At 36.2% G+C, this 144,179-nt stretch overlaps 1 protein-coding gene across 3 annotated transcripts; it reads left to right on the top strand.

Annotated features, from left to right (window-relative positions):
* The first annotated feature begins 11,876 nt into the window (after window positions 1-11,876).
* Window positions 11,877-113,239, top strand: UBE3A (ubiquitin protein ligase E3A). Of its 3 annotated transcripts, none has more exons than XM_021680632.2 (13): window positions 11,877-12,433; window positions 37,031-37,094; window positions 39,244-39,363; window positions 42,641-42,685; window positions 71,522-71,829; window positions 78,548-79,794; window positions 89,310-89,454; window positions 92,220-92,425; window positions 93,072-93,236; window positions 94,801-94,956; window positions 95,051-95,124; window positions 109,259-109,402; window positions 110,417-112,811. In XM_021680632.2, exons 3-13 carry the CDS (start codon window positions 39,344-39,346, stop codon window positions 110,535-110,537), a joined length of 2,631 nt encoding a protein of 876 aa, XP_021536307.1. In that variant the 5' UTR covers window positions 11,877-12,433; window positions 37,031-37,094; window positions 39,244-39,343; the 3' UTR covers window positions 110,538-112,811. The 3 variants fall into 3 exon arrangements, 2 of the variants coding, with proteins under 2 accessions (XP_021536307.1, XP_021536308.1); XR_006540593.1 differs by lacking the exon at window positions 11,877-12,433 and adding an exon at window positions 113,135-113,239 and having other exon boundaries at window positions 36,949-37,094; window positions 92,394-92,425; window positions 110,417-111,273; XM_021680633.2 differs by lacking the exons at window positions 37,031-37,094; window positions 39,244-39,363 and having other exon boundaries at window positions 110,417-112,458.
* Window positions 113,240-144,179: the final 30,940 nt, after the last annotated feature.

Genomic DNA, 144,179 nt, shown 5'->3' on the forward strand with positions numbered 1-144,179 from the left:
GGTGGCTCAGTCAGTTAAGCGGCTGCCTTCGGCTCAGCTCATGATCCCAGGGTCCTGGGATCGAACCCCACATGGGGCTCCCCACTCAGCGGGAAGTCTGCTTCTCCCTCTTCCTCTGTCTCTCCCCCTGCTTGTGAACTCTTTCTCTCTTTCTCTGTCAAATAAATAAATAAAATCTTAAAAAAAAAAAACTAATGATGTAATGTATGGTGATTAACATAACAATGAAAACAAAGGTGGAGGCATCACGTGGCCTGATTTCAAGCTATATTACAAAGCTGTGATTACCAAGACAGCACGGTACTGGCACAAAAACAGACAAATAGACCAATGGAACAGAATAGGTAGCCCAGATACAGACCCTCAACTCTATGGTCAAATAATCTTCGACAAAGCAGATAAAAATATGCAATGGAAAAAAGACAGTCTCTTCAATAAATGGTGCTGGGTAATTGGACAGCCATATGCAGAAGAATGAAACTCGACCATTCTCTAACACCATACAGAAAGATAACCTCAAAATGAATGAAAGATCTCAATGTGAGAAACGAATCCATCAAAATCCTAGAGGAGAACATAGGCAGTAACCTCTTTGACATCAGCCACAGCAACTTCTTTCAAGATATATCTCCAGAAGCTAGTGAAACAAAAGCGAAAATGAACTTTTGGGACTTCATCAAGATAAAAACTTATGCACAGCAAAGGAAATAGTCAAGAAAACAAAGAGGCAACCCACAGAGTGGGAGAAGATATTTGCAAATGACACTACAGATAAAGGGCTGGTATGCAAGATCTATAAAGAACTTCTCAAACTCAACACGCAAAAAACAAATAAGCCAAAAAATGGGCAGAAGACATGAACAGACACTTCTTCGAAGAAGACATACAAATGGCTAACAGACGCGTGAAAACATGTTTATCATCATTAGCCATCAGGGAAATTCAAATCAAAACCACACTGAGATACCACCTTACATGAGTGAAAATGGGAAAAATTGAGAGGGCAAGAAACAGCAAATGTTGGAGAGGTTGTGGAGAAAGGGGAACCCTCTTACACTGTTGGTGGGAATGCAAGTTGGTTCAGCCACTTTGGAAAACAGTGTGGGGGTACCTCAAAAAATTAAAAATAGAGCTACCCTATGACCCAGCATTTTCACTACTGGATATTTACCCCCAAGACACAGATGTAGTGAAAAGAAGGGCCATTTGCACCCCAATGTTCATAACAGCAATGTCCACAATAGCCAAACTGTGGAAAGAGCTGAGATGCCCTTCAACAGATGAATGGATAAAGAAGATGTGGTGCATATACACAATGGAATATTACTCAGCCATCTGAAAGGATGAATACCCAACTTTTACATCAACATGGATGGGACTGGAGGAGATTATGCTAAGTGAAATAAGTCAAGCAGAGAAAGTCAATTATCATATGGTTTCACTTATTTGTGGAACATAAGAAATAGCATGGAGGACATTAGGTGAAGGAAGGGAAAAATGAAGGGGGGAAATTGGAAGGAGAGATGAACCATGAGAGACTATGGACTCTGAGAAACAAACTGAGGATTTTAGAGGGGAGGGCTGTGGGGAGATGGGTTAGCCTGGTGATGGGTATTAAGGAGAGCAGTACTGCATGGAGCATTGGTTGTTATACGAAAACAATGAATTGTGGATCACCACATCAAAAACTAATGATGTATTGTATTGTGACTAACGTAACATAATAAAATAAAAAAAATGTCAGGAAAGTCATGACTGGTTGGCTCAGTCAGTTAATCAGTTGCCTTAAGCTCAGGTCATGAACCCAGGGTCCTTGGATCGAGTCCTGCATCAGGATCCTTGCTCAGATGGGAGCCTGCTTCTTCCTCTGCCTGTTCTTCCCCCTGCTTGTGCTCTCTCTCTCTCTCTGACAAATACATAAATAAAATCTTTAAAAAACTTCGGGAGAGATAATCTAAAAAATGAAAATGGCTTCTTATAGGGATTGAGTTGGAATGGGGCTGAAAGGATGGGAATTATTTATTTATCTATTTATTAATTTATTGTTGAAGATTTTATTTATTTATTTATTTATTTATTTATTTATTTGAGAGAGAGCATGAATGGTCAGGGAGGGACTAGTGCCATGTTTACTAAAACAAAACAAAACAAAACAAGCAAACAAAACCCCACAAGTTTTCTGAGAATTGGCTGAGTTTAGATCCAGAGTAGAATAAGCCTGAACATCTTATTGTGCTAAAAACCAAAGAAATACTCAGATTGACAGGGAGAAGTCAAAAGAACACAAAATTGGCTCGTGGGACCCAGCTGGCCAAATTTGGGACAACTTGAGCACTAAAAAGAATAATGATGTAATGTATTTTGTCATATTGAATAAAAAGGAAATCCATGAATCCATATTAATACTAAAGAAAAATAGTGGGTAGGAGGAAAAGCTCTTCTTAACTAATAAATACAGCTAGTAGATGTAAAAGGAATGGAGGGAGAATTATTTTACAACCACCAGTGTAAAGCTGATTCAGACAATAATCACACATAGATAGAAAAACTAGTAGGTAAAATGTGAAATATTTATTCAATTCTCAAAGTACCACTACTCAAATTACTTATTAATTACAACAAACATTTATAATGGAGAAATCTAGCAGACACCACATTAACCAAGTAATAAAACTTAGCATCACCAATAATATAACAAACTACCACATCTGCCTGCTTTGGTGATGCAGAGTTTGTAACATCACCTATGTATCGGTTCCAAAAATATATAATGTGAATCTAATCATGAGGAAACAATCAGATGAATGAGATTGCGACAGTTCCTATAAAGCTACTGCCCTGATATCTTTAAAGAATCAAGGTCATAAAAGAAAAAAATGTTATGACATGATTTCTAGATAACTAAAGACTAAAGAAATATGAAATCTAAAGTTGTCTTATTTAATTGGGTCTTACTCAGAAAGACAAATGCCATATGGTTTCATTCATATGTGGAATTTAAGAAACAAAACAAATTAACAAAGGAAAAAAGAGGCAAACAAAAAAACAGACTTAACTATAGAGAACAAACTGATGTTACCAGATGGGTGGTGGGTGGGGGGATGGGTGAAATAGGTGAAGGGGATTAGGAGTACACTTATCATGATGAGCACTAGGTTAATTGTGGAATCAGTATGTTGTACACCTAAAACTAATATAACCCTGTATGTTAATTATACTTGAAAAAATAAAAGAAAAAGTATAAGCAATATTATTGGAACAATTGGAGAAACCTGAATATGGATTGTGTATTAGATAGTATTATTGAGTCAGTGTTAAATATTATATGGTGTTGTGGTAAGATACAAGAATGGTTGAGGCACCTGGGTGGCTCAGTGGGTTCAGCGCCTGCTTTCGGCTCCGGTCATTGTCCCAGGGTCCTGGAATCGAGCCCCACAACAGGCTCCCTGCTCAGCGGGGAGCCTGCTTCTCCCTTTCCCTCTGGCTTGTGCTCCCCCTGCTTGTGCTCTCACTCTCTGTCAAATAAATAAATAAAATGTTAAAAAAAAAGAATGCTCTTGTTTTTAGGAAAAATATGCTGAGATATGTAAAAGTAGTGTCATGAAGTCTGTAATTTGTGTCAAATGGTTCCAGAGAGATAATAAATAATTGAGCAAATATAGCAAAATATAAGCTATTGTGAAATCTAGGTAAAGAAAATATGTGTGCTGACTGCACTATTCTTTAAATGTTTCTTTAGTGTTAAATAATGACTGGGAAATGGGGAAGTAAGAACAAGTATGGTATGTTTCATATGAGAAACATTTGACGTGAAAGAGAAATAGAAAAGTTACTGGGAGCTAGTTAGTAGGTTTCATAATTTTGAGTGGCCTGAAGAAGTTCGGACTCTACATAGTAGAAAAAAACTTCTGGTTGAGAAGAGATTACAAACATTTAGGTAATAAAGTATAATATTGTTGGTACTCAGTGCTAACTGTGAGAAGTGCCACAAAAACATGGAAATGAAGGAATATGATTGCCCTTTGAGTGTTACACTTTTGGATTAGCCACATAATGGGCCAGGGCAGAGGTTGGGATAAGTCACTTTTTAAAAAAGGGAATTGGCTTCCAGGTCTGCAAGACATAACTGAAATGTGACATTTCTAAAGAAGGGGGCCTGTCATTGGTAGAAACACGGAATAGAGTCAGACTAGGAAATGCTGGATATAACCTTCTTCAGGGACATTGGCCAATGAACTCAAATATTCTCATTCTTCTGTCAAGATGATTCTTTTGGTGGGGGGCAAAGGAGCAGAGGGAGAGGGAGAGAGAAATCTTAAGCAGGCTCCATGCCCAGCACAGAGCCCTGTGCTCTCACGTGATCTCACGACCCTGGGATCATGACCTGACCTAAAATCAAGAGTTGGATGCTTAACCAACTGAACCACCCAGGGACTCCATGTCAAGATGATTCTTAATGGAAGTTGAATGTATCAGGTATTTTAGCTTACTGTCATCAAAATTCAGTTCCTTCAACTCCCTTTGTCTAGATCTCAAGCTTCATAAGCAAGTTGCTGTTATTGAGGGCCCTGCACATCTTATAGGCAAAGAGTGCTCTATTCATATGCACTGCCAGTATTCCTGTCCCTGTAATAGTTATTTCTCAATTTAAATCAATAAACTGGCATTCTGATTTTAGAATTCCATCTCTTCAGCTTAGTTAATGTTAATTTGGTTGGTGGACTGCTCTAATAGGCTTCTAAACCTGCAACCATGAGGGCCATCTGAATGTGGTAAATTCATCAAATTTGGCTTATTTGTCCCTTTGTTTATTTGTGCATTTATTCATGTAGCAGATGCTGTTGGCAACCTGGGTCTTATCAGTGTAGTACATGTCAGTTCTAGTTCCAATTGCCAGCATTTGTATTTTCTTTTCTTGGGGCACTCTCTGACCAGCTGGAACTGCCATGCCCCTACCACAGCAAGCCGGCAGTGTGAGTAGTCCCTGGGATAGTCAGTGTACAATAACAGCTCCCTCTCTCTACTGACAGGATAACTGAAGTGAATAGTCTACACTTTCTCCCAGAGTTCCTCAGCAGAATTAAGCACTAGTTGCCCACAGTGGATACTTGATTGATAATGAACACTTTATTGGTTGGTCCTCCTTCCCTAACTCACTTCCTTGCTTCCCTACCAAAGTTTTTGGGATCACCTCCCAAAGAAAATACTTGTACTCCAATTATTGTATCAAATCTGCTTCTGGGGAATCCCAAATTAAGACAATTTCATCTACTCACCCATTCATGCATTAACATTTACTGAACATTTATCACGTGCCAGGCACGGAGTCAAGTCCTTAGCAGTACATGGTCTCTAACCATTATTCATATCATCCTCATTACAAATGAAGAAATTGATGCTTAAAGAAGGTAAGCAGCTGGTCCAACATCACAAAATAGGACTGAGTGCTGGAAGGGAATGGTGGCAGATCAGGTTGCCTGAGGCTCTCAGAATCTGAGTTTTGAATTGAACAGTATGGAAAAGGAGGTTTCTGTTGGGGTAACAAGTTGAGAATATTTTTCTGGTATACAGGTATCCCCCACTTTTGAAAGCTCATGTTACACCACTTTGCTTTTATGAAAGATACATATTAGCACATACCTATTTTTACTGACTGAAAGAAATCTGAAGATTTTTGCTTCTACAAAAAAAGGTGAAAAGTGAAAATAGTGTTCAGTATTTGTTTCGCCTCTAGCCATTACAGAAGCAGCACACGCCCAGAGCAGTGACAATGTCACCACCCAGCTTCTTCTTCAGGAACTACACTCAACATCTCAGCATCACGCTGCCATAGCTTTGAACTGTGCCTATGAGTATGTGTTTTATCGCCATTCATTGTGTGCGTCCATTAGCAAGATGTGTCCTAAGGTATCAGAAAAGGTTCTTTTTTTGGGCCTGGGAATGCTAAAAATATTTTCCATGTAAATTAATGGCATTTGCCTTTTTGCTTTACGTCATTTCAGCTTATTAAAGATTTAACAGGAACATTCTACTTTTGAAAAGTAGGGGAAACCTGTAATACTGTTAGGGATGACTGATTAAAAAAGCACTTCAATGAAACATATTTGAAATTCAAAAAAATTATTTTCTGGGAAAGCAGCAACAACCCCCCCCCACACACACACACACATACAAACACACATACCTGGATTTAAATCCTACCTCTACTAGGTTTCAGCTGTTAAGACATATACAAGTTACTTATTCTAAGCTTAATTTCCTAATCCATAAAATGCATAATACTCAAAATTGTTGTAAGAATTGAGATTTATTCAGATAACTAGCACTTAATGGGTGCACAAATGTAATCTGTGGAAATAATCTGTCATTTCAGAAAGTCTGTGTTAAGTACTAAAATCCAGATGCAATTGGTATCATGTTCAACCAAACTAAAAAAAAAAAAAAATTAAGTCATGAATAATATCTACATTGTTATCTTTAAAAACCTTCCTCTTTCTATATTATAATGATGGTTTACTGTCACAAAGCAAAACTAAAAATAAACAAACAAAAAAGGCAGGCATTAGGTATACAATTGTTTGAAGCAATCTCAAAGAGTCCAATAGTAAATTTTATCATTTTGATAATTTTGTATTATTTGTTACTGTCAAGCAAGAATAAAAAAACGAAATATTATCAGTTGAAAACTCTACTCATGATTCTTCCCTAGCCAGATGTTTTCTTTTGTCTAGATATTTTGAAGAAAGAAGTGTAGTCTGCACCATTTTAAATTAATTAATTTTTTATTTTTTAAAGATTTTATTTATTTATGTCAGAGAGAGAGAGAGCACAAGTAGGGGGAGCGGCAGGCAGAGCATGCAGAGGGAGAAGCAGGCTCCCCGCTGAGCAGGGAGCCCGATGCAGGACTCGATCCCAGGACCCTGGGATCATGACCTGAGCTGAAGGCAGAAGCTTAACCGACTGAGCCACCCAGGCGCCCCTGCACTGTTTTTAATAATTGATTATATTTAACCAATGCACTTCCTTAGATTTAAAAAAGTATTTTGTTAGAATTCCTGTGAGAATGGGTTAAGTATTAAAAATAGTATTAGACACATGAATGCAACGTGAATGATTTCAAAGAACTAAAAGTTGCACCTCTCAGAAGGCAAAATGTCTAAGGATGGCTTCACTGATTTCAGTCCAATTGTTTTATCCAGAACAGCTCCGATTAGCAGCAGCAGCGGGCAGTCAATGAAATTCTTTTCCCCCTACTCTCCCGCTGGGTTTAAGGCACAAAGAGACTGAAATGACCAAGGTCAAAACCTGATAGCACTTCCAGGTTTTTTTCTCGAATGATTTTTTAAAAAAATTCCAGTATAGTTAACATACAGTGTTATATATGTTTCAGGTGTACAATATAGTGATTCAACAATTCCATACATCACCCTGTGCTCATCGCAAGTGCCCTCCATAATACCCATCATCTATTTCACCCATCTGCCCACCAACCTACCCCCTGGTATCAGTTTGTTCTCTATAGTTGAGTCTGTTTCTTGGTTTGTCCTCTTTGTCCCCTTTGTTTTGTTTCTTAAATTCCACATATACGTGAAATCGTATGGTATTTGTCTTTCTCTGACTTATTTTGCTTAGCATTATACTCTCTAGCTCCATCCATTTCATTGCTAGTGGCATGATTTCATTCTTTTTTTTATGGCTGACTAATATTCCTAATGATATATAATCACCTCTTTTTTTTTTTTTTTTAAGATTTTATTTATTTGACAGAGAGAGACACAGCGAGAGAGGGAACACAAGCAGGGGGAGTGGGAGAGGGAGAAGCAGGCTTCCTGCTGAGCAGGGAGCCCGATGCGGGGCTCAATCCCAGGACCCTGGGATCATGACCTGAGCTGAAGGCAGACGCTGAACGACTGAGCCACCCAGGCGCCCCAATATAATCACCTCTTCTTTATCTATTCATTTATCCATGGACACTTGTGCTGCTTCCATAATTTGGCTATTGTAAATAATGCTGCAATGAACATAGGGGTGCATGTATCCCTTTGAATTAGTGTTATTCTATTTTTTTTTGGTAAAGAGTAAAGCAATTACTGGACTGTAGGGCAATTCTGTTTCTAACTTTCTGAGGAACCTCCATACTGTTTCCCATAATAGCTGCACAGTTTGCATTCCCACCAACAGCACAGGAGCGTTTCTTTTTCTCCACATTCTTGCCAACACTTGTTTCTTATGTTGTTAATTTTAGCCATTCTGACAGGTGTGAGGTCATATCTCAGTGTGGTTTTGATTTGCAGTTCCCTGATGAGTGAAGTTGAGCATCTTTTCAGTGTCTATTGGCCATCTGTAAGTCTTCTTTGGAAAAATGTGTCATATCTTCTGCCCATTTGCTTATTAGATTGTTTTTTGGTGTTGAGTTATTTAACTTTTTTTTTTTAAAGATTTTATTTATTTTTTGACAGAGAGAGACACAGCGAGAGAGGGAACACAAGCAGGGGGAGCGGGAGAGGGAGAAGCAGGCTCCCAGCCGAGCAGGGAGCCCAATGTGGGGCTCGATCCCAGGACCCTGGGATCATGACCTGAGCCGAAGGCAGACGCTTAACGACTGAGCCACCCAGGCGCCCCTTAACTACTTTTTATATTTTGGATACCAACCCTTTATCAGACATGTCATTTGTAAATATCTTCTTCCATACATTAGGTTGTCTTTAGTTTTGGTGTTGAAGGGGATTAAGAGTGCATCTATCTTGATGAGCACTGAGTAATTATATTGTAATTGTACTATATTGTACACCTGAAACTAATTAACACTCTGAGTTAACTACATTGCAATTGGAATATTTTTTAAAAAATTGAAATTGCATGCGAAAGAGCTCCAAATGACTTTTTAGTGTTTAAAGTACTTTTCCAGCAATGGATTCACGTGGGGAGAGGAAGGAGTTGGGGCTGGAAGGGAAGTAGGGCCCACATCCAATGGGGCTTGGTCTTGGAGTCTGGACATTATCCAGAGAGCTATAAAGAATCAGTGACAGATTTAAGCAAGGATGCAATGAAATCATATTTGTTTCTTTTAAAAACATTCCACAGTGAGATTCAGTAGCAAAGTACTGTAATATGGACCAGCATTGTGTTGGGTTTGGGGGATATAAAAATAAATAAGGTAGTGTGACCCTGCCTTTCTGGAGTTTACATTGAGTTCAAATTCAACACTAAGGATCTAAATTAAGATAGTATCAGTGGGATCATATAGAAGGAAATGGATGTTACCATAATAGCTAATAATAATAGTATTTATTACCATTTATTGAACATTTCCCATACATCAGACATTAAACACTTTGCATGTCCTGTCCATTCTCCACACAATAAGGGGTTGAAGATATGTCTGGTTCTGAATGAGATCAGTGTTCAAGATTCAGACTTGATCCCTGACTGAAAAAAGTGATAGAGGAAGAGTATATATATATATGGTACTATCAGAGACTGTATAATACAGTAGGCAGAAAGAACCAAGGATGGAGAGGAAGAACATTCTGCAAAGAAGACTTGAAGAAGAGGGCCCAAGACATAGGGAGAGAGGCTGGAGAATGCAGGGTGATGGAACCAAGGGAGCAGTTTCCAGGAGGCAGTAGTTAGCAGTGTGGAAACCTGCAAAAAGGTCAGATACCATGAAAACTGAGAAGCAACTTTTAGATTTGGCATTGTGCTATTACAGACATTAATACAAGCAGTGTATACAGTAAAATGGGGGCAAATGCTGAATTTCAGTAGTTGAAGAGGGACTTAGAAAGAAATGATAATCCAAGTACAGATAGCTCTTCTAAATAGAAGGGATGGAGTTAGTAGAAGGAGAATTTATGAACAAGAGAGGGAACAACCAAGGGACTAAGACGCTTGAGAGTCTCACCCCCCACCGGCCAGCTCCCCTCCCCTCCACCAAAAAAAAAAAAAAAAGCTGTAGAAAGAAGGATGGCTCATACTTTAAGACAGGAGATCAGGGTGAGCGCAAATTTAGGTAGATCTGTAGGAATTAAGGGTGGAGGTGTGAAGGAGTTCATGAAGTGTGTAATGCTAAACAATGGTATTGATAATACTAGTACTACTATTACTAAGCCCTAACATTTACTGAACTCTTATCTTATGCCAGTCAATGTGCTAGTAATTTTTATCAGCAAACATCACAAAATTTGAAAATGGATTAAGACAGAGCACAGTGGGGTCTTGAATCGGGTCTGACACTCACGTCACACAGAATACCTATTAATGAACTAAAAAAGCCTATGTGTAATTTCTCCATATTTGAAGGAGGAACTGGGATCCTTCTTGATTTTAGTAAAGATCTGGACAGTCATTCTGACATTTAAGAGCAGATTTATTTCTCGTCAGTCTTTAATTTTTTTGGTACTCAGGAATTTGTTCCATTTTGATGCACCAGGTTATATAAAATTACATATCATTTATTCAGGCAATTTCTGAGGAGAATAAGTTAAACTATCTTCACAGGCTAGATACTGAAGTAACATTTTGCTTTGATTATTTTAACAAAAATCTTTAAAGATTTTCATTCTCATTTGCCTATTTTGATAATATGCAAAGAAAATCCTTAATAGATTACGATTTTAACTAGCCTCTTCTATAAAATATAACTACAAATTGTTTCCAAATGAGGATCTGTAATGGGGGAAATGAAAAAAACAATGAGGAACTAAGTTAAAATCAGACATGATTTAATACTGTCATTTATCATTAATTGTCCTGGGATAATTTAAATTCCACTAGCTTATTTTTTATAGTTTAAGTTTTTTACAGTTGGTTATAACCGGGAAGCAGTATACATAAACATATCCCTGACTTATAATGCTCTAAGAATGGCAGCTGAATACACTGCAATGTAAGATTGTTGATTTAAAAAAAATTCTTTGAATACCAGATGAATGGGATCTCATATAGCATTTTAGGGCTTAGCAAAGTTGCAAGCCGTTAAGACTATGAATTGTTAGTGATTCCACTGTATTTGCTAGTTAAGTGTCGCAGAGCCATAAAAAAAAAAAGCCCTTTTAAATAAAACGATGACCTTCATAGTAAATATGAAGACGCATGGCTTTTAAATGGGTTGTCATAGGGATCAAAATTAGCATCCATCTAGCTGATGTTAACCAAGAGGCCACAATCTCCTTAACCTACCGAATGTCAAAACTGCGAGACGTGCTTTCATCTTCCAGTAAACTAATGACATCGTGTTGGAGAGGCCTAAGCAAATGACCTTGGTCCCCTGAAAGATGGCTCATACTCTCGGGGTACCTCTGCAGTATTTACAAAGGCAGCTCTGGACGGAAAGAGGTTGGGGTCGGAGGGCCTGGTATCCGGAGGCTACAGCCTCGCCGCGCGGCTGGGAGCTATCAAAACCACCCCCCCGTCCCTCGGCGGATTTTCAGAGCCGATTCGTCCCCCTAAAATCGGGAGCGTTTAAGTCTTAGCACGTTCCTCGACTTGGGTATACCAGGGGCCTCTCCAACACTCCTGGTGGCTCCAGGGGGTTTCCGGCGTGTACGCCCTTCTTTCGGCGGGGCCATAGACAGCGGTGGCTCGATAGAAACACTGACCCTCTGCCCGATCCCAAGATGGCCACCAACCCTGGCAGAACTCCAAGGAGCCGCGAGCAACTTCCCCTTCCCAACAGCCCCTGCGGTGGCGACGACGGCAAGCAGGAAGGGGGAGGAGCCGGCAAGAGAGGGCGGGACATATCGCTGCGCCCTCCCGCGCGCACCCCGGCCCCGCCCCACGTCCCTGCGTCCCGGCCGGGAGCTCTGGCCCGACCGGGCGGCACGCGCTGCCTGCTGGGATACTCGGCCCGCCCTGCCAGTCCTCCCGGCTTGCGCTGCGGCCGCGAGATCCGCGTTTTTCCCAAGATGGTGGCGCTGGGTTCGGGGTGACTGCAGGAGACGACATAGCCTGAATCCCCTTCGCCAGAATCTCGACATACCGCCTTCCTTCCGCTCGTGCACCCCGCTGCCACTTAGCCATCCGCTGGCCTGGGCGCTCGCCTTCCGCTGCCGCCTCCGACTTAAGCTTCATCTCTGCGGACCCAACGATTACGGCCGCGGGCAGCGGTGCCTCCCTCGGCTCCTCCTTGGGGTCGCGCTCGGAGCAGCTCCCAGCCTAGCTCCGGCTCGGCGGGCCCCGCAGTTCCCCAGTGGGGACAGGCAGCGGCGGAGCGGCGGCTGGCGACGAGCGCGGGGTTTTCTGCGGCCCCGGCGCCCCCTTTCCCGGCCTTAGTCTCCGGAGAAGGAAGCGCGGGTCCCGCATGAGCCCCGGCGGTGGAGGCAGCGACAGGGAACGAGGCGGTGGCGGGCGGAGGCGGCGAGCGAGGGCGACTGCGACCAGTGAGGCAGCCGCTGCTGCGAGGGCCACAGCCCAGGCGCGGGGGCGACAGCAGGTCAGTGTGGCCGAGGACCGGGCCTGGGCCGGGGAGGCTGGTCGGCATTTCTCTTCGTTCTCTCTGTCGCTCAAACCACCCTTCGGGGCTGGCTCTGGCGGAGGTAGGGACGCTCCCAGACAGCGCCACGGCGAGTGTTTGGGGGCGCGTGGTTTGGAGGGGTCAGTGCCAGAAGTAGGCCTTTGGTAGCAGCGGCTGCTGCTACCGTAACTGTCAGTCCTGGCTGAGGGCCGGAGGGAGGGTTTTGTCGCCTAAGGGGACGCGAGCGGGCCCGGGGCGGGGCGTGCAGGGCGTCGAGAGTTGGCCCTCCTTGGAGCGGAGCTCGCGGAGCAGGCCTGGGCCCCAGGCAGGGTAGGGCTGGCCTTTTCCTTCCAAGGGGAGCTCTTTTTTCGAGGTTTTGGCTCTGTTGGTGAAAAATGCTTAGACGTGTGCTTTGGTGGGTTGGGGTTTTGGGGGTGGACTGGTGGGGAGGGAGGGCGGATGAAGTGGGAAATCAAGCCCAAGGGTTGTGTTCACAGTTTATTGGGATTTTCAAATTAAACGTGAGCTACCGGGTTTGCCAGAGATTCTGTTAAATGCAAACCTGCAAACAGTTGGCATTTTTTTATTTTCCCTTTTAAGTTGAGAAAATGAAAAGGACTCTTTTTTCGTCATGGCGTGGAGGTTTTGTTGGTAAAGTCAGAATTGAATGTGGCAAATGCTTTAGTCCATAAAATTGTTAGAAATAATTTTAACGTAGGCACTGTTTGAGCTTAGATTCCTTCAAAGATAATTTAGTCTCTGAATTTTAAAAACGTCCAATTGGCATACTAAAATAGAAACATTACTAAATCTGTCTGGGATTATATTTATTAAGTGGCTAGGGTACTTTTGAAAATGTAAACGAATAGCAGTGTGGGATTTACAATCCAGAGTTACCCTCCATAAATCATGAGGGGATATAGCTATGACCCTTAATTTTGGAGAATTCCACTGCCTGCAATATTGAAAGAAGCAGGAAATTATTCCAGAATATTCTGGGGGGAGGGAAGGAGGCTTGAAATGGAAATGACCTAAAGTTTGGAAGAAAAACTGTTAAAAAGTTACCTGTCAGAGTCACAGTAGATAACCAATAAATCTTGAGTGAATTAGACAAGAGGGATGAGAAGTGTTTGCTTCATAACCTCTGATTAATGAGTACTCTTACTGTTTAAACCAGGTAAAAAAGTTTAGAATTTAGAAAGATAAAAATAAAATTTTTATCCTGGTGTGTATAGTGGAAGTAATTTTAGAATTAGATCTTGCTTATAAATCTGAGTTATTTATCACATTTGTAATAAAATGAATACAGTATTAATGATAGTGCTGATAAGCCCAAAGAATGACCCAGAAGCCCTTTAAAGAAACTAATAATCACAACAAAAGCAAGAAATAGATTCAAGAAATAATGACCCTGTCTTTACAAAATTAGAATTCGAAACTAAGAAAGTCTTATTGTATCAATATTTATTAACTGGCATTAGTATGCTAAGAATTATGTGCACTATTGTCTGGATATTGCCTAGTTCCTGAGGAGTTTAACTTTACACAGAGATACAAATGACAGTGTTTTGATTTCTTTTCAGAGGTGTGGTAAGCTGTTTTTATTTCATCTCTCTTAAATCGTACATTTTTTTTTCTTGGCTTAAAAAAGTACCTTCTTAAGTATACTTACTAGAAGTGTGAGGAAGACACATTCTCATCCCACTTGTTCAGTTCATTTAATAAGATTTATTGGGTACTTACAGTGTCTTGGATATTTAACCTTTAATCAGTTGTATTTCTTAAACTTTAGGTCATTTTTAAAATTATCCTTCTGCTGTCCCCTTCAAACCCCCCCCCAAATCTGAAATAATTTGCTCTTTCAAATAAGCAGTCAGTGGGATAATCCAAAACTATGGATCATATCTAAATTTTTCAACCCAAGCACTTGAAAAATTTACGAATGTTTATTTTCTTAAATGATTACTGGTTATCTTCTTGTCATGTTGCACATTTTTGTTTAGACCCAAACTTGTGTTGGTCAAAACATAGAGACATTACATTAAATGCACATGGAGCTGTTAAAAAGTTAGTTTTTTGATTTTTTTTTAAAGTAAAATTTTATTTATTTATTTGAGAGACAGAGAATGAGAGACTGAGAGTATGGGAGGGAGGAGGGTCAGAGGGAGAAGCAGACTCCCTGCTGAGGAGGGAGCCTGATCAGCCGGAACTCGTATCCCAGGATTCCAGGATCATGATCTGAGCTTAACCAACTGAACCACCCAGGCACCCCTAGTTTTTTGACTTTTATGAGTGAAGACAAATTTTCTCTTTTCAGGATAATTCAGGATAACAGAGTTTTGGCTGATTTTGACTCTTCCCCCCCCACTGCAAATGTAAAGATAAATTCAAAAACATTACAGCATGTGCAGTGAAAATAGCTTTGGAATTAGATCCCATTTTTAATTCTGGGCTCACCTTAGTTGTCTGATCTTGGCAAGTTAGTCTTAGTAAGCTGCAGTTTTGTCATCTATAAAATGGGATGGTGAAACTAACTCGGAGTTGTTTTGAGGATTAGAGTTTGTAAAATGTCCAACACATAGAGTATTATCATTTGAAGTCTTCCTACCTTGTTATTTTTTGTGTGTGTGGACTCTGGCATGTTACCCTTTACATTGTTTTCATTCTCGCTAGCTATGAACTCACTCTTTAAGGGGAGGGGCTCCTAGTGTTTACCAGAAAGTGTGTTGCCAGCATCTGGATGAATTATCAGTGAATAGTCAACTGACATTCATTGGGTACCTACTGCGTCTGCTATGAGCTGGGTTAGATGTAGGCGCTACAAAGACAATCGTGTCTGTCTTTTGGAAGCTTATAGTCTAGTGACTTTCTCCATATAACACCATTTTTTGTGAAATCCTTTCACATAATGGAGCCTCATTCTTCTGTGCTCTTCCAGTCTTAGGGCGGTTCTGTGGACTCAACACTTCCACCTGCAGCTGCTATTCTAAAGAATATTGTTTTTGCCCCTTTATACAACTATTTGGCATATGTGAGATACTTTATATCTTTACCTTGGTCCTGCTCCATAATCCAAAATCTGGCACATAGTGTGTGTGTGTCTGTGTGTGAATGGGTATGTATATGAAAAAAAGAAATTTACTTTGGCAGTTGCCTGTAAATACTTTGATATTTTTCTGGGGTAATTATCATTCTGTCTTCTGGTTCTAGCTTTATATTTCAAACCTCTCAGTAGGACTGTTCTTGAGGCCAGTCACTCCATTCATTTTATACATGAAGAAATTGAAGTGCAAAGCTTTAAAATGATTTTCTTAAAGTCACCCAGGTGGGCAGAGCTAGAAGCACAGTCTGAGTCTCTGGACTAGAGTTCAGGACTCTATACAGTGGCGTATGTTCTGTCCTACCTGTTGAGAGGAGTAGTTTGCTTCTATTTGAATGTTTTCTACACTATTATTAGAAGGCAGACTTTACAAGATGCCATCATTGGGCCTTTTCTGAGCATAAGAGTTAGTGCAGGAAATGGGGCTTTTTCTTCTAATAAAGGAAGTCAGGTAAAACTACAGTGACTAGAAATGGCGTTAAATGTTTGTAAAATCTACAAACATATCCTATGTCCAGAACAGATGTGTAAAATACTTAAAGATGCTATATAATTTCTTAAATGAAATAACTTATTAATAAATAGATAATAAATTTCTTTGCCAACTTTGCTTTGATCTAAGTTATCATTAAGTAAACACCATGATGGATAATAAGTCAAAATGAAGTTTTTAAGTTTAAGGCCAAACTGAGAATGAAATAAAGCTAATACCTTTTTTGGAATATTGCTGTTTGCAAATGAGATTTAACTGACAGTTGTTTCTCTTTGATTCTAAGCTTCGTGACTGTGAACTCCCTAAAATTATATATAAATTTTAAGTTTCAGAGTCTCAACAGGTTCAGTGAACAAAAGCGACCAAGAACCACTGATGTGGAGGAAGAAGCACTAACTTTGGTGTCAGAAGATCATGGGTTCATCCTTCCAATCTAGCTTCCTAGCTGGTCAAGAGCAGGTCATTTATCTTTCAAAGCCTTTGTTCTGTTAACTTCTGTTAAGTGAAGGTGATACTTGCTTTGTCTGTTTCAAAGGATTGTTTTTCAGATGTGATCATTCTCAAAAAAATTAGAATAATACTGTATAAAGTGACCTTATATGTGACTTAGTGACTTTCCCAAGAAAACAGGTTGTTTAGTGGTAAACAAGTGATTGGAATATTTTCGTGCTTTTCTCTATTTTTAACCTTTTCATACTTTCAGAAGTATTGTTTTGGGAAATATTTAGTGTGTGAGTTTAAATTAAATTTGTTAACTACATTTGAAATAAATAGTAGATCTTAATAATTAGTGATGCACTATTCAGTCTTATTAATCCTTAGTCAGACCCCTTCTTGTAATTTGCTTTACTTTTTTTTTAAGATTTTATTTATTTGAGAGAGAGTGCGAGAGAGAAAGCACTAGAGGGGGTAGGGCCAGAGGGAGAAGTAGACTCCCTGATGAGCAGAGAGCCCAGTGCAGGAATGGATTCCAGGACTTCAGGATCATGACCTGAGCTGAAGGCAGACGCTTAACCCAGTGAGCCACCCAGGCACCCTAATTTGGTTTACTTTTGATCTCTCCTGTTAATTTGATAAATTGCAGGTAAATCATAAGGTTGACCTGAAAGGAAAAGAGGTTTTGGACACATACATTATTGGATAAGATTATTCCAGAACTTTGGGGCGCCTGGGTGGCTCAGTTGTTAAGCATCTGCCTTCGGCTCAGGTCATGATCCCAGAGTCCTGAGATCGAGCCCCGCATTGGGCTCCCCGCTCTACGGGAAGCCTGCTTCTCCCTCTCCCACTCCCCCTGCTTGTGTTCCCTCTCTCGCTGTCTCTCTCTCTGTCAAGTAAATAAATAAAATCCTTAAAAGAAAGAAAAAAAGATTATTCCAGAAGCTCCATCCTAGGAAGTCTCCTGCAATCTGTAAGATAGCACATGTGGATCATAGAAGAGAATCCTATATAATACTTAATTAAAGTCAGCATCTATGCCACAAATAAAAAGCATGTAAGTTACATTTGAGCCCTGAACACTTACTAAAAAAAGTAGGATAAAATGTACCTTAAATGAAACTCTTGGCTGGCCAATATGGAGCTTAATGTGATGACTCTTAACAGTTAAATGTGTTATAGAAGTTGACCTTCTGTACCCTTTGGGGTTAGTTGAGGTTAGTCAAGCACAAATCCTTTTATATTACAGAAATAAAACATGAAAAAATTTTTTGACCTATCTCTTTGTGGTGTGGAGGCTTGTAACTCTTTGTTCTTAATGTGATGACTTCTTTCTCCTTGTATCAAAAGGGATACCTTACCCATTTCAAGCTGCTAATATAATAGACTTCTATTACTGGATGTGAGAAGGTAGTCTTAGAATTGCTTTTGTGGCCTGTAACCACTATCCTAACCTCTTTACTTTTATATTCTTTGTGATGCAGAATAAATTCTGAATTTTCTCTCTAAATTAAATATGCAGACAGTACAGAGAATAATGTAACAATCATGTATCTACCATTCAGTATATACAAATGTCACAATTTGTCACTTCCTTGCACTCTAGCTCCATCTTTAAAACTGGTGTTATTTTCTTCTGAGATGATAATTCTAGCATTCCAGCTACCACTATGGGAATTTCTTCATATTGCCAACAAATACTTCCTTTCTCTTATCAGATGTAAAGCATAATCCTGTTCTTTGGAAGGGAAAAGATGAAATGCCCACCAGTGTTTTCTATATAAAGCTCATGGGTCCTAGGGAGAAGTATGGGTATTTCCAGCTTATTAATTATTTTAGTATTTTTTCTTATGGATTCTATTTATTGTGCCTCTGTGTGTGTGTATGTGCCACTATTGATAACCTTATAGTGTGCCACAAATAAGAATGTTAAGTATTTACCTTTGTTAAATAAAGTTTTTGTTTGGGGGAAAAATACATGTCTTTTGAGCACCTATTGTATGTGACATGTATACTGATGGATAAATCCCATTTCACACGAAAAGTAATTGGGTAATATTTTTCTTTTCTAGTTTTCTGAAGTGGGCTGACAATGCATCATGTTGCATGTTGGTGATAGAAACTATGCTGTTTAAGATATTCTAAATTTAGAGCTGCTAAGAAATGAAAAGTTTCCCTAATTACTTAACCTGCTTCATTCATATTCAATTTCTTACACATTTTGCTGTCTGTGGCATATTGCTATAGATTGAATGATTGTGTCCTCTCAAAATTCATATGTTTGAATTGTAACACCCATTGTAATGGTTTTAGGAAGTGGGGCCTTCTTGAGGTGATTTGATCATGAGTAGAGTCCTCATGCATTGGATTAATGCCTTATTAAAGATTTCAGAGTTCCCTTGACTCTTCTGCCATATGAGGACGCAGCCAGAAGACACCTGTCTGTGAACCAGGAGGCTGGTTCTTGCCAGACACCGAATCTGCCAGCATCTTGATACTGGGCTTCTTAGGCTCCAGGAATTTGAAAAATAAGTTTCTGTTCATAAGCCACCTGGTCTATGGTATTTTGTTTTAGCACCCCGAAATGGACTAGGATACATTAAACATGTTTAAAGAACAGGGAAAATAGAAAATTAAAAGGATAAAGTTTGGTAGCTAAGGTAGGGATACACTGTGCTTGACAGAATGGAAGTGCTTAAAAGTTGACTATAGTGTTGAAATTGAGAACACTTAAGGAGAATGTATTAGAAACACCGAGCTAACTTTTGTCTTTTAAACACATAAAACTAGATTTCTGCATTTCAGATATTATTGAATATTTCTTTAATTATTGCCCAGTGCACTGTATTTCAGATTATCCTCAAAATGAAAAAGTAAAGTGTTATGGTCTCATTTAACTCAGAATCAGTTCATCCCCTCTAAAATTCCTCTTCCATATTTTGGGCTAAATGAAAGGCAAGGAGGGGTGAACTTAAAAATAGTTGGATCTCAACTGGAAAATAGGTAAGTCACTTACCTCAACTGAAATTAAATCCTTTCTTTCCTCCTGGATTGAAGATCCTATGAGAACAATTGCTGCGTGTCTCATTTTTTTTTCTTTTCAGGTGCAGTTTTATGTATTTGTAAATGCTTGATGAATGAACTGCTTTCCAGTTCAGGACTACTTTTAGATATCTGCTGTGGGCTGATGAATAAGAATCATCAGGAACAAAATCCTCTAGGCTTCAGAACTTTTAACTAATTTTAAGTAGATACAGGACTAGGGGTCAGCCTGGATAGTGGGCCAAAGACGTATCTATGCTACAGCCCCACTTTAGTGCCTCTGCCTGTGCTGAATTTGACTAGGCTTTCCTAGGAGGGGTGTGTTTGTGTTCTCCATATTTCTAGCTGATGTCAGATTTTGAGAAATTAAGGCTGATCACTGTGGCCTACAAGTTTCTCTTAAGTGATCAAGATTTAATTCCCCTAAGTAGCATATGTTTAAAACTGCCATGACTACATTAGTATTTTATATTCTTATTCTAATATCTTTTCTTTAATAAAGTAAGTAGGTGGGTTAGATGATCTCCAAGGTAATTTTCAGTTTAGATATTTTATATTCATTTTTTCTTTTTGAATATATGTATCTATCTTAATTATAAAATATTTAAAACATACAGTAAATAATATAGCAAATACATACCATCCAGAACTGTAAATTCTGCCACTTTGGGTTCTTTGGGAAGTAAATGCAGACTTAGGTACTCACTTATAGCAACGTCCTCCCAATCTTTCCCAGTCCTGTTACCCTCTTTAATAATTCTCCTGAGGTTCTTGAGTATACATCATCTTCTTGTTTATACTTTACTGTATCCCTGTACAAGTATCCAATAGTAATAAGTGTTTTGTGTTGTAAATTTTTACAAAATGGTACTGTATTGTACATAATCTTTCATCAGATTTCTTTTTTTAAAAATACTTAGCATTTTTGAGTTATATGTCTTGTTTATTCAGTTTGCTGTATGGTACTCCATTGTATGGATATATAAAATGTATGTATTTCACCTTCCTTTTTTATCATAAATAATGCTGCAGTGATTGCTTTTACACATTTTTTGGTGTAGGTGTTTAAGAAGATTCATTAAAGTGAATTGCCTGGGAATAGGTTGTGAATAACTGACTTAACTAGATATTTCTAAATTCTTCTTTAAAATCATTATGCCAGTATATACTTTATATGTGAACTTTGTTTTCTAGCATCCTAGCCCTCATTTGGATTGTCCTATTTTAAAATTTTTTCAAACCTGATGGATGTGAAATGATACCTTTTTTTATACACCTCATTTTTTTTTTTTTAAAGATTTTATTTATTTATTTGACAGAGAGAGAGACAGCAAGAGAGGGAATACAAGCAGGGGGAGTGGGAGAGGGAGAAGCAGGCTTCCTGCCGAGCAGGGAGCCCAATGCAGGGTTGGATCTCAGGACCCTGGGACCATGACCCGAGCCGAAGGCAGACGCCTAACGACTGAGCCACCCAGGCGCCTCTAATATACCTCATTTTAATTTACATTAAATGGTGTAAATGGTGGGTAAATGCATATGAATTTTATTATTTTTGGTATCTTTTAAGTGTTTTATAAATTAAAGAATGGTGTTAAAAAGAGTAAGCCATTAGCATAGTGTTTATGTTGTAAAGGACCTTGACCGTCATCTCATCCAGCCTTCTTATTTTACAGTGCAGCCATGAAAGTTATCAGAATAAAAATAAAATACTGCTGGTTGCCTATTAATGGTATTCTCTTTGGGGATATAGAATCTCAAGTTTCAGTGTTGAAATCATGAGCCTTTTCCTTTATGATTTGTAATTTTTGGTCAAGAAATTTCTCTTATATTGTCTGCTAATAGTTGAGAGGTTTATGTTATTTGTTTTTTTGTTTGTTTGTTTTTTGCATTTAGGTCCATGTGGGAGGGAGTTGGGAATCAGATTTTCTTTTTTTCATGATAAGTGAGTTGTCCCAACATTACCCATTATTTTATTTTTTTTTAAATTGTCATCTGTATCATCTGCCTTCTGCTTGGGTTTGATTTTAGTTTGTTTCTTTGTTTTTTTTTAAACACCAGTTCTACATTGTTTTATTTCAAATAGTTTATATTAAGCTTTGAAATCTGGGAGGACAGGCCTCCCCTTTATTAATTTTCAGAACTATCTAGGCTCTTAGGCTTTTATTTTTTCATAATAATTTAAAACCAGTTTATCAGATTCCCTTGGGGATGTTATTTGGAATTGCATTATATAATTTGAGAATTGATATGGCTTCTCTTGCTATTTATTTGATTCTTCAATATTTTGCTGTTTTCTTCATAAATGCCTTTTACACATACTTTATTAAATTCTTAGATATTTCATTTTTTTTGCATTATAAATAGCATCCTTTTTTATTGTATTTGATTATTGATGGTATTTGTATCCATCAATTTGGGTGAACTGCATCATTTCTAATAGTTTGTAATTTTGGATTATTGTGAACAAATAACAATTCTGTCTTTTCAAATGATCTTTTAAAAGTAGAATTCTAGGGGCACCTGGGTGGCTCAGTCGTTAAGCGTCTGCCTTCGGCTCAGGTCATGATCCCAGGGTCCTGGGATCGGGCCCCACATCGGGCTCCTTGCTCAGCGGGAAGCCTGCTTCTCCCTCTCCCACTCCCCCTGCTTGTGTTCCCTCTCTCGCTGTCTCTCTCTCTGTCAAAAAATAAATAAAATCTTTAAAAAAAAAAGAATTCTAACCTTGTAACTTTCTATTTAAAATTCTTCTTTGGGGGGGCACCTGGGTGGCTCAGTCGGTTGGGCGTCTGCCTTCAGCTCAGGTCATGATCCTGGAGTCTCAGGATCGAGCCCCACATTGGGCTCCCTGCTTGGTGGGGAGTCTACTTCTCACCCCACTTGTGCACGCTCTCTCACGCTATCAAATAAGTAAAATATTTTTTTAAAAAATTCTTTGACTTTCCATTGCTTTTAGAGTAAAATTCAGAATCCTTTAGTAGTTTACAAAGTCCCACGCGATCTAGATTCTGTACTTCCTTAGCCTTACCTTTCTCCACACTCCTCACTGAACAGAACCATCTAACAGTACTAGCCTATTCAATTTTTTAGCTGCCTAACCTCTTTTCTGTGCCAGACCCTTTGCCAGTGCGTTTCAATTTGTTTGGAACACAGGCAACAAATTTCACCCATCCTTTAGGTCTCAGGGAATACTGCTAAATATTCCCAAATATTACTTAGGGGAGGCCTTCCCTGAGAATCTCCTTGCACTCACTGGTTTTAGTGCTTCCTTGTATTAATGCTGGTAATGAATCTTGCTTTTCCTGAGTAAGTACATAATTTCAACTGCAGTTAAGTAATTTCTTTACTCCTGAGTTGAAGATTCTGAGAAAAGTAAATGGTTGTCTCTCTTTTGTTTATTTATTTAAAGATTTTTTTTTTAAAGTAATCTGTGTACCCAACGTTGGGGCTCACACAACCCCAAGATCAGGAGTCTCATGTTCCACCTTATTGAGCCTGCCAGGCACCCTCTCTTTTTTCTAAAGATTTTATTTATTTATTTGAGAGAGAGAAAGAGCACAAGAGGGGGGAGCGGGAGAGGGAGAAGCAGACTTCCTGCTGAGCAGGGAGCCCGATGCGGGGACTCGATCCCGGGACTCCAGGATCACGACCTGGGCCGAAGGCAGTCGCTTAACCAACTGAGCCACCCAGGCGCCCCCTCTCTTTTTTAATGTGCAATGTCAAGCATTTGTGAGTGCTGGGTGAATGAATGATTGTTCATGTACTGATTGATCTAGAAATACTATTCCAGTTGGTAACTGCTTAAAAGAATATAATTAGGCTACTTTGAGGTATTTTACTAGACATTCATAGAAAATTAAATGCCCTCAATTTTTATTATTTAAGTCCTTCAAGTGTGGCTGGTCTTTAGAACAACAATTTTCTGTCTTTTAACAGAGGCAGTCTAGTTGACTTAAAAGTATATGTGGTAAGTTTTCTTAAAAGCATTTTAAAGTTAAAAGCCAGTTTTTTGTTATTCTTAAATCAGATTTTATGAGTTTAGATACTACATTTGATACACAGATGAAATATAATAAACCTGAAAATATGTGTTCATGATTATTTCAAGGAAAACCCACCTACCTTTAGTTATTTTAGTATCTTCTACTGTACATCTTTTTTGTGTGTGTGTGTAACACAGGCTGAAAGCTAGCATAATTCCAGGTTTAATTTTAGGTTAGGCACTATATAAGATTGAACTTAAATGAACTATAGTGCAAAAAGAACCCAGGGGAAAATTTCACAATAGTAAGTCCTTGGGACTATGTGGCACATTTGCTTCTGTTTTCAGATAATAGAATTGTTGACCAGAATGAGTGGTTTATCATTAAAGCCAGGAAATTGAAATAATTCTGGTAGTTTAGAATTTCTAAAGGATCTCTGTAGATGACACTTGATCTACACTTAGATAAGATACTGTCAGTGCTACTAAGCCACGTAATAAAACACTTAAGTAAAGATACCTTATTGGGGGAAAATAGCATTTTAATATTGGCCAATCATGAGTATACTTTCTATAGTTATTCAGGTAGGTAAATAAGCATAATTTATTTAATTTCTGAACTGTTCACAGAACCCAGAGGGAGGGTCGGGCTACTTGTCATTTTAGAGAGTTCAGTTCTTTTCCAGTGCACAGTGATTGTGATCCCAGAATTCTTTTCCTATATATAACTGATTGTACAACCTAGATTTGCAGCACAGTCTCAATTTTAAATATTAAACTATTCCCATAAATCATAAAACCAAGAATTCTAACATTTTCATATTTCCAGAGAGTCTCTTGTATTTCCTGGTTGGTCTCCCCCCACCTTAAATATTGGTATGTAGAATTATTTTTGAGTGAGGAAATATATAGGTAGATAGCTGTATATTTTTAAGTACAAAAATAAATGAAAGTTCCTCTTCCTTTCTTAGCTAATTCTGAAACATAACAGTTGTTAAATGTAAGTGTAGAAAAAAACATAAAATTGCCTGGCAAATACCAAGTAAGTATATCTGTTTAACTACATGCAGCTTTTTTCCTTTTTTGAGAGGTTTTTTTTTGTTTTTAAAAAAAATGTACAGCATATAGTTTTTACAGTTTCTGACTTTATTGAGATATAATTCACATACCATAAAATTCACCCTTTTAAAGCATACAGTTCATTTTTAGTATATTTGTATTTAGTATATTTGGGTTTTCGTATATTCACCGCCACTAATTTTAGAACATTTCCATCATCCCATAAAGAAACCCTGTACTTGTTAGTAGTCATTCCCTATTTTTCTGTCCTCCAGCCTCTGACAACCACTAATCTGCTTGCTTTCTATATGGATTTGCCTATTCTAGACATTTCATATACATGGAATCATAAAATATGTGCCCTTTTGTGTATGGCTTCTTTTACATAGTATTCTGTTTTCAGGGTTCACTAGAAGCATGTAACAGCATTTTATTTTTTTATGGCTGAATAATACTGCACTATGAATATATGCACTGTTTAGTCAGTCATCAGTTGATAACTATTTGGATTGTTTCCATTTTTTTGGTTATGTATCACATTGCTGTGAACATTCATATACAAGCTTTTGTGTGAACATACATATTCAACTCTCAGGTATATCTAGGAATGAAACTGTTGGGTCATAGGTATCTATATTTAACATTTTGTGGAGCTGCCAGAATCCTCCAAAGTGGCTGCACCATTTTACAGTTGCATCAGCAATGTATGAAGGTTGTTTCTTTTCTTTTTTCTTTTTTTTATTATGTTATGTTAATCCCCATACATTACATCTCTAGTTTTTGATGTAGTGTTCCATGATTCATTGTTTGCGTATAACACCCAGTGCTCCATGCAGAACATGCCCTCTTTAATACCCATCACCAGGCTAACCCATCCTCCCACCCCCCTCCCCTCTAGAATCCTCAGTTTGTTTTCAGAGTCCATAGTCTCTCATGGTTCGTCTCCCCTTCTGATTTCCCCCGAAGATGTTTCTGATAGCTCTACTTCCTATGCCAAAGTTGATTGTCTATTTTAGTAATTTTTATGGGTGTGAAGGTATCTCTTTGTGGTTTTGATTTGCATTTGCTTAATGATTAATGATGATTACAACATTTCATGTGTTGATTGGCCCTCTTTGGAGAAGATCTACTCAAATCCTTTGCTGTATTTTAATTGGGTCTTTTTTTTTTTCTTGTTGGGTTTTAAGCATTCTTTATACGTTCTGGTTACCAGTCCCTTATCAGATAGATGATTTCCACATATTTCTCCCCATTTTGTAGGATTGTCTTTTCACTTTCATGATTGTTTCCTTGAAGCACCCAAGTTTTAATTTTTGGTGAAGTCCAACCTATGTATTTTTCTTTTGTTGCCTTTGTTGGTGTTATTTAAGAAACTGTTGCCTAATCTAAGGTCATAAAGGTTTATGCTTGTTCTAAGAATTTTGTAGTTTTAGCTCTATGTTTAGGTCTATCATCTGTTTTTGAGTTAATTTTTGCATACGGTATGATATAGGTGTAGATCTGGATTGCATTTGGCATGTTTTTGGATATGGTATACAAATAGCTACCTTTTAGTTTTTTCCACTTGGGTAGCCAATTCTCTAGACCACTTGAGGGATCCTTTCCTCACTGATTTAAAATGTCACTTTTAATTTTATTCAAAGATTATTTATTTTAGAGAGAGAGGGAGTACATGTGTGCGTGAGCAAGGGAGGAGCAAAGAGAGAGGGAGAGAGAATCTTAAGCAGACTCTGCTGAGCGCCCAGCCCGACTTGGGGTTCAATCCCATGACCCTGAGATCATGACCTAAACTGAAACCAAGAGTTAGATGCTTAACCAACTGAGCCACCCAGGTGCCCCAAATGCCACCTTTTTATATATTAAGTTTTCATAAACTAAAAAAATAAAGTTTTTTGAAGTATAATTTATATCCTATGAAGTATACCCCCTTTTAAGTGTGCAGTTTGATGTATTTTGATGCCTATATATATATACTGTTACAACTACCACAATTAAGATCTAGAACATTTGAATTACTCCCTAAAAATGTTCCTTTGTAGTCATTCCTCGCTTTTGGCTCTAGGCAACAATTGATCTGCTTATTAGTTTTGCCTCTTGTAGAATTGCATATAAATGATATCATAAGTTATATACTCTTCTTTTGGCTTTGTTCTTTTAACATGTATTAAAGATATATTTTGTGTTTATCACTTTTTAAAAAAAATATAGTATGACTGTGCCACAGTTTGCTTATTCATTTTTTTGGTGAACATTTAGATTTTTTTCCAGCATTAGGCTGTTGTGAATAAAGGTACTCTTTGCATGTGTCTTTGTGTGAAGATATTTTCATCTCTCCAGGGTAAACACCTTAAGTTGTAATTACTGGATCACATGACAAGTTTATGTTCATATTTATAAGGCATTATTTTCCAGATAGTTATACAATTTTGCATTCCCACCAGCAGTGTATGAAAGTTCCAGTTCTTCCAAATCCTTGTCGGCATTTGATACTCTCAAATTGCAGACATTCCGATGGGTGTGTGGTGGTATCCCATTGCAGTTTCTTTTTCTTTAACTATGGTAAAATACACGTAACATAAAAATCCATCATTTTAACTTTTTTTAAGTGTACAGTTCAATGACATGAAGTATATTCATGTTGTGCAACCATCACTCTTACTCATCTCTGGAACTTCTTCATCATCCCAAACTCAGATTCTGTACTTGTTAAACAGTAACACTCCCCTGTCCCTGTTATCTTCCCCCTCCCTGCAGCCTCCAGTGACCACTGTTACACTTTCTGTCTCTAAGAATTTGACTATTCTAGCTACTTACGTAAGTGTAATCATACAATATTTGTCCTTTTGCTTCTGGCTTGTTTCACTTACCATGATATCCTCAAGGTTCACTCATGTTACAGCATGTATCAGAATTTTCTTCCTTCCTTCCTTCCGTTTATTTTTGAGAGAAAGAGTGAGCATGCGAACCCACACATGAGCGGGGGGAAGGGCAGAGGAAGGAGAGAAGCAGACTCCTCGCTGAGCAGGGAGCCCAATGCTGGGCTTGATCTCACAACCCTGAGATCATGACCTGAGTGAAGTCAAGAGTCTGAAGCTCAAGTGACTGAGCCATCCAGGTGCCCCTCCTTCTTTTGTAAGGCTGAATAGTATTTCTTTGTATGTAAAAATACCACATTTGTTTAACCATTCATTCACTGGACACTTGGATTGCTTCTTTTGGCTATTATGAATAGGCTGCTGTAAACATGGGTATACAGATAATCTCTTCAAGTTCTTGCTTTCAGTTCTTGCATGTTTAGTTCTTGGGTATATACCTAGGAATGGTATTGCAGGGCCATATGGTAATTCTGTTTAATTTTGGGGGGTGAATCAGCATACCATTTTCCACAGTGGCTGTACCCATTTTACTTCCTACCAGCAATCACAAGGTTCCAGTTTCTCCACATCCTTGCTAACACTTGTTGTTTTGTTATTTTTAAAAAACAATTTTCATACTAAAGGGTGTGAAGTATCATGGTTTTTACATTTCCCTGATGAAGAATGATGTTGAGACGTTTTTATGTGTTTATAGGCCATGTGTATATCTTTTTTGAGTATCCATATACTTGCTCATTCTTTTCAGGATACAAACTCTTTATTAGATATATCTATTTCTTCTGTGTCATTACTGATTTTTTTTGTTAATTATTTTATTAATTACCAAGAGAGGAGTATTGAGACCTTCAACTGTAATTGTGAGCTTGCCATCTTTTCTTTCAAGTCTGTCCATTTTTGCCTCATGTATTTTGAAGCTCTAGCTATTAGGTGCTTTCACATTTAGGACTGTTAGATCTCTTTGTTGAATTGATTATTGTTATGAAATATCTCTCTGTGGTTCTCTGGTAATGTTCTTATCCCAAAGTCTCCTTTGTCTGGTATTAGTATAACCAGTCCTCCTTTGTTATGATTCATGTTTGAATATTATATCTTTTCCAACTTACCTGTCATTATGTATAGTGTCTTTCTTTTGACAATATATAGTTGCATCTTTTTGATTGATTTTTATAATTTCTTGCTGTATTCAGTCCATTTGCATTTATTATAATTGACTATATGGTTAGGTTTAAGACTACCAAGTTACTATTCGTTTTCTGTTTGTTCCATCTATCTTCTTTCTCCCCTTTCCTGTTTTCTTTTGGATTGAGTGTTTTTATAGAAGTTTGTTTGATCTTTGCTGCTAGCTTATACCTTATTCTTCCTCTGCCCCCAGTGGTTGTGCTAGTACTTACAATATTCCTTAGTTTATATCAGTCTCTCTCTCTCTATATATATATATTTATCAGTATATTGTGAGAATTCTAATACAGTATAAATTTGTTTACACTCTGTCATCCTTTTGGGTATTGTAGTCTTAAATTTTACTTCTGTATAAGTTATAAACTCCACAGTCTTATTTGTAATTATTTCTTTTAAACGGCCAGTTGTTTTGTAAAGACATTTAAAAACCAAGAAATTATCAAACCAAGTTATTAAACCAAATTATCAACATTTTTTGGTATTTATGCTCATACTTACCATTTTCATTTTCCTTTGTGTAGATTTGTATAGATTTCTTTATGTAGACCCAGGTTTGAAGGACTTAGAAATTTTTAAAGTGCAGATCTTTTGGCTAAAAAACTTTTAGGTTTTATTTGCATGAAAATGCCTCTATTTCATTTTTATGGTTTTATTAGGAAAAATACTCAAATTCATACAGGTGTGAAATAATTGTAGAATGTAATTCCACAATTAACATTTTGCTTTGTGTCATATCTATCCATCTATTAATTTGTTTTATTTTTTTGATGCTTTTCAAAGTAAGTTGCAGTTATTAGTATTCCTCATCCTTAACTTCAGCATGTATATTGTAACTAAAACTTAGTAATTTATAACTTTAGTATATTGAATTTAACTGATTTTGGTATATTGTTCCAGTTATTAACAAATCACCCTTAAATATCAGCATTTAGTTTGCTTATGAATTTGTGCTTTGTGCAGAGACTGGAAAGCGTAGTTTGTCTTGGCTTTAAGCTTGTCAGAGAAGCTTGATAACTGATGTAATTTGATAATTGAGGGCTGGAATCATCTGAAGGATGGCTCACAAATCTGGAGATTGATGCTGGCTGTCAGGACTTCAGCTAGAGTTCAGGACTATGTTGCCTTTATATGTATGTGGTTGCTTGGCTTCCTTGCCAAGTGGCTGACTTATTCAATATGGCAGTGAATGGCATTTTTATGACCTAGCATTAAGTCACAGAGTACCACATTCTCTTGACTGAAAGAATCACAGAGGCCACTCAAATTAAAGGAGAAAGGACAGACCCCACTACCTGATGGAGAATGCCAGTGTTGACCTTGTAAGAAGAGCATGTGTGATGGATTATATTGTGGTGGCAATCTTTGGAAAATAAAATCTACCACATACATCATTCCATGAGTTTTGACAAATGTGTACACCTTTGCAGCACTTAAGTCCTATCAAGTTATAGAACCTATACCCATTCCTAGTCAGTTCCTGTCCCCATATCACTTCTGCAAATCAACCATTGTTCTGGTCACTTTTCATCCTAGATTAGTTTACCTTGCACTAGAATTTATATGAGGTTACTTTTACTCAGCATAATATTTTTGAAATTCATCCATGTTACTGCATGTATCAGTTGTTTGTAACTTCATTCTTACACTGTTTTCAGTTCCTAGCTGTTAGGAATAAAGCTAAAATGAACAATTATTTGAAAGTCTGTGTGGATATATATGATATCTTTTCTCTTGGGTAAGTGCCTAAGATTGTGATTTTTGGTTTATAGGGTAGTTATAATACCAGATCTTTTCTCCAAATTGGTTTGTTTTGTTTTACACTCCTACCAACAGTATATGAGATTTCCAGGGAGGAACAGAGGAGGAGGAAGAAGGAGGGGGAATGAATCTCAAGCAGACTGTGCTGAGCACAGAACCCAGTGCAGGGCTCGATCCCATGACCCCAAGATCATGACCTGAGCCGAAACCAAGAGTCTGATGCTTAACCGTCTGAGCCACCCAGGTGCCCCATTTTAGCTTTTTGTTTCTGATGAGAAGTCTATGGTTATACCCATCTTCCTTCCCCTCTACTTAGGGTCTTTTCTCTCTGGCCTCCTTTTAAGATTTTCTCTTTATCACTGGTTTGTGATTATCCTGCTTAGGATTTGTTCAGTTTTTCTGTTTTTGTTTTTTTGATTTGTGCATTTATGGTTTCATCAAATTTGAAATAAGTGTCAGCCATTATTTCTTCTATGTATTTTTTAAATCACTTCCCTTCCTCTTACGTGGTCTCTTTTTCCTGGGACTCCAGTTACATATGTGTTAGACCATTTGATCTTGTCTTCAGGTCATTAACATATTATTTTTAGTCTTTTTGTCTCTCTGTGCTTCAGTTTGCTTTGTTTTCTGTTTCATTGTTCCTTTTTTTCTTCCTATAGTGTCAAATACTTTTAGATATCTTAGTTTGTATTTCTAAAACTTCCATTTGATTTGTGTTTTCCATTTTTTACATAGCCTTTGAATTTTTGACCATATTTATAATAGTATTTGAAAGCCCTTATCTACTGGTTCCATCAGTTTCTTCATTTCAGGGTCCATTGATTGGTTTTTTCTCTTGGTTCTGGGTCATATTTCCTTGTTTGCCTATTTAGTAATTTCTTACTGGATGCTGCACATCGTAATAGTCTGTTGTTGAGTGACTAGATTTTGTTGTTTTTTTGAGTATTAAACTTTGTTTTGGCAGCCAGCTAAGTAACTTGCTGGTCACTTTGATCCCTCAAGGTTATATTAGGGTGTGTCTGCAGAAGTCTTTATTTAAGGCTAGTAGTTACTATAAAGGCATGGCCCTTCTTAGTTCTCTACAAAATATCCCTAGTGTCGGTATATTCTCTTCACTCTGGTTCGGGGGAGTTTAGGGATTTCCCAGTCCTGTATGAACACTGGGAATATTTCAGCTCACTGCTCCTCTTTCTCTAGTTTCAAGGAGTCTTTTACCTTACAGTTTAGGAGCAGAATCAAAGGATTGCCAAGTGGCAGAATTCTGGAGCCTTTTCTCTGCATAACTGCCTTCCTCTCATTCTGTTTTACAAATTCAGCCTCTGGAGCTCTGAGTTTTTCACTTTAGTGATACTGTTGCCCTCTGATTAGATTTCCCCTTTATTGGCTACAGATTGGAAAGTGCCTCCAGACAGAAATCTGAGCATTGGGGTGCTCACTTCATTTCTCTTGGTTCTCTCATGGATCACAGTCCTGCATTGTCTGTTACCCAGATCTGAAAACAGCTGTTTCATATGTTGTTTTTTTTTTGGGACAAGAAGCCACTTAACATACTTTTGGGTCTTTCTCTGGGCTTACCTTCTGTTCCACTTACTGTTTATCTAATGCTCATACCTTACCTTAAAATAAACTTTTGATTGAAGTATAATATACATACAGAAGAGTGCACATAAAATGTACACATAGCTTGTCGAACTTTCACACAGTGAGTACATTTAGCCAGCAGTCAGATCAAGAAATAACAGCAGCAGCAACTCTGAAGCCCCTTTACACTCTTTGTTACTACCTCTCTTCCCTCAAGAGTAACCACTATCTTGACTTCTAATAGCATAGATTAGATTTTCCTGTTTTTATGCTTTATATAACTAGAATCCATCATATTTAGTTGTGTCTGGCTTCTCTCACTTAACATATTTATGACATTCATCCACATTGTTGGTTGTAGTCGTTGATAGTTTATGATAGTTGCTGTATAGTATTCCACTTTAGGAATATTCCACAATTTATTCATTTTGCTGTTGATGGACAGATAATTTAGTTACTTTCGGTTTGGGACTACTTAGAATATTGCTATTCTAAACATTCCACTAAATATATACTCATTTCTGTTTGATGTATACTTAGAAGTGGAAGTTTCAAGTCCTAGAGTATGCATGCATTTAGTTTTAGTAAATACTGTCAGGTTTTTGAGAGTTGTACTGATTATACTATTTAATATTCTGTGGTTTAATCCCTGGTAGAACAAGTTTCTTGAGAAAAAGAGACATTATTCTTCCATTAGAAGGTGAAATTTTCTTGGTTATTTTGGTATGCTTGGTCTTCAAAACTTTTGTTAAATTGGCATTGGATTAAATTTGTGTTAATTGGGAAAAAATGATACCCTTGTTTGTTTATACATGAATTCCATTTGGAACTAGCCCAAAATCCTTTGTCAGGATCCTGATTTTTTTTTTTTTTTTTTTGTAGAGGGGAGGTGTGGTGTCAAGAAAACATAGTCTCCATTACTATGAGAATAAAAAATATGGATGAAATGAGCCGTACCATGAACCAGCTTACAACTAGAAGCACTGATAAATGTATATAGATAGCTATAATATAAGGCAGAAAATAATATAGGGTAGAAATTAATAAGTATTAATAGCATATAATAAGACCCAAAAGACAGTGGTTATTTACAGAAGAGCTTAGAGAACCCTGTGAGATACAGCCTTTAGAATGAATAGAGTTTTTAATAGGGTATGGTAGATTGTTGTTGGATGGAGTTTAGTTAGCAAAGGATAGGGAAGTATTTCTGAGTGAAGTGACCTGAGAAACAAAACATTGAAGTCAGAAATACTGATGGCCAGTATGTAATAACCAGTAATCCAGGGATGGGACTAGATCATCAAGTGCCTGGTAATAATGTTATGTAGTGGGCAGTAAGGCTTGTATGAAAGGGTAGAGATCAGTGACAAGGACCGCATATGATATGTAGGGTTTGAAATTTATCTTGTAGGCATTAGGGAGGCATAGACTATTTTGAGCTTGAGAGTGATATGACAAAGTTGGGAAGATAATTCTAGTAGAGGGAGTAAAGGATACAGGCAAATGGGAAACCAGGTGAGGTAATGAGGGTCTGTACTATTTTGGTATACGTAGAGAAAAATAAGGAAGCAAGAGATACTTCAAAGGTAAAATTTACAGGATTTGGTTATAAATCAGAAGTATGGTACAGTGGAATGAGGATGGCCTTTAGAATCAGACAACTTGTGTTTGAATCATAACCTTTATTTACTAGTTAAATGATCTAAATAAAGCAAGTCACTTAAGAGAAAACTTTCCTCTCTGTGAGTATCTTCAAGCATTAAAAGTATAAAAATGAATGATCCAGAGTCTGGACTGGCAGGTTTGGGCCAAGTTGTGTATAGTTTGATCTGAAATGTTTGGAAGATTTAGTTTTATTCTGAAAGCAACTAAAAGTCAACAAAGGAAGAATTGGGGGTAGTGTTGGAATATGGGAGATTTCTGAGATAGAATTGGTAGCACTGGGTGAACAATTTGCTGTACTGGGAAAGAGGGGGCCTTCTCTTTAGAATATGACTAGGCGAATGGACTGATAGAGCCATTATTATCTCACAAGGTTTTTCTTAATATGTGTGCTAAATCTTGCTCATGCCTCAGAGCTTAGTTTATATGTCACTTCATGAAGAATGCCTCTCCTGTTTTCCCAGATTGTCAGAACTCTATATACACTTACCATATCCTGTGTTTCTCTCTCATAACACTGAATTATACATTGCAAATGCATAATTTACTGTGGTTTTTTATTATTTGTACCCATTTTGCTTATTACATGAGGACAAGAGATTATGTCTCATTTCTTTAACTGTGTTTTGTTGTTTTTTTTTTTTTTTAAGATTTTATTTATTTATTTGACAGAGAGACAGCGAGAGAGGAAACACAAGCAGGGGGAGTGGGAGAGGAAGAAGCAGGCTTCCCGCCGAGCAGGGAGCCCGATGCAGGGCTCAATCCCAGGACCCTGAGATCATGACCTGAGCCGAAGGCAGTCGCTTAACCAACTGAGCCACCCAGGCGCCCCTTTAACTGTGTTTTTATCCACTTCATAGGCACTCAAAATCTATTACACTTTTTTAATTGAGATATAATTGATGTATAACACTGTATTAGTTTCAGCTAGTAGACATTTTTTGAATGAATGAATAAGAATTTGAAGGTTAACAAATATCAACCCGCAGAGTGGTTAGGCTAAATAAAAATGAGAGGGAGAAAATAAAGAATGGCAACAATTTTTTCAGTCTGTAATTAGAAGAACAGCTAGATGGGGCACATTTAAGTTGGGAGTGAGTTTTTTTGGGAAATAATTGAATTTGATTTTAGATGCTAATGATAACATCAAGTGTATGTGTACCATTGGTAATTGAGAGTAGCAGACTTAAAACTCAAGTTAAAGACTTAAAGGTGTAGAGTTAGGGATCCTAAGTATAGAGGTGCTATCGAAATGGATGGAATTGCACGGATAATTAATTTAGGTTAAGAAAAGGGACTAGTGCAAGAAACTTGAGTGACCAAGAATGAGAACTAGGAAGGTGAATTAACAGAAGGCCTAGTTGCTGTCAGAGGTAGAATGTAGGTAGGTACAGCATTATGGAAGTGAGAGGAGGTGAGGAACGATTAGTAGAGTGAAATGCTACAGAAATAAAGTAGGATTAGGGGCCACAGGATTTAGAATACACAGGAAAGATGATGACTTCTGTGAGAAAAATGTCAGTAGGTGGAAGGTATTGTATATCAGCAGCTGAGCTAATGGTTTTCAGGTCTTTCAGCAGTTGAAGGAAAATAAGGAGCCAGTACTCATGGGTTAATGGAGTTGAGGGGATTATGTGGGGAATACTATATGAAAGCAGTATTTAAACATTTTAGCCTAACTATAGAATGGATGAGAATAGTCTTTGATCAGTTGTGAAATTTATAAATGTACAAAACTTAAAAGAGTTTCAACAAGAAGCTTTACCCATAAATTTAAGAGATAACCATGGTGCAAAGGAGAAGGGAAGTGCTGAGGGAACGCAACAAAAAAGTGATAGAAAAGGTAGTCTGTGAAATTAAGGTTTGACCTAGGTTTAGAAAGAGGTGAAGGAAATAGGCTATTGGAGAGGAGATGAAGCACATACCAGATGTAGTAATAATAATATAGACATGTATATATGTGTTGTGTATATATAGAGTGAGATTTGGAAGAGATGAAGCACATACCAGGTATAGTAATAATAATATAGAGACATGTATATATGTGTTGTGTATATATAGAGTGAGATTTGGAAGATGGACCATTTTAAGAATAATGAAAATGTTAGAGGGGCAGATGAATGTAGACCAATAAAGGCATATCTTACTAGATTTCATTTTTTATTCTTAGATTATTATTAGACTGAGCCCTCTGTTGGAGAGGGACACAGATATAAATAAAGGCACTAGATCTGGTATTAGGGTGCTAATGGTAAATTTGCAAAGATAATACCTAACATTTCTGGTTCTTAAGGTTTGTCTTGCTTATCCTATATCATTGTAGATTTGGTATATTTCCCTGTTTTTATGTGTTCCTAATCTTCTAAGGCAAGGTTTCTCAAATTGGGATCTGTGCATTGCCTGAAATGTGTGTTAAAAATACAGATTCATGTACCCCCACTTTATGCACTGAATCACAGTCTTTGAAAGTAGAGATCAGGTATCCATTTTTTTACAGATTTTCCCAGCTGATTCTATTATTGAATAGATTGAGACCTTGGTCCTCTAAGGTCTTAAAACTTGGTTAATTAAAAAAATATGTATATGCTGAGCATTCATTTTTCTACCATCAACCTGTAGGGCACTGGGTGGGTTTCTTAATTTTTGGGAATTGGTTTCTTCATATATGATGAAAGGAAATGGGTTAAAAGATTGCAGTTCTTATTCCACTGAGAAATGCTCCGATCATATACAAATGAGTTAAGAATTTACAGTGATTATTTGGGTGCATGCTTCAAGCTCAGAATTTGGTTTTTAGTGAGTTTAGTTTAGATAGAAATGTTAAATATTTTATTTAAGAAATAGTCATTGTTACCATGTATTGAGCTCCTGTTATGTGCCAGGAAGCATTGTCCTACGTACTGTGAAAACATTTTCTCTAAAACTCAAAATGACCTGACACCTGAGACTCAGAGACGAAAGACCTGCCTGAGGCTGCTAATCTAGGAGGTAGTGGACAGGTGCCTGTAAAATGTACCTAACATAGCAGGTGCTTAGCATAGAGAATTTAATTAAAAGCTAAATTGTTATAGGTATCTGAAGGAATTAGAGGCATATAGTCAAACAGTTTTCATACATTCTCAGCCCTTTTGGAAGAAGGGAAGAGTAAAGAAATGGCAAGCTGTAAGCCCTGTGGATGAATATGGGAAATGTGGCTCTGCCAGCTGAAAGCACTGAGGCAACAGGGCCTGTCTGACCACCCTTGCATGCATCCTGGCAACAGCATTAGGGACACTTGTCTGTTCATATGTTTTTGGATATTCATAAATATTAACAAAATGAATTTCCTTTTAATGAATTTTGGGGGAAAATTTCTTTTGAGTTTATCCAGTTGTTATGTGAAAAGAATTGAGTGAGGTGTTTTATATTTTAGGTTAAAAATCTGTAAGAACCTGATTTTAGAATTCACCAGCTCCTCAGAAGTTTGGCGAAATATGGTATGTTTCTGTTTTTATTTTTTGGAATTCAAAATTGCATGTATATCTTAATGTCATAGTTAGAATATAATGACAAACATTTTCAGCAAATTTGGGTGCTTGCCATTTTTAAAGCAGTGTGCAAGGTACTAAATCACTGTGCTGCCAGGTAGACTATGAGGGACATAAGTGGGATTCTGAAAGAAATCAGAAGAGGTTAATGTGTTATGAGAAGTGAAATCTTATGCATGAGAAGATTGGATGGGGCAGGTTTGGCTGTTAGACTATATGAGTTTAATAATAGCTTCCATTTGTTGAGCTCTTACTATGTGCCAGGCACTATTCTGAGCAATTTTATATGTTGGTTTGTTCATCCTCAGGACAGCCCTCTGAAAAAGACACTATTGTAGTCTTAGTTCTCCCTATGAATGAAATGAGGCTCAGAATGGTTAAGGAACTTGCCCAAGAGTTGCCATCTAGTAAGTGACCAAACAGGGACTTGAATCCAGATTGGCTCGGGAGCTTGTTTGTGCTCTGTTGAGCACTGGACCTCATAAAAAAGGAGACTAGTAGAGAGAACTTGACTCAGTAATTTTCAAAATACATGCAGCTCTTCAATGAATTAATTTACTTCCGTTGATTAGTTAAGAGGTATTTTAACTTAAGACGTTGACAGATTAGAAAGTTAGACTTATTTGGATCTTCTAAATCTATATACACATTTAGTATTATGAGAGAGAACCCAAGAGGGAACATGGTTCATTTCAGGGACGCCATTGCCTCTTCCTCATGTGGCCTCAGGAATGTCCTAGGCTCTTATTAGGAGACATGTAGCTATGATAGGGAAATTGTATTATTTCTTCCAGGGATTATAAGTCCCATTTATTGAAGTCACCTAAAGTTATTTATATATATTAAGGCCAACCCTCACCTTTATTTGAATTTGAAACCCAAGTTTATAGGCTGCTGTAGAGGTATGGGCCTAAGCACTGATATTTCAAGTCTTCTCTTCGTATACCTTACTATTTTATATTGAGTTTTGGGTCCATGCTGGTAACCACCATCTGTAGTTGTCTCTTGTCACTTTGAAGTGACTATCAAAGGGTATTTTATTTTATTTTATTTAGTTAACTGTCAAGGGTATTTTTTTCTCCCTCTTAATTTTCTCATTTTTCCTTAGTTCACTTTTCAGATTTGGCCTGGATATACAGTTTGGTAGGGAAATAATTAAGGGGAAAACTAGCTGCACAAAATGAGTTCTCAATACTGGGATATTTCAGATGTAGATCTTTGCCAGAATTATATAGGATTAGGATATCTGATAAATTTGAACCATGACAATCAAGAAAGTTCAGCTAAGGCCACGTAAGGGAATCAAAAGATACTAGGTTGAGGGAGGAGGACATATTTTTATATTTTGCCAATCTCTTCATGAAATTGAGTATTAGTGGATTTATGGCTGAGAAAGAATAGAAAAGATTTTCATGAAGTACCCAAGATGTTTGGGCTAATGTTAGATTACCTTATTTAAATATAGAATAAGTAGGACTAGACTTTGTGTGTGTGTGTGTGTGTATGTATATAATTATTCATTAAGCATTTGATTACCTGGAAAACCCTATGACTGTTAGTCTCATTTAAACAATTGCCATATTCTAAATCTTTGCTCCATTACATATACATAACTTATGAAACTCTCCTATAGTAAAACTAAGACCAAAAAATTCTAACCCTGGATAGGAAATCGGTAGGTTTGAGTTTTAATCTTAGCTTCTGCACTAATTCTAAAATCTTGGGCAAGTCAATTAATCACTCTAAGTCTGCTTAGTTTGTTTTTTGTTTGTTTTCTTAAATTCTTCCTGTAGTATCTGCCCTGATGAGGTAGAACCAAAGTTGTCATGAGACTCAAGCAAGATACTGTTGACCAAAGTGCATTGTAAACTGTAACACTCCATAAAAGTACAAGAGAGTATCACCACATTTTCTCAAGAGATCATTTAAGGGGAAAAATAATGCTGGAAAATAGTCCTTAAAAGCATTTCTATAATAATTACTCTTCTGATGAATGTTGCATTGACACCTAATTTGAAGCTTTGAAGATTATTTTTTGAACGATGGATTGGGTTTATATATTAAAGTGTTCTAACTAAAGATTTGTTTAATTTGTTAGAGTTATTAAACCTACGCTCAGATCAAGTTAGCAGCTAGACTGGTGTGACAACCTGTTTTTAATCAGTGACTCAAAGCTGTGATCACCCTGATGTCACCGAATGGCCACAGCTTGTAAAAGGTAATTTTGAATGTTATTTTACAGCCTTTAAAAGGCTGTTATTGTAAAGTAAAATACGTGCTGTAAAAAATGAAGAAAATGTATAGTTGGCAGGAATAATGTGAATAGTTTACCTAAGTGTTAATGCGCTTCTCCATTAAATATCCTTCCTAAAATATCTTATGCTTTTTCCCCCCAGTTCTGTGTGTATAAGTAAACAGGAAGGTATTTCTCAAAAATTTCAAGTTTTTAAATATGTTATTATGAACATTATAAAAACTATGAAAAAATTCTCAGTGTGCATTTTATGTGGTGAGAGTTTTAACTAAAATGCTTCTCTAGAAATTTTTACAATTTTAATAAAACTGGTGTGATTTTCTTTCCTAAAGAGTTGCAGTGGAGGTAAAAGGAGTGACTTGCAGGCTGGACAAGCTGCACCCATTATTATTGGAAATGAGCCTCCATTTGAATGTTCTGGCTCATGCTGCAGTATTTAGATTAGGAGGCATTTTGTGATCACTTTTCTGTGATCCAAATCAAGACCCTAAAATAGAGACTTCCAATACTTTTTATTTTCTAATATTACTAACTATTTGTTTTAAAATTTTTTTTCTGGTTTGTTATTGTGACAAATTTTAGGTTAACCTGAGTCAGTACCTTTTTTTTTTTTTCCTCTTTGGTTATATCCTGAATTTGGTAAAGTTATGAACATGTACTAGATCCTTACTTCCAAAACTCGACAGTGATGAATAAAGAGACTCTTTAGTGGCCAAAGTAAAGCTTTGAAACAATTGGTAGATGTTAGATAATTTCATAGTTTTGGAAATGAATGCTAACTTTAGGATATTTTTTGGTAAGTTATTTACAGTGTTACAGCAATATAAGCAGAATGACTAGAAATTTATTCAGACATGTACTATTACTTATAACCGCCAGAAAAGTGTTTCTGTTAGTTTTTTGTATATTCACTTTTCTTTTAATTAAAAACAATTTCCATTTTGAGTAGAAAACAGGTTGGGCTAATAACCATGTTTATGAGACCCAGGATAGACCTGTTTTAGGGTAATACTCTTTCATTCCTTCCTTATTCTTTTGTCCTTCTGTTAGACTGAATTGGTTTAATTACTTGGTTTGACAAATAAATGTTTTTTTGTAGCTCACTTGAATATATGTTAATATTAAATGGTAATCCACTATATTTATAATAATTTGGTGACAATTTGATGCTAATGTTTACATATTCTCTTGTTTAGGGAACAGAAATTGGAAAACAGTGTAGTTACCTTTTGATGATGTATTTAACTTCTATCCCATTTCTCAAAACTTTGTAGCAGTTATATATTGTGCTTCTAAGACTCGGATTTGTTTTCCCTCTGCTTGTGTCTTACCTTTTTGCAGTAGTATTTTAATTTTCCTGTCATTGTGTCCTCATTTTTTTCCCCTCTCTCTTTCTCTATCCCTGTTAATTTTGAAAGTTTTGCCGCCTGCGTGTTTGAAAGCTTCTAATCTGCCTCTCTTCCCTTAGTGCCAGCAGGTTTATTTTTTGTTTTGCAAGCCTGCTCTGCCTCCTTACAGTATGACATCTGATGCTGGAGGGTCGCACTTTCAAAAATGAGTCAGCTGGTACATGGGGTTATCATCAGTTTTTAGCTCTTCTGTCTGAGACATACAAACAAGTTTGGAAGCAATCTTGGGGTACTTACCCACAAGGCTGGTGGAGACCAGGTGTGTCACAAAGGTGATTTGCTTGCTCCCTGGGGGAGAGGGTGGAGTGAAATTTTTGCATTTGTGTCAGTGCCAAGTCACTGTCACCTCCAGCATGCCCCAATTTTTAGTTCTAATATAACTTTGTGCAAAATTGAAAATGTAAATATACTGCAAAGAGGATCTAAAATATTTGAGCTGCTGGAGTCTCTCTCTCTTTTTTTTTTTTTTTTTTTTGCATTCTTGTCCTTGGACTCTAAATGAACTGCAGTGAGGGGTAATTTTGAAAATCTAATAAAGAAGTAAGATTTTTAAAAGCTAAGAAATGTGGAGAACAGTTTGTTTCTTTTTTTTCTTTTTTTTTTGGCTGGTGGCTCTAATTTTAAGATTCTTTTGTTAAAGTTGTTCACAATTAGAAGTCTCAAGTCAGTGATAAATTTACGGATCAGGTCATTGTAATGTCATTTGGAAAATTTAGTTTTTGATCTCTAAAAAAATTTTTGAGAATTTGAGTGTTAGCAATCAAGATTATGTTGATTTAACTTAGTATACATTGACCAATGCTGTTTATAAAACTGAATAGGGTAACAGGAATTTATTTTTTTAACAGCATGGTAGGAATAGGCAAAATTCATTCGTACCCCAAAATGAAAGTAAGACTTTTTAATGTCTTAGAATTTTGAATATTTCTATTCAAGATAGTAATAGTATATTAAAAAATAATAGAAAACAACTGGCAACTATTTATAACTGAAATCAGTTCACAATTATCCATAGTAAAATTTTAATACCCCAGCTTGGTACACTTTTGATAGGTAATGCATTTTGCCAGTACATTTTCAGGGAAGGTTAATTTCATTGTTGAACCAAGATAATCGTGATTAGAATGGTAAATCTGACTTAAAGTGTCTCAAAATTCACTAAGGCTATTAGATTAAAATTTGAATTATCTAGAGCAGAAGTTAGCAAACTTTTTCTCAACAGGCCGGATAATAAATACTTTAGGCTTTGTGGGGCATATATCTCTTGTCAGTTTCTCACCTCTGCTCTTGCAGTGTCAAAGCAGCCATGGACAATGTATGTAAATGAATGAGAATTGTGGCTGTATTCTAATACTACAGAAATAGGTGCCTGACCCAGGCCTTAGTTTGTTGTCCCAGGAAATAGTTTGCTGACCCCTGATCTAAATATAGTTTGGGACTGTGAATACCAGTGAATACTTTTGATATTTTGGATAACCAATAGTTGGCTGTAGAAAGTTTCATAGTTGTATGTTTTTATTATAAATATTTGACTTTGTGAATAATTATGATTTATTATACATTTTACTCCTTTGTATGTTGGTATCTAAATAGTGTTTACAGTTTCCTTTCCTTAAAAAAATGCACTGACTTTTTTATTAGTCCAGCTTTTATAATAAACGTGTTGAATGGCAATCTGATTTGATCACTTTTTTCTTCTGTTAAAATCTTTAGTTACTTTTAAAATGTTAACGATTAAATCTTGTTTTCAAATTTGTCTACTAATATAACATGTCTGCCCATTTTTGGAATATGGAATGTTTTGCTTAACTTTCCTCAATTGCATTTTACAGATCGCCAGGAGAACCTCAGTCTGACGACATCGAAGCTAGCCGAATGTAAGTGTAACTTGGTTGCGGCTGTGGTGTCTTTTAAGTTACCCTAGATTGCTTTAAAGGTATTAAATTATTTGAAAATTATTTCTAGTTATGAGAGAGTAATACATTAAAAAATGGGAGAGAGGAGTGTGCCTACTATTTTTCCTACCAAATAAATACCTCTGAACTTTGGTACCATGTCGCTAGATTTCTACTTTTAGGTAGATAGTTGTATACTCCTGCATTATAATGTGTTTTTGGTTACCTGGCAGTTGTGTGGAAATAGAGAGGGGAAAGAGTTCAGGTTAACAATCATTTATTAAATACTCACTATTCAGCTGGTGGTGTGTTGTGGATAACAGAGATGCGTAATAATTAGTTCCTAACCCACAGAATTTTATAGTCTATTCAGTATGAAAGAGAAACAAATCTTTAGTCACTGTGGTAGAAGGATACCCAGGATGCAGCGGGAACATAAAGGAGTACTGGGTTACCTGGGTGTACAGTAGGAACCTAATCCATGTGGCAGGGAAGTAGGGTGGCCAGGGTAGGCCAAATTAAATCTTAAAGTGTAACTTGGAGTTAGTGGAAGGCATCAGCAGGGTTGTTCTAGGCAGAAGTATGGGTGAAGTTATAAAGCGGCATAGTGAGCATAGGGAACAGTAGGCAGTTGAGGATTTTTAGATCATAAACTAACTGAAAGGCAGGAAAATGAAGGAGGTAAGACTTGAGAGAAAGGGCTAGAGCCTTGCATGGTATGTGAAAGACCTAGGCCTGTCTCTTTGGTATTTGGGAGTCAATAAAGAATTTGCTGAGGAAGGAGTAGTAACCTTGTTAGACATAAAATTTTAATAGTTTTGGCAGGAGAGAAACAGAATTGAAGAGAAGTGTGTGGTGGTAGGGTGACCAGGGCTTCAGCAGTTCAGTCAATAAAAGCCTTAAAAAGGACAGTGACAGAATAGGAATTCAAGATAACGTTCTCTGGATGTGTAAGAAAAATATTTGGAAAGTGAAATAGGTAAGACTTCAGTATTGGTTGTAAGAAATTAAGAAGTTTAAGGTAATGGGAAGGTGGTAATTATTGAAGGAAGTTTTTGAGGTAGTAAGGGTTGGAATGAAGAATATAGGTATAGGGATTGCTCTGGAGTAAGAGCAAAGAGCCCATCTTGTGAAACTAGAAGGAGGTAAAGATGGATATGTGATGTTAACTGTGTTTGTAGGTGAGAATGGAGACGTCAAGGTCATTTTTACCTGCAGTATTTTCTCAGTAAATTCGTTTAGGTCTATTACACCACTGTTTCTGTCTCCTTTGAGATGATACTAGATACTTCTTGAAAAGGAGGTTCAATTGTTAAGTTCGGAAACTGCAGAGTTAAACAGGTTTCTTTACTGAAAACAGTGGAAATATACTTTGAAGTGCTTAAACATTGTGAATCTCCAACAAGGGACTATAAGATGTATTTTTCAAATTTATGTGTGTATGTAACTTTTTTTTTCTAAAAATTTTTTTGTGGTAAAATAACACATAACAAAGTTGACCATCTTTATTATTTTTAACTGTGTAATTCAGTTATGTTAATATTGTTGTACAGCCATTGCCACCATCATCTCTACAACTCTTCATCTTGCAATACTGGAACTATTCCCCCTTCAACCTATCCTCTGGCAACCATCATTTTACTTTCTAGGTCTATGATTTTGACTGCTCTGTCCCCTGTAAATGGAATCATTTACATTTGTCTTTTTGTGATGGGTTATTTCACTTAGCATAATGTCCTCAAGGTTCATCCACATTGTCGCATATGTCAGAATTTTCTTCCTTTTTATGGCTGAATAATATTCTTTTGTGTGTGTGTGTGTGTATGGCATTTTGTTTATCCTTTCACCCATCGATGGACACTTGGGTTTCTTTCATGTTTTTGCTATAATGAATAATGCTGCCATGAACATGGGTGTACAAGTATCTCTTTGAGACCCTGCTTTCATTTCTTTGGGTATATACCCACAAGTGGGATTGCTGGATCATATGGTAATTCTTTGTTTAATTTTTTGAGGAACCTCCATACTGTTTTCCACAGTGACTATACCATTTTACATTCCAACCAAGGGTTATAATTTTTCCACATTCTCGTCAGTACTTGTAATTATCTGTTTTTGATAGTTGCCATCCTGATGAAGTGTTTTTTTTAATTATAGCTTTGTGACCATGTAACTTTTTAAGAAATATGTTTTAATAGTATTTTGTGGAACACAGAGTTTGATTAGCGAACTTGAGGATACTATGAAAACTTGGAAAGCGTCTAGGGGGAATGGGTGAAGAAGTAGACCAAATATTATTGAGTCTCATGCTACTGAGTGGCCAGTTGAAGTTAGGAAACTTATCATAGTTGGAGTTTAAAGACTTTTATAGCCAGAAAAGAGGCATGGTATTTCAAGGTTGGGTGTTAGCAGAGCAGATAGGACAAAACCACTAATGGCATGGGCATAGGTTGTTAACACTGAAGTAGTTGAGTTTATATGTCATTGGTGTTGGCCATAATTGGATAGGTTGTGGGGCCAGGTAGAAGTGTTGGGTTGGTTATAAAAGCCTGATAGGTCAAAGAGATAGTTCAGTGTAAATGAAATTTTTAGAAGGATATAGATGATGATGATGATGATCAAGGGTTGGGCGTTTAATATGCTTACGGTGGTGATTGGCTGATATAGAGAGGAAGTGAAGCTTTTTGAAGAAAAGTAAGTATTTTGGGTGAGAGGGGGCTAAAATGTTGGGATAGATCATGAATACAGACGTCGAAGTTGGCTTGCTGGTGATGTAACTGGGGGCAAAATGGAGCCTTTAGTATAATGGGTATAATTTACCAGAAGAGGGGAAACGTATTGAGGTAGATAACATGACTTTCAAAGTGTAAGTTGTATTTGTGTTATGTTTTATTTTGTTTAGATGGACATTGTTTTAAATACAAGGAATTAGAAGAGTAATAATGGACTTACGGGTTTTAGTTGTCTATGAAAAAGTTCACAGAAAAGGGATACAAGATAAGTAGTGTCTTTTGGGGTAATCCAGGCTTTAGTGAAAGCTAAGAGGTTGGGGAACCATTATATGAAGCATTTGAAGATTAGGGACAACCTGTATTTTAAATGTTTTTCTAGAGATCTTAGTAGAGTTAGATTAGTGGAACAAATCAATAATAAAGAATAGAAAAGGGTAGGTGAAGCTTGGTACTTTGTAGTAAAAATCAAGGATGGCAGTAATGTGAGGCATGATAGGATATTTGTCACAAGATTCCAGATGAAGCTCTGGTATTAAGTTCTGGTTGAGTTCAGCAAACTTACACTGTTTAACTTAACCGTGTTAAGGTAGAATAGCAGGAAATCAGACCTACCACGATGTCTCAATAATGGTGTGTAAGGTTCCAGACATAATTGCTGTAATGTAGCTCTAAGTCTTCATGTCTGCCCCCATTTCTCAAATTCCTATACCTTTGGAAACCATACCAGGCAGTAGTTTAGTAAGGTGAGTAGGTCAGCGTTTGTTCTACCATAATTTCGTGAGTCTTGATTTACAGAATAGATAATGAAGATTCTTGGTTTTATCTAAGAATTAGCTAGGGTCTTTGATTAATGGCAGCATCTTAAATTTATTGAAGTATGATTTTTTGGGGGGCACTTGCAGGCACATTTGCATTTGGCATCTTTTAACTAGGGAACATCTTGGGTGCATTTTAAATGGTAATTATGTAAAATTAAAGAATATACCTGTTTGTTTTTAAGAATTTTTAGTGTTATCTGTTCTCTGGGGTGCAGAAAAACATAGTAAACATTTTTAACATTTGCATGCCATTCTGTAGTTTAGCCTAGAAATAGAACTAACAAAATAACCCAGATCTTTTTATCCAGTTATATGTATATTTTCTATTTTGTTTAAACTTATATATTCGTGGCATCTTTTTGCACATATTAATTTAGACTTTAATTTTTTTAATGATTTCAAAGCAGTTTCTAATAACTTCAGATTTCTCATCTTTTGGTATATACTCTCCACCCCTATCTTTAATGCTTAGGTTGTTTTCAGGTGTATAACCAAGACAGTAAATGAAACAGGAGTAAACGTATCAAGTGATTTATGATTCCATATATATCAAAGCTATTTAAATAAACACTTAGTTTTCTCTAAATGTTGGTAGGACCTAAGACCCAGGTCTCAGACCCATCATTATCTGTTCTTTCTAGTTAAGAGCTTTATCAACTCTCATATTTCTATCTCCAACTCCAGTTTACCCTCTGAATTGTAGACTCATCTATCTAATAATTGAATGTCTGATTCTCAAACTTAACAAGTCCAAAATAGTTCTTGATTTTCATCCTCTCAAATCTACTTGTCTTGTTATCTTTTTGCTATCTCAGTTGGTAGCAACTCTTTTTTTTCTTCCAGTTCATCCAAAACTTAGGAAGCATCTTTGATTTCTGTTTGTCTCACTCAAATTATCAACAAATCATGTTGGCTCCACCTTTAAAATATCATAATTCAACCACTTGTCTTTTTACACCATTTCTACCTCTATCACTCTTGATTAAAGCCATCGTCTTTTTTTTTTTTTTCTAAGATTTTATTTATTTATTTGAGAGAGAGAGAATGAGAGACAAGAGAGCAGGAGAGGGAGGAGGGTCAGAGGGAGAAGCAGACTCCCTGCCGAGCAGGGAGCCCGATGCGGGACTCGATCCTGGGACTCCAGGATCATGACCTGAGCTGAAGGCAGTCACTTAACCAACTGAGCCACCCAGGCGCCCAAAGCCATTGTCTTTTGCCAAAAGAATGAAATTGTTTCCCAGTAGTCTTGCTGCTTCCATACTTGCCCCTTTCAGTGTATTTTCTGTGTAGCAGCCAGTGATTTTTTTAAAGATTTATTTATTTATTTTAGAGAAAGAGAGAGAGCATGAGTGGGAGAAGCAGAGGGAGAGAGAATCTGAAGCTGACTCCATGCTGAATGTGGGAGCCTGACACAGGGCTCGATCCCACAACCCTGAGATCATGACTTGAGCTGAAACCAAGAGTTGGATGCTTAACCGACTCCATCACCTAGGCCTCCCCAGAGTGATCTTTTTAAAATCAAAGTTAAACCATGTTATTTATGATTAAAACCTTTCAAAGGCTTCCCACCTTAGAGTAAAATCTGAGGATCTGCAAGGCCCTGTATGAGCTCCCTTGCACTTGTGTGGCCTTTCCGTTTCTCTTGCTCGTCTTTGCACTGGCTTTATGGTCTTGCCCTTATGTTTTGATGTTCTTGAGACTGGGGCCTATTGTTTGTGACCCTTCTCTGATATCCACATGGCTCCTTTTAGTTGCCTTAGAGCTCTCTGCTCAAATGATGCCTTATCAGAGAGGCCCTCATTGACCAACTTCATCAAAGAATGGTCATGTTCTGTGTTCTCTATTACCCTTACCCTGTTAGACTTATCATCATGGAATTTAATGTCACTTGACTTGATGCATATTGATTTCTTTGTTGCATATTGATTTCTTTGTTGCATATTGATTTCTTTGTTGTCTGGTTCATTTAATTCTAGAGTGGAAGCCTAATGAGAGTGCCTGGTCTACAATAGGTTGTAAATACTTAATATGTGAAAGAGTGAAATTACTAAATTAATGCAAAATGTTTATTTCTGCCTTTTTAATTCCCTTACAGAAATGTAGGAAGAATTTTCTGGCATCAGTTTATGTGTTAGTAAGTGATAAATACGTACACAGCCCATAGAACTTGTGTAGTAGCACCTAACGTCTTGAACACTTACCGTATGACAAGCCACTATGCTCAGTACTCTGTGTGCATTCTATCATTTGATAGGAAGTGTGAGCCTTTTTTAAAAACAAACAATAACCAAAATATTATTTTATTTATTTCTTTAGGTATATAAAGTTTAATTTCTTAAATTTGCATTTTATTTTTTATTGACATATAGTTGACACATAGTGTTACATTAGATTCAGGTAATAGTCATTCAACAGCTTTCTGCATTATACCACACCCACCACAAGTGTAGCTACCATCTGTCACCCTACAATGCTATTACAGTACCACTGACTGTATTCCCTGTGCTGTACCTTTCATCCCTGTGATGACTTCATTCCATAACTGAAATCCTGTACCTCCCATTCCCCAGTTTGGTTCTCCCACTACCCTGCCCATCCCCTCTCCCCCAGCAGCCACCAGTTTGTTCTCTGTATTTACGGGTCTGTTTCTGCTTTTTGTTTGTTTGTGTCCGGTTTTTTGTTTTGTTTCGTTTTGTTTTTTTGTTTTTTTTTTTAGATTATACGTGTAAGTGAAATCATACTGTCTTTGTCTTTCTGTGTCTTACTTATTTCACTTAGCATACTGCCCTCTAGGTCCGTCAGTGTTGTCTTAAGTGGCAAGGTAATACTGCTTTTAAAGCTAAACCTTTTAATCAGATTAGATTATGGAGATACAGCTTGTATCCTCTGAGATGGTAGGGAACTGGTACAATTTCTTCCTTAAATTTTTGGTAAAATTCACTAGTGAACCAATCTGGTTCTGGCACTTTCTGTTTTGGAAAGTCTTTTATTTATTCAGTTTTCATATCAGATATAGGCCTTTCAGGTTGTCTGTTTCTCCTCAGAGTTTTGGCAGATTGTGTCTTTTAAGAAATTGGTTCATTACATCTAGGTTATCAAATTTGTGGGCATAGAGTTATTCATAGTATATCTTTTATCCTCTTAATGTTCATGGGATCTGTTGTGATGTCCCTGTTTTATTTGTAATACTAGTAATTTGTGTTCTTTTTTTTTTTTTTTTTTTCTTAGTTGGCCTGGCTAGAGGAGTATTGATTTTACTAATCTTTTCAAAGAACCAGCTTTTGTTGATTTTTCTCTGTTGGTTTCCATTTTTCAATTTCATGGACTTGTGTTATAATATTATTTCTTTTGCTTATTTTGGATCTAATTTGCTCTTTTTCTGGTTATTAAGGTGGGTGTGTAGATGATTAATTTTTTATCTTTGTTTCTAATACATGCATTCAAAGTATAAATTTCCTTCTAAGCACTGTTTTCACTGCATCCCAAAATTTTGATAAATTGTGTTCTCATTTTTATTTAGTTCAAAAGAGTTTTTAGTGTCTCTGGCGATTTCTTTGTTGACTTGTTTAATCTCCATGTATTTTGAGATTTTCCAGTTATCTTTCTGTTACTGATTCTGGTTTAATTCTATTGTAGTCTGAGAGTAGACATTGTATGATTTCTATTCTTTTACATTTGTTAAGTATATTTTATGGCCCTGAATATGATATATCTTGATGCATGTTCCATGTGAGCTTAAGAAGAATGTGTAATCTGCTGTTGTTGGGTGAAGTAGTCCAGAGATGTCGATTATGCCTAGTTGATTGATGGTGCTGTTGAGTTCAACTATGTCTTTACTGATTTTCTGCCTGCTGGATCTGTCCATCTCTGATAGAGGGATGTTGAAGTCTGCAACTACTATAGTGGGTTCGTCTGTTTTTTCTTGTAGTTCAGTTTTTATGTAGTTTGATGTTCTGTTGTTAGGTACCTACACAATAAGGATTGTTATGTCTTCTTAGAGAATTGATCTATTTATCATTATGTTGTGCCACTCTTTAACTCTGATGATTTACCTTGCTTTGAAGTTGGTTCTGTCTGCAATTAGTGTAGCTACTCTAACTTTCTTTTGATTATTGTTAGCATGATACATTTTTCTCTTTATTTTTAATCTGTATCTTTATGTTTAAAGTGTAAATAGTATATAGTTGGATCTTATTTTTTGATCCACTCTGGCAATCTGTCTTTCAAGTGATGCATTTAGACCACTCATGTTTAAAGTGATTATTGGGGTGCCTGGGTGGCTCAGTTGGTTAAGTGTCCAACTCTTGATTTCAGCTTGGGTCATGATTTTAGGATCCTGGGATTAAGCCCCGCATCAGGCTCTGCCCTCAGTGTGAAGTCTGCTTGTCCTTCTTCCTCTGCTTCTCCCCCACTCTCTTTCTCTGTCTCTCCCAAATAAACAAATAAATAAATAAATAAAATTTAAAAAAAAAATAAAGTGATTATTGATATAGTTGGATTAATACCTAACATTTTTGTTACTGTTTTCTATTTGTTGCCCTTGTTCTTTTTTTGTTTTTGTCTTCTTTCTTCCTTTTCTGGTTTTACTTGAGCATATTGTTCCATTTTCTCTCCTTTGTAAGTAGAGTTACCCTTCATTTTTACTTTTCTTTTTGGGGTCGTCCTAGAGTTTCTCTCTTTTTTTTTTTTAGACTCATTTATTTATTTGAGAGTGAGAGAGAATGAACAAGCACACAAGCAGGGAGGGGCTGAGGGAGAGGGAGAGAATCTCAAGCAGACTCCCTGATGGGTGCAGAGCCTGACACGGGGCTTGAGATCATGCCCTGAGCCAAAATCAAAAGTTGGCTGCTTAATTGACTGAGCTACCCAGGTGCCCTTAGAGTTTTTATATCTTAACCTAGTCTACTTTTAAATAACACTATATCATATCATAGGGAGTTGTGAGTACCTTATAATAACAAAATAATCTTTAATTTTTTCTTTGATTATCTGTAGTTTGAAAGTGATATGCCTAGGCATAGTTTTTTGGTTTTGGGTGTATTTTTTTTGTGGGTTTTGGTGTGGGTTTTTTTGTTTTTGTTTGTTTTGTTTTGGAGAGGTTTTGTTTCATTTTGTTTCATTTTTGTTTGTTTTTTTACATTTATCCTTGGTGTTTTCTGAGTTTCCTGGATCTGTGGTTTGGTGTCTGATATTAATTAAAAAGGGGGCATTCTCAGTCTTTATTGTTTCAGATATTTCTTCTGATTCTGTCTCACTTTCTTCTTCTGATATTCCCATTATGTATACTACTTTTGTAGTTTTCTCACAGTCCTTGCATATTCTGTTTTTGTCAGTCATTTTTCTCTTTGCTTTTCATTTGTTGGAGTTTCTTTTGATACATCTTCAAGTTCAGAGTTTCTTCTTCAGTTTCCAGTTCATTATTAAGCTCATCAAAGATTTCTGTTACAGTATTTTTGAACTCTGGCTTTTTTTGTTTGGGTCTTTGATTTTTCTCTGCTTACATTGCTTAACTGTTCTTTCATGCCATCTACTTTATCCATTAGAGCCTTACATATTAATCATAATTGTTTTAAAGTTTTGGTGTGATAATTCCAACATCCCTGCTGTATTTAGTTCTTATGCTTGCTATCTTTTCAGACAGTGTTTTTTTTGCCTTTAGTATGCCTCATAATTTTTATTGCTAGCTGCGTATGATTTCCCAGGTAAAAGGAATTGCTATAAATAGGCCTTTAGTAATATGGTGGTGAGGTGTAAGGGGAAAAGAAAGCATTCTACAGTCCTATGTTTCGGTCTCAGTCTTCTAGTGAGCCTGCCTGTGCCTCTGGATTGTGAACTTCATAAATATTCCTCATTTTTTTCCTTCCCTCTTAAGTGGAACAGGATGACTAGAGTGGGCTGGAGTTGGATGTTTCTCTTACACAGGTCAGTTAGGCTCTGAGAGTACCTGGCGGATTAGGCTTGGGTTAACTAGTTTCTTCTGAGGCCAAGCCTTGTTAAGAATAAAGTGCTCTGGTGTATCTCTTAATGGTTCCTTTTTCGTTCCCCTGCTAGAAGCATGAGGGGATTTTTCTACAACATTTGCTCTGAGAACGTAGTCAAGCTTCTTGATATAAATATCACAAAATTATGGGGGCTCTGCTGGGACTAAGTCCCCCTGGAGTTTTTAATGATTAGATTTTTCTGTGCTGAACCTCCAGGAATTTGTGCATGGAGTTTAGGTTTTCCTATCACATCACAGGTCCCTCTGGCAATTTCCTGCTCTCTGCTTCAGTAAGCCATGGCTCCCTGTATTTGCCTTTCTCTCCAGTCTTGGGGCAGCATTTTGTTCTATATTCCTCTCTCTCTCAGGAGAAGAAGAGTTACTAATTTTTTAGTTTGTTCAGCTTTTTACTTGTTATTAGATTGGAGTAGCAGCTTCCTAGCTCTTCTGTGTGGAACTGAGAAGTCAGAAATTGAGATATAGCTTGGATGCTTTTATTTTCTATATGGAATGGGAGAAAATATTTCTGTTTAACTTCCAGTTGAGGTATACTTAATGTGTATAATAGCATTTATGGATTAAATAACATCTTGAAGTACACTCTGAAGTAAAAGATACAAATCTCTTTAATCAGATAGAGATCTTTTTTCAAGATCCTCTCCTATAGATTCTGATGTCATGTTCTTTCCTTTGCATATTCTTTTTATACTTCTGATACACCTATGAAACTGGGAGGTTTTTTTAAAAAAATACTTATTTTTATTTATTTTTGTTCCACTTTGTTTTAAATTCCAGTATAATTAACATACAGTGTTAGGTCAGTTTCAGATGCTGTATAGTGATTCAGCAGTTCTTTGCATTACTCATTGCTCATCACAATAAGTATATACTCATAATCTCCTTTACCTGTTTCATCTCTCTCCACACTCTTGGTTACCATCCCCTCTGGTAACCATCAGTTTGGTCTCTGTAAAGAGTCTGTTTTTTGGTTTGTCTCTTTTTTATTTGTTTTGTTTTGTTTCTTAAATTCTGCATATGAATGATAGTACTTGTTTTTCTCTGACTGACTTATTGCACTTAGCATTATACCCTTTAGATCCATACATGTTGTTGCAAATGCAAGATTTCATTCCTTTTTATGGCTGAGTAATACTCCATTTGTGTATGTGTGTGCGCACATAGATATTAGACGTATAGATACACACACCACATCTTTATCCATTCATCCATGGATGGACACTTGGATTGCCTCCATATCTTGGCTATTGTAAATAATGCTGTAGTGAACATAGGGTGTGAATATCTTCTTGAATTAATGTTTTCATAGGGTAAATACCCAGTAGTGGAATTACTGGATCATATGGTAATTCTGTTTTAAATTTTCTGAGGGAACTCCATACTGTTTTCCACAAGTGGTTGCACAGTTTGCATTCCAACCAACAGTGCACTGAGGGTTCCTTTTTCTGAAACTGGGAGGTGTTATGGTTAAGTACTAGAAAAAGGTAGGGTTGTTTGACACTGTTAAGAGAAGAGAAATTGAAGGATCTTACTAAAGTTTTGTAATTTGCTAGGTTCTGAGAATATAACTGTAAAGAAGTTATTTGGTCATGTGTCTCAGGGAGGTTGCCATTGAAATAATAGGCAGTTATAATGAGGTGTATTGAGAGTAGGTACAGGTTGCTGTGGGAGCAGAGAAGGGGTATGTAATCATCTTGGAAATGATATCTAAGCTGAGTCTTTGAGGATGACTTGGTATAAATAGGGATTATAGTATTCTAGGTAAGAAGAAAACTTCTGAGACCTGGAGCCAATGAAGACAGCAGGGACAAGTCCTTTGAACTGTAGGAAGTTCTGTATTGCTGGAATGTAGATCTAGGAGATGGGGGGAGATGTGCTAACAAATGTAGCTGGAAGTAGAAAGCCTTGATCAGATAGTGAAAGGCCTTGATACTACTGAAAAGTCCTGGGTTTTCTCCTGATAGACATAGGAGGTAATGAAAAGTGTTAGGCATAGAAGTGGCCTGAGTCATAGTCTGTTTACTTTTCTACCAAATGAAACATCATGTAAGCTTATATACATTCTCTTTTACCTTTTTTTTTGAGGGGGGTGAGAGGCAGAGGGAGAGAGAATCTTTTTTTGTTTGTTTTTTTAAAGATTTTATTTATTTGACAGAGACAGAGACAGCGAGAGCAGGAACACAAGCAGGGGGAGTGGGAGAGGGAGAAGCAGGCTTCCCACTGAGCAGGGAGCCCGATGTGGGACTCAATCCTGAGCCAGAGGCAGCTGCTTAACAACTGAGCCACCCAGGTGCCCGGGAGAGAGAATCTTAAGCAGGCTCCACACCCAGTGCGGAGCCTGCAGGCTGGATCTCACAACCCTGAGATCATGACCTGAGCCGAGATCAAGAGTCAGACGCTTAACTGACTGAGCCACCCAGGCACCCCTATACATTCTCTTTTAAATAGAAGGTATCACACTTCTTGTTCATGGTAGAGATGGATGAGTAGATGAACTGCCTCTGGCTGAGTCTTCCCAGAAAGTAGAATAAGCAGAACCTGGCTATTTTTTTTTTTTTTTAAAGATTTTATTTATTTATTCATGAGAGACAGAGAGAGAGAAGCAGAGGGAGAAGCAGGCTCCCAAGGAGCAGAGAGCCTGATGTGGGACTCGATCCCAGGACTCTGGGATCATGACCTGAGCCGAAGGCAGACGCTTAACCGTCTGAGCCACCCAGGTGCCCCAGAACCTGGCTATTTTTGTTGAGGTACTCTAATAAAAGGGTTTTTAGAATCTGTGAATTATGCATTTTATTCATTATATCTTATGTGTCCCTAAAAAGGTTTTAAGAAACATTAATGGGAATGGTGTACTTTTATTACATAGAAATTGTTAGCTATAAATGGGATTCAAGGCTAAAAGAGGTCAGTGAAAGGAAAAGGATGTCTTTCCCCCTAAATTACTTAAAAGCAGGACTTTCTGATTTACTAGGTCCTTTATTGGCTTCTCCAGTCTCCTTCCTAGGATAATTGTAAGTATTAAGGGACACACCATAACAAAAAACATTCACTGTAGTTTAATGAATGTTCATTGTTTTTGTTATTTTCAGTTTGTAGCACTACCTTCTACCCAGTTGCCCATGACAGAAACCTAGGCATTTAGCTCTTTTCATTCATTTACCCCCTACAAACTACATCTTTTAAATATTTCTTGCATTAGTTTCCTTCTATTCATTCCTGCTACTACTACTTTCTTTCCCTGGTCTCTAACGGTAGTCATCACCTAACTGGATTGCCTGTCTCCACTTTTGCCAGCTTTGATCCCAGTTTACAAAATGTAGTTAGTTATAAAGGCAGATTTGACTTAGTCATTGACTTGCTTATTGTATTGCAGGTGTTCTTATTTAGTGGTTTATGAATGGTATGTGAATCTTCTGAAATTTTTTGCAAGGTGGAGTACATGTGCATTTTTATGGGGAGAAAGTTGCCTTTATTAGATTACTGCTCTGCTGACTAAAATCAGAATTCCTTATTTCTTACTAAGTCTCATAATCTGGCTCCTCCCTGCCACTTCATATTTTTGAGTCCTTTTTTGAACATTATACTGTTGAACTTAAGTTGTCACAAGATGTTCTCAGTCCCTTGTGCCTTTACTCCCTCATTTCCTTATTACCAAAAACATTCTTTCAATTTTTTCATCAGCTGCTAGTCATCCTTTGTGACTTACCTTGGCTAAGTTGCCTTTCTTTAAATTGCCATACCTCTGTATTTCCTATGATATTAAAATCATCTGGCTTTCACCTCCTTAAAACAGTAAGTTTCTTAAAGAAAGAGCCCATATGAAGATAGAGGACCTGGAATAGTACTATAGATTCTTAAGCAGAGTTTGAACTATGCTGAAGGAGACATTTGGAAGTCATCAGGTATTATTACCTTGAAAGAAGATGAAATGGCCTAAAGAGAATTTAAAAGAGAAAGTGTCTAATGGCTGGTCCCTGGGGAGTATAAACATTTCCAGATTAGGAAGGGAAGTCTCTGAAGAACAACCAGAGAGAAAGGAGGAAATCAGGAAATGGTGTCCTGAAAGCCCACAGTAAATTTCCAGAAGGTCTACATTTCTCAGCAAGGTTAAACAAAAGGAGGAGTGAAAAGTGATGACTCGGCAAGAATAGTTTCTACATCACTAGATACAGAAGCTAGGTTATAGGTGCAGTAAGCCGTGACCTGTTTCCCACACACTGTTATTCTTGTTCTCCACTGATGCTTCTGGACTATTGTTATTCTCTCAGCATGAAAATTCCTGCTCCTTTTGAAGCTATGCATTCTGGGTATGTCATCCTCTGTCTTCATTGTTTAGTGATCTCCCAGTCATTTCTCCGTCTTTGATGAACTCACACTCTTCCACTTTAACCCAGATCCCTGAAGTCTTTGTTTATATGCTTAACTTCCAACTCCCTAGTATCGGAATTCCCCAACCATTTTATCTTTAATAATCACTTCTGCTTTGCTGCGCCTTCCCATTCTCTTGGGCATGCTAATGTTTATTGTTTAATGTTAATTAAAACACCCACCTCAGGTTGTAGTCTTTGTATGCTTTCTTACTTGCTTTCTCTTATCCCATCTGGTTTTCCTTGTCTTTGAGAGGTGTCCTGTGGCCCATCTACTGTCTTCCAGTTTCAACCCTCTGGTTCTTCTACTTCCTGACGTGGAGTGTTCAGACCCAGGACATTGAATAGATCATATTCTGTATGTTCTCTTTTCACTCAGTTGATTGTTTCCTTTGCTGTACAGAAGTTAAGTTCACTGTAGTTCTTTCTATTTGTCTATTTTTGGTTTTGGTATTATATTGAAGAATGGTGCTTTTGTGTGCTTTTGGTGTTACATGGAAGAATATATATATTCAAGAATGTATTGCCAAATCCAATGTCATGAAGCTATTTGTGTTTATTTTGGGAGTTTTATAATGTCAGGTTTTATGTTTAGGTCTTTAGTCCATTATGAGTTAACTTTTTTTTTTTTTTTTAATGTAGTATAAGATGTAAAGGTCCAACTTCATTCTTTTGCATATGGATATCCAGTTTTCACAGTACCACTTGTGGGGAGACTCTCCTTTCCCCATTGTGTAGCCTTGGCACCTGTGACAAAGCTGATTTGACCATATATGTAAGGGTTTATTTCTTGGTTGTCTGATGTGTTCCATTGGTCTGTGTGTCTTATCTTTATGCCAGTACCATACTGTTCTGATTTTTGTAGCTTTGTAAGATGTTTTGAAATCAGGAAGTATGAGACTGGCTTTGTTTTTCTTTCTCAAGATTGTTTTTGCTGTTTGGGTTCCATTGAAATTCCATATCCAGGAATTTTAGATTTTTTTTTAATTAAAAAATGCCATTGAGATTTCAATAGGAGTTGAATATGTAGATTGCTTTGGGTAGTATGGACATTTTGACAGTACCAAGTTTTACAGTCCATGAACACAGGATCTTTACATTTCTGTCTTTAGTTTCTTTCAACAGTACTTTGTATAGTTTTCATTGTACAGTAGTCTCCCCTTATCCGTGGTTTTGCTTTTAGTGGTTTCAGTTACCCATGGTCAACTGTGGTCTGGAAGCAGATGATTCTTCTTAAATATTGTCAGAGTAGTAGCCTAATACTACGTTACAATGCTTATGTCATTCACCTCACTTCATTTCATCATATAGGTATTTTATCATTTCATATCATCACAGGAAGAAGGGTGAGTATAATACAATAAGATATTTTGAGAGAGGCCACATTCATGTAACTTTTATTATAATATATTGTTATAATTGTTCTATTTCATTATTATTACTGTTAGTCTCTTAACCATGGCTAATTTATAAATTAAATTTTATCTTAAGTATGTATGTATAGGAAAAAAACATTATACAAAAAGTTTGGCACTATTGTGGTTTCAGGCATTCATTAGGGGCCTTGGAATGTATCCCCCATGGATAAGGGGGGACTGTTATACAAGTTTTCCACCTCCCGGGTTAAGTTTATTGGTAAAGTATTTTATTCTCTTTGATGCTGTTGTAAATGGGAATATTTTTTAAATTTCCTTTTGTTCATTGTTCATAGAAACACAACTGGTTTTTGCGTTGGCTGACTTTTGTATCTATAACTTTACTAAATTTGGTTTATTAGTTCTAATAGTTTTTTGGGGGGTCTTTGGGGTTTTCTCCAGATAAGATCATGTCATCTGCAAACAGAGATAATTTTGTTTCTTCCTTTCCAATTTGGTTGCCTTTATTTATTTTTCTTGCTTGATTGCTCTGGCTGGGATTTCCAGTACTGTTTTAAAAAGAAATGGTAAGAGTGGGCATCCTTGCGTAGTTCCTGATTTTAGAAGGAAAGCTTTCAGTTTTACACCATTAGGTATAATCTTAGCTTTTCATATATGGCCTTTATTATGTTGAGGTAATTTCCTTCTTTGTCTAGTTTTTTTTTTTTTTTTTAAGATTTTATTTATTTATTTATTTATTTATTTATTTATTTATTTGGTGGGGGGAAGGGGAGGGACAATCTCAAGCAGACTCTGCACTAAGCACAGAGCCTGACCTGGGGCTCGATCTCACAACCCTGGGATCATGACCTGAGCCAAAATCAGGAGTCGGAAGCTTAACCGACTGAGCCACCCAGGTGACCCTTACATGACATAGATCTTAAACCAGTTCTCCTTAACAATATTGCATAGATCTCTCGCTCTCTTTTTAAATTTTTTCATTGCTCTTCATATTTTTTTTTTATGTTTCTGAAGATTTTTAATCTTTTTTTTTTAATTCTTATGTTAATCCCCATACATCATTAGTTTTAGATGAAGTGTTCCATGATTCATTGTTTGTGTATAACACCCAGTGCTCCATGCAGAACGTGCCCTCCTCAATACCCACCACCAGGCTAACCCATCCTCCCAGCCCCCTCTAGAACCCTGTTTGTTTTTCAGAGTCCATCGTCTCTCATGGTTCGTCTACCCCTCCGATTTCCCCCGCTTCATTCTTCCCCTCCCGCTACCTTCTTCTTCTTTTTTTTTTTTCTTAACATATATTGCATTATTTGTTTCAGAGGTACAGATCTGAGATTCAACACTTGTGCACAATTCACAGCGCTTACCAGAGCACACACCCTCCCCAGTGTCCATCACCCAGTCACGCCATCCCTCCCACCCCACCCCCCACTCCAGCAACCCTCAGTTTGTTTCCTACAATTAAGAATTCCTCATATCAGTGAGATCATATGATACATGTCTTTCTCTGTTTGACTTATTTCGCTCAACATAATACCCTCCAGTTCCATCCACGTCGTTGCAATGGGCAAGATCTCATTCCTTTTGATGGCTGCATAATATTCCATTGTATGTATATACCACATCTTCTTTATCCATTCATCTGTTGATGGACATCTTGGCTCTTTCCACAGTTTGGCTATTGTGGACATTGCTGCTATAAACATCGGGGTGCACATACCCCTTCAGATCCCTACTTTTGTATCTTTGGGGTAAATACCCAGTAGTGCAATTGCTGGATCATATGGTAGCTCTATTTTCAACTTTTTGAGGAACCTCCATACAGTTTTCCAGAGTGGCTGCACCAGCTTGCATTCCCACCAACAGTGTAGGAGGGTTCCCCTTTCTCCACATCCCCACCAACATCTGTCGTTTCCTGACTTGTTAATTTTAGCCATTCTGACTGGGGTGAGGTGGTATCTCATTGAGGTTTTGATTTGGATTTCCCTGATGCCGAGCGATGTTGAGCACTTTTTCATGTGTCTGTTGGCCATTTGGATGTCTTCTTTGGAAAAATGTTCATGTCTTCTGCCCATTTCTTGATTGGATTCTTTGTTCTTTGGGTGTTGAGTTTGATCAGTTCTTTATAGATTTTGAATACTAGCCCCTTATCTGATATGTCATTTGCAAATATCTTCTCCCATTCTGTCGGTTGTCTTTTGGTTTTGTTGACTGTTTCCTTTGCTTTGCCTTCTTTGTCTAGTTTGTTGAGTGTTTTTATTATGAAAGGATGTTGATTTTTGTCAGATGCTTTTTCTTTGTCAGTTGAGGTGATCATGTTATTTTTGTCCTTCATTTTGGTAATTGAGTGTGTTAGGTTGATTGATTTTTGTATGGTGAAGCATTCTTACATTCCAGGAATAAATCCCACTTGGTGATGATATAACTCTTCGATGTATTGTTGACTTCTATTTGACTAGTATTTTATTGAGGGTTTTTGCATCAATAATCAGGGATATTGGCCTGTATTTTTCTCCTCTTTGTCTCATTTTGGTATCAGGGTAATGCTGGCCTCATGGAATAAGTTTGGAAGTGTTTTCTTCAGTTTTTTGGAGGAATTGGAGAGGGATTCTTATTAATTATTAATTCTTTTTTAAATCATTGGTAGAATTCTCCATTAAAACTATCTGGTTCTGTGTTTTTCCTTGTTGGGAGGCTTTGGATTACTGATTCAATCTTTTTAATAGTTATAGGCTGCTTCAGATTTTTTATTTCCTCATGATTCTGTTCTGTTAAATTATATGTTTCTAGGAATATATTCATTTCTTCTAGGTTATTCAGTTTGTTGGCATATATCGTTGACAGCAGTCTCTTATGATCCTTTTTATTCTTGTGGCATCAGTGTAGATATTCCCCATTATTGAAAGTGGGTATGAAAATGTCCTGTTATTGTGTTACTATTTATTTCTCTCTTTGGTTCTTTGTCATTGTTTGTTTAACATATCTGGGTACTCTTCTGTTAGGTGCACATATATTTATAATTGTAATATATTTCTGGTGAATTAACCCTTTTATTATTATATGATGTGTTTCTTACTACAATTTTTGACTGAAAGTTTTTCTGATTGTGCGTGTATATATCTCATATATATATTTGCTATATATGTATGAGACCATTCCTTCTCTTTTTTGGTTATTATTTGCATAGGATCTCTTTTTCAGTCCTTTCATTTTCAGTCTATATATCCTTATATCTAATATAGGGTAGCATATAACTGTTTCTTTTCTTTTTTTAAATCCATTCAGCTACTCTATGTCTTTTGATTGGGGAGTTTAATCCACTTACATTTAAAGTAATTACTGATGGGGAAGACTAATTATTGCCATTTTTTTGTTTTTGGTATGTCTTGTTGTTTTTTTTTCTTCTTGCCTGTGAGGTCTTCCTTTGTGTTTCATTGATATTTTTTGTGGTGACATGCTTTGATTCCTGTCTCACTTTCTTTTGTGTATCTTCTATAAGCATTTTCTTTCTGTTTACCATGAGGATTATTACATAAGACATTTTACAGTTGTAATCTGTTTAAAACTGATAGCAATTTCAGTTGCATACGAAAGCTCTACTCCTTTACATCTCTCTCCCCTTTTGTTATTGATGACACAAATTACATCTTCTTATCTTTTGTATCATTCAACATATATTTACAGTTCTAAAAAATGTTTTCATCTTTCAGATTTATTTGAATTGATTTACTCACCACAATTACAGTGTTACAGGATTCTGTATTTGTCTATATATTTACCTTTACCAAACATCTTCATATTTTTGCAAGATTTTATATTGTTTACAGTCTTTTTTTTTTTTTTAAGTTGAAGGACTTGCTTTTGCATTTTTTGTAAGGCAGGTCTAGTAGTGATGAACTATCAGCTTTTTGTTTATACTTGGAGGTCAATTTATTTTTTCTTCATTTTTGAAGGTCAGTTTTGCCAGATACAGTATTTTTGGTTGGTAGTTATTTTTTTCAGCACCCTGCATATATTGTCCCACTTCTTTCTGGTCTTTCTGCAAGGTTTCTGCTGAGAAATCTGCTGATAGTCTAATGAGAGCTGCCTTGTACCTGACTAGTTATTTTTCTTCTGCTGCTTTCAAGATTCCTTCTGTCTTTGACTTTTGCTAGTAATTATAGTGGGTTTTAGTATCTACCATTTGGGGTTCATTATAGTTGGAGTCCTTCCTACCTCTTAAAATGAGATGTCCATTTCCTTCCTCACATTTGGTAGGTGTTTGACCATTACTTTTTCAAATAAGCTGTCTGCCACATTCTCTCTTCTCCTAGGATTCCCCAAATGCATATATCGATCAGCTTGGTGGTATTCTATAAGTCTTAGGCTTTCTTCCACTTTTCATTTTTTTAAATTTTCTCTGACTCAGTATTTTTTTTTTTTTTAAAGATTTTATTTATTTATTTTTGATAGACACAGCAAGAGAGGGAACACAAGCAGAGGGAGTGGAAGAGGGAGAAGCAGGCTTCCCGCTGAGCAGGGAGCCCAGTGCGGGGCTCTATCCCAGGACCCTGGGATCCTGACCTGAGCCTAAGGCAGACGCTTAACGACCGCCACCCAGGCACCCCTGACTCAGTAATTTCAAGTGGCCTGCCTTTGAGTTAATTTCTTCTGCTTGACTAAGTCTGCTGTTGATCCTCTCTCATGAATTTTCAATTCAGTTATTTTATTCTTGACCTCTAGAATTTTTGTTTGGTTCTTTTTTATGTTTTCTTTTTGTTGATAGTCTTATTTTGTTCATGCATGGTGATTTCATCTAGTTGTCTCCTGAGTTCTCTTGTAGCAAATTGGGTTTCCTTAAGGCAGTTATGTTGCTTTTTTGTCAGGTAATTCATAGATCTCTGCCTTTTTTTTTTTTTTTTTTTTTTTTGAGAGAGAGAGCACAAGCGGGGTGAGGGACAGAGAGAGAAGCAGACTTCCCGTTGAGCAGAAAGCCCAACAAGGGCTGATCCCAGCACCCTGACCTGAGCTGAAGGCATATGCTTAACCAGTTGAGCCACCCAGGTACCCCATATCTCTGCTTCTTTAAGGTCGTTTCTAGAGCTTTATTTTGTTCCTTTGATTGGAATTGAACTGTGATTCCCTCTTTTTGTGGGCTTTTTTTTTTTCTTTTTTAATATATGCCTTTTAATTTTGTTGTGTAGATTTTGCTTTTGAAAAAACAGCCACCTCTTCCAGTCTCTATGAACTGGCTTCATAGAGGGGCAGACAGACCTTCATTAGACATCTTGGTATCTCTAAAACCTCTTACTAGAGTGTATCTTCTTTGGACTTAGGCTTGTAGTTTCCTAATTGAAGGGGTTTGTTGATTACTTTTTCAAGAGCTTATAGTCTTTTACCCTCTTAATATCTTTCTTCAGGTTCTCTGGTGCTACAACAAGCCGTGAACTGTCTTTTGTTTTCTGTAGCCTCTAGGCATTCAGTGTATGCTGGTTCCATCAGTGCTCCAAGTCAGGCCAGACAGAAACTAGTCCCTTCAGCAGCTCTTCACCTCCCAGAAATGAGAATGTTGGACATAATTCCAGTGGGTGAAGCTGTAGTTGGGCTTTTCATCATGATTATGAACTGTAACTCCAAGGTTTACTCAGCTCCCTAAACCCCTAAAAAAGAGTTTAAGACAGCCAAATATTTATAATGCAAAATAATCAGTTAACCAGACCTTTATCACAGAATTCATAACATATTGCTTGGTCATTGGTAGATCATCAAGTATATAATTAACCAAGGAATAAATTTTCTGTTTTGATTATATTTGAATCAGAGAAAAAGTCAAAGACTATATTTCATGATTATCACAGAGAATTGATAGATGTAGTACACTAATGCCAACAAGTATTTTGTGTTTCTCCCCTTTTAGGATCTTATTGGAGGGAAGTAGATGGATATAGTTTGGTGTTTGTTCATTATAACTTCACTGTAAAATGTGACACTTTTTAAAAAACAAAAACAGGTTAAAGTTGAATAATTTTATATAAATATTTGGTTCTACAATTTTATTTCATGTTTAATGTATAACAGGCACTCGGGGTATTGAGATTATACCTCAAAGTAATGCTTAGGTATTATTATGTTAAACGTTTTTATTATAGTAAAAATACTGATTTATAATTATAATTTTTTCCCTGAAAATTATATCTTATTCTATAGTTAATGGCTTATTGGTTGGATATGGTAGTAATGACTTCACAATCATAGATTCAGTCTTGAAATAATTTAATATTTCATGCAATTCCATTGTAACAGACCCAACTTTAAACATACCATAAATGTGTCACAGATGTCTTAATGTCATCCATTTCTAAGAGGTATAATATATCTAGGAGACCATTGTTCACTTCCAAAATTTTTGTGTTAAATGCAACTTTGAGGGGGGGGGGTGGAGTGTTTACAGAGGCAGCATCGCAGAAGGAACAAAGAGATGTACTTACTTTGAGAAATCACTAAGTAAGTGGTTATTAGCTTTTTAGACATTATATAAGCCTTTTATCTTTGGCTTCTTAACTCCTCATATCTTTATTTAACTTCATATTCAATTAAAGTCACTCTACTTACATTGACTTTTTTTATCTTTGCCTTTTTATCTCCTTTAATTATTCTGTACTTTACCATTAGTTTTTATGTTGCATGTCACAGTTACTATTTCTTTTATGTTCTATCATTGTTTTTAATTCTAATTTCAATCTTGTTTGCTCATTGTTCACTAACATAACTGTACTTTCAGACAGTAGCAATTTTTGTGGCTTCATCTTCTTTGTTCCTATATTCATTACTTATTTAATACAGGAACAAAGAAGATGAAGTTTAAGATCTTTTTTCAACTTTCATCTTCTACCTTGTTGGCAGCCATTTCAGTGGTTCTAACCCCAGTGGCTTGCCATTGGCATAGGAATATTAAACATACTTTCCTAGTATTTGTCTCCATGGTAGGTAAATTAAGTTGCTATGCATAGTTATGGTCAGCTTACAGCTTTTATTTTTATCATTATTGTAGGCTGTTTTTGTTCTGTTTTTGTTTTGTTGAATACTGGATTGATTCAAAAACTAGATTTAAAGTCAGAAAACACAGTAATAGTGCCATTGATGACATGTTGGTTTTCCTTTTTCAGCTACTGATGGCTGAAACCATTTCTTCTGCCAGTTGACCGCTCTCAAAAGTTACAGTGTGGTGACAGTATTTTCTCCCAGTGTTTTATTTTGAAAACTTAACAAACATGCAGCAAAGTTGAAAGATTTTTGCAATTGACTCAATATGTCTATCATCTAGATTTTACTAATATTTACCTTGTTTTATCATATATCCTTTTGTCCATCATTCCATCTTTTCTTTTTTTTTTTTCCATGCATTTCAAATTGCTGACCTCAGTGCCCTTCCCCCTCAGGTGAAACTATTTTTTTAAGATTTCTGTCAGCTTTTCTAGAGTAAGTTTGGCCTCCCACGTATAATTTATTTGTAGAACTGTCTCACAAATTGAGCCTTAGAAATAAAATAAGTAAATAGAAAGTATTGTCTGTTTTAAATGCATATTTTCAGTTGTCTACTTCAACTTTGAGAGCTTTCTCACTAGAAGATCTCACTTGCCCTCCATCATTGATTCAAGAAAAGTCGTGAAATGTGAGGAAATGATAGAAAGTAAGCCATATTTTTAACTTTTTGAGGAACCTCCATATTGTTTTCCACAGTGGCTGTGCCAGTTTGCATTCCCACCAACAGTGCAAGAGGGTTTGCCTTTCTCCACATCCTCGCCAACAGCTGTTCTTTGTGTTGTTGATTTTAGCCGTTCTGACACATATGAGGTGATACCTTATTGTAGTTTTGATTTGTACTGCCCTGATGATGAGTGATGTTGAGCATCTTTTCATGTGTCTGTGGGCATCTGGATGTCTTTGGAAAAATATCTATTCATGTCTTCTACCCATTTTCAAATTGTATTATTGTTTTTTTTGGTGTTTTGTAAGTTCTTTATATATTTTGGATACTAGCCCTTTATCAGATATGTCATTTGCAAATATCTTCTCCCATTCTGTGGGTTGCCTTTTAGTTTTGTTGATTGTTTCCTTTGCTGTGCAGAAGTTTTTTTTTATCTTGATGAAGTCCCAGTAGTTCATTTTTGCTTTTGTTTCCCTTTCCTCAGGAGACATATCTAGAAAGAAGTTGTTATGGCCGATGTCAAAGAGGTTACTGTGTGTGTTCTCCTCTAGGACTTTTGTAGTTTCAGTTGCATTGCTAGGTATTTACCCAAAGAATACAAAAATACTAATTCAGAGGGATACATGCACCTCAGTGTTTATAGCAGCATTATCTACAATAGCCAGATTATGAAAACAGCCCAAGTGTCCATCAACTGATGAATGGATAAGGAAGATGTGGTATATATACACAATGGAATATTACTCAGCCATAAAAACAGAATAAAGTCTTGCTGTTTGCAACACCATGAATGGAGCTAGAGTGTATTATGCTAAGTGAAATAAGTCAGAGAAAGACAAATACCATATAATTTCACTCATGTGGAATTTAAGAAACAAAACCAACGAACATGAGGGGGAAAAGGCGAAAAACCAAGAAACAGACTCTTAACTATAGAGAACAAACTGATGGTTACCAGAGAGGAGATGGGTGGGGGGATAGGTTAAATAGGTGATGGGGATTAAGGAATGTACTTGTTGTGATAAACACGGAGTGTTGTGTGGAAGTGTTGAGTCACTATATTGTACACCTGAAGCTAATATACACTTTATGTTAACTAACTGGAATTTAAATAACTTTTTAAAAAAGAAAGTAAGCCATAGCTCCACTTCTTGTGGAGTGGCAGAGTATGAGTGGCAGAAAAGGTGTCCCTAAAGGGATCTGCTTGGGGAATGAGTCTCTTCAAATCTTTCCTTTTTTCTGTATCGTTTTGTTCTTTTCTTTTTTTCTCTTATCCTCCTTTTTCTTTCTCTCTCCTTTAATCATAGTTGGGGAAAAGTACACATTTTGCTGCATTGATTTGCTGAGGAGTAAGAGTGAGCAGGCCATGTGCTTAGATGGAAATGTCACAGAGAGCAAAGAACACAGACTCTAAATTAAGAGTTGGGAAATTTTTTCTGTTAAGGGCCAGGTGGTATTTATTTTAGGATTTGCAAGCCGTACAGTGTCTTAAAACTACTCAACTCTGCTGTTGTAGTGCAAAAACAGCCATAGACAATAATTAAATTAATGACCTTGGTTATGTTTTAATGAGACTTTTGGTCACTGAAATTTGGTTTTCATATAATTTCTGCATGTCACAAAATATTTTTTTTCTGACTTTGTCAACCATTTAAAATTGTGAAAACCATTTTTATCTTGGGGGCTACAAAAACCAGGTGGCAGGCTAGGTTTGGCCCACAAGCTAAGATTTGGTGACTCCTACTATATAGGGATTAACATTGCACAACTTATTTATAAAAATGTCATTATTCGTGTCCACGTTCCCAACATAGAGGCCTTTTATATGCTCTGAATTAGATGGGGATACAGAATTGTAGAGATAGTTCAGGGTATCATTGGTGTGAGTAAAGAAGAAAAATGTTTAATATGGTTGGTTCCACGGATAACATGGAGGTTCTGGCATGGCCTCCTTTCAGTCCTGTCTCATCTGTGTAGCTGTTATTTCTAGGTCTTGGGCAGAGAAACAGACTGAATAGAGGGGCCTACTTTCTTCTGTCTGGTATTAAATCTCCTCTTGGTATGAAAAACCCCAATTTTGAGTCAAGCCTGGGCTCAAATCTCTTATTAGATGTGTGACTTGTTATGTAACTGCTCTGAACATCAGCAGAATGATGGCTTATATAGCTAATTCATAGACTTATGAGGATCTTAGTAATAATCATAACAGTAATAGCAGCTAACACATGGTGTTTACTAGGTGCCAAGCAGTATTCTAACTACTTTATATATATTAACTCATTTAATTCTCTCACAGCCATGATAATCGTTACGTATACCATCACTTTAATGATGAATCTGAGACACAGAAATGTTAAGTAACTCATTCAAGGTCACATAGTTAAGTGGCAGAGCCAACATGTGAACTTGGGGAGTCTGGCTTCAGAGTGCAGGCTCTTAGTTAGTAGGGTTTACAGTCTTCTAAAGTGGGAACATCTATAGCACATAGTTCTCAGGAAATTACAGATACATTAACTTTACAGAATGTTGTGGTATCTTCCTCAAAAAGCTTGGTGTACTTGTGAGATTGCGGATATGCATAAATATGAGATTCAGATTTTGATTTTTCAGAGTTTTTGCTTTTTTTTCAGTTACATATTATGGGAATTTTTTTTTCCTTTAGGAGTTTTTAGTACTATTATTGTTAAGAATTATTTTGAAATGAATCACTTTCTGTGAGACAATATGGTGGAAATGACAGACTCCAGAGCCAAAAGACCCCTGACTCCTATCCTTGTCCTGATTCTGCATTTTTCTTCGTGTCATCTTGAGTACATGATTTTACTCTTTCAGTTCTGTCTCTTTTAGCTGTGAACTGAAGATAATCCTCCTCATGGGATTCAAATGAGATAACCTGTGCCAGAGTGCCTAGCAATATGTCTAGTATGTTACCAGACCCTCAAACACTTGTACTGTGTTTGCCTGTTTATTACATAGAATAACCTAAACTTTAGAACTGAAAGATGGGAAAACTGAGGCTCAGAGAATTACTTGTTTAGGATTGTACAGGTTATTAGAGGCAGAAGGAGCTGTCACTTAATGCAGGTCTGCTAATTTCTCAGTCTTGTCTTATTTTTACTGTTCACACTCCTTTATGCATTACATACAGAAGCATTATGTAATATGACTGGGTTTTGGGGGGGATTTTTCTTAGGACAAAACCTGACATTCTTATTAAGAAAATAACTAGTGTTTGGTTTTTGAATTTTGATAATTTATCGTTAAAAAGTCATATGGACAATTTAAGCTTTGAGGTTATTCAAATCATGTATTTGTATATATACCAAACTAGTGTTTGGTATTTTGAATTTTGATGATTAATCATTAAAAAGTCATATGGACAATTTGGTAAGCCTTGAGGCTATTCAAATCAAAATGTTAAATACATTTTCTCCATATTTATTGATTTTTAATATAGAAGTAGCATGTTTATTATGGAAAAAATAAATTAGAAGCAGAAACATTGAGGAATTTTTTAAAAACCTATTCAGTCACATCGGTTAGAGAAAATGTTAACACTTTGAAGTAAAAGTGGCCTCATCTTACATTTACAACTTTGTAACTGATTTTTTATCAATTAGTGATAAATGAGGAAGACTTGCCAAATTCAGATGTTGGTAATTTTCATTTAGTCCGTTCTGTGAATGGTTATCAGTTCATTTAAATAATCCCGTTGTTGGCATGTCATTTTTTCCAGATTTCATAGAAACAGTGTATTTTTGCAAAATTATCCTATTATTTTCACTTGATCTCTATTTGTATAATTCTCTATTAATTTTTAAGACTTTGATATATGTTCATAATTTTTCTACAGAGTAGAAATACAGTCCATTTACATTTTCTTTCTGGAAAGCCACTGTATTTCGGGATAGGATGGTTTTATTAATCTCCCATTCTTTAGTAAAGGATAGCAACATATGGTGTAAATCTTCCAGATTCTATATTTCTCTTTCTTTACATGTTGTCACTTTAATATTTTGCATAGTGATATATCTGGAATAATAATCTTTAATTTTCAAAAGTTGGATTGTTTATAGCTACATGTAATAAAATAACTATTAAGTGATGCCCATGCAATTTTTAAGTGTGTTTTGTAGGGTTTTTTTTTTTTTTTTCTCTTTGCATGCATGGATTTGCATGGAACATTTGGAAAATAGAAGCATCAGAATGAATTGAATGTTTCTGAATTACAGTTGACCCTTGAACAACATAGGTTTGAATTGTGTGGATCCACTTACATGCAGGTTTTTTAAAATAGATATATAAACTACGTATTGATAAATCCAGTACAGTACTGTAAATGTATTTTGTCTTCCTTAAGATTTTATATTTTCTTTTCTCTAGCTCACTTTAATGTAAGAATATATATAGTAGTACATATAACATATACATATAACATATGAAAGTGTTAATCACCTTTTTATGTTATTGGGAAGGCTTCTGGTCAGTGGTAGGCTATTTGTAGTTAAGGGGAATCTAAGGTTATATGCAGATTTTCAACTATACAAGGGGGTGGCACCCCTAATGCCAACATTGTTCAGGGGTTAATTGTGCTTGTCTTTGTCACTTACCTTGATAGATTAGAGACAAAGTTCTACTTTTGAGACAAAATTGGACTTAACTAGTATGTCCCTTATCTACTTACTCATTTGCCTTCTTGTTCACTTTCTCATGATTAACAAGATATAGCTCACAATTAACAAGATGTGAACTCTGTTGCCACTTGCCATTTAGTCTTACATGTTAGTAAGATAATTGTAGGAACATTTTGAGAGTCAAGTAAATTTTTTTAATGGTTTTGATTCTTTGTAGTTTTTATTCCTCTGCATATGAATTTGAGACCAAAAGGAATAGCTATGAATGAATATTTCTTTGGATCCAGTAGACTACTTTCTTTAAATTATGGTAATCTCAAATCATCAGACAGTAGAAGCATAGATTTTAGAGTTGAATAAACCATAGAGATAGATATTGTAGCCCAGCTTCTTGCTTGATGAAATAATCTCTTCTTCAGTATTTTTGGAAGCGCTGCTGGAACAGCCAGTTACGAACGTGAATCTACATATTTTAGGTTCACAACATAGTGAAACATAAGATTTTGCCCTAAGGGAACTTAAAATATTCCTTGTTTCTATGACATGGGATTAATGAGCAAGTTCACTGACATGTTTTGGGTTCAAGATTGTATGCTCAGAATCATTTTCTTGGAGTATAACACACTTTGGAGATTACATTTATAAGTTTATTTTTAAATCTCCCGTATCGTAGGTAATTGGAGAAAAAACTTTCTTTCCAGATAGAAGTTGTGTTAACTATAAATCAAGTATTTACAAACTATTAAAACAAAATAGTAATTATATAAAGGGAAGTTGGATTGATACTTTAACTTGACTGTCATTTTCTTAATGTTAGTTTTTTTAAATGATAAAATACAAAAACTCTTGGCCATAAACCTTGTGATTTTCATCTGTTGTACTAAATAATTTAAGCACGTATACCATCAAACAAGTTTTTTTCTCCCTTTTTTTTTAAACCAAAGAAAAGCATATTTTATTTCAGCAATGATTTTGATAAGCATTGCTGTTCTTTATCATAGTATCTTAGGCAGTATTTTATCAAACATTTCACTAGTTAAAAGTTTATATAAACAGTGGATCTTCATTTTCTACACTCATCTTAATACGCAAATTTGTTACTTTAGTGCTTCACTAACTTGCCTTGCCTTAAGATCTGTTGAGCTTTTTACATGAGAGCTATACTAATCTTAATCACTGTGCTTGTTGTTTGAATGTTTGCTACAGGAAGCGAGCAGCTGCAAAGCATCTAATAGAACGCTACTACCACCAGTTAACTGAGGGCTGTGGAAATGAGGCCTGCACGAATGAGTTTTGTGCTTCCTGTCCAACTTTTCTTCGTATGGATAACAATGCAGCAGCTATTAAAGCCCTCGAGCTCTATAAGATTAATGCAAAACTCTGTGATCCTCATCCCTCCAAGAAAGGAGCAAGCTCAGCTTACCTTGAAAACTCGAAAGGTGCCCCTAACAACTCCTGCTCTGACATAAAAATGAACAAGAAGGAAGGACAAGGAGCAAGAGATGATTTTAGAGGTAAGATGTTCTATTTTTAATTGAGAATTTTTGACTGAAAACCGGATTGGAGATTTAAATAAAATGCGTGAGGTTTTTGTTTGTTTTGTCTAATTGTGTGACATTAGGACATGTAGTATAGTGGTATTTATTTACCACTCTTTATTTGTTTATTGTGGTAAAGGACAGCACTAATAATTGAAGTTATGATTTAACAACATTTTAGTGTTCTGATGGTCCCTAGTTAGAAGCAGATTATATTCCAAAAGTTCCTTTGTTAATGGATTGATTGGAAGTTCTGAACATTTTCCACTAGGAAAAATGTGTTAAGTGGTAATCTCCTAAATTAGACCACAAAATCTAATTAAATTATCAAATAGCTGGATTGAATATGTGGAATGAGTTGTGGAACCCTAGAACTATGAGGTGAAAGAAGCAGAAAGAAGTGTTGGCAGTGTTTTCCATTTCTGAGGGCAAAGCAAAATTTTGTAGCCATTACTTGAGAAATAATTCAGTTTTTCTTTCTAATATTCTTCCCATATTCTGCTCAGTTTCTTCTAGGCATTTGGCACACTCATGCTGCCAAGAATCATCATCACCTACCAATGGCAGTCTTCACCTAAGCTCTTGTTTTCTAAATGATCCTGTATTCCAAATTGTTTAAAATATATATATATTTTATATATATACATAATATAAATATATTTTGTGTGTATATATATATATATATATATATATTTTTTTTTAATCTTCAAATCCAAGCTTTCTTTTCCTCAGTGAAGATAATCAGTGTTAGTAACAAGGTAATTGAATTTCTGAATAACTGACAGGGCTCAGCCCTACCAGAGGAATTGTATTTTAAAAGGAAGCTTTTTGTTTAAGACATGTATAAGTTGGAGAACACCTCTGAAGTTTTCAGTAGCATGATTTAAATGCAGATTTAATTTAATTGGTGACATGGAATTGTGTTAAATCTTTTACTCTAACCGCACAGTAAAGGTGTTTTCATAACTTGATAACAACTTTACACAGCTTCAAAATGTGTGGTTCTGTTACATGATTTAGCTCACACACTGTGGATAAGTAGGTGAATGTTGTCAGTATCTGTAATGGGGAAGTTGCATTGACTCCATTATACACATTTGTCCAGCAAGTGTGCACCACAGAGTAATAGTTACTAGATGTAGAATGTGCTGGTGCAGTTGAATGCAGCCAGCTATAGGGGATTATAGTAGAGGGTGGATGGACACATCTTTTTGTCTATGTGCTTCATCATAGGTGCTTCTTGAGTGGTTATTCCCAGTCTTTGTTTCCTATTTTTGGTCAAGTCTGTGTAATTTAGCAGTTCCTTATACTTTCTTCCAATATGCTACTCTGTTCTCCTACTCCCTTTTTTCTGTAATTTTCTATTTACTGTATTATTTTTTCTACTAGGAATTACAAATGCTTTAACTACACTAGTACTTTTATTTTTATTGTTAATTATATTTGTTGGTTCTCATTACAAAAGTGTATATGTGTTGAATAGTCTGCTGCAAACTGTTTTTTGCGTAAAAATTTTGTTAAGTGTAGAATTTTGTAGATTAAGTGTCTTTTCAGGAATATACATACATTACAGAATATACAGATATACCATAGAGGAATGTTTCTTCATTTAACATTTTCTCAGTAGAACATCTCTTTTTATTGATAAACATTGTGAATGTTTGTGTCTCTAATTTTAATGTTCTTTAATTTATGTCTGAAAAACTCAGTTCAATATTTTAAACAAAACACTATCTAGGGAAAGTATTGGTGCATTTTATATGGAATTAGTAGAATGTCAGAATCACTTGAAGGCATTCTGAACAGCACATCAACAAAGGGTGTCTGGGTCTAGAGTGTTGCTGTCCCTTAAGATAGGTCATGTTACTCATGAAGAACAACTTTTTGTTATTAAGTTTATGACTTGATGATTTAGGAAGCAGAGTGTTTTGTGCCTTAACAAGATAGTTACTTATCATAATTATTTACTCTATTTTGGTTACATTTTAGGAACTAAGGGGTTTTTTGTTGTCTTGTAAGAAGATGTTATAATTTTTTCCAATTAAAATAATGGGAAATAAGCTCTCAGTTAGCAGTTTCACACTTTGCAGGAAGAGATTACTGATGTTTAGCAGAAGATGTCTATACAGTTTCCCCCATATCTGAAAGTAGAGCATTTCTATGAAACTTTCATGAGCCAAAATGGCATACACAGTGAAGAAGCAATTACCATTACTTTATATGGAAAACATTTTGAGGTTCCCTTATCCAAAAAAAAAGCCTCTCTTAGGCTTTTCTGATACCTTAGGACACATCTTGCTAATGGATGTACAAAATGAATTGAGATAAACACAGACGCCTACAGACACAGTTCAAAACTATGGTGACTTGAGGCTGAGATGCTGAGTGTAATTTCTGGGGAAGGAGATTGTCAGTGCCACTCGTGCTCTTCAGAGTATGTGTTGCCTCTATAATGGCTTGCAGTAAAACAAACACTAAATGCTTTTTTGCTTTTTAACTTTCTTACTATAAGTGAAGTAGCCTAGTGGGAACTTTCGAAAAGCAAGGGATACCTACATATCGTAATAGAACAGATCTAAAGATTAACTCTTAAAGAGTTAAAGCCCATAAAAGAAACTATAGGTGTTGACAGTCTGGTAGCAGGGGCCAAAGATCAGATTCATGGTGTGGTAAAATTTGGTATTTTTGTGGTTGAACTTATACAGCTGTTCATTTAATGATCATTTGCATGTTATCTTGTCTTTTACTGTGAAACAAACATTAAAAGAGGTAGAAATCACGTTAAGAAATTTTATATGTTGTACATGTATATGAGTCCATTTGTCACAGTGAAGATTGAATTACCTATTTGTCTCTAAAATTATCCTCCGCTTAATTTAAGTATTTGTTGACAGGCCTGCCACTTCCTTAATAGATTAAGACTTTGTCAGTATTATAGTGTATTATATTTGACCAATATAATCTCCATAAAATTAATAGACAAAATATATCATTTGTTCTCTTTCCTGTAAAATAATGTATCTGAATAATTTATTCAAAATGCAAAGACTATTTGGGGTGCTCCATTTTTATTTCTTCCACAATTTGATGGTGTTTTTATTGGCCTATATAGCATTGTCTTATGGAAAATGGTCTTGAGATATTAGTAAACATTTTTTTTTTATTTTTTAATTTTAAGGACAATATTTTATCATTTGTAGAGACATGTATAGCTTTTGCTTAGATAACTTGAAGATGGTATTAGCTTATTTTATATACTAATAAAATCTAGGAGATTCTTTTGTTGTACTCAAAATATGAGTTAATCATGTTTGACCCCATTTATCAGGAAAATAAACCCTCAGAAGTTCATCAGTGGACTTTCAATTACGTAATCGGCAGACCTGTGCCACATGTCATCCCTCAGGTGCAAATGAGGATTAGAATACGAGTGTTTAGTTTTTACAGTTTCTGTATGATGGCATGTCAGAGAAGAGGGGGTGAATAAATTTGGAGTTAGCCAGCCTACAGTGTCTGTCCAGATATATTAGAGAGTTCAAGGAAGACCAGAGTTTCATAAGATCACCTTTTAGATACTGAATGATTAATAATTCTAGTTTGGAGTTAGAAGTAATCTCAGTAGAAAATTTAAGTTGGCATATTCATGTGAACTAAACTAGTATTAACTCAGGACACAAAACTCTTGGGGTACTATCCAGCATTGTTTGTAGACATTTTTTTATCAGTTGAAAATTATATCCTTTATAGTCAGTCATTAACGGTTTCATATCCTTTTAGTAATTGGTTAGCCTTACCTGTTTACCAACATTTGAATACTTTCAGCAATAGCAGACATGTATGATAGTCCTTAAGGATCAAAAAAAACCACACATGTACATATAAGTAACATGGAACTTTCAAGTTTTTGAATTATCTTTGCCCAGAGCATTCATTCTGCCTTTAGCTATTAGAACAGGTAATATCGTTGATTTGTAAAGTGAAATTCTATTATCTAATGTTTAAAGGATATTTTCACTTCTTTTATTAATGAGGTTGTTTGACTATAGGGTCCGAATATTTTTATTTTTGTATTTTTATTTGAAATACAGTCATTTATGTTCTTGTTTGAATATTAAAACAGTTTATTTTATCCCCAGTTACCTGATATTCATGCAAGTCATAAGAGAAAAATAGTGTCGAGGTATATTTCTCAGCTTTGGTAAGGTGAAATTTTGTGATTATTTAGCTTATCTCAGATTGTAAGTGAGAAAATGAAGGCTGGGTTGTTTTTGTTTTTGTTTTTGTTTTTCTTTTGAGAATAGATCATGAGAGTTGAGTACATGAGAGCTAAGCTAATTTTAATTTTAAAATGTTGGTTTTTTTCCTTCTTTTTTTAAGTTGAAGTTCATGTTAAGTACCGGGGAGTTTATTATTTGAGGTGTTGAATCTGTGAGTTGTCAATTGTATGATTCTCCAAGCATTGAGATTTACTACTCCTTGAGTTGGAATGTTTTACATGGTTTTCCTCTTTAATCACTGTATTCAGTGCTTTCTATGAAAAAGTTAAATGTTATGAAAGCTCAGATTAAACTGCATGGAATAAATTAACATTTGAGTAGAAGGTGACAACTTGGACTTTTAGAAAACAGCATGTTAAAATTCTTTTTGTGTGTGTTTGAGTAAGCAAAGCATAAGAGAGGGAACACACATGGAGTTTCTCTTTATTGTTCTAATGTGTTTCATCCAGTGGCATTGCCTTTTGGGAGTGGAATGCTTACGCATTCCATAACCTCCAAACTTACTCTTCATTCCTCTCAAGGGGATATACATATAGATTTAAATTTTGTTGGTGAAGAGAATTAGAGCCATATGTTTATCTGGTTTTTGTCTGAAAGGGAATAATGGCAAATATAAAATGAGCAAATATAAAAGTATTTAAAAAGGTGATAATGGAGGTCTAAGCTACTATTTAGAGACAGATGTGAGAGGGAAGTAAAATGCATGCCAGCAAACTGCTATACTCTCTCACCCTGCAGTAGTAACTGGCTCCAGAGATTTTTGTCTCAAAAATCATTGAAATGTTCTTTCCTTTTTTGTTTCTTCTGTGATTTCATTAGAATTTCAACTTGTTAACATTACTATAACTCTGAAAATGTGTAATAAATTGATATTTGGTTTGGCCTTTCATTGCCTCCTGTCATTTTTGCCTCTTACAGGGTTATTTCTTTATGGGGGAGAATGGATGTAATAGAAAAACATAATAAAACTCCCTTGGATTTAAATAATACAGACTGCAAAAATAATAGTGATAAGTTGCAAAAACAATCAGCTTATCTTATAAAATTTTTATTACCAGAAAAGTACCAAGAAGGATTAAGCATAATTTAGACAGTCTACTGGTATTTTAAAGACTTTGAAGGCAAGGTGGGGAAAGGTGAGAAGCTTCTTTCTATATTAGTAAGGATGAACTACACTGCAATATTAAGTACATGCCAGAAAGCACTAGCTTATTAAACAAAGTAGGAATTTATTTCTGGCTTATCTAAAAGCCATGGTATTCTGGGTTGGCTTCTAAGTTCTGCTTCACATAATCATTCAGAAATCGTGCTGTAGGGTGCCTGGGTGGCTCAGTCGTTAAGCGTCTGCCTTCAGCTCAGGTCATGATCCCAGGATCCTGGGATCTAGCCCCACATCAGGCTCCCTGCTAGGCGGGAAGCCTGCTTCTCTCTCTCCCACTCCCCCTGCTTGTGTTTCCTCTCTCGCTATGTCTCTCTCTGTCAAATAAATAAAATCTTAAAAAAAAGAAAAGAAATGGTGCTGTAGTGACATTGTTATCTTCAACACATGGCTTCCAGAGCATCCTGGGAGCATCATCCCATTAGCCAGAACGAAAAGCCTTGGCCTGAAAGTAGCACTTAACCTTAAAAACGTGAGAAGGCTGGGAGATGTGGTCCAAATCTGCCCAGAAAGGAGAGGAAAAAGATTTTGGTAGCTACATAGTAATGTTTCACTTGTCTGCTGTAAGTTGCCTTCTACTATATTTTTTATTACTCTATAACTATTTCCCGTTTATTCCAACCTGATTCCTGGCTACAGATGGCAGTGTTTGTCAACTTCAGATCTCATGAGAAATGGTATAGTAAATTTTTCTCAATCATCCACAGAATGACCACCCTGGAAAAAACTAAACAGGAAGACTCAAAAGGAACCAGTTTGATTTTAAGATACATAAAAGTAAGACAAGGGCTTTTTCCCAGAGGATGCTGAAGGAACCCTTTCTTGCCTTCTCAGTCTTTTGAGAAGAGTAGTGAAATAAGAAACATCTCAGAAGAACAGTAGTGTTTCTGCTCTAAAGTGAGGTTGTAAGAGGTGTATTGTGATGAATCAAATCAGCACATGATTGTCTTGGTTTATATTTATAAATTAAAGCTACGTGTTAATTTCAACTGTGATTGTGAAAAGAGTTTGAGCTCATTAAAAGCTACCTATTATTGAAAGAATGTAAAAGAGTGGGTGAGGTTGTTGCAATTAATAGTAGTTCATTGACAAAAATAAGTAAATATATTTTGTTGACTCTAAGTATTAGATATGTTTTAAAAGAGTTGTAAGTTATAAATGGTATTGGGTACAAAATGGCTGTTTTACTTTACACTAGAACTTGTTAAGACAAACTAAACATACTGACAAATGTTCTTTTTTTTCTCTAATTTTCTAGATGTGACTTACCTAACAGAAGAGACGGTATATGAAATTCTTGAATTATGTAGAGAGAGAGAGGATTATTCCCCTTTAATCCGTGTTATTGGAAGAGTTTTTTCTAGTGCTGAGGCATTGGTACAGAGCTTTCGGAAAGTCAAACAACACACCAAGGAAGAACTGAAATCTCTTCAAGGAAAGGATGAAGACAAAGATGAAGATGAAAAGGAAAAAGCTGCATGTTCTGCTGCTGCTATGGAAGAAGATTCAGAAGCATCTTCTTCAAGGATAAGTGATAGTTCACAAGGAGATAACAACTTACAAAAATTAGGCCCTGATGATGTGTCTGTGGATATTGAGGCCATTAGAAGGGTCTATACCAGATTACTCTCTAATGAAAAAATAGAAACTGCTTTTCTCAATGCACTTGTATATTTGTCACCTAATGTGGAATGTGACTTGACGTATCACAATGTATACTCTCGAGATCCTAATTATCTGAATTTATTCATTATTGTAATGGAGAATAGAAATCTCCACAGTCCTGAGTATCTGGAAATGGCTTTGCCGTTATTTTGCAAAGCAATGAGTAAGCTACCCCTTGCAGCCCAAGGAAAATTGGTTAGACTGTGGTCTAAATACAGTGCAGACCAGATTCGTAGAATGATGGAAACATTTCAGCAACTTATTACTTACAAAGTCATAAGCAATGAATTTAACAGTCGGAATCTAGTGAATGACGATGATGCTATTGTTGCTGCTTCAAAGTGCTTGAAAATGGTTTACTATGCAAATGTAGTGGGTGGGGAAGTGGACACAAATCATAATGAAGAAGATGATGAAGAGCCCATCCCTGAGTCCAGTGAATTGACACTTCAGGAGCTTTTGGGAGAGGAAAGAAGAAACAAGAAAGGTCCTCGAGTGGACCCACTGGAAACTGAACTTGGTGTTAAAACTCTGGATTGCCGAAAACCACTTATCCCTTTTGAAGAGTTTATTAATGAACCACTGAATGATGTTCTAGAAATGGATAAAGATTATACTTTTTTCAAAGTAGAAACAGAGAACAAATTCTCTTTCATGACATGTCCCTTTATATTGAATGCTGTCACAAAGAATTTGGGATTATATTATGACAATAGAATTCGCATGTACAGTGAACGAAGAATCACTGTTCTCTACAGCTTAGTTCAAGGACAGCAGTTGAATCCGTATTTGAGACTCAAAGTCAGACGTGACCATATCATAGATGATGCACTTGTCCGGGTAAGTTGGGCTTATGCTTAAAAATTAGTACTAGAATAAATACCTAATATTGGGGAGATTGTAATACAGTTCAGTGAATTCATTTAATAAGTGACTGAAAAAAAATATGGCATTATATGGTATAGGAATATATGGATGTTTTTGTATTATAAGTTGTAAATATTATACTTTTGTTGTTCCTGTCCAAATTTATAAATGTGTTCCACAAAGTATTGGTTGTCTTGAATAACGATCACTCTCTCTCTTTGAAAAATAATAGATTTTCTAAATATTGACAACTAACCCCAAAAGTTTCTTCTCAGTTGAGAAGACAAGTGGATATTGGGAAAAGACCATAGCACAGGAGCAAGGGCATGTGGAGGTACCCAGTAATAAATATGAGTATCAAATCTTAACTGGGAAGAGTGGTATGATAAAATCATACCATAAAATAATAAGTGGTGTCCAACAATTCCATGATAGAAAATTTAGAGTTGCATTATCATGAAGGTGAAGTGATCTGGGCAGTTTGGTGAGTGCTGCTAGTAAGAGTTCCTGCTGGATCACTCAAAATGCCCCTGTAGAACACTGCCTGATTGTGATATTTTCTTACCACTTAAATATATTGGAGTTGGTTGGAACTACTAGGAAAACAGCAGCCATTCCAGGAATCTTGAAATTAATGGTGCTTTGTGTCATCAGCCCAATCCAGGGATATTGAGCTGGGAGAATATTGGGAACACAAGGTGGGTACCCACCTTCTAACTTCCTGTTTCTCCAGATTGGCTGCCTTTTGTTAATTCCTTGCCTCCACAGAAAATAAGAATTACAGTGCCCCCATTTAAGAATGCAGGCCTGGCCAAACAAAAAAAAAAGAATGTAGGCCTGGGCAGAAGACATAAACCAATTGCCAGTAATGTGCCAAAATTTGCATTTGTCCTAAGATGCTTTATCACAGGTTGTTTGTTGTGTGTGTGTGTTTAATTTTAAGGTTTTATTTTTAAGTAATCTCTACACCCAACGTAGGGTTTGAACTCAAAACCCCAAGATGAAGAGTCCCATGCTGTACCAGCCAGGCGCCGCCCCCTTCATCACAGGGTTTTATTGTATTCATGATACTACATAAACCCATCATTACTAGTTCTTTTTTTTTTTTTTAACAACTTCAAGTAAAATTTGATGTCAAGTAAAATTAAGATACAGTCAGCATTCCATACTAATAAAAGATAAGAACCCACGACACAACTAGGAAATAGTGATACTTATTTTAAAGTATATTTTAGTTTTAGGATAGATTTGTCTATTCATAAAACTGTAAACCAGTGGAAAAAGTTGTTTGACATCTCCGAAATTTAAAAGTTGCAGAAATTGTGTGCCTCTTTTGTTTGTTACTGGTTTTTAAAAACACCAAATATATTTCTAGTGTTGAGGAAAGAGTCTACATTATTTAAGTAACTCAAGCAGTTTTTCAACAGAGGCAGAATGAGGCATTAATTATTTGGAGTAATTATCATTGCTTGGTTTCTGGTTCTCTTTTTATTTTACTCTCTTAGTTTTGAGCTACATAAATAATTAATATACTTAATAACTGTTCATCAGGCAGCCAGCAACTTACTTTACGTAGGTTAGCAGAATGTAGGGTATCATATAAGGATGTTAGTGATGTTTTGTGAAAAGTACATTGAGGTCTTATGTATGAATTTCGATTGTTAGAACAGAACTGCAAATCCTAAGACCATACATTTTATGTTTGGCTTCTTGGGTTGGAATCCTTTCATCTATTTCCAGTAAAATCTATGCCTACCTTTAAAAAAGCAATGAAATTACTCTCTATAAGATTAATCCAGAGTTAGAAATAAAAAAAATTATCCACCTTTCTTATCTGCCTTCAGCTAAGAAATCTACCCAACCTGATTTTCCTTCCCCTGCCTTGTTTCCCACCTTGCTTAGTAAAGCAAGGCTAAGAAACAACAAAAGTTTAAGTACTTGTTTTATACTTATTTTATCATCTAGAATTTTGAGGAAACAGTCATTTTGGTTTATAAGGCCTTTTTTTAAAGCGGATTTTACAGTAAAACTGTGAACTTCTTTATTATACTAACAGAGTAGTTTTTTTTAGTGGGTTCTGCTTAATTCTGTCAAACCTGAATATTATAATTTGACCAGTTTTAAATCAGGATTCACTAGATAATATCTGTACTTGAATATTACCAGTCCACAAAAGCAGTTCGCTTCAGAAATCTTGTGTGAGGCACTTTGCTAAGCAGTAGAGATGTAAAGATGAATTATGACCACTGAAAAGCTTAGGGGTGCTAAATGTTCATACTAAACAAATTTTACTCTTTCCTTTTTTCTTCTTTTTTTAAATAACAATGTGAAAAGGTTAGAAAAATTAAAACATCGAAATAGCCTTGTGAGTCAGTCAAATTGATAGTCTTATTTTTAAAAAAAATATAGTGGTGTGATTATGATAAAGTCACAGTATTTTAGTAACAAAAAGCAGAAGGTTTATGACAAGAAGTAGTTTAAGGTCATCCTCTCAGCCGAACTCTCAAAAGTACTGATGGATTTTTAACATCTTATTCCTCAAGGATCTACTTTGCTTTTTTAAAGCCTTATTATTCTGTAACAGTTTGACAAACAAAACAAACCTATTGACTGCTTTTTATGACCTGCTAATTTGAACTACAGAGTAGGGTTGGGAAGAGAAGAGGAAATGAGAATTGTGGTGAGCTCAATATTAATAATTAAATAATTAAGGTTATAGAATTGTAGACTTTAAGAGCTAAAAGGAGCCTTGGAGTTCATCTACTCATTAGTTTACAAATGAGGCCCAGAAAATACTGACTATGTATATGACACTCTTGAGTATGTTTTCTGTTGGGTCCTCTTGTAAGGCTGACTGGCATGGTGGAAAAGGGAGTAGTAGTACCTTCCATTGATAATTACAGATTTTTTTTTTTTTTAAGAAAACTATGTTCCTCATTTTCATATACCATGTAATTTGAATCAGACTAGCAAATTATTTCCTAACTGGAGTTTTTAGAGGAACTGGGGTTGGTTTGTTTTAAAGATTTATTTATGAGAGAGAGAGAGGAAGAGAGCATGAGTGGGAGGGGCAGAGGGGAAGGGAAAGAATCTCAAGTGGACTCCACACAGAGCCCAATGCGGGGCTTGAGATCACGACTTGAGCGCAAACTAAGAGTTGGACCCTTAACTAGCTGTGCCGCCCAGGCGCCCCTAGAGGAACTGTCTTTGATGCCAGCTGAAGAATTAGTGTTTACAGTATTTTATTGAAACTTAGATACTGTTGATTGTAGGACACACAGTAATAGGAAAAATGCTGCCAGTTATGTTGTGAAATGCTACCAGTTTTATGGTATATCCTGATTTCAGAGTGTTAAAATGTGAAAACAGAGAAATGAATTTTAGAATCAGTGAAAGAAATACGGTAAACTGTAAGTTGCCTTTTCACAAATAGGTTTCTCAGAATCATTTAAGAACTACCCCACACTTGTAAATTATTGCAGTATTTCACCCTAGGACTTACTTTCACTATTTGTTGTTGTTTCTTAGAAAATAGTACTGTGATACTCACGAGATCAATTGAATTAAAACAATCGATGGGCACCTGGGTGGCTCAGTCAGTTAAGCGTCTGCGTTCGGCTCAGGTCACGATCCCAGGGTCCTGGGATTGAGTCCCACATCAGGCTCCCTGCTCGGCGGGAAGCCTGCTTCTCCCTCTCCCACTCCCCTGCTTGTGTTCCTGCTCTCTCTGTCAAATACATAAATAAAATCTTTAAAAAAATAAAATAAATAAATAGAACAATCGAAACCATGATAAGGCTTTTACAGTATTTTACTAATAACATTTAGTAGATAATTTGTCATTTTTCTTAGACATAGCATTTTCAAAGGAAAAGGGTATGAAAAATTTTTTTCATTATTTTTATTTTAGGAGATTATGTTAGGAGAGGACAAGTATTATTGAAGACAATATTGCCGTCTGTGACATACCCCAGACTGCCTTCACATCTGAACGAGAAATATGTTTTAAAAACAATTCCAAGGTTCTACCTTCTAGAGGTTCAGTGTAGGAGTTCTGGTGTAGAGTCTAGGAATTACATTTCTGGTAGTACCCCCAGATACTCTGATAAAGCCAGACTGCAAACCAGTTTTGGGAAGATGGCTATTGGTACAGTTTATATATACACATTTATTGAGGCCATTTTTATATACAAGTACATGTTTAGGAAACTGGCAGTCTTTGAGAGGATGATGAAAACAGCAGGTTTAGAATAAGGATTGATGGTGGTGGGCGACTTGGTTCAGATTAGTCAGGGAATCCTAGAATTCTAAATAGGGATCTGAAGACTGAAAGGAAAGCCTGAAATGGACAACTGTATAGGAGAGTCCAAAAATATGAACTAGTATAGGATAAAGTCCAAAAATAAGAACTAGAACAGATCAAGGTGATAGACACAAATGAATAGCCCTACTACCAATTGGTTCTGCTCAGTCCCCTTTAAAAAATTAAAATCAGGGGCGCCTGAGTGGCTCAGTCGTTAAGCGTCTGCCTTCGGCTCAGGTCATGATCCCAGGGTCCTGGGATCAAGCCCCACATCAGGCTCCCTGCTCGGCGGGAAGCCTGCTTCTCCCTCTCCCACTCCCCCTGCTTGTGTTCCCTCTCTCACGGTCTCTCCCTGTCAAATAAATAAAATCTTAAAAAAAAAAAAAAATTAAAATCATTTTTTTCTGGGCTCTAACAGTGCTCTATATCCCAGTCCCCACCATTTTTCTTGGCAAACACCCTTAGTTATTATTGAAATAAAACTTGATTCTTTTATTTAACAATTGACCTACAGTGCTTTAAGAATAAGATTATCCTGTGCTGCCCTGAGTATGATTAATTGTATCTTGTACATTCACTGTATTGTGTTTAATGCAATGACCATTATTGTTTTTGTAGTTTATTTGAAACGAAGAACTTCATGCCTAATTTATGTCCTCAAAGGAGATTAAGAGAATGAGGTAGATCTACTTAGATTCTCATTATCATATAATTAAAACAATGAAACTTGTCAAACTCCTTAGCTCTATATGTGAGAAAAAAGAAACTCAGAGAGATTCTGGCCTATAGAAATTAATGGCAGAATTGGAAGTAGAATTCAGGGTTCCTGGTCTCAAAAGCAGATGTGGTTATATGATATGGCTGTTACCCAAACATCTAAACTTTATTTGTAAGATATAAAAAACTGCTTCATCTGTTTTTAGAGAAATGAAAAAAATTAAATATATCTGGATAATCTAAAGATCTTATTCTAGCCAATAGCTTACAGATATAAACGAAGTGTTTAACTGTAGAGTGTAGTAAGTTGACTGAAGTTGCTTAAGCCAGCCATTCTTAGAGAGCCTAGGTATTCTTAAGTATTAGTGAGATCTGTTTTATGTGACTACTCCTTCTACTTAAATATCTGTACCATTAAGCAATTTTTTTTCAATTATGGATAAAGATGACTTTATCATGAATAATAGTATCCCAGAATACTGTAAGATTTTAAAGGATGGGTTTTCCTTTTGACTCTTGTAAATCTGGCAAGTATGATATTTTTATATTAAGATGTCATCCTACCTAGGTATTCTGGGAATGCTTTGATACTAGATCAATTTTTTAAAAAATGATCTCTCTAGGATTTCATCATCATGGCCAATTAAAAGTTCAGAAATTGAAAGTCGTTTTGTTCAACAATTGATGAAATCAAGTCTTAGAAGAGGAAGTCATATAAGGAAGAGGTAGATGTCATTACATCCAGTCTATTTTTGTTTATTTTCCCCAACAGTCTGTCTTTTGCAAGTCTCCATATTAAATTAATATACCGTCCTTTAAGAAAATCTATATACAAATACAGGTCTGTATACTAAATGATTTCAGTTCAAGGATGAATACAAATTCTCCTTTTCAGAATGAATGTTCACTGACATAGTCTTTTAAGTTTCCAAATATCCTGCTGCATTCAAGACAGCTTTTGATTTTCAAAATTCTGTTTTAAATGGTATATATGTATTACAGAAAGTGATAACACCTTTACCGTTCAATTCTTAAATGATTCTCTAATTGAACAATGGGTCAGAAGTAATTGTTTTAAGAAAAATAAATGCAGTCCATTACTTAATAATGGCCTTTGTCACAATGATAACTGGTAAATTTTATGTTACAGTTAAAAGTAAAAATTGTTTTTTAAAGGTTAGGCTACTCATGTCTACATAAATGATAAAAGTATTACAGAACCACTTAATATATACCTGAGAATGATAATCTAACATAGATAATAATGGAAAATTTTTACCTGCAGAGTTTAGTTGCTACCTATTTTTCAAATCATTCTTTTTACATATTTGCATTTGACCTCCTGATTCTAAGATACATGTTTATTGTAAAAAAATAATAATTAAAAATACAGAAAAGCATAAGGAAGAAAATAAGTTACTCAAATAACTATAAAATACATAAAATACATTTAATAACATTTAATTTATGTGTACATTTATTATGTACACTATTATGTGTACATAATAAAATAATATATAAAAATATAAACAATAAATCTCAAAAAGATTACTGCTAGTCATTGAGGAGAGCAGGAAGGCATAGTAGTTAAGAGCTTGCTGCCTGGATTAGAACTCTGTTCTACCATTTACTAATACTGAAAGCAAGTTATTGAATCTCTCATTACTTTGGGGTCTTTATCTGTAAAATGGGGTTATTATTACCAGCCACATAAGGTTGTTGTGAAAATGAAGTGAATCGATGTATGTAAAGGGCTTAGAATAGTCCCCTGGCACATAAGTGCTATATTATTATTGTTGTGTTATTGTTACTGAAATATTTTTTTCTGTAATGTCTGGGTTGTTCGGTTTTCAGGCAAGCCTGAAAAAATTTTTAGTACGAGTTAAAGTAACGGTAACAACAAAAGCTAGTACTTAGAAGGCATTATTGTACAGGGAATTCATCTAAGTGTTTCACGTGTATTTCTTCTTAATACATCATTCTCATTTTATAGATGAAACTAACAAAGAAAGCTATATGTTTACAATTGTAATTATAGAACATTGCATTGAATTATTTTGGCACTCAGGGTGGGGAGCAGAGTGGAGATTGGTGGAGATGGACAGACAGTAATATTTAATATTAAGAATGAAGATAAATTTGTTTCAGCGTCATATAAAGTGTCTCTGGTGGAGCTAAGACTGCAACACATGGTCTCTGAATCCTGTAGAAACAACACCAAATCCTTTAAAAGATACAATCACATTGATAATGGAGTCCGCTCTCATTTATGAATGTTAATGAGGAAGAACTATAGGAAGCATATTTAAATATCAGATAATCATTTTTTCCACCTTGGAATGCATTATACTTTTGATATAAGCAGGTTTGTCTTTGTGTTATAAGGGCATATATAAACATTGACTTATATTCCTTTAACACCTAGGCAGGTGGGAACTGGAAGAAGGAAACTAGGAATGCGTTCCATGGCAATATGGGATGTTGGCGTGATGGGTAAACCACATTGGAGCTGATAATTCTAATTTAGTTCTCAGCATTCTTTATTTTCTGTGGCTTGAAACAGGTTTCCAACTGGAACTATTTTTCCCCAAGGTTATTTTCAAAACTTGGGACAAGGCTATAAAACTAAATTGTGAATCTTTTGTTCAAAGATCAAAGTTGTTTTAAAAGGTTCCAACATGATGTGTTATCTTAATATTGCCCACTCTAAACACTTTGCTATATATTTTTACTAAGCCTTCACATCTTTTCAGTATGAAGAGTACTATTCCTTTTTTTTCTTTGCAGATGAGGAAACTGAAGCTTACCTGAGTCGCTTGCTAAAATTTAAAGTTTAAAAGTTAAGTGATAGTTGGAACTAGTACAGAGTATTCTCAGTCTCCACAACACTCTGTCACAAAAATAAGTTATCCTTATACAACTTGGCGTAAAAATGATTTTGTAAATATTAGAGACCACTGTTGTACAGGACATTTTTTAAAGCTAAAGATTCTAAAATCACAGAATTATAGAATCCAAAAGTTGAAGATATCTAAGAGATCATTTCAGCCTTTGTTCTTAAAACCTTTTTGACTGTAGTCCCAAGTAAGATATTTTGCATAGCATTAGGTACACACATGCATATCTGTCTGTACATATAATTGAAATAGAAGTTTCACAAAACAGTAGATGCCATTACTATGTGGAATACATTCTTTTCCCTCCCATTGTTGGTTTTAAACCACTAAATGAATTGGGCTACCCACTAATGAGGTTCAGTTGGCAGTTTGAAAAACATTGATCTAGGGCAACTGGCTTGATTTATGAATTCATGAGATTTTATTTTATTTTTTATAGATCTGCTAGAATGTCCAAACCAGTGCTGTTACCTAAAGTCATTACTTTAGGACTGTAGTACAGTTACTTTGTTGATGTTTGAATTGCTCAAAACCATTTTTAAAATTCTACTTGGACTAGTTGGAATAACTTGAACACCCTTACACATTCTGTTTTGGCAAATTTAGAAAATTTTTAACAGCCAAACGGCATTTAAAGTCAATGTAGTAAATAAGGTGGGTGATCAGTAGGCATGCTGTTAGTAAATTTCAGATACATTAAAAAAAAATGCAGTGTAATTATTTCACATTAGAATCTAGTATGGATTTTCTGATTAATCTCTTAATGACTGAGATCAGTTACTATGTATGTTATTCTATAGATACAAAAAAGTATCTGGTAAAGATTTATAGTTAAAAAATGCTAGATACTAGGGTTTGATAACTGTTAGTAAGAAATTAAGAGTAAGGATATGAGCAAGCGTATGTCTCATCTGCTTTCAAAAAAAAGTGTATATATGAGATGTGTTGTGATCCATTGAGAAGTGGCAATTTATAATAAGCATTATAAGAGACCATAAATTGTTTCCCTATTTATTCAGTGTGTTTTTTCTCTTAATTGAAACTATTTTATTTATGGCTGAATGGATTAATAAGACCTAATTCCTTAGTTCCTATTCTATTAAACATAAAGAACTACTAGCGAACAAATTTGAAGTCAAACTTTTATACTCCATTGTCTTTGTTGAAATGATTTATTTTGAGTTCACTTATGTATTTGGCTGTCTTGACTTCTTTCCATGTCCTAACCTTACAGCCCAGGTTTGTTATACAAGTAACAAAAAAATCTAATTTTAATTTTCTACTATATGTTAATTTCATCACAAATCAGTAGTTAGAAAGTAACCTTTTATAAATCTATGCTGGTTTCTTTACTGTCCTGTTTTTCCATTATCTGTGAGACTGAATCTTTGCCTTTACTGGCTTTTTACCAGTTTGCTTCCTGTTTCCATTTAAAACAGACCAAAAGTCAGTACTTTTTATTTGCTCCATAGCCCTACTCCTTTTTTTTTTGCTTCTCCTTATTTTTATTTTGCTTTCATCCTTAAACTGGCAGTCATCTTCTTTTCACTTTATCTTTTCACTCATTATAGCTAGAGATGATCGCTATGGAAAATCCTGCAGACTTGAAGAAACAGTTGTATGTGGAATTTGAAGGAGAACAAGGAGTTGATGAGGGAGGTGTTTCCAAAGAATTTTTTCAGCTGGTTGTGGAGGAAATCTTCAATCCAGATATTGGTAAATATTTTAGTGATATGATCATGATGTCATATCTTTTTGAATTAAGGATTTGTTTACCAGTGTTTATAAATACTCTCAGTTATGAAGAACAGTTAATAGGGTTTGGTATGACTTTCCTAGAATCACAGATAATGACTGAATTTGTGGGTTTGGGGTACTGTTATGCATCACTTATTCAAGTTCTTATTCAGATTACTTAGCCTAATATTTTACTACAGGAAATTACCTCTTAGATAAATAAATTGAAAATGGTACATTAGAACAATTGAAAGATTTCTTTGCTCTTTTTACTCTAAACATTCATCAAACTCACAGCATTTCTGAAATAAGAGTTTCATACAACAGTGTCTAAAGAATATTGAGAATGTCTCACAAGTGTATCATGCTCAAAGTTTGGAAACCCTCATTGGTATCAAAGTAATTAGGTTTTTATTTGCTACAGGATTTCATTGGTCTTAATATTACAGTATTTTCCCAAACTTTTTGAACTCCAGAACCCTTTTTCCACCCCACATCTAATAACATTTGCCTCCCAGAAATGTTTTTTATTGAATAGTTTGGGAGAAACTGATCTATATATGTCAGTCTGAAAGTGAAGAATTTGAGTTTTACTGATAGACAAAGTAGATAAAGTAGAACCAGTAAAAGACTGCAGCTTCTTGGATTGTATTCATAACTGGGTAGTTCTGAACTTGATTGAGTTTCTATAGTACAACCACTAACTTGGTTACTAGGTTTGCTTATTTTTAAAACTGAATGCATGACAGTTACAGGAAAAGGAATCCACTAAAGGTACAGTCAGAATTGTGAAGAATGTGACATAGAATAATACATATATCATTTCCATTAAGCTTTGAGAATTGAGCTTGTTGATTCTCAGTATATACATTGAATTGACTTTTCTGTTATTCTTAGTTTGGTCGTATATATACATATATGTAAATGAAAGTAGACATTTTGAGTTCATGACACAAATATAGTTAAGACTATTTTAGCTAATGTTTATTAATCAGAAGCCTATGTAATTTGCATGTAATCTGTTCAAAGTAAATCAAGACACCTAAAACCATGCCTTTTTTGTGATTGAAAGTTAATTTGTGAGCTTCTTAGGTTTGGTAAACCTTAGCTCTGGGTTCCCTTGTGTCTCGACACGTTAAACATTAGCTGTAAAGCATACTTACATTATACGCAGAAATACTTTTAAGAGAAAAACATACATTTAATAGTTCCACTTGATAGTAAGGTAATTGAAATGATAGTTAAAACTATCAAAAATGAGTATTTTAGAAGAGCCACTCTTTATGGTGCATTTCTTCCGGGGACTGGCAAAACTGTGCCCAAAATGGAACCATTTTGAGCCTTAAAATTATTATCTTTCATACACAGAGATGAGAGTAATGACCTCTGTAATTTATATTCTGATTAATTTGTAGTTTATTGCTCTTGAGACCAAGGACATACATTTGTGAGATTTCATCAAATTTATTAATTGTAATTATTTTCGACTGTTCTTGACTCTGTTAATAACATATTTACAACTGAATGAAGTTTTTACCACTTCAGTGAATCTTGTAACTTGGGCCTGTAAAAAAAGTTTAGATCTAAACTGAGATTCAGGTAAGAATTAGATAATTTTCAAACTTTTATTTCATGAACATTAACTTTCATTAAAAAAAAGTCCTAGCTTACTTTTATACTCTTATGATCCAAGGAACATTTTACAGTTCCTTTTGTATTTAACTTAAGCTAAATGTGAAAATAAACATTTTTAAAGCTTTCAAAAATCATATAAATTGATGTATTTGTGTCATATTGATTTCTAAAGTTTGTTCTATTGGACATTGCCCCTTTTTTCAGACCTAATTCTTAAAATATTTTCATTGAATTGCACAGTAGCAATTGAAAAACATTTTAGCAAAGTAAGAAAAGTCATAAATTCGTAAAATACCATGTAACCTTTTCCTTAGATATTCTATTTGTCTGAAGGGAAGAAGATAATTTTGCCTTAGTAATGGTATTCAGATAGGTAAAATCAAACATTCCTAGTTTTTAAAATGAATGATACAATAAAGATCTCTAAGCTTGGGTTTTGAATAGTGAAGACCATGTGAAATTGAAATAAGACTACAAGTGCAAACTACTTTTGTTTTATTTATTGGCTCACAATGTGTGTATTAAATAGCTTTGGGTTTTGGATGTAATCTGTCTTCATCAAATTTATTTAAGCTTATGTACTTGGCTTCATCTGACTTTGTCGTTCAAAAGGTGCTAGAAAAACTTCATGGGATCATTGTGCAGTTTTGAAAAAACAAAAACTTTTCTTTGAAATTCAAAATTGTTTTTTGATGTCAGCACATGTAGATTAAATATGTTTTAATAAGTTTTTATAAAGCTTTTTTTTCCCTTTGGTTTTGCATTTATTTTCATCCATTCAGCAGATAAAGTATCAATACAAATTAAGTTATTATTTGTATTAATAGAAGATTAGAGAACTTTAATGAACATTTTCCCTAACTTCTTAGAAAATGCAACCAAAATTGCTTATTGCTTTGTTGCCGTGGCTTCTTAACATGACATACTACCATTTTCCACAATTTATAACAATCATGTATATTTGAACTTTGGTCTCTCAAGTGTAAATGTAATAGAGAAAAAAAATTTTGTACACCTACTACATATAAATTTGTGTAGTTATATTTGTATTCAATATATACTTTTATAAAATATAAAAGTAATATATTTTTTAAAATCATTTTTTATAGGTATGTTCACATATGATGAATCTACAAAATTGTTTTGGTTTAATCCATCCTCTTTTGAAACTGAGGGTCAGTTCACTCTGATTGGCATAGTCCTGGGTCTGGCTATTTACAATAACTGTATACTGGATGTACATTTTCCCATGGTTGTCTACAGGAAGCTAATGGGGAAAAAAGGAACTTTTCGTGACCTGGGAGATTCTCACCCTGTAAGTCTGTAATTTTTTATTTGATGTTTAGATTTTATTTAAAAGCAGAACTAAAGTTTAACTTATGTAAAAAAATTAAAGTTTTCATTTGGAATCATTTTCATTTGTTAATATTTATACCTATTAAGATAAAGCTGTTTTAATCTGTTAAAGTACCATGAACACTTAAAAACTCAAAGGGGAAATTTAGTATTACTGTCAGCAAGCAGGTTTCGTAGGATTGATTCTGTAGAAAAGGGTTTTTTAAACATGTCATTTTGGTTTTGGGGGCTTTGTTTTTTTTGTTTTTTAATGAAACCACATGAGATTGCCAGGTGAAATCAGAGCTGCTCTGGATAAAGGGTTTGGTAGCTACAGTTAATGTGTCTGTTTCTGTCTCCAACCCCTCCCTCACTGTCAGACACCTGAGGTTCTCTCATAGAGCACAGAGTAAAATCCATTGCTAAATTGACGCTGTGGTTTTCTAGGCAGAGAATTGGACAGACCAGTAACTGTCAGTCTTTCTGTATTGTAAACTATTTGGGGGACAGAGAGGATACTTTCTATGCTTTAGTTCTTATTGTCAATTTTTTTCTTCCCAAGAGGAGGGATACAAAATGTTGTATTTTATAGTTCTGTGGTAACCTAATTTTATTTCTGGTTTTAGGTCCTATATCAGAGTTTAAAAGATTTATTGGAATATGAAGGGAATGTGGAAGATGACATGATGATCACTTTCCAGATATCTCAGACAGACCTCTTTGGTAATCCCATGATGTATGATTTAAAGGAAAATGGTGATAAAATTCCAATTACGAATGAAAACAGGAAGGTAATAAGTGTTTTAGTATCATCATTGTCTTTGTCTCTTTATTAACAGTTTTAAAGCGTATATGCTTGTAATTTTTAAAGAAGTATCTAAAATACTTCATACAAAAAAGAAATCAAGTAATCAAATTCTTATAAATGAAATAATAAATGAAATAGCCAGTTTTCTAAATCTTGGATATGAGCTGGTAGGAGAGCCTGTAGTTGGGCACTAAAACCCTTTTTAAGAAAGAGGACAGGAGTAGTAGATAGTGAATGACACAGTGTGGCTGTAATAAAAAGCAAGAAACAGTGTATTTCTGATACTAGACTGTACAGGGAAGGGAAACGGAGACCTCATGATTAAGATCCTTCTCACCCAACAAATGACCATTGCCTTTAATGTATACACATATATATGTGACTTAAAAACACTAGTGAAAAGTGTTCTTTAAGTCGGATACATGTTTTCTGTATGCATCTGGAAATGGGAATAACCCATAATATGGCAGGAAAATTAAGATCAATATATAGTAAGCCTTTAAAAAAACACAGTTTATAATAATGTAATTTTTGATAAAATATTCTCTTAAGTTAGGATACAAAGTGCATTTTTTACCTTTTATGATTTGGTACAGTAGCTTACGTATCAAGTAAAACACCAAAAGTTTTGATGAACTGGATACAGTAGGCAGCTTCTCAAATATTCTAGCATAGACAACATGAGGCTTCCTGGATTGCTCAAATCCGGTACAGTGCGGTTGTTAGCTTTTATAAATAGATGTATACATGGTTTAAATGTCTCTGTGTTTGCACACCTGGTTGAGAGACTCTCAAAATTGTATTGAGGCCCAGGTTTTATATTCAGTCTTGTTTAAGATAATATCAAAATTGAAACTTATATGTATATTTAGTTTATGTACATGGCCTTTTTATAGTTCTGTTGCAGAGATCTGTGAAATTGTTAAAGGTACCTTGTTTTTTTGTACTTTATTGCACTTTGCAGATGTTGCATTTTTTTATAAATTGAAGGTTTATGGCAACCCTTCTTGAGCAAGTCTGTCAGCACCATTTTCCAACAGCATTTGCTTACTCTGTGTTTCTATGTCACACTTGGGTAATTCAAACTTCAAACTTTTTCATCATTATTATATTTGTTATGGTGATCGGTGCTCAGTGATTATGACTCACTGAAAGCTCAGATGATGGTTAGCATTTTTTAGCAATAAAATATTTTTAAAATTAAGGTATGTACATTGTTTTTTTTTAAGACCTACTGTATTACAAACTTAATAAACTACAGTATAATGTAATCATAACTTTTATATACACTGGGAAACCAAAAAATTCATTTGACTTGCTTTATTGCGATACTCACTTTATTGCAGTGGACTGAAACCAGATCCACGATATCTCTGAGGTATGTCTGTATTTTCCTTTGTATGTGTAAAGTTTGAATCTTTAAATATATTCTTGAATATTCTTCTTTCTTTGGGAAAATAAAAACAAAAAGGATATGCAGCCCTGTATCTTGTGTTTTATTTGTATAGCATATTATAAGAAGTTCTTGTGGTTAATGTTTTCTGCAGGAATTTGTCAATCTCTATTCTGACTACATTCTCAATAAATCAGTAGAAAAACAGTTCAAAGCCTTTCGGAGAGGTTTTCATATGGTGACCAATGAATCTCCCTTAAAGTATTTATTCAGACCAGAGGAAATTGAATTGCTTATATGTGGAAGCCGGGTAAGAAAGCAGAATGTCTGCAAAAATATCCTATTAATTTATTGTTTGTAATGGTGTAGTATATATGTTAAGACGTATTTTCTTGAATTTGCAGAATCTAGATTTCCAAGCGCTAGAAGAAACTACGGAATATGACGGTGGCTATACCAGGGACTCTGTTCTGATTAGGTGAGGTGCTTAATTCTTAAAAGGAAGATTTAATTCAGTAAAGGGGTGTGTAGTTTATGCTTTAGACCTTCATCTCTAGGTATTACTTACCAAATAAGCAAACTCAAAGATTCTCAATCTATTATATTAGAAGTGTATTTGTAATATAATCACCAGTTTTTACTGTTAATGATTTATTTCTTGAGTGAAGTGTTTTATGTAAGTCACATGTTTTCTTATGCATTTGGGATATAAATTATCTAATATTCCTAGTGATTCTGATTAGCATGTGCTTACTGCTGGTTAGAAAATGATGAAAACAGAGCTACCATCTCTGAATATTTCCCCTTTCTTTTGAACTCTGTGTTTGTGAACTGTTATTCTCTACCCTATATGAAGCACCTTTTGTGTGAAATGTTATTTTATTTAATTTTTATGATCACATGCCAAGATACATATTAGTATTTGTTTTACCCCTGAAGAAACTGAGCCCCAGATTTTCACAGAAAAAGGCAGAGATCTTTCCCAGTCTTTGCCGCTTCCAAACAAATGCTGTTCCTACCATACTGTCTCCTTTTCTGTACTGCACTATTCAATCTTAAAAGACATAGGCTTCTTCCTCCCTTGTGGAGATTGGTAAAAGGGCACAAAGATGCTTTTTAGGTGCCCACTCGTGGGATAAGGTGAAAGGAATGCAAACATAACTCCTGGAGGTTGTCTCTGAAGGTTATTTCTCCAAGACTACAGTATGTGAACACCAGAATGAGTATCAACTGTAACTAGAGATGAGTAATATTTTATGTTGTTTTATATTATGTTACATTATTTTCTTCTGTTACCTATTTTGTTCTTCATTCTGGTGTGTACGAGGTTACTGGCATTTCCTCTTTTTAGTACACCCTAACTCATTTCTAGTAGCAATCTTGAACTACTCACTCTAAGCAACTATTATTATGCTACTTACCTGAAGTTTCAAAATTGACACATGAAAGGGTTGAAAACATGATAAAGAAAACCCCACTTGTGAGTCACAGGGAATTCACAGATTGGATTTTGTAGCCTCTTAAGTTTCCCTGAGAATAGTTGGAAGTATTTTGTGTGTTCTTTATGGAGAAATTAATTTTTAAATTAAAGTTTTAATTTTATTTCTAGCTTATAATAACATAATTCTTACCTGATACATATCTTAAGATCATATGTTAATGTGTAATTTGAAAGGCAAGTGAAAAGACAGAGTTATAGTAGCTTCCAAATCATTCTCATTGTTAATGGTATTCTAAAAATCTTTTCAAACAAAATTCAGACTTCTTATTTTGTCAACATATATATGAAAATATTAATTCATTAAATAGAATCTACAACTAGTAGAAAGTTGAAGACTTGGAATAGTTATTATAATACCAGGGAAAAATTGGCAATATTGGTATCTTGTTTGGTATTTATTTCATTTAAAGTATTCAGAATTCATTGAAGTGAAATGAAGAAGAACTTTGAAACTGTATAATACATTTCAACTAAAAATTAGTAACATAATATTTGGTGTAATATAAAATACCAATAGAAATATTTTAGTTTTTAATATTAAAAATATAATTCTACTACAACTTTTACCACTAATAAAGTTAATGAAAATAAATTACTCAGAAAATAACTATATGTAAAACGTGAACATTTAAAAGTCTAGCATTAATAAAAATAAAGTGAGAAAATGTTGACTGTCAAGCAAGTTTGTGTTTATGTTTTCCAGTTGCCAATAAAGCTGTCCGGGATTTCATTTGACTACTAAGAGACTTAGAAGTATCTTTATTTTTTTATTGTATTTTTTTTTCTAAAGATTTATTTGAGAGAGAGAGAGCACAAGCAGGGGGAAGGGCAGAGTGAGAGGGAGAAGCACGCTCCCCGCTGAGCAGGGAGCCTGATGTGCGACTCGATACCAGGACCCCAGGATCATGACCTGAGCCGAAGGCAGACACCTAACTGACTGAGCCACCCAGGCGCCCTAGAAGTATCTTTTTTTTTTAAAGATTTTATTTATCTATTTGACAGAGACAGCGAGAGAGAGAACACGAGCAGGGGGAGTGGGAGAGGGAGAAGCAAGCTTCCCGCGGAGCAGGGAGCCCGATGTGGGGCTCGATCCCAGGATCCTGGGATCATGACCTGAGCCGAAGGCAGACGCTTAACCGACTGAGCCACCCAGGCGCCCCCCACCCCCACCCCGAAGTATCTTTTTAAATGGTCCTTGTTAGTGTTTTGGGGTGAGAGGCAGGGACTGCAGTTTCTTTTTAGTTGCTAGTGAATTCCTATTTAAAGGCTTGGTCAAATTCAGATTTGATTATCCTCTTCTCACAGTTAATGTGATTCATTTCATTTAATTTTTCAATACTATATCAGCCTTTTATTTCTAGATAAGCCTAACTTAGCTGTGGCCTGTTAGTTTATAAATACATTGCTCAGTTTACTTTTACTAACATTTTGTTTTGGTCTCTATTCAGGAGGAATATTGACCTGTAATTTCCTCTCTTTATACACATCAGGTTTTTGCTACCCTTATATAGTGAGTTAAAAAGAGTATTGTTCCTCATTTTCAAAAATACTCGAATAAGATTGGTAATTTTTTCTCTTAAATATTTGCTCAAATTCACCAATGAGACTATCTGGGCCTGGACATTTCTTTGTTGGAGGGTATTTTGCTTTGGGGTTTTTTTTAAATTTTATTTTGAAATAACTATAGATTTATTGGAATTTTCTTTTCTTTTTTTTTTTTTTTAAAGATTTTATTTATTTATTCATGAGAGACAGAGAGAGAGAGAGAGAGGCAGAGGGAGAAGCAGGCTCCCAAGGAGCAGGGAGCCCGATGTGGGACTCGATCCCAGGACCCTGGGATCATGACCTGAGCCGAAGGCAGACGCTTAACCATCTGAGCCACCCAGGCGCCCTGGAATTTTCTTTTACAATACAGGTTGGAGGGGTGCCTGGGTGGCTCAGTCAGTCAAGTGTCTGCCTTCGGTTCGGGTCATGATCCTCAGGTTCCTAGGATCGAGCTCCACGTTGGGCTCTCTGCTCAGCGGGGAACTTCTTCTCCCTCTCCCCCTCTGCCTGCCTGCCCCGCCCCTCAAATAAATAAAATCTTAAAAAAATATATAGTATGGGTTGGTCCAGTGTACCCTCCATCCACGTTCCCACAGTGGTAATATTTTTCATTACTGTAGCACAATATCAAATTCAGGAAACTGATACTGATTCAATCTATACACCATATTCAGATTTCATCAGTTTTTCACGCACTTATTTCTGTGTATGTGTAGTTCTGTGTACTTTCATCACATTATATAGATTTGCATAACCAGTATTATAATCATTGCATACAGCTTTTTCATCACCAGAAGGGTGCCTGTTGCTTTCCCTTTGTAGGCATACTCATACTCCTCCAGCATGATTCTCTTGAGATCCATCAAAGTTGTTATATGTATCAATAGCTCATTCCTTTTTATTGCTGCATTTCATGACATAGATGTACCATATTTGGTTTAACCATTCAGCTGTTAAAGGACACTTGGAATGTTGTCGGTATTTGGCTATTAGAAATAAAGCTACTAAACATTTAAGCAAAGATTTTTGCAAGAACATATATTTTCATTTCTCTGGTATAAATGCTCAGTAGTGCAGTCCTGGGTCATATGACAAGTGCATGTTTAGTTTTTTAAGAAACTGCCAAACTGTTTTCCAGAGTTACTGTACCATTTTACATTTCCCTGGGGAATATATGAGTGATCCAATTTCTCCATATCATTGCCAGCATTTGGTGGTGTCAAAATTGTTAGCTTTATCTGTTCTGCTAGGTATGTTGTAATATCTTATTGTGCTGTAATTTGAATTACCCTTGATGGCAGTGATGTGGAATATCTTTTCATGTACTTACTTGCCATCTGTATATTGTTTTTGGTGAAATGTCTTTTTTTGTTGTTGAATTTTGAGTTCTTCATATCTTCTGGTCCTTTTTGTGGTGGGTGGTTTGCAAATACGTTCTTCTACTCTTGTGGCTGATCTTTTCATCTTAACAGAATCTTTTGCATGGCAGAAGTTTTTAATTTTGATGAGCTTTGATTTTTCCTTTTATGGATCATGTTTTTGGTAAAGTAAGATATAAAAGATAAATACACGTAAGGCCAGCCTTAGGTCCTGAAGATTCATATTCTCTCTCACTCTCTCTCTCCCCCTTTGTCTCTCTTTTCCTAAAATTTTTATAGTTTTATATTGAAGTCTTGGTCCATTTTGAGTTGATTTTTATATAATAATGAGATTTAAGTCAAGATTCACTTTTTTGCCTATGGATGTCCATTTCCCACATAATTTATTGAAAAGGCTATCCTTCACTGAATTGCTTTTGCATCTTTGTCAAAAATCAGTTCATAATGTTTGTGTGAATCTTTTTCTGAATTCCCTGTGGTCTTCCCTTGATCTGTGTGCCTCTCCATCTCTCTGCCAATACTGCACTGTATTTATCAGTACAGGTAATTGGTAAGCATTAACATCAGATAGAGTGCTTACTCCCATTTTAAATGAAAGATTTCTTGCCTTTTCCATATTTTAGCTACTCTTTGCTTTAACATATAAATTTTGTATTCACTTTGTCTATGCCTACAAAAAAACCTTGATGGAATTATGATAGGAATTACACTAAGATCAAATTGGGGAGAATTGGCATTTTTATTATGTTGACTCTTCCAACCTATGAATACAGTATAGCTCCCCATTTATTTAGGTCTCTTTTTTTTTTATTCCTTTCATCAGCATTGTAATTCTCAGCATATAGATTCTATACGTGTTTTGTTTGATTTATACCTAAGTATGTGATTTCCTTTGCAGTGATTGTAAATGGTATTGTATTATTATTTTTTTAATGGCATTGTATTTTTATTTTGGTTTCCACATTTTTTTAGTATATAGAAATGTGATTGATTTTTTTTTTTATATGTTGACCTGTGTCTTGTGACCTGGCTGAACTCACTTATTTTAGAAAGTTTTTTGTTTTTTTGTTGTTTTTTGTTTTGTTTTTTGAGACATCTTGGGGTTTTATGTATAGACAATCATGTATTCTGTAAATAGGGATAGTCATGCTTCTTTTTAAATTTGTATGCCTTTTTTTTTTCCTGCCATATTATGCTGGCTAGAACTTTTAGCACTGCTGAATAAGAGTAGTAAAAGCAAAAGCCTTGACTTGTTTCTGTATAGTGTTCTCTCTACAAATTCAAGGAGGTTTCGCTCTATACCTTGTTTGTTGAGTTTTATTGTGAATAGGCTTTTGGTTTTTGTCAGATGCTTTTTCCACATCTATTGATCCAAGCATGATTTTTCTTTATCCTCTATTTGATATGGTACATTGCATTAATGGATTTTCCATTCAGTTCATTGTCAAATTTGACTTGGTAATTTGTTGATGACTTTTGTGTCTCAGTTCATGGGAGTTACTGGTCTATAGTTTTTGTCTTTTTTTTATGTTGTCTTGGTCTGGTTTTAACATCAAGGTTAATTCTGGCCTCATAAAGAGTTGGGAAGTGTTTTGATTTCTAAGAAAGATTGTGTTAAAGTGGTACTGATTATTTCTTAAATGTTTGGTGAAGTTCTCCAAAGAAACCATCTGGGTCTAGAAATTTCCTTTTTGGGGAGGATTTTAATTTCAAACTCAACTTCTTTAATGTTTATAAGATTATTAAAATTATCTTTGATAGTTCATGAGTAATGGTAATTTGTGTTATTCAAGGAGTTGATCCACTTTATTAAAGTAGTCAAATTTATGTGTGCAGAGTTCCTAATCCATTTTTATCCGTTTGATGTCTGCAGATCTGAACTGATCATACCCTTTTTTATTCCTCATAGTGGTAATTTGTGTTTTTTTTTTCTTTTTAAAACTTGTCTTGCTTGAGAGGTTTGTTGAAATTATTGATTTTATTGAAAAGCCAGCTTTTTATTTCTCATTTCTTTTCCTGTTTCTAATTTCATTGATTTCTGCTCTTTATTAGTTCCTTCCTTCTTTTGGTTTATTTTGCTCTTCTCATTCTAGGTTACTGAGGATAGAAATCTTGATTTGAGACCTTTCCTCTTTCCTGATGTAAGCATTTAGTGCTTTAGCTATATCCCATATTTTTTGATATGTTGTATTATCATTTTTTTCATATGTATGTATTTTTTAAGATTTATTTTGAGACATCCTCTTTGTTATTTAAACAAAATTATGTTGTTTATGGGGCGCCTGGGTGGCTCAGTCGTTAAGTGTCTGCCTTCGGCTCAGGTCATGATCCTCAGGGTCCTGGGATCTAGCCCCGCATCAGGCTCCCTGCTCTGTGGGGAGGCTGCTTCTCCCTCTCCCACTCCCTCTGCTTGTGTTCTCTCTGTCAAATAAATAAATAAAATCTTTAAAAAAAAACCACACACAAAATTATGTTGTTTAATTTCCAGGGTCTTGGCATATTTTCCTCTTCTCTGTTACTGATTTCTAGTTTGATTCTTTTATAGTCAGAGAACTTACTCTTCATGACTCCTAATAATACTTTTGAATTTGTGTATTCTGTGTTGGTGGGTGGAATGTTCTATAAATGTAGATTTAGATTCTGTTCATTGATGATTTTGCAGATTTTCTTATTTGTAGTTCTATCAGTTGCTCAGAGAGAGGGATGTTGAATGCTCCATAATGGTGGATGTGTCCATTCCTCCTTTCAGCTCTGTCAGTTTTTATATGTATTTTGAAGATTACTTTTGATTGGTACATATACTTTAAGCTTCAGTATGTCTTTTTGGTGGATTGATCCTTTATCATTATGTGATGTTGCCTCTCTGTCTCTGCTGATTTTCTTTCCTCCAAAATCTACTCATCTGATCTGTTAATCTTCTTTAACACTTTTTTTAATTAAACTTTTTATTGTGAAATAATTATAGATTGGCATACGGTTGTAAGAAATCACACAGAGACCCTATGTAAACACTTTACCATTTTTCCCTCTGTGGCAAATTTTTATAAAACATTAGTACAATATCACAGGATATTGTAGGTTGCAGTCAAGATACAGAAAAATTCTATCAATACAAGGATTCCTCCTGTTGCTCTTTTATAGTCAGTCACACCTATATACCCATACCTTTACCCTATCCCTATCCCCACTCTAGTCCCTAACCCCTGACAACCACCCACCTGTTCTTGATTTCTTAATTTTGTCATTTCAAGAATGTTGTATTAAGTGAATCACATATAATATGTCAGATTGGCTTTTTTGACTCAGCCTTAAGAGTTACCTACATTTTTTCCACTTATCAATAGTTTGTTTCTTTTTATTGCTGAGTAGTATTTATTCCTTGATGTGGATTCACCAGTCTTTTTAACCATTTGTCTGTTGAAAGACTTCATGCTTGTTCCTAGTTTGGAGCTGTTCTGAATAAAATTGCTATGAATAATCATGCACAGTTTTTTAGGTAAACACAAATTTTCATTTCTCTGGTAAATGCCAAGAGTGCACTTGATTGTTTTTTACTTTTGAGTTTGAGAGTTCTTTGCATAGTCTAGATATAGTACTTTCTCTTTCCTCCAGTGAATTACTTTTTCACATATGTCAAAAATCAGCTGAGCATATTTCTATAGGTCTCTTCTGGTACTTATCTCCTTCACCTTTTATCTCTGTCAGGTTTTGCTTCATGTATTTTGAGGCTCTGTCATTTGGTACATACCTTTTTTTTTTTTTGTACATACCCATTTGGAGTCATTATGTCTTTTTATCATTACATAAGGTCCCTCTATGATTTGTAATTTTCTTTGCTCTGAATCTAATATGTATATAACCTTCTTGTTTTTTTTTTAAATGTTTGCATGATAGCTTTTTCGTTGTTTCACTTTCAACCTGTCTTGCTGAATTTGAAATGAATTTCTTAGAAACAGCTTATGGTTGAGTCTTTTTTTTTTTTTTTTTTTCCATCCACTCTCAGTCTGCCTTGTAATTGGTATATTTAGGCAGTTCATATTTAAGGTAATTATTGATATGTTAGGGTTTATGTCTACCATTATATATTTTCTGTTTCTCTCTTTTTTATGATTGCTTATTTCTATCTTTTTGCCTTCCATGGGTTAGTTATTCAGACTTTTTTTTAAGGATACCCTAGATTTATTTTTAGTGTTTTTTGGGTTATATTTTTCAGTATAGTGTTCTTCCTGGTTGCTGTGTACATATGTGAAAGTGGATCAACACCTCTTCCAGTGAAGTGTGGAAACCTTGCTTCCATTTAGGTTTCATTCCCCACTTTTAAATATTGTCTTGAATATTAATGCTATTATAATTTTGTATCAGTCATCACATAGGATTTACAAAATTCATGAGGATGGTAGTCTGTTGTATATACCTATATTTCTACTATTTCCGTTCTTTCCATTTGCTTTAAGAGTCCCATCTTTTATTACTCCTTTTAGTCATTCTTCAAAGACAGGTCTGCTAATGGACAAATTCTTTTAGTTTTCCTTTGTCTGGTGATATCTTTATTTCCCCTTTATTCCTGAAGAGTAGTTTTGTTTTTGCCATTTGGGGTTTGTTCAGCTTCTTGAAGTTGTGGTTTTGTTTTTTGCCCAACATGGAAAGTTTTCGGCCATTGTTTCTTCAAATACTTTTTCAGCCCCACTCTCTCCCCTTTCTTTCTGGGCCTATTCACTCATTTGTCATTGTTTCACAAGTACCTGAGACTCTGGGGTTTTTTGTTTTTGTTTTGTTTTCCAGCTTTCTCTCTTGTTCAGTTTTTTTATCCTCTGTCATCTTTACTGTTGAGCCCATCCAGTATATTTCTCTTCCTGTGTTTTTCAGTTCTATAATTTATATTTGGCTCTTTTTTTATTGTAAATTCTGTTTCTTTCCTGAGATTTTCTATCGTTTCATTTGTGAAACAATAGAACTTAAAATCGTAGAATCATTTTTATGATGACTGCATTAAAATCCGTGTCAGATAATTCCAACATCTTATTTTTTTTTTAAGATTTTATTTGAGAGAGAGAGAGCACAGAGGGAGAGGGAGAAGCAGACTCCCCTCTGAGCAGAGAGCCCGATGTGGGGCTCAATCCCAGGACCCTGAGATCATGACCTGAGCTAAAGGCAGATGCTTAACCGACTGAGCCACCCAGGCGCCCCAGTTCCAACATCTTATTCATCCCAGTGTTGACACCACTTGATTTTCTTTCCTTCGTGTTGTAGTTTTGGACTGTCCTGGGCATTGTGTCCATTAGGAGATTCTGGGTCCTGTTTACACTTTTTTACTTTAGCAGGCAGTCATCCTATTCAAGTGTAGCATGCAGGTTCTGGCATACTTTCTGTGGGTTGTAGTTCCAATAACAAATTTAGCTTTCAGAGCCTTTGGCTCTATTGTGCTCTGCTTTATCTCCTTCCATGGGGGCTCCCTGTGGTCCATGATGGTGTTGCTTGAGGGAGGTGAAATGAACAGCTTCTCCAGGCGGAGTTGCGTGGTGTCTCAAGCCCATGGGGCTGGAGAGCTCTTCCTGGGCTCTGTGCCTGTTGTGGCAGGATCCCCTTGCTGGTGCTGATGGCCATTCGGTGTCTCTGGCCTAGGAGGGACTCTGAGGCTCCACAAGAAGGGCAGCACTTACCAGGCCAGCACCGGTTATGGCAGAAATGCCCTGCCAGCTGTGTCTCTGGGTTGAGAAGGAGACTCTCAGGCATGGCTTCTTTTCTTCCTGATTCAATTTAAGTTTTTTACCTTCTGTTTCTGTGATGATATCATTGTGCTTAATTTGTCCTATGGTTCTCTAGATTAGTTTTAGCTCCCTTAATTTGACGTGATTTATTTTCTTTTTATTTCCAGTTATTCCTTAGTTCTGTCATATCTTCCAAAATCTTTCCTTTTAATTACCCTTGTTCTGAAATTTTGTTTCTGACTTAGTTGTCCTTTCATAGCCTCTACTATTATTTAAAAATTTTTAGCTTCATTTGAAATTTGTTACAATTTTCATGTTTTGTTGGCAGATCTCTCGGTGTAATTTTATTCTCTATAGAGACATCATTCTTACGTGCACGCACACGTATTATTCCTCTCTAGTAACTCTTTCGGTGTTTGTGATCTTTTTCTGTTGTGCCCTTTTTTTTTTTAAGTGAGATGAGTTTTCTCACGTTTGGAAGAGGGAGATGCCAGGGCAGCTTTTTCATGCTTCAGGAAAGCTCTGTGCATTTTGTTTTTGTTTTTGCAAAATGATTTTTTAAAAATGTACATATATATAGCCTTGTGTTTTCTGAAACTGCCTATTCTACTCTCCTTTCCCACATTTATTTGAGTTTTTCTTGGCCTTTTTATTCTTGATTTGGTGGATTTGGACCTTATTTCCAGCAGTTTCCCCTCAGTTTTAAAAGGGAATTTTGGTGTTCAAGAGCTTTACGGGCCCAGAGCCTTTCCTATATCATCCGTTTGCATTTGCCTACAAATTGAATAACTCTTTTAGCTGTCTTTTCAAATTAGCCTGTGCTTTCCAGTGGGTTGGTGGTTTTGAGGTTCCTTTGTTCCCAGGACTATAAGAAACCCAGTTGCTTTCCTTTTGCATCCTCACCCACTGACAAAGGTACCAACCAGGTATTCTAGCTATCAGTGGTGTGTTCCTCTTCATTTACATGGAAGGATTTGTGGGGGGATATCTTGTCACCTAGTTTTGAAGGTGTTATCTATAGGTCTTCCATTTTCCCATCCAATTAGCTCTGGTTTTATGGGAGAGATTAGGGAGATTGAAAAGAAAAGCAAAAACAAAATAACTGTATCACCGCCACCATCATCTTCCCCAAACCTCTTAATCTGTGTTTCTTCTGATTTTTTGTATCCATTAATATCCTTACCTGAATCCATTGTTTCCCTGGGGATTGCAAAATGGTGATTTGGAAAAAAAATTTCTTCTGTTCATTCTACATATACCTGCTGTTCTTTTTCCTCATCAGTGGTTGCTATTTGATTACTGTGTAAAAACAGTTTTACTGAAAAGGCACAATAAAATGTAATTAAATATTTTAGAATAAGGAGTTAATGTAATAATTTCAATAGTGACAGTTGAGTTTGGATTTTAGTTAGTTTTTTGTTTTTGGGGGGGGGCGTTTGCCTCTTTCTGAATATTTTGAACTCATGGATTTTTATATATTGAGTGTGATTCACAGTCATTATTCTTAGTAATACTCGAACTGATTAGTCTTGGTATGCTTTTAACATCACTTCATTTTACATTTTGAAATTTTTAGCTCACCTTGAGCATTTTTAACTCTAGGCTTGAAATAAGCCTTTTTTATAAGAAATTATTGGGGAAGTGGCATCTTTAAAAGTCAGTTTGGGGTACAGGGTATGACCTTTGTTATTAAATGTTAGTGCATGCAGACTTTTTCTGGGGGACAGAGCGAGGAAGTATTTTTCATTATATCCTGGAAATCATATCAGTGTAGAGATATCTTCCGTGTTCTTTTGTATGGCTGAATACTGTCATTGTGTGAAAGCAGTATAGATTATTAATATTCATGGACATAGTGTTTATTTCCAGTCTTTTGCTATGAGAAGTAATGTCACAGTGAATCATCTCATACATGGATTATTCCATATATATGTTCCAAATATATATATTTTTTTCTTGTTCTTTTATTTCTGATCTCTATGTCCCTACTAGAAATTTTGGTCATACTGCTTTTCCTTTGGTCACCTTGTAAGTTAACCTTCTGTTTCCAAATTTATTTTGCATATTTCTTGAGTATATTTGAGTATTCTCATTTATGTTTCAGATTTGTTCATTTCTGAGTTTTGTATTTGTGATTATTGGTGTTCTTTTCTATCTGCTGTTGCATTTTCTCTTCATGCTGGAATATGGGAATTACAGGTTTTCCATTCTTCATGACTTAATTTTTCAATTGTACTTTTTTCTGCTAGACAGTTTAGCTTCTTATTTATTTGCCAGACTTGTTTCATAATATCTTTATTTGGATTTTGGAATTCTGTTTCTCCCATTTATATTTCTATTGGTTGAGTTTTTATGGACCTGCTATTAGTAGATCTCATGGTAGAGTGGGGAGAAGTTTGGGTGGAGTTAGTGGTCTCTTGATTGAATGGTCCTCTCTTCTGTTGTTATGGTAACAGCAATTTCTTTAATATGTGGTTATGTGGCCTAGCACCTTCTGATTCTTCAGTTCCATCTTGTTTAATTAGGGCCTCTTTCATTAGCTACTTCCATTCCTTTATAGCTGCCAGAAGCTACTTTCAAGGGACACCTCTGCCTCCCAAAGTGCGCCCCCCATCACTTCCAGGCATCATGCCTACCTGTCATTTCTACCCTGGTACTTTTCCAAGGCCCACCCTTTTAGCCACCCCGTTGCCAGTGCTCTTACCTTTCCTTAGTAGTTCACTCTTGGGGTGGGGCTCTGCCCTTCAGGGGTGAACTCTAACCCATATTATTCTGCACACCCTTGTCTTCCATATTGCTCTTGTAGGACTCTGCTAGTTTGGGCTCAGGTGTTCATACTCCCAACTTACATGTCAGTTGGGAGTTTGCCACTCTGTTTTCCTAGTTTTAATCTAAGCTTAGGTTATGGGTGTTTTTTATTGGATTTTCTCTCCTTTTTGATCTGAATAGGTTTTAGGTGATGTAAATGGGATGTGATCCATGAAGCTACCACTTATGTAGAAATGCAGAAGCTTTTTTTTCAGTTTTCTAAATAGTTGCATTCAGAATTTTAATATAGAACAAAACACCTAAAGGAAGAGATGGATTTTGTTCAGTGTTTTCATTATGTAAACTGATAGTAACCCCAATATTTTAAATTCTAATTTTAAATTCTAGAAAGAACCAAGTAAGTAAATAATGTAGACAGACTGGTCAGGGTACCCTTCTATCCTTTTTAGGTGTGGCTGGTTCAGTTAGGCTTCAGAGCACTCCTACAGTGTGAGAAGACTTGATTACCACCCATTTGCTGGGGAGCTATTCTGCCCTGATAGAGAGCTCTGAGCCACAGAAGACTTACTTTTTCTTGTCAGCCACCCAATAAGATTGACCTAGACTGTGGAATGATTTTAGTTCTTCCTGTGAAAGATGAACCTACAAGTTCCATGTCTAATTTCCTGTTGTTATGATGTAGTTCTTTATTGTTTTCTCTAGGTGAATGGGAGGTTTGCAGGAACTGAGGAGGATGTTAGAATGTCAGGGAAAAGAAGTGGGAAGACATTGAAGGAGAGCCAGGAAGTCTAATAAAGCTGCTAACCCTGTCAGAAGTATTGGTATTGCACCAACAAAAATGCCCACATTTTAATAATAGAAATTATTTACACTGTAGGAAGTGTGATGTTCTCTGCCAAGATTCTGGAAAGAGCTTTTCAAATAAATAGTAAAATGTATTCTTTGACCAATTAACATTTTTAAATTTTTTTCTAAAATCTTGAATTTTTTTTAGCTGAGAATTAGTGCATATGTTAAATTTATGGATACCTCATTATTCAGACACTCATGCCAAGATTGCTCTTAATGAGAACTGCATTTTGTTTTTAGAATGAGTATAACAAGCATCATTATAACAACATGACTTTTATCACATAGATTTTAGGAATGCCAGGGACTAAATCATTACATATAGCAGAAATATCAGAATTATCCCCTATCCCCACTTCCATAGCAAACAAAATCACAGGTGTTCTGGTTTATATATAAAATGTATGCTTTTGTATTACTACTCTTAGGCATGTATGTGTGTTTTTTGTTTTGGGGGGGGGGGTTTTGTCCTTAATCTGTATCACCTTTTCCCCCCAAAATCTCGTATTTTCACTTTACAGGATTTGGGTTTTGTATTTTGTATTTTGTTCGTTACTGATTATATAGTATGAATATACCATAGTTTACATAATTATTTCTTGTTATTTGGACACTTCAGTTTACCAGTTTTTCCTGTTCTAGATAATGTTGCCATGAACTAACTACGCTTTTAAAAACTGTTTTGGGTAAGATAAATTTGCATTAGTAATTTGTAGATCCTTGATGAGCAGGAATGAATGTTTAGGGTTTCTGATACTAACTTCCAAGTTATCTCCGTGTTTTAATAAATCATAAACTCATACTAGTACTAGTTATAAATGAATGCCAAACTAAAATCAGTATTCTGTCTTTTCTCATTAGGGAGTTCTGGGAAATCGTTCATTCATTTACAGATGAGCAGAAAAGACTTTTCTTGCAGTTTACAACAGGCACAGACAGAGCACCTGTGGGCGGACTAGGAAAATTAAAGATGATTATAGCCAAAAATGGCCCAGACACAGAAAGGTAATTATTAAGTTGTGACTATATACCAAAAACCTTACATTCCATATCACACACATGGGAGCTGTCCAGGAGCTTCTGAGTACTTTTACAGTTTTATGTGGAACTCTCCAAATCACATGAACTAGTAGTTCAGAGAATATTTTGCTGCTGCTGTTTGAAATTTTTAAAACACTGGCCTACTTCAAAACTGTTACAGGGCTCACTTCTTTTGGAATTTTGCAAATTGATACTCAGTTTTTAGTTCAGAATTTTTTAAATTGTAAAAGCCATATTATGTAATCTATTTCAGAATGGTTAAATTGAGGCTCAGAAAATTGTTCAGCACTAGATTTCTTAACATTTGAATCCAATTTCATAATCTTGATATTTAATTTTCTCTCTTCATTGTATAAGTTAATGTTTTTGTTGAGTAAGGATCATACCTGAATGACCTGAATAGTAGCATATTTAAGGGTTTAAATGTATAGAAATATTTCTATTAGTATTCCACATTATTTGATGTATAATGGCTTTAATGTAAATTTATTTATATTTATTATTAAGTCATTTATATAATCATATTGCCAAGAATATGTGTAACTGGCATTAAAGAACACAGACTTTGAAATCTTGAAAACCAGGTTTGAGTATTGTCTCCATCCTAGAGTAAATTAACTTCTCAGTGATGTCAACTCTGTAGTGGGGATAATGATAGGTTTATTGTGAGAAGATTTAGTTAGATCTAACAGTTGAGTACCTAAAACAGTATCTGGTATGTCATAATAACTCGGTGGATACAATATGTTATCATCAGTCATCATCTTTATCATCATTAGTATTGAATAATAGATAAGATAAAAACAAACTGATATTTGGTAGTTGCACAGGAAAAACAAAGTTTATGAGTTGCATTAATTGTACTCTGCATTGCAAACCATCTCAACTATACATACCATCTAAAAGTAGGATTTTTTAATACTGAGCACATTGTCCACAATTTATTTTCCTATTTCCCCCCCCCCTCTCTCTATTTAGGTTACCTACATCTCATACTTGCTTTAATGTCCTTTTACTGCCGGAATATTCAAGCAAAGAAAAACTTAAAGAAAGATTGTTGAAGGCCATCACTTACGCCAAAGGATTTGGCATGCTGTAAAAAAAAAAAAAGAAAAAGAAAAGAAAGAAAGAAAAATGAAAAAAAGAAAAAAGGAAAAGAAAAAGAAATTTAAAATTTTAATAAATATAACAAGAAGGATAAAATTGGTGGTGATAGTGTCCCAGTACAAAAAGGCTGTAAGATAGTGAACCACAGTAGTCACCTATGTCTGTGCCTCCCTTCTTTATTGGGGATATGTGGGCTGGAACAGCAGATTTCAGCTACTTATATGAACAAATCCTTTATTATTATTGGTTTTTTGTTTTTTTTTTTTTTTTTTTTTTTGCGTGAAAGTGTTACTTATTCTTTCACTTGTATGTACAGAGAGGTTTTTCTGAATATTTATTTTAAGGGTTAAATCACTTTTGCTTGTGTTTATTACTGCTTGAGGTTGAGCCTTTTTGAGTATTTAAAAAATATATACCAACAAAACTACTCTCCCAAGGAAAATATTTGCCACCATTTGTAGACTGTGTAACCTTCAAGTATGTGCTATTTTCGTCCCTGTATCTAACTCAAATCAGGAACTGTGTTTTTTTTTTTTTTTAAACAATTTGCTTTGAAACTTGAAGTCTTGAAAACAGTGTGATGCAATTGCTGCTGTTCTAGTCCCCAAAGAGTTTTCTGTGCAAAATCTTGAAATCAATAAAGATGGAAGGGAGAACTTGGAATGTTTTAACTGCAGCCCTCAGAACTTTAGTAACAGCACAACAAATTAAAAACAACTCATGCCACAGTATGTCGTCTTCATGTGTCTTGGAATGAACTGTTTCAGTAGCCAATCCTCTTTCTTAGTTTATGAAAGGACAGGGATTATTTTGTTGTTGTTGTTATTGTTGTTGTTATTGTTGTTGTTGTTTTAAGTTTACTGGGGAAAAGTGCATTTGGCCAAAAGAAATGGTAGTCAAGCCTGTTGCAAGAAAGCTAGGAAGTTTGTTTATTATAAACGCAAAGCATGTGAAAGTGCACTTAAAATAAATTTTTTATTAATTACTTATTACCTGCATTTTAAATAGACAATCCAAAGTCTTCCCTTCATGTTGCCATCATCTTGTCTAATCAGCCATTTTATCAAGGCACATGATCAGTGTTGCAACATAATGGAAAGGATGGCTATTGTGCCTTGTTTTACTTAATCATACATTAAGCAGACCTGGAAATGAGTGGAACTATTACTCTTAAGTCCTATTTACATTGTATATCCCCAAAGATTAAGTTTTACTTCAAAAAGGAAGTGTTAAATATTACTTTCATGTACTGTGGAAAAATACAAATAGGTTTAAATTACTGGACATTCAGAAGTAAGTAGTTTCCCCTTTCTAGTCTTCTGTGTCTGTGATGTTAATTTCTTTTATTGCAATATAAAATAAAAGGATTATGTATTTTTAACTAAGGAGAGACATATGGATATATCCTTTTACTACAAGCTACATACAGCTAATGTGCTGAGCTTGTGCTTTGATGATTGTTTTAACAGACTACGATAGATCAACCTGATGATTTGTTTGAAATTGGCAGGAAAAATACAGCTTTTCAAATCACTGGAGGGGAAAAAGGATATCTTTCAGGATTATTTTAATTATTTTAGTAATTGAGACAGATCTGTTATGTACCATAATGCTAAATAAAACAGTGACATTTTTCATCATAATTTAGAGGAAAAAGAAAATAGTGCTTTTCATCTTGTGATAAGGTAACTTTTTTGTTGTTGTTGTTGTTTTCTGGGCCAGCCTTTAGAACACTGTTAAGGTATGTACACTACCTTGATGCAAGGGACTCTCATGATACTACAGTCATCTTAAAGAGCGTCTCATCCATGTGCTTGTGTATAATGAAAGAAGGAGAGAAATCAAATACTCTGGGGGCATTTTATATAATAAATTCGTGAAGAAATGTGTGCTCTTCAGTTCTCAAGTTCTATTATCACAGTATTGAAGTTCTATAAATGTATTAACATATCTGTATGAAGTTTGTGAATGGTAATTGAGTATAGGTTATCAGATATAGAATTCACATCAGATAGACTTTTAACAAACAGTTCAAAATAAACCTGCCCTTAAAAATATTTTAAGAGAAAAAGTCATTGGTTGTCCATACTAGCTGCTCTCACTCTCTTAGTAATTACCCTGGGTATGTTACCACTTCTCTTACCATTGCCTCCTGTTCACTACTGTTTACTAGAATGCCATTGAACAGTATCTCAAGGAAGAGGAAAACAGAAATTTTGACTATGACTACTTCTACCCTAAATGTCTTATTATTAAAGTACTTTTTTGTCTGTACACTCTTACATATTTTGGTTATCTGTGAATCAGCCCACAGTCTGCAGGAAGCTCTGAGGGAAAAAATGAACCATAAACTAATTAGCTTTCCAAATGAAATAGAAACTTTCTTTTACATTTTATTATTTTAGAAAATTTAAAACATGCAACATAAAAATACAACCTGCTGCCAAACTCTTCTGGAGCCTGGCAGCTTCAGCAAATGAGTTGCATTTCCTCACCCTATATACTGCTCTCCTAAGTTTGTTAATTGTGTGATAAAATACAACTACAGCTTCCCTAGCTTTATTTTGGGATGCATATCTGTGTAGGGAGATAAATATCCAAAAAACAAAACCTTGAAAATGAGGCTTCAAACTGAACTTGCTGATATTCATTCATTGGTTGTGACATAGCAACATCACTCCCATAAGAACACAACTGCTGGGATTTCAGTCCCCGTTTTGGGTTTTTCTCAAGAATTTCATAACAGTTTCTTAGAAGGATTGTTTTCCTAAGACTACTTTATTTGTAGTCTTGATCCCCTTACCTGCTCACTCTCTCACAACACACACCCTCCCTCCCTCCCCCCTCTCATATATATACACATATACATTTTTTTTAACCTCTACCAGCTTCTTGATCATCTACCCTTCCCACCCCTTCCGTGAGCCACCAAAGAATTAAAAAGAAACTTCTATTTGCTCCCTCTCATCTTCTACTCTGTGTTACTAGTCTATAAAGAATTTCCTGGGGAAGACTGTTAAATTCCAAGTCCCAAGACTTTTCCCCCTTCCCTGTTCAAATCTAGTAGGTTCGTGTTTGTTAAACACTGCAAGATTTTGATGTAGGTGTCTCATTGTGAGAAATGCTGCTAATCCATTTTTGTGCCACTGAAAATGCTCTCCTGAAGAATACTCAACCTTCTCAATTGCCAGTATGAACTGTTAAACCTTGCCAACACCTTGAACTTAATTTGGCTGCTACTCTGTTCCTTTTTCAGTTGGATGTATACCATCCAGATCTTGGATGGATAGTATAATTCTACTTAAAGTTCTTGTCCAATTCTCTCTGGTCAACCTCAACCACTCCTTTTTGCTCAGACCCTATCCCCAGGATAATCTTTCTGGTACCTCAAAGTTAATACCAGAACTTCATCTTGCGTCTCTACCTCTGTTACTTGTTTCTTCCTTAACAGGATCACTTTCAACCTAGTCCTCGAAATCCCTCATCCCTCAGTTGTCACAGCTTGTACCTATCAATTCCTTTCCCCTCCAATCTCCGGAGTTGTTCATCATGCTTCCTTTCAGGTCCTGGTCCATTGAATCACCTGGTTGCTTTTAATAGCTTCCTAACTAACTTCCAATCTTTTTCATTCTGCTAAAATAATTTTGCTAATTTAATATCCTCTGCTTCAAAATTTGCTTCCCTTTGAATATTTTTCAAGCTTGGCATCCAAAGCCCTCCATAAACTGGGCGCCACATGTTTTTCCAATTTTGCCATCTGTTACAGGCACTTCTCCCTGCATCTCCACCCAACGTCTTCACTTGTGCTTATTTCATATCTCTCAAGTACCCTTCCAAATCAAAATTTAAAAAGCACCCATAAAAACCTTCATGGACCACCAACATGGACCCCCAAGTGCCTGTGTAACCTCACAGCAACCCACACTTGCCATGGTAGTTCAACTCTGTGGGGCACATTCCTTACAAAACAGTGAGGAGTACCAGGATGTGAGCAGATTCATAGTAAAGACTTTTAAATCATCTTTCCACCAGCTTGTAACCTCTTGCGTGATTGAAAACAGCTCAGCATGCAATAGAATGTTCAATGAAGCTTCCTGTTTTTTCACTAAAGATGGTCTCTTTCTCCTTGTCTCCCCCACACTTCCCCCCCACACACAAAAAAAGTTTGTTTTTTTATTAAATATTTAAATATTTGTGGCTAAAGGACTTGCTTCTTGAGGAAGTGGCTCCCCTGGATCAATGACTGTTCCAACCCATGGAAAGACAGTAAGAGGGAAAGGATGAAAAGGACAGGTGTCCTTGAGAGCAAGATTGTGTGACTTCCCCAGCCCTACCCTTTGGATGTGCTCTCACAACCAGGAGCCTCTGTGCAGCCACGTTGTCTGTGGCCACACTCCTCTCAGTGGAGATAGGGGCAGGCATCTTACACCACCCAATGATTGCCAGCCCCTCATGTCTATCAAGAAACAGTCCTCTGCCAAACACTGTTTTTTATACTAAATGAAACACCACAATGAATGAATGCCTGTTTATCCAGAACCTCATAACCATTACTACAAATCAACCCTCAAATCAGGATTCTTAGGTTCATTTGAACAGCACCTGGAATAATCATCCTAGCTGTCTTCTGGTCTTTAGGAAACCATAGGAAATGGGATAAGCATGTGTCTGGTACACAACTGTCAAGAGTGCAGACTTCAGTGTCATGACTCTGGTTCTCAGTCCTGGCCCTGCCCTTCCCTCAGCTTGGATTATCATATCCAAGCCCACCTCATTGCTGAAGTTGAGATATAGATGCTAGACAACCTGGTGCAAGACAGACTGAGATAGGTTCGCTCAATATTTGCCAATTAAAAGGAGTCCATTGAGAGGTTGGAGATAATGATTGCTTTTGCAGGAGTTGAACCTCTCTCATCCACCTCAAAGTGGAGGAGGGGTACTTCCCTCATTTTTGTTTTTGCTTTAATTAAGATAAAATCCACATAACAAAATTCACTCTTGAAGTGTGCAATTCATGGCTTTTAGAATATTCATGAAATTGTGCAATCATCACCATTATATACAGAGCACTTTTATCACTATAAAAAATAATCCTGTACCCATTAGGAGTGACTGTTTATTCTCCCTTCAACAGTCTCCCCAATACCCCACACAAACACACACCAAAGCCCCTGGTAATCACTAATCTTTCTGTCTATAGATTCGCCTGTTTGGGACATTTCATATCAATGGATTCGTGCAGTGTGTGGCCTTTTGTCTAACTTTTCACTTAGAACAAGGTTTTCAAGGTGCATCTATGTTGTAGCATGTATCAGTACTTCATTTCTTTTTATGGCTGAATAATATTTAATTTTATTGATATACCATATTTTTGTTCACTCATTTGATGGATATTTGCATTATTTCTGTTTGTTGGCTATTATAAATACTACTACTATGAACATTTGTGTACAGGTTTCTATGTGGATATCAGTTTTTATTTCTCTTGGTTATGTACATAGGAGTGAAATTCCTGGGTCGTATGCATACTCCTTTCAAGGAACTATCAAACTTGTCCAAAGTGGCTGTACTATTTGACATTTCCATCAACAAGTGTGTGAGAGTTCCAATTTCTCTACATCCTGGCCAACACTTATTACTGACATTTTTATTCTAGCCATCCTAGTGAGAGTGAAGTATTTAATGGTTTTGATTTGCATTTCCTTAATGGCTAATAAGGTTGAGCATCTTTTCATGTGCTTTTGGCCATTTGTTCATCTTTGGAGAAATGTCTATTCATATCCTTTACCTATTTCTTAATTGGGTTCTTTTTATTACTGAATTCTTTTTTCTGGATGCAAGTTCCTTACCAGATAAATTACTTGCAAATATTTTCTCCCATTCTTTGGATAGTATTTTCACTTTCTGGACGGTGCTCTTTGAAGCACAAAGTTTTCAATTTTGGTGATGTCCAAATTCTCTCTCTCTGTGTGTGTGTGTGTGTGTGTGTGTGATTTGTGCTTTTGGTATATCTTTAAAGAAAAAAAATTACCTACTGCAAGTCATACCTGTTTTAAGTGTCTTATAGTTTTAGGTCTTTCAACCATTTTTGCCTATTGTGCATTGTAGGAGTCCAGCTTCATTCTTTGACATATGGATGTCCAGTTGTCCAAGCACAGTTGTTGAAAAGACTTGTTTCCCTATGAATGGTCTTGGCACCATTATTAAGAAGTAATTGACTGTAAATATTAGACTTTATTTTCAGACTTTCAGTTTTATTCCATTGATATATATGTCTGGCCTTATGCCAGTACCACACTATCTTGATTATCATAGCTTAATTACTATAGCTCGGTTTTGAATTTGGGATGTGTGAGTGCCCCATCTCTGTTCCTTTCCAAGGTCATTTTGTCTACTTGAGGTCTCTTGCATGCCATATGAATTTTATAATCAGCAAAACACACAGCTGGAATTTTGATAGGGATTGTGTTGTGTTTATAGGGAATATTGCTATTTTAACAATATAATGGTTTCCAATCCATGAACATGGGATGTCTCTCCATTTGTTCAGGTCCTTAATTTTTTTCATTGATGTTTATAGATTTCAGGGTACAAGTCTTGACTTCTTTGGTTAGATATTTTCCTAAGTTGTTATTTTTAATGCTACTATAAACATTTGGATTGCTAATTGCTAGTATATAAAATATAAATAATTTTTGTATATTGATCTTGTATTCCCCTTCCTTCCTTCCTTCCTTCCTTCCTTCCTTTGGAGTTTGTATATACAACATTGTGCATCTGTGAATAGAAATAGTTTGACTTCTTCCTTTCCACTCTGGATTCTTTTTGCTTGTTCTTCTTGCCTAAGTGCTTAGCCAGCGCTGCTAGTATAATATTGAATAGAAGTGGCAAGAACAGACATCTTTGTCTTATCCTTGATTTTAGGAGGAAAGCATTTATTCTTTCACCATCAAGTGTGCTGTTAGCTGCGAGTTTTTCATAGATGCTTCAGGTTGAGGAATTTTTTGTTTGTTGAGTGTTTTAATCAAGAAAGGATATTGGAGGGGTGCCTGGGTGGCTCACTTGTTAAGCATCTGCCTTCGGCTCAGGTTGTGATCCCAGGGTCCTGGGATCGAGCCCCACATCAGGCTCTCTGCTCAGCAGGAAGCCTGCTTCTCCCTCTGCTCCGCGCCCCTGCCACCCCGCCGCTTGTGTTCCTGCTCTTGCTGTCTCTCTCTCTCTCTGTCAAATAAATAAAATCTTTTTTTAAAAAATGATATTGGATTTTGTCAAATGCTTCTGCATCTAATAGGGTATATTATTACATTGATGGATTAAACCAAGCTTGCATTCATGAGATAATCGTACTTGTCCATGGTTCACAAACCTTTTTATATGCTGCTGGATTTGGTTTGCTAGCATTTCTTTAGAGTATTTGTATCTGTGTTGATAAGAAATATTGGTCTGTAGTTTTCTTGTTATATCTTTGTCTGGTTTTTATATCAGGGTACTACTGGTTTCATAGAATGAGTTGGAGGCTTTCCTTCATCTTAAAGTCAGTGAGGTATGTTTCAAATGAAATAATTGGAGACCTTGATCTTGTGATCTTTAGATTTGGGGAAACACAAGGATGCTACTTGACTCCTCCTGGAAAGGGTCCTTGGGTAAGATGTGGCTGAAGGGAACTGTGACAACTGAAGAAAGGGCACCTTCACCAATAATGGGGCAGAGGTGTATGTTTCCCATAAGCTACATGTGGTTTTAAGAGGTGAGCCATCTTGCAAATTACCCTACATATGTTGGCTTGCGTGTGGCAAACCACCCAACATCTGAGCACCATCAAATGTAGAAGCTGTGAGGGAAGGAGAAATGGGAAGCTGCCAGCCAAACTAGACATTCTCAATTGGGGTTCCCAGTAGGACATATTTCATGAAAGAAAGCTATTAACTCCCACCTCTCCTTGAAGGTCCAAAACCCTATTATAGCTGCACCAACTAGATATGGCAGAATCCTTTTCTATAAATCCCTCCCTTCCAGAAGGGCCAGAAACAGCTGTTTAGTAAGAAGAAAGGTAAAGGGAGGAAGAGAAAAGAAGCGGGTTGTTCATATACCTGTCTTTAGCCTTCCCACCTAGAGGGAGACCTGAGTGCGAGTTATATTTTCAGTTAAGAGAGTTTCACTAGTGTGGACTTAATACCAGAAATCTTACATGACCTGAGATTTCATCCCTGAAAAAAACATTCAGAGCCAGAGAGCAGGTTTGCAAAAAGAAAGTTGTCTTCTGCTGCTCCACACTCCCCTCCCCCATACACATACACACAGTCCTCATTATTTAGTAAATCAGACTTATGGAAAGAACTTGGGACACAAGACGATGATGATATGATAAGGAAAGATTTCTACAGGACATACCAAAACCTGCTTCTTATCCTATTCCAACTGAAGTGAATTTTTTTCCTTTCATTAAGATTTACTAACAAATTCTAATTGAATGCTTGCCACATTGCAGGTTTGCTGGAAGTTTTAGATTGATTCAAAACTGCTTTGTCTATTATGGGGAGACAATCTAATAGGCCAGACATGTACAGACCACTAAGGGTAATAAAAGTATGTAAAGGTACAATTTGAGCAGAGAATTCAGATCCAAAAATTTTTCAAGTAGGAGATAAAGGTTTAACTCAATCTTAACAGATGGGAACGTATATACTAGGCAAAGTGGAGAGTGTTCAATATGCCTGAGTGTGAGGCATAAAAGAATCAAGATGGGGTTGGAAAGGACAATGATAGATCAGATCACGGAGGGCCTTGTAGACCATACCAAACACTTAGGACTTAATTTTGCAGACATTAAGAAGCAAAGATAATCAGTTTTGCATTCTATATCTATTTTATAATATAAACTGGAGGAGCATAAATGCCATGTGGTCTTTGTAGTTAGGAGACTATTGACATAATGCTAGAAATGCATATAAGAGCTGAGGATAGAAGGGAAGGAACAATCTAAGACATGTTAGGGACTGGAACCAGGAGACTGATTAGAAGATATTCTTGCATGGGATAGAGTGGAGTCATAAGAACTACCACATTTCTGGTTTGGGTAACTGGGTAGATAGTGGGGTTGTTGGTCTAAATAGAAGATGAGCAGACTTTGGAGGGAAAGCTAGTACAGTTGGGTTTAGTTGTTTTAGTTGAAGTAGCTGAAAGATATGCAAGTGGAGCTGTCCACGGAGAGTTAAATACGTATGTGTCTAGAGAAAAGCATACACAGAAGATAAAAATGTTGGCTCTTCCTCATATAGGCCATATAGGTCATAGCTGAACCCATAGGTAGGAACCAGGGAAAGGGAATAAAGGGAAGGAAGAACATGGTCAGTATCCCTGGAAAATGGTAGCATTTGAGTTACACATGGAACTTTCAGTAAAGGAAAATTGTTGATGTTCTTGTTAGTTTGCACATTTTTATCTGTGCTCCACTAGAAACCAAGCTCAATGAAGGCAGGGATTTTTTTCTTATTCATGGCTGTGCCCCCAGTGCCAGCAGCAGAATGTAAACATGCTTTATGTAGCTACACAGCAACCTGGGTGTCTCAGAAACTCCTTTTCATCCTCACTGCTGTACCTTTGCACACCACTGACTGACACCCTCCCCTCAATTGCAACTCCTCTTGCAGCTTTTTAGAAGGGTGTATATGTACATCACAGGAAGATAAATCAGCTAAGGGAAAATATTTTAAAACTTTTGAAATGTGATATATAAACTCCAAAATCAATTACATCAATTATCCACCTTTCAGGACCTATCACTGCCTGACACTGCTGGGTTTGATCTCCACCTCAGTGGGCCCTAAAGAGGACAGTAGTGATATAAAATCTGTTGCTTGAGGCAAATAAGAAGGTAGGCTTGCTCTAGAGATAACACCAAGGGCAAGAAGATAAACTTCAGGTGCTTCAAGCTGAGATTGAGACAATCCCAGCTCACCACAACTATACAGTATATACTTGGGCCTGTCAAATGGAAGTTATTTTATCTAAAAATGCATTTCAGAATTGCCCCCATTGTGCTTGCCTTCTGTGAATGCAATCCAACCCAGTGAAAATGCCATTTAACTTCAATATATATTATTAATAGGACAGATATATTTTTCAAATTTAAATTGTGTTCTCCAAAATGTTTATCATATTTCTATAGTGCCTATCACAATGTATTCTTTTGTTTGCTTCATTACTGCCTAGCTCCCTTCTTAAATTGTAAACTCCAGGAGAGTAAGAACATGTCTGTTTTCTTTACCTCAATGTCCAGTAAGTAACTGTTGAAGGAGTGTATGAATGAATGAAATTATATTTGCAAAGCTGAAGGGCCTGATTTGTCAACTGGACTTCCAGACCTCTATAGAAACTACCAGTAAAAGGTAGTGTAAGAATTGTTCCTGAATGTGAAGAAGGGTCTTGAGGCTTTTCTGCTATTCAGGTGCTCCTCACACTTTCTTTCTACTGTTCAGGGACAGCACAACCCTTATGAATGTAGCTGGTTTGGGAATGTAAGAGGAGAAAACCAGTTTGTCTTCCATATATTCCTAAGAACCTGGTGAGTAAATAGATCATATCTTCCTAGGTGACTTTAAAGAGAGCTGCTTTATTCCTCCCTACCCCACCCAGCCTCCTCACTCCAAAATCACTCTTGTAATCACATTATTTAAGGATGGCTTTTTGTTTCTCATGATAACCATCTGTGTGTTTTCAATGCTTCTACTCAAGTAACCCACAGAGGAAATTAATAAAATTTACATTGAACCCACATGAAGTGGAAACAGTCATTTGGGACAGCACAGACCACTGCAATGTGTGACAGGAGTATCCTCTGCCTGCAATGGGACTCATTTCAGCCATCTGATTTTCACAGATGACACTAAACCTGTGATGAAAGAGCCATGTGCTTTCATGAATTCCACTTTCTTAGGTTACCTTTGCTGACATCATGGGACTTAAATATTTAGGAAATATACAGAAATAATATTTAGAGAGAGACCATTACTTATTTAAATATAAAATTACCACCTTAAGTATTTATCTCATTACCATCTAACTGATAAAAAAGATTTTAACTGCCTTATGTTACTTCAGGAAAAACGTCTGAAATATTAACTTTATCACTGGAAAGGCCACTGGAGGGACAAAAGACTGATGATGTTTCATTTTCCTCAAGGGCAGCCATCCAATATCTGTTTTTGTGACAAGTCAAAGTAAATGTACTAAGGAGGTTTTGGGGTAAAAGTGGCCTAAGAGATCATATTGTCTAACCCTCATATTATAGGTGAGGAAACAGGTGTCAAACTGTGAAGCACTTTGCCCAAGATTACTCTGGCCATTGCATTTATATAAATTTATATAAATAAAGGTAGAAACCAGAGCCTCTACCTCCTGCCCCATGGTCTTTCTACATTATCATGCCCATAAACTTCAGCCTGCCTCAATCAGCACTGTCTTTGCTTAATGAAATATAAGGAGGCTCCCCATAGGCTCTCACCTGGGATGAAGGGTTGGGAGAGGAAGAGAGAAAGATATTTCTCCTAGTTTTCAAGTCAACTACTTTTCATTTGTTTTTATTATAAAAAGGTGAGAAATTAGAGTCAAGTTCCCATGCCCACTCCCTCTCCATGCCACCGAAGAAACAAATTTGCTAACATTTCCCAAATTACTCTTTCACTCTCTTTTTTACAGTAAAAGCAATATTGGCAAAAAGTTTCCCAGAGTCACGTTCCTCTTAGATATTACTCCTTGAAATGTGTTGTTTGGTGTGGAGATGAAGCCTGGTGTGGATAGTTCAAGATGCCCTGGTCCCAGCACAGCCTGTGCTCTCTGTTTGTCTCTGTGTCTTCATATTCAAGGCTGCAGAGCCAGTCATGACCCACGTCCACTTTCTTACTGTTAAATCATGTTAAAACATGATTGTCATGTTTTTATAGAAGAGGGGAAAAAAGCATTTTCTCCCTGAGTTCAGAAGCAGTTTGCACTCAGGGGTAATATTTTTCTTTGTTACGTATTAAGAAATTGTTGCTGAATGATAAATGGGTAGAAAGGGGAAGGGTACCTTAGGGAAAAAAGTGTTTGTTCTTGGTGATGGAATTGCTTCAAATTTGTTTTCTAATCTCTTCAAGAATGATTTTCTGCTCTCTTCCTACACCATGCATTCTGATTCCTGGAGCATGCAGTACTCCCTCACTTCCTTTCTCCAAGGGACTGTTGGAAGAGTAATCTTGAAAGACAAAATGTGTGGGCTGTGGCAGACCTTGGATTCTGTCCTCCAGATACGTAGTTCTTTCATTTATGAGAGACTCTTGCCTTAGGAAGGCTTGAATCTGGGTCAGCAGTGCTGGGTCCATTTGCACACTTTCTGAGCCATGGGGGTTGTTCCTGGGTCTTGGCATTTTCTTTTTGGGGTGCTCCACACTTCTGTCTCCATACACTAGGTATTTAAGAAGTTTGCCTTTCGATTTCCTGCCAGTGGCTGAATCTTGGAGACGACTCTGAACAATGCTTGATGGCCTGCTGGAGAAGTCCCTCGTGATTCCTTCCCTGTCCAGCAATGGCCTGCGGTCTACAGGAAGCTTTTTCTGTTTTGCTTCCTGCTGTGGGCTATTCAGAGACTCTAAAGATAAAAACAGAGCTGGCTTGCCCTCCTCTCTGGAAGGAGACCTCCTGATTTTTACAGTTGCCCTTATGTTCTCTTTCATGGAGTTTGCCTTTAAAACTGTGCTGGAAGCTGGCCAGGCCTCCACCTTCTTCAGCAGACTACTGCCAAGGGGTGGATAGAGTCTGTTCTTATCCAGGCTAAGTCTGAAGATCATCTTGTTCTTCTCCCACCCTCTCCTATTCTGGACTATTGCCTTCACTGCTGCCTCACTCTCATCCACCAAGGTGGAGGTGTAGTTGGACAACAAGTTCTTGGAGGTGAGCCTTTTGACCAGGTCCTTGTTGCCTAGCAAACGGGCATGAGCCAGCTCTGACTTTTGGAGCTTCAAGTGGCATTGTTTATAAAAGGCTTTCTGCTCCATTAGCCAGGCATTAGCTTCACATTTCTTCATGGACTCCAGAAAACTGAGTTTCTTTTTCAACAAGTTCTCTTCTTTCCAGTTGAAGGACAGAATTGAGTAGGACTTCTCTGTTTCCATAAACTTTACATTGTCTCCAAATGTGGAATAGTGTCTGTTTCCCTGATTGCTGATGCTGTCCAACAGGTTCTGACAGTCGCTGTTCTGGTTCTTTCTCCATAAGATGCCTAGTTGGACCTGTGGATCAGACATTTCTCTTCCTACCTGGGACATGGCAGCCAGTATTCTGTCAGCAGACCTGTGAGGGTGCTTAGTGACATGTGGGCACTATGATCAAAGGGTTCTATTCCGGGCTTCAGTGTTTGTTGTTAAGAACTCTGTGGGTCATCAAGGCACACGGTCTGGTTGTCAAGTGCCTCTCACAAAAACAGAGGTCCTGGGAAACATATTCACTGGCCTGTTTACTACAAGCCCAGCTTCCACCTGAGAACTGTCCCTTTTCCAAGGGAAAGGGGGCTTGAAGTCCAGCTACCCTGTCTCTGTGTGATGGACTGAATTCGCAGGGGCAAGGCTGAAAGGTCCATGTGTTTGCTTTTTAGTAACTTACAGATGTTAGAGATTTCTTAAATTTAGTTCCCTCTATCTCCCTGGCAGGTGATGATAGGGAAGTTTTTAATAAGATTATTAACAAAAATATGAGATTTAGAAGTATAATCTAATAGGAGAATGTTTATGTAGGTGATTGAAAAAGGTACTTTATATAGTTGTATTATGTGAACCTCTCAAGGATGAAATTGGTCAGTTGGTTGAAGTTGGACCCCTTCATTAATTGTGATATATAAAAACTTTATCCAAAGATGAGACCCCCCAAAAGCCAAGGGGAAAAAAAAAGAGGGGTATGGGAGAGGTGGAGAAGGAGGAAGAAGAGAAGAGATAAATGAGGATCCTCTTGTTGAAGGTACATCAACTGTTAACAGTCTGCCTCTAGATGCTGAGCTCAAGAGATGTGGCCCTAACTGGATGTCAGACCTTCTCTAGACAGCCCCAGACAGGGTAACAGCAGGAAGTGCCACAGAAGCCCTAGATAGTGCTGGTGCCAGCCTGCAGAAGCCCTACATTTTTAACCCAAGCTCTTATCCCTCAAACTGTAGCCCCATTTACATAAGCACCTTCAAGTAAGCTGCTAAATTTGTTCTACCAGGAATGTATTTGTGACCCAGCCACTTCGCAATTCTAGACTGTTACTTGTAAAGTTTTCTTTCCTCCCTTCCTCCCTCCTTTCCTTTCTTCTTCTTTTTTTTTAACAACTAAACTTTTAACAACTATAATCTTCCTCTGCTTAGGGTCCATTAAGTGTTGCCCATATAGTATGTAAATCATCTGTCCCCATCCTTTTTTTCCCTATCCCTCTTGTTCCTGTTTTCCAGTCCATTCTCAATTCTCAAGAAAGCAGACACCAACTTCTTTTATCTAAACATTGTATTCCTAAAATAGCCCTGAGTCTTCCTTTAGCCCACTAAACCTTCTTGCAATCTTAGATTTCCCTGTTTGTTCTCCTTCCTTAACAGTTACTGCTTTGCCAAACTCTACTGTGTAAAAACACAAAGCTTTTGATAGCTCTCTCACAAGCCTGGACCTTATCCTTTGCTTACATTTAGAGTAAAAGTGGTATTTATATCAGTAAAATGAAATGTATAAAAGTGGCTTCTCAATTAGAAAATATTATATAAATCTAAGTGAGTTTTCATAAATCCAGATTGCCCCCAAACATCCAAGCTACCCTTCCTCTCTGAATGACTATATGTAGTTTAGAGGGCTGACCCCAAAACTGTGCCCAGCTCCAGGGATAAGAAGATTTGTCTAAGCCTATCAGGGTAAAGCAAAACCTGCCTTGCCATACTGATTGGTTTGAGTCTGGGCTGGCCAAAACCACTGTGAACCTGTAAGATATGACAGGATGCTTACTATGGCTTGGGGGAAAGTGTGCTTGCTCTTTTTTTTTTTTTTAAGATTTATTTATTTATTAGAGACAGAGAGGTGAGGTGAGGGTGGAGGTAGAGGGAGAGGGAGAGAGAATCTCAAGCCCAGCTGAGCACAAAGTCCAAAGCAGGGCTCCATCTCAGAATCCTGAGATCATGGCCTGAGCCAAAATCAAGAGTTGGATGCTTAACCATCCTAGGCGCTCCTAAGTATGCGTGCTCTTATATGAGTTTTGGGAAGCAACACTCTACCTAAACAAGGAAACTTATTTCCCTAGTTGCTCTTCGCTCTAGTTTCTATTGTCAGCCTTCCTACCACCAAGGGTACCCAGCCTTCAGATAATGCTGACCCATGGATGGCTGATGGAGGGACAGAACCCAGATTTTAAATCACATGGTTGAGGCTTATCGTCCAATCATCTTAGAAGTCTTCAACTAACAGTATCTTCACTGATAAACTCCTGTAACTGACTTAAGAAAATTTTACTTCTTAGCAAAGTACCAGAATTCCTTTGAAGGCAAAACAAGTGGCCTTATAAAAATTATGTTGTTCCACTGCACAATGTACAGGTGGATCCTGCTTTGACCTCACCAACTTAAAGCAGGATAACCATCATAATGGCTTGGGCAGTTGGGTTGTCTTATTGCAACTGGTGAAGGGGCAGAATTTACCCAATTACACCTTTGTTGGCTGTATTTCCCTGCCTCCTAATGGTGGTTTCTCCTAGTCTGAGCCTCTATAGGTCAGGTCAGAAATACTAGTTTGTTTTATAGTCAACAGAATCCAGCCCAACACTTTAAAACAATCCAAGGACAATCTCCAAAAATTTGACAATGCGGCACCAACCAATGGGAATAGATGATAGATGTAAACAACCATTGCAGCAGAAAACACATCAGCCCCTGAAACACTGCCTTTAATTATAGATGTGTCCATAATTGTCTATTAAGGTGTCCATATAATAGAACAGTTTTACCACTGTAAGTGATCTTAGAGATCAATCAGTTTAACACACTATTATATGAGGATTAGCTGTGCGATGATTTACTGATGTTGGAAAAGACAGGAAAGGGCCAAAAAGACCTTGGTGGAGATGAGCACCACCAAAATGTGGAATAGCACCAAGTTCTAGATGAATAACCAATAGCACTGTCCCACTGTGATTATGGTGGTGACATTTACACTTACCATTGACATGGCACCAATCTATGTGATTTTCTCCTAGAGTCATAGGACTGTTAGCTCAGATAATCAGCTCACCATACCCTTGACGTCTATGAAATAAACACTTTGAAATTACAGTTTAGTTCAGTGACTATAGACTGTACCTTAATCTCATGTTGATGCTTTCTTAAACAACATGTTACTTATGTTGGGAACCTCAAAGACATCTCCAGCTCTTTGTTTCTGACCCTCCCTATCTAGTTGCCCCTCTTGTTTTATATATGTCATCTCAGAAATGGTCTTAATATCATCTCTTCTTTTTAGCCACCACTTCAATTATCATCACATAGACTAAGGGGCCTTTGTGACCCTTCAATCTATATTTTATCCTGTTTCTGGGACCTAGGCTCTAAGTGCCACAGTGCAGTCACACTTGATATTTCACCTCCCTGTAGAATTTGGAAATATGGAAATAAGATTACTTTAACCAGGCAGGATTCCCAGACCTATAACATGACACAATACCTTGACACTTCTTCTGAAGACCTGTATCAATGAAAACAATTGGCCAGCCTCAGAAATCTCTACAGAAAGACTGAAAAAGGCTAGCCCTGGAGGATCCATGGCCAAGAGGACAAGCTCCTACCTGTGAAAGACATAGCCCATCAATGCAGGGAGTGTATGCCTATAAGGAACTGGTACCTTGAGTTAATAATACCTGATGGCATCAACCACTAGGATCTTCTGACTAACTCTTTATACTGTAGCTTCTTTTGTCTGTGGTGTGTTTAACATGAGTTCTGATCCCATAGAAACTGAGAACTTCTTTATGGGTTAATCCTCACTTTATTCAGCCTCTGAGATTACAGAATATAAAAGTACGAAAGGCTTCCAGGGGTCACACAGCTCAAATGATGAGGGGTCTGAAGGCCAAAAAGGATACAGGACTTGCCAAGTTTTCACATAGCGCTAGATCCAGGGATCAAACCCAGGACTCTACTATACCTGGTTGCCTCTGCTTATAACCTTGTTGAGGAGATAGCTAACAAAGTGCAAGGTACGGAGTTCTCTTTGTGGACACAAAGGCAGAGAAAATTATCCTCCCAATGGCAGTCTACAGCTCCCATGTCCCCTTCATTCAAACTGAATGGGTATTTTGTTCTCCCCTTACACCATCTGCACAGGTTCTGCCTTCTTTAGAGGTGAATGGGCTTCTCCCCTGCCAATCCATCTCTTGCTGGGCAAGTGGAGCAGAAAGCCCTTGCTTTCAATCCACTTTTAGAGCATAAGCCAAATCAAAGATCATTTAAAAAAACCATTTCAAAGACACAGGCAAGCCATATGTCTGAGGCCCTAAATGGGATCTGCAGCAGTGCACAGGCCAAGATGGAAGTGTCAATGCTCATGGGGCTCTCTTCTCACAAGGTACACTGAGACCCCCCCTTAAACTTGTGACCTGAGTTAGGATACCTACATCCATTCTGCTCAATGCACCTGGGCAGCTCTTCCTAGCAGCAGATATTTTTCTTTGAACCTCTGTTAGGTGTAACTACCAATGCTTCAAATTCCAGGTAACCTACTCAAAAAGAATTTTGAGAATATAATAGTCTTGTTGCACAGGCTGGGAATCACCACCCCCATCTAAAACTCAAGTAACCCTGGATATCTATCAAGTCATGAAAAACTTGTACTTGTTCTGATGAGATACTTTGTGATGTTATTGATTTTCTCACACCAAACTCTGCTTTCAATGTATTTTGACCTAACTGGCGTATTGATTACGTACAGCTATTAGGTACTTTTGGTAGGTAACAGTAGGTTCCCATTTGGCAAGGAAAGTGGGTAAGAGTTAGCTATGCTCCATTACTTTGTTAGCAGTTTATAAAAAGAGCCAGTGTCAGATCAAATTGTGCCATAGACATTAATTAAAACACATTTCTTAGCGAACACACATAGGAGTGTTCACACAAGATTTACTGTAAGATCTCCATGCTTTCAAGATTTGCAAGCTGTGGCCTTTTCTGTTTAGCTTTTTTCATTTGGCATGATGTTTTCAAGGTTTATTCAGGTAGCATGTGTCAGTTCTTCACTTATTTTTATTACTGAATAATATTCCATTGTATGCATATACCACAACTTGCTTATTCATTCATCAGTAGATGGACATTTAGGTGTTTTCTGCTATTTTGCTATTATGAATAATGCTGCTATGAACTTTAGCGCGTTCATGTTTTGGGTGGACATATGCTTTCATTTCCCTGGAATATATACCTAGGAGTGGATTATATATCTTATGGTAACTGTTTGGCCTTTAACAGAACTGCCAATTGTTTTCCAAAGTGTTGCCCCATTTTAGAGTCCCACCAGTGATATATGCATGTCTGATTTCTCCATGTCCAACACTTGTTATTATCTGCCTTTTTGTTGATAGTAAGAGTCAAGTAGTACCTCATGGCTTCAATTTAAATTTCTAATAATTTAAAATAAATTTCTTAATAATGTCAAGCTTTTTTTTTAAGTACTCATTTTTCATTGGTATAAAAAACTGATGTTAGAATTAGCACATGAGGACATTAAAAACAGTTATTATAACAGTATTTCATATGTTCAAAAGTAAAGACATAAAATATTTTTTAAAGAACTCAAATGAAATTCTAGAGATTAAAAAAATAATGTTTGAAATGAAAAACCACTGAATGTGGTTAACAGCATATCAGAGATTACAAAATAAAATATTAATAAACTTGAAGCTGTAGCAGTAGAAACTATCCAAAATGAAACAGAAAAAAAAAAAAAAAGCCCTGGAATAACTTCAACCAGCCTAATATGGGTAGATGTAAATTAGAGTTCCCTAAGGACAGGAAAGGCAAAGGGAAAATTAAAAAATATATATTTAAATATATAATAGCCAAAGATTTCCAGATTTGATTTTAAAAGCCCTTAAATTCACAGAATCAAAAATACCACTGAATTCCAAGTACAAGAAGAAAACAATACCAAAACACATAATAATGAAATGGCTCAAAAACAGTGATAAAGAAAAAAAAATCTTATTCATAGCTTTCAGGCAAAAGGCGTAGATACCAAGTGGGAATATGGGTACACAAAGAAATGAAGAATATCAAAACTGGTAACTACTTGAGTAAATATAGAAGATTTTTTCTTATTTAAATCTCTTTAAAAGATAACTGACTTTTCAAACATAAATGACATTGTGGGATTTATTAAATAGGTGTAAATCAAGTTATGCAAATTATATACTAAAGGCCAGAGAGAAGAAATGGAATATAGTATCATAAGGTTCTTAAACTATACAAGTTTTTAAACTATACAGATATTATATAGGTATAATATTACTTGAAGGTAGACTGTGATAAAGATGTATACTATAAACCCTAAAGCAACCACTAAATTAACAAAGCAGAGTTGTAACCATTAAGCCAAAAAAGGACATAAAATAAAGTTAAGTAGGTAATTTATTATGAGTTGAACTGTATCCCCTAAAAGAATATGTTGAAGTCCTAATCCCTGATAACTGTGAATGTAGCCTTTTTTGGATATAAGATCTTTGCAGATGTAATCAACTTAAGAGGAGATCATTAAGTTGGGGCTGAATTCAATATGACTGGTGTCCTTAGTAGAAGAAACCAGAGACACATATGGAGAAGATGGCCATGAAATGATGAAGGCAAAGACTGGAGAAATGAATCTAAAAGACAAAGAAGGCCATGGATTCCTGAAAAACATCAGAAGCTAGAAGAGACAAGGAAAGATTCTCTCTTATAAATTTCAGAGAGACTATGACTTTGCTGACATTTTTATTTCAGATGATTAGCCTCCAAAACTGTGAGACAATGAATTTCTGTTGTTTTAAGCTATTCTCTTTGTAGAACTTTGTTACAGCGGCTGTAGGAAACTAATACAAAACCCAAAAGAAAGCAGAAAAGGGAAAAAAAAATAACCTGATGAGACAAGTAGAAACCAAATAATAGGATGATAGACTTTATATTAGATATAACAGTAATCATATTAAATGTAAATCATATAAAAACTCTAATGAAAAGACAAAGAATATCAGATTGGATTACAAAAAAAAAAAAAAAAAAAAGACCCAACCGTATGCATTCTTCAGGAAATGCACTTTAAATCTAAAGACACGAATAGGTTAAAGGTTCACAGCAGCAATGTCCACAATAGCCAAACTGTAGAAGGAGCTGAGATATCCTTCAACAGATGAATGGATAAAGAAGATGTGGTTCATCGCTTCTTGGCCTTTTGGCTAAGATCAAGTGAAGAAGATGTGGTTCATATATACAATGGAATATTACTCAGCCATTAGAAAGGATGAATACCCACCATTTGCACTGACATGGATGGAACTGGAGGGGATTATGCTAAGTGAAATAAGTCAAGCAGAGAAAGACAATTATCATATGGTTTCACTCATATGTGGAACATAGGAATAGAGCAGAGGACCATAGGGGAAGGGAACCGAGTGATGGGCATTAAGGAGAGAACATAACATAATAAAATAAAATTTAAAAAAGGAGCGCACAAGTTGTGATGAGCAATGGGTGTTAAACGCAACTAATGAATCATTGAACACTACATCAAAAACTAATGATGTACTATATATTGGCTAATTGAACATAATAATAAAAAAAATTAAAGGTAAAAAGATGGAAACAGATATACCATGCCAACACTAATCAAAGAAATCTGGGATGACTATATTAATACTCACAAAGTATGTTTCAGAGCAAAGAATTTAGTAGTGATAATAAAGTTTACTTCAGAACTATGAAGGAACCAATTTAACATGGCCATAATAATCTGAAGTGCTTGTTCACCTAACTGACCTTTGAAAGACTTGAAGTGAAAATTGATAGAAATGCAAGGAAAAGACAAATCCAAAATTAAAGTCAGAAATTTTAGTAAATCTCTTTCAATTATTGATAGAATAAATGGGCATAAAATCAGCAAAGTTATAAGACTTAAACAATACTATCAATCACTTTGATTTAAGTGAAATTTCCAGGATATTCCATACAACAGCAGCAGAATACACATAATTTTCAAGTGTACATTGAATGTTTGTCAGGATAAATCATATTTTGGGCCATAAAATAGGTGTAAATATATCAAAAGGTAAATACATAATAGTGACAGCAAAATGGTGGACTAGGAAGCTCTAAACTGTGGTTTTCCCATGGAGACAGCAGAAAAGAACCAGAAATTGTCTAAAACAACCTTTAGGAGTTCTAGAAAACAGATAAAAGTCTATAGCAACCAATCAAATGCCCAATCAAGAAAAACAAACAAACAAAAAAACCAGACATGTTCTAAATGGTAGGAAGTTTTATAGTTTTTTTACTCTCACTTGCTCCACTACCTTCTTGGCACAGTTTGGTCTTGGTCTGGAGAAGGTGAAACTCAGTTCCTAATGCCCTCCCTTGAGCCAGAGGGAGCAGAACAGACCTTATTTGCAACATTCTAACCTGCCTGGGGGCTCCCTAGAGGACTGATCTCTGTCTTAACTAACTCAGATCTCAGGTAGGAAAATGCAGCAGCCACTGGTGGTGAAAGTTGCAGTGGTATTACAGACATGCAGACAACTGGGGCAAGAGATTATAGGTGGAGACATACAATAGACCATGCAAACCCTTGAGGAGAAGCTGAAGTGAGGTGAGACTTTGGAAAATTAAGACATTCAAAAGGAGCTGTGTATGTGTACAGGGGAATTGAGAAAGTCACACACAGGCAGGGTCAAGAGACATGTTTTGGAAAGATCTTATGCTTTACCTCAGCTGACTCCTAAACTCAGAGCATCTCCAGCTAATCAGAGAAGGACTGCTCTGGCACAGAAACAGTCTACAAAGAATGGGAAAGTTGTCTGTTTTCACAATTGCCAATTTTCAACAACAACAAAATCACAAGGCATACATACAAAGAAACAGTAAAAACATGGACAATTAAAAAGAAGAAAGTAGGGGCACCTGGGTGGCTCAGTCGTTAAGTGTCTGCCTTCGGCTCAGGTCAAGATCCCAGCGTCCTGGGATCAAGCCCCACATCGGGCTCCCTGCTCCACGGGGAAGCCTGCTTCTACCTCTCCTACTCCCCCTGCTTGTGTTCCCTCTCTCACTGTGTCTCTCTGTCAAATAAATAAAATCTTAAGAAAATATATATTAAAAAAAAAAAAGGAGAAAGTAAATTTGGCAGAAACTATCACCAAAGAAGCACAGACACTGGACTTAACTAGATAAAGATTTTAAGAGAATTCTCTTAAATATGTTCATATGGCTTAAGGAAAACACAGACCAAAAAATAAACAAATAAAAGAAATCAGGAAAATTATATATGAACAAAATGAGAATATCAACAAAGATAGAAATTATAAAGAGAGACCAAACAAAAATTCTGGATCTGAAAAATACAATAACTGAATTGAAAATTTTACTAGGGGGTTCAACAGCAGATTTGAGCAGGCAGAAGAAAAAAATAGAAAAACCAAATACAAGATGAGTTAAATGATCAATTCATGGAGCTAAGAAAAAAAATTGAGGAAAAGTGAACAGAGCTTAAAGGACTTGTAAGCCATCATCATGTAAATCAATATAGGCATTATGGGGTTACCAGATGGAGAAGGGAAATATCATTAAAAAAATAATGTCTGAAAACTACCCAAACATGTTGAAAGACATGAATCCATAAAATCCAAGAATCCCAGCAAACTCTAAGTAAGATACATTCAAAGAAAGAGACCCACATCAAGGCACATTATAATCTGTCAAAAGGCAAAGACAGAATTTTGAAAGCAGCAAGAGAGAAGCAACTCATCTACAAAGGATCTTCAATAAGATTATAAGCTGAATTCTTTCAATAAAAATCTTGGTAGCTAGATGGCATTGGGACAATATATTTAAAAGGCTGAAAGAAAAGAAATCTGTCAACTAATAATTCTATAGCCAGTAAAACTGTCCTTCAAAAATGAAGGAGAAATTAAGACATTCCCAAATAAACAAAAACTGAGGGATTTCATTATCACTAAACTTGCCCTACAAGAGTTGCTAAAAGGAGTCTGTCAGGTTGAAATAAAAGGACACAACACAATAATTCAAAGCTGTATGAAGATAAAAAATATCTGATAAGGGTAAATACATAGATAAATATAAAAATGTCTATCTAGAATATCTAAATAACTCTTAATTCTACAGTGAAGTGACGCCTGGGTGGCTCAGTTGGTTAAGCATCTGCCTTTGGCTCAGGTCATAATCCTGGGGTTCTGGGATTGAGCCCTGCATCGGGCTCCCTGCTCAGTGGGGAGCCTGTTTCTCCCTCTGCCTGATGCTCCCCCTGCTTATGCTCTCTCTCTCTCTCTGATAAATTAAATAAAATCTTTAAGAAAAAGAATTCTACAATGAAGACAACTCAATTGAATAATGGGGAGAGTACTTAAGCAGACATTTCTCCAAGTAAGATATACAAATGGCCAACAATCACATGAATAGATGTTCACCATCATTATTCATTAGGGAAATGTAAATAAAAACCACAAGATCACATACTGATGAGATGGTTATAATGGACAAATGGAAAACAACAAATGTTGGTGAAGATGTGGAGAAATTGGAACCTTCATCCATTATGGGTGGGAATGTAAAATGATGCAGCCACTGTGGAAAACAGTTTGGCAGTTCTTGAATAAACTAATATAGAATTGTAGAGGAGTTAACATGGCAGAGTAGTAAGGGGACCCTATGCTTGCCTCAACCCTTGACACAGCTAGATAAATACCAAATCCCTCTGAACACCCAAGAAATAGATTTGTGGACTGGGAGAACACACTGAACATTTAGAGGGAGAAAGATGGCCACATTGCGGAAGGTAGAGGCTGTGAAGAGCTGATTTGGAGGAGAAAAAAATCACAGGTGCTGTGGAGGGGAGGATCACAGAGAGAGAAGAGAGAGAGAGAAAGAGAGAAAGCAGCATGGAGGGGATTGCACAAGAAAAACTCTTCCCCAAAACCATTGACTGGGAAAAGGAGAGGAGCTGATTATCCCAAGTTTTTACAAGCAGCAGAGCTCAAAGTCTGAAGTTTAAGAAGTCCGTTCCATTGCTGGGGTTGTGCCTCGTGGACTTAGCAGTGCTCCTCTGGGGAAGAAGGGCAGAGGCCTGGGAATGGACAGAATGGTCTGCAGATCTCCTGGCTTGCACCAGGAGAAACACCTCCCCTTCTGGTCCAGTGTGTCATTTAAAACTACTGTTTCCTTGCTGATTTTCTGCTTAGATGATCTGCCCATTGCATTTGGGAGAGGTGGCACTGCCTCTCAGGGGACAAAAGAGACAGTGGGCACCATTGGCCACATTAATTAGCATAGCAGCAGAGGTACCTACTGAAGGCAGCTAACGTGGAAGCCAGCTTTTGGCTATGCTTTACCATAAACTCTGAGTCCTTGCCAGTCATGTGACTGCTTTTCTGGGACAAACTGGCACCAGCTACAGTGAGGGAAGACCCTCCCCCAGAGGATCAGCATGGGTCTGCACTGCAACAGGTCCCTAAAATTTAGAGTTTTTGAAACCCAACCACATGCCTGAGATAAAATACAGGAGTACTGTGCCTCCAGGTAGGCTGAGGCTCAGACACACACAGGATGAAAGCAGGGATCAGATGGAAGCCTGGGACACAAGGGGAGATTGTTCAATCTTCTGTCAGGGCTTCCTGAACAGCCATGGGTGGGAATTCCCCTCTCTCAGGAGGAGAGCAGGACTATGCCATTTTTTCCCTGGCCATCAACACAGACAGATTTCAGTGAGCAATACAGTGCCCCCTCCCCACCCAGTGGAGGCTGGACCTGCTTATACCAAGCCCCACTCTACTGTGCCCTGTAGGTGCATCTTTACTAGGGCAAGTCAGCCTGAGAACCAGCACAACAGGCCCCTTTCCCCAGAAGACCAATACAGTCTGCCCCAACCCGTGACATGAACGAAGCCTACTGATCATAGAGTGCTACAAAGCTTCAGCTCTAATGGAAATAAGACCAGGCTTATTTTAACAAGCAGACCAAAGTTTAACACCAAGTTAAAACACCACACACTGGACAAGATCCAAACACTCTCCACTGCAGGGAAGGAGAAACTGTAGAGAACTGTCCTGAGGGAAAGAGTAGCCAAAATACAACAGCAGAGTGCACACTCTTAAACACTTCCTGAACACCAGACCCTGGACAGTATAGGACATCATTGTAATGTAGCCATTACTCTCAGGAACAGGAAATACAACAGGGTTTCCTAACACACACACACACACACACACACACACAGAGACACTAACCCAGACAAAGTGTCAAGACAGAGGAATTCACCCCAAAAGAAAGAACATGAAGTGGTCATAGCCAGGAATTTAATAAAAACAGATAAAAGTAATATGCCTGAACCAGAATTCAAAGCAGCAATCATAAGGATACAAGCTGGGCTTGAGAAAAGCATAGAAGACACTAGAGAATCACTTAGTGTGAGATAAAAGAACTAAAAACTAGTCAGACTGAAATGATAAAAAAGTGCTGTAACTGAGTTACAAAATTAACTGGTTGTAATGACCATGAGAATGGATCAAGTAAAGGAATGAATTAGTGATATAGAAGATACTATTATGGAAAATAATGAAGCCAAAAGAAGAGGGAAAGGAAAGTATAGATCACAAACGTAGACTTAGGGAGCTCAGTGACTCCATAAATTGTACTAACATTCATATCATAGGAGTCCCAGAAGAAGAAGAGAGAGGAAAAGGGGAAGAAGGTTTATTTGAGCAAGTTATAGCTGAAAAATTCACCTCATCTGGGAAAGGAAACAGACATCCAAATCCAGGAGGCATAGAGGACTCCCACCAAATTCAACAAAAGCCAGCCAACACCAACATATATCATAGTAAAAATTTTAAAATATAAAGATAAGGAAAGAATCCTGAAAGCAACAAGGGGAAAGAAATCCCTAACATACAAGGGAAGAAAAATCAGGTTTGCAACAGATTTCTCCGCAGAAACCTGTTAGGCTAGAAGAAGGTGGCACAATATATTCAACGTGCTGAAGGGAAAAAATATGCAGCCCAAAGTACTTTATTCAGCAAGGCTCTCATTCAGAATAGAAGGAGAGATAAAGAGCTTCCCAGACAAACGAAAACTAAAGGAGTTCATGACCACTAAACTAGCCCTGCAAGAAATATTAAAGGGAACCCCTTGAGTGGGAAAGAAAGACCAGAAGCAGCAAAGATTGGAAAGGAACAGAGAAAATCTCCAGAAACAATGATTTTACAGGTAATACAATGGCACTAAATTAATATCTGTTAATTAACACTCTGAATGCAAATGGACTAAGTTCTCCAATCAAAAGACATAGAGTATTAGATTGGATAAAAAACAAGACCCATCTATATGCTGCTTACAAAAGACTCATTTTATACCTAAAGTCACCTGCTGATTGAAAGTGAGGGGATGGAGGACCATCTATCATTCTAATGAACATCAAAAGAAAACTGTACTAGCCATACTTATATCAGAAAAACTAGATTTTAAACCAAAGGCTGAAACAAGAGATGATGAAGATTACTATATCATAATAAAGGGATCTATCCAACAAGAAGATTGAAAAATTGTAAATATTTATGCCCCCAATTTGGGAGCACCCAAATATATAAATAAATTAATAACAAACATAAACACACTGATAATAATACAATAATGGGAGGGGACCTTAACACCCCACTCACAGCAATGGACAGATAATCTAAGCAGAAAATCAACAAGGAAACAATAGCTTTAAATGACACACTGGGACAGATGGACTTAACAGATATATTCAGAACATTTCATCTTAAAGCAGAAGAATGCACATTCTTTTCAAAGGCACATGGAACGCTCTCCAGAATAGATCACATACTGGGTCACAAATCAGCCCTCAACAAGTACAAAAAGATTGAGATCACACCATCATATTATCAGACCAAAAAGCTATGAAACTTGAAGTCAACCACAAGAAAAAATTTGGAAAGACCTCAAATGCATGGAGGTTAAAGAACATCCTAATACAGAATGAATGGGTTAACCAGGAAATGAAAGAAGAAATAACAAAATACACGGAAGCAAATGAAAATGAATGGAAACACAACTGCCCAAACCCTTTGAGATGCAGCAAAGGTGGTCCTAAGAGGGAACTATATAGAAATACAGGCCTACCTCAAGAAGCAAGAAAAGTCTCAAATACACAAACTTACACTTAAAGGAGCTGGTTATTGTAAATAATGCTGCAATAAGGATAGGCATGCATGTATCACTTTGAATTAGTATTTTTGTATTCTTTGGGTAAATACCAATAGCGTGATTGCTGGATCCTAGTGTAGTTATATTTTTCACTTTTTGAAAAACCTACATACTGTTTTCCTGAGAGGCTGCACCAGTTTGAATTCCCACCAACAGGGCAAGAGTGTTCCGTTTTCTCCACATCCTTGCTAACACTTGTTGTTTCTTGTATTGTTGATTTTAGCTATTCTTACAAGTGTGAGGTGATACCTCATTTTAGTTTTGATTTGCATTTCTCTGACGTTGAGTGCTAAGCATCTTTTCATGTATCTGTTGGTCCTCTGGATGTCTTCTTTGGAGATGTCTGTTCCTGTCTTCTGCACATTTTTAAATTGTTTTGCTTACTTTTTGGTGTTGATTTGCATAAGGTCTTTACATATTTTGCTTTTGTTTTTTATGTGCATTTTTCATATATATGTATATATATATTATGTTCAATTTTATGTTTATAATATATATATTTTATGTTCAGTTAGCCAGCATATAGTACATCATAAGTTTTTGTTGTAGTGTTCAATGATTCATTAGTTGTGTATAACACCCAGTGCTCATCCCATCAGGTGCCCTGCTTAATACCCATCACCTGGTTACTCCAACCCCCTGCCCCCTCCCATCTGTAACCCTCAGTTTGGTTCCTGGAGTCCAGAGTCTCTCATGGTTTGTCTCCCTCTCTGATTTCTTCTCATTCTGTTTTTCCTCCCATCCCCTCTGGTCCTCTGTTCTTTTCCTTATGTTCCACATATGAGTGAAACCATATGATAATTGTCTTTCTCTGCTTGACTTATTTCACTTAGCATAATCCCCTCCACTTCCATCCATGTCAATGCAAATGATGAGTATTCATCCTTTCTGATGGCTGAGTAATATTCCATTGTATATATGCACCACATCTTCTTTATCCTTTTGTCTGTTAAAGGGCATCTGGGTTCCTTCCACAGTTTGGCTATTGTAGACATTGCTGCTATGAACATTGGGGTGCATGTACCCCTTTTTAAGTTTTTATTTAAATTCCACTTAGTGAACATACAGTGTAATATTAGTTTTAGGTGTACAATATAGTGATTCAACACTTCCATACAACATCCAGTGCTCATCACAAGAAGTGCATTCCTTAATCCCCATCACCTATTTAACCCATCCCCCTACCACCTCCCCTCTGGTAACTATTAGTTCATTCTCTCTGGTTAAGAGTCTCTTAGTTTGCCTCTCTCTCTCTTTTCCCTTATATTCATTTGTTCTCTTTCTTAAATTCCACAGTTGAGTCAAATTATATGGTATCTGGCTTTCTCTGACTGATTTATTTCACTTAGCATAATAATCTCTAGCTCCACCCATGTAATTGCAAATGGCAAGATTTCATGCTTTTTTATGGCTGAGTAATAGTCCAGTGTATATATACCACCTCTTCTTCATCCATTCATCAGTCAATGAGGACATTTGGGCTCTTTCTATAATTTGGTTATTATAGATAATGCTGCTATAAACATTGGGGTGCATACATCCTTTCAATCAGTATTTTTGTATCCTTTGGGTAAATACCTACTATGGCAATTTCTAGATCATAGGTTAGTACTATTTTGAACTTTTTGATAACCTCCATACTCCGCCAACAGTGCAAGAGGGTTCCATTTTCTCCACATCCTTGCTAACACTTGTTTTATGTGTTGTTGACTTTAGTCATTCTTGACTGGTGTGAAGTGATATCTCATTGTAGTTTTGATTTGTATTTCCCTGATGATGAGTGATGTTGAGCATCTTTTCATGTGTCTGTTAGCTATCTGGATGTCTTTGGAAAAATGTCTATTCATGTCTTCTGCCCATTTCTTACCTGGATTATTGTTTTTTTGGGTGCTGAGTTTGATAAGTTCTTTGTAGATTTTGGATACTAAGCCTTTATTAGATATGTCATTTGCAAATATCTTCTATTCTGTACAATGCCTTTCTGTTTTGTTAATTGTTTCCTTCACAGTGCAGAAGATTTTTATTTTGATGAAGTCCCAATGGTTCATTTTTGCTTTTGTTTCCCTTACTTTAGTAAGAAGTTGCTATGGTCAATGCCAAAGAAGTTTCTGTCTGTATTCTCCTCTAGGATTTTGATGGTTTCCTGTCTCACATTTAGGTCTTTCATCCATTTTGAATTTATTTTTTGTATGGTGTAAGAAACTGGATCCCTTTCATTCTTTTGCATGTTGCTGTCCAGTTTTCCCAACACCATTTGTTGAAGAGACTTTTTCCCATTGGATATTCTTTCCTGCTTTGTCGAAGATTAATTGACCATATAGTTGTGGGTTAATTTCTGAGTTTTCTATTCTGTTCCATTGATCTATGCTTCTGTTTTTTTGCCAGTACCATACTGTCTTGATCACTACAGTTTTATAATATATCTTGAAGTCCAGAATTGTGATGTCTTAAGCTTTGGTTTTCTTTTTTTGGTTATTTGGGTTTTCTTTTCTTTGGTTATTTGGGTTCTTTTGTGGTTTCATACAAATTTTAGGACTGTTTGTCCTAGTTCTGTGAAAAATGCTGGTGGTATTTTGACAGGGATTGCATTAAATGTGTACATTGCTTTGGGTAGTATAGATAATTTAACAACGTTTGTTCTTCCAATCCATGAGGATGGAATGTCTCTTCATTTCTTTGCATCATCTTCAGTTTCTTTCATCAGTATTAGTTTTTAGAGTACAGATCTTTTGTCTCATTGGGTAAATTTATTCCTAGGTATCTTATGGGTTTTGGAGTATTTGTAAATGGGATTGATTCCTTGATTTCTCTTTCTGCTGCTTTGTTATTGGTGTAGAAATGCAATAGATTTCTGCACCATGATTATTATTATTTTTTTGTTTTTTAAATAGACTTTATCTCTTTTGGTGGTTTTAGGCTTACAGAAAAAAAAAAAAAAACATGAGTGGGAAATACAGCTGGTCCCTATCTCCCTACCTCCACATCCAGTTTCCCCAATTCGTAACATCTTGCATTAGTGTCATACATGTGTTACAGTTGACAAGCTGATGTTGATACCTTATTATTAGCTAAGGTGTATAGTTTACATTCTGTTTCACTCTGAGTTGTAAATTCAGTTTTGACAAGTGTGTAATGACATGTATCCACCATTAAAGTATCATACAGAATAGTTTCACTGCCCTAAAAATCCACTGGGCTCCTCTTATTCATCCTGCCCCCCCCCCATTTTTTCTGTGCTGAAAGCGTCTTTCTTTTTTTTTTTTTTTAATTTAAATTCAATTAGCCAAGGTATAGTACATCATTAGTTTTGGATATAATGTTCAATGATTCATTAGTTGAGTATATTACCCAGTGCTCATCATATTCTGTGCCCTCTTCAATGCCCATCACCCAGTTACCCCATCCTCCCACCCACTTCCCTTTCTGCAACCCTCAGTTTATTTCCCAGAGTCAAGAGTCTCATATTGTTTGTCTCCCTCTCTGATTTCTTCCCATTCAGTTCCCCCCCATTGTCCTCTGCACTATTCCTTATGTTCCACATATGAGTGAAACTATATGATAATTGTCTTTCTCTGATTGACTTATTTCACTTAGCATAATACCCTCCAGTTCCTGTGACTTTATTGAATTCATTTATTAGTTTTAGTAGTTTTTGGTGCAATCTTTACCATTTTCTATATAAAGTATTATGTCATCTACAAAAAAGGTTTTACTTTTTCCTTACTAATTTGAATGCCTTTTATTTGCTTTTGTTGTCTAATTGCGGTGGGTAGGACTTTCAGTACTATGGTTAATAAAGGTGATGAATGTAGATATCCTTGTCTTGTTCTTAATCTTAGGGAGACACTCTCAGTTTTCCGCCATTGAGAATGATGTTTGTTGTGTTTGTTTGTTTGTTTGTTTTTTGTATATGGCCTTTATTATGTTGAGGTATGTTCACTCTAAACCTACTCTGTTGAGAGCTTTTTTCATGAATCGTTATTATACTTTGTCAAATGCTTGTTCTGCATCTATTAATATTATCATATGGTTTTTATACTTTCTCTTATGGATGTGATGTATCACATTGATTGATTTGAGAATATTGAACCACACTTGCATCCCAGGAATAAATCTTACTTGATCACGGTGAATGATTTTTTAAATGTATTTTTGCATTCTATTTGCTAGTATTTTGTTGAGGATTTTTGCACCTTGGTTCATCAGAGATATTGATCTGCAGTTCTCTTTTGTCATGATGTCTTATCTGGCTTTGGTGTCAGGGTGATACTCACTTCATAGAATGAATTTGGAAGTTTTCCTTCTATTTATTTGGAGGGGAGAGTTTGGGTATCATAGGTATTAGCTGTTCCTTAAATGCTTTGTAGAATTCGCCTGTGAAACCATCTGGTTCTGGATTTTTGTGGTTTTTTTTTATTACTGATTCAATCTCCTTGCTGGTAATCAGTCTATTCAAATTTTCTATTTCTTCCTGCTTCAGTTTTGGTAAGTTATATGTTTCTAGGAATTTATCCATTTCTTTCAGGTTGTCTAATATGTTGGCATATAGTTTTTCATACTATTCTCTTATACTTATTTGTATTTCTGTGGTGTTGGTTGTTATTTCTCCTCTTTCATTGGGTACTTTATTTAAGTTCTCTCTCTCTCTCTCTTTGATGAGAGAGAGGCCAGATGAGAGTGGCTAGAGGTTTATATATTTTTTTTCTATTTTCAAAGGGCCAGATCATAGTTTCATTGATCTGTTCTATTTTCTTTTTAGTTTCTGTACCATTTATTTCTACCCTAATCTTTATTATTTCCTTCCTTTGCTGGTTTTGGGTTTTCTTTGTTGTTCTTTTTCTTTTTTTTTTTAATTTTAATTTTTTATGTTATGTTAGTCACCATACAATACATCACCAGTTATCAATGCAGTGATCCACAATTCATTGTTTTGTACAACACCCAGTGATCCATGCAGTACTTGCCCTCCTTAATACCCATCACCAGGCTAACCCAGACCCCCAACCCCCTCCCCTCTAAAACCCTGTTTGTTTCTCAGGGTCCATAGTGTCTCATGGTTAATCTTTCCTTCTGGTTCCGCCCCCCCCTTCATTTTACACTTCCTTCTCCTAATGTCCTCGATGCTATTCCTTATGGTTCACAAATAAGTGAAACCATATGATAATTGACTTTCTCTGCTTGACTTATTTCACTTAGCATAATCTCCTCCAGTCCCATCCATATTGATGCAAAAGTTGGGTATTCATTCTTTCTGATGGCTGAGTAATATTCCATTGTATATATGGATCACATCTTTATCCATTCATCTGTTGAAGGGCATCTCGGCTCTTTCCACAGTTTGGCTATAGCAGACATTGCTGCTATGAACATTGGGGTGCATATGTCCCTTCTTTTCGCTACATCTGTGTCTTTGGGGTAAATACCCAGTAGTGCAATTGCTGGGTCATAGGGTAGCTCTATTTTTAAATTTTTGAGGCACCTCCACACTGTTTTCCAAAGTGGCTGTACCAACTTGCATTCCCACCAACAGTGTAAGAGGGTTCCCCTTTCTCCACAACCTCTCCAACATTTGTTGTTTCTTGCCTTGTCAATTTTTGCCTTCTAAATGGTGTACGGTGGTTTCTCAATGTAGTTTTGATTTGAATTTCCCTGATGGCTAATGGTGATGAGCATTTTCTCATGTGTCTGTTAGCCATTTGTATATCTTCTTCAGAGAAGTGTCTATTCATATCTTTTGCCCATTTTTTGACTTGATTATTTGATGTTGAGTTTGAGAAGTTCTTTATAGATCTTGAATATCAGCCCTTTCTCTGTAGTGTCATTTGCAAATATCTTCTCGCATTCTGTGGGTTGCCTCTTTGTTTAGTTGACTGTTTCCTTTGCTGTGCAGAAGCTGTTTATCTTGATGAAGTCCCAAAAGTTCATTTTTGTTTTTGTTTCACTAGCTTTTGGAGATGTATCTTGAAAGAAGTTGCTGTGGGCGATGTCAAAGAGGTTACTGCCTATGATCTCCTATAGGATTTTGATGGATTCCTGTCTCACATTGAAGTCTTTCATCCATTTTGAGTTTATCTTTGTGTATGGTGTTAGAGAATGGTCGAGTTTCATTCTTCTGCATGTAGCTGTCCAATTTTCCCAGCACCATTTATT

This window comes from Neomonachus schauinslandi, chromosome 9 (genome assembly GCF_002201575.2).
Source record: "Neomonachus schauinslandi chromosome 9, ASM220157v2, whole genome shotgun sequence".
NCBI lineage: Eukaryota > Metazoa > Chordata > Mammalia > Carnivora > Phocidae > Neomonachus > Neomonachus schauinslandi.

Excerpts from the sequence above, each read along its gene's own strand:
- UBE3A (XM_021680632.2), top strand. The coding sequence starts at position 39,344 with ATGGCCACAGCTTGTAAAAG. Across the intron at positions 42,686-71,521 it reads GACATCGAAGCTAGCCGAAT|GAAGCGAGCAGCTGCAAAGC; the intron begins GTAAGTGTAACT and ends TGTTTGCTACAG. Across the intron at positions 94,957-95,050 it reads TGCTTATATGTGGAAGCCGG|AATCTAGATTTCCAAGCGCT; the intron begins GTAAGAAAGCAG and ends TTGAATTTGCAG.